The 122,440-nt window shown below is 44.7% G+C and overlaps 2 protein-coding genes across 2 annotated transcripts in view; one reads left to right on the top strand and one right to left on the bottom strand.

Moving 5' to 3' along the window:
- Positions 1-7,417: 7,417 nt before the first annotated feature.
- Positions 7,418-75,839, bottom strand: BLTP3B (bridge-like lipid transfer protein family member 3B). The gene is made up of 21 exons (XM_075274820.1): positions 75,581-75,839; positions 54,274-54,436; positions 52,619-52,657; positions 51,314-51,405; positions 49,493-49,682; positions 46,731-46,871; positions 39,180-39,356; positions 37,874-38,054; positions 36,807-36,890; positions 36,082-36,258; positions 35,087-35,199; positions 31,795-31,936; positions 26,444-26,637; positions 24,073-25,448; positions 21,967-22,133; positions 21,504-21,646; positions 20,794-20,944; positions 15,073-15,329; positions 13,546-13,654; positions 11,979-12,175; positions 7,418-8,125 (listed from the first exon to the last, which is right to left on the bottom strand). Exons 1-21 carry the CDS (start codon positions 75,622-75,624, stop codon positions 8,003-8,005), a joined length of 4,260 nt encoding a protein of 1,419 aa, XP_075130921.1. The 5' UTR covers positions 75,625-75,839; the 3' UTR covers positions 7,418-8,002.
- Positions 75,840-117,257: 41,418 nt separating this feature from the next.
- The window catches only part of CKAP4 (cytoskeleton associated protein 4), an 8,582-nt gene continuing 3,399 nt past the window's right edge, over positions 117,258-122,440 (top strand). Inside the window, exon 1 of the mRNA XM_075274878.1 lies at positions 117,258-117,753. Within this exon, the coding sequence (XP_075130979.1) occupies positions 117,403-117,753 (351 nt within the window). The 5' untranslated portion in view covers positions 117,258-117,402. The remainder of the gene's footprint in view (positions 117,754-122,440) is intronic.

Raw genomic sequence — 122,440 nt, 5'->3', positions numbered from 1 at the left:
GGGGCCATGTAACACCACGTTCATTAGTCACATGGCCTTATAGGGGACATTTTAATTACCGTAAAAAGACATGAGCCGCATATCCCAGTGTTATACATTGATCTTGTGCTTCTCACCAAAATCTACAAAAATGAACACGAGGTTCTTAGTATACATATTGATCAAGGTGTATAAGTCCACTAGCCTCTTCACACAACCTCTGTATAGTGGGTCCCTAATTTCTGGGTGCAGTGCTGCACAGCAACCACCACCTTCACAACACAGCACCCATAAGGGGAGCACCCCAGCTACACCCCAGGTTCTAGGCCACCCCACAGGCACAGCACCACAGGAGTGGCAGACACCATGCTGCACCGTACCATGTGAACATATCTCAAAAAGTTCACCTTACTATATGGTCAGTGGACTGAGAGCTAGGTTAGGTTATGTTCTGTGTCAACCTGCAGACCTCATTATAATCTATGGGGTTTGTGAGTAACAGCTGTTTTAGAGGAGGGGCTGTCTATCATTGGGATCCCCTGGTGGAGCCAAATGATGGAGAGCCCAGCACTAATGTGAACCTAGCCCTATATGGGACCTTATGCTGAGCACCGTCATTTCTTTAAATAGTTCAGTGGTTGCACAATATTCATGAAATAAATTTTTTTTTGAACTCTACAAATTAGGCTCAAGTGCCCAGTGGGTTTGTCTAAATAGTTCTTAGACCTCTGACACGCCCTCTGTGCACTTAAGCCTCATTTGCATATTTCTCAATATGCTGCATTTTTAGACTATCTAAGGCTAGCGTTAGTCTCCCTGTAACTCCTTAACTAATGTTAAGCTGAGTTCACATGGGGGGTTTTTGAACCGGATTTTGACGCAGAATCCGCCTCAGAATCTGACTCCAAAAAACGCCTCCCATTGACTTCAATGGGAGCCATTCACTTCTTTTTTCTATTAGCATTTTTTGACGCTTGTGGAAAAAAGAATGGAGCTGCCCTTTCTTGCTGCGAATTCTGCGGCGGAATCCACCACAGTGTCTGCAGCCCGACACTCCCTCCCGACTAGGCCCATTCATTTGGGCCTAATCCAGAGCGTAATGCTGCGACTGTATGTTGGGGCATCCTCTGCATCGGCATCCAGTTGCAGCTACCTGTTTTTTGGACCGGATTCTGAGGCGACCTCTGGGTCAAAAACCAGTCCAAAAAAACCCTGTGTGAACTTACCCTTAGTGTATAGAGTCGCATTGTGACCACCAATGTGCTGCGAACATTGCTCAACTAGAAGTCGTGGTTGCGGTTTCACTAAGAATAATGAAAGGGCAGTGAAAACTTACATCTCATTAATTAAGATTAAACACAAGACAACTCTGGTAGCCCTGACTACTAAGAAGTTATCAAGGATAGAAAAAAACCATGGCTGATTTTATTCAGAAACAGCGCCACGCCTGTTCATAGGTTTTATCTGGAATTGCAGTTCATCTTTTCAAGTCAATGAACTGCAATACCACACACAACCTGTGAACAGGTGTGGCACTGCTTTTGCAAAGAGCGTATTTACATATTGACATAAAAGCCAATATCTCAGCAATGGAGGCAGTGATTCACAAGGGGAAAACAGTGTATGAATCAGGTGACCCTAACCTATCTATCTGTGGGCTGGGTTGATATGCTGGGGACTGGTGACACAATCCCTTTAAAGTTTGTGTTGCTTTCCATATGATATAACACTGTGGTCTCTGTATTGTATCTTAGTGTCATATCCCTTAGAAACAAATACATAAAACATTCCTATAATAGGAATACAGGACTCATTGTCGCAATGTTATCCTACAAAGGAAAGGGAATATATTTAGAAAAAGGCAGAGGAAGGCGCAGGGAAGTCAATGAACTAAAGTCGTCTGAAGGTGTAAAACACAGATTAAAGATTAGATGGGAAAGAAAAGCTTTGGTTAATTAAAATGACAAGCACAGTTAATGAGGATCGTAATAAGCTTTGAGCAAAAAACAGCGAACGCAATTCGAGAACAGACCTAATGACACTCTAACGGCGCCTATTATTAAGAAACGGGATGGAGAAGTTGTATGGTATAAGCTGGAGGCGGGCAGTTAAGTCGCAGGGAGAATAGTCAGCAGTTTGCAGAGATCTACAGGGAAAGAAGAAAATTATATAGAAGTGACAAAATGGTCAGTGACACAAAATTCATCCTTTACTGAGACAGCAGTGTAGTTGTAGGGGCCGCTGGGATAGCAGTAGTGACGGTGGCCCATATAGTAAATGAGAGTTTGTGTTGAGCCAAAACTGTGTGTAAAACATAATCCATCATTTTTATAGAAATAAGATAAAATAATCCTTTAATAGTCCCACATTGGGGAAATTTCAGTCTTTTACAGCAGCATAATAATACAGATACAGGATAATACACAGTAATATAATACAGACGTAGACACACATATGCTGAGAAGAGAAGATATACTAGGAGTCCATAGCAGCTAAGGAACAGAAGAAGAAAGAAGGAAGACTTCATAGTCATAATCATTAGTTCTCTGTGCGGAGTGATCTTCGCTTGGTCTGATGTAGTTTATACAGCCTGGTCTCGGTTGGAAGGAAGGACCTGCGATAGCTCCTTCTCACACTTAGGGTGAAGCAGACGTTCACTTACAGTGCTGCTAAGTGCCATCAAGGTCCTATACATGGGGTGGGATTTATTTTCCCGCATGGAGCTCACCACTGACAGTATCCTTCTGTCACCCACCACCTGTACTGGGTCCAGAGGGCTCCCCAGGACAGAGCTGGCCCTTCTGATCATCTCTATGAATAAATTGATACAGGATTTGTATTGTATTTTGCCCTACAGATGTTGTTTTTCCTTATATTTCCTCTTGGCTCAATAGATCCCCAGATGTATGGCATGAGATGACCAACTTTAAAAAACAAAACAATATTATGTCAAGTGATGTCTATCCTGTAAGTGTCTATATGTTGCCACCATGTGGTTGTGTTGTGAATTGCAGCCTGTCCAAGATTTTGCTATCAAATGATTTTCATGATAAATTCTTTTTAATGCTGTACCTGGGGGTTGTTACCCCTCATTCCTTCTTTCTCATTTTCATAGGTTGTAACTGTGCTTTAGGGTATGGCAGACTATGGTAAACCCAGCCCAATAGCACAGGTAACTAGTGGTAAAAAAGGGAGAGGAGGAAAGAGGTGGAACGCTGGTTCCAATCACATGACATAGGAGATGGATAGATAGATGGATGGATGGATAGATAGATAGATAGATAGATAGATAGATAGATAGATAGATAGATAGATAGATAAATAGATGATAGATAGATATATAAATAGATATGAGATAGATAACTAGGTGGATAGATAGATAGATATGACATAAATAGATAATAGATATGACATTGATAGCTAGATCTGGCTCCGCCCTCAGTGCACTTGCCAGCTGGTTTGCATATCTATAGAAAGCTGATTCTCGGCATTACTTGGTCAGTTTGCGGTCACACAGATAACTTTCTGCCTCTATTAAAGGCCCCTACACCACACTATTACTGATTTGCAAGACATTTTGGAACTGATAGATTCCCTCTAACAAATAAGAATTGTCCACTGTAGACATCCCCTTTAAATCCAGTGTACCCAGCCTGGCATCTCAATAAGTTTTCCATAATAGCAGCCGGTGACAGTTATCTGAGCAGCCGCCATTCATGTAAATCTAAACTGTGGTTTACTGTGATAAGACTGAAAATTGAGTTTCTTTATCTGTTTACCTAATATATCTCCTTCTCCACATAGATTTTATTTCCCGTGAGATCAGAAAAGACGCCGCTATTTGCCATTTGGAACAATAAAGGAAAATATACGGTGGAGATAAAATGCTGTTTAATGCACCTTGCCCAGAGTGGCACGGTATAATTTACAGTGACCTTCACGCTTTGGCGGAATTTGCTGCTGCACACATTTCGGCAGGGCTGGAAGCCCGGTGTCTTGTTAAAATGTAGATTTAAAAATAAAACCTATAAAACTGGGGGGGAAAAAAAGACCAATAATGGCCGTCTCCCCATTTCACATCCTCATCCGAACACCGCATTAGGGAGGGACAGTCAATAAAAGTGTAAGCATCGATGGAGCTACAGGAAGGACAAAGAAAATAAATTTGTCAAGGAGATTGATCGCCTGCGCTAATACAGTTACAGATGATGGCTACGGAAAAAAAACACTGTTATTACACCCCGTGACGTCTGGCAGAAATGGCCGTTATTTATAGCCTTGTATTCCAATGGGGCAGATTTATCTGTCTTAGTTACCTATAACAACCAATCACAGCACAGCTTTTATTTTGGATTCAGCTCCTGAGAAATGAAAGTTGCGTTGTGATTGCTTGCTATGAGCAACTAAAATAGATTTAAGGCCTTATTCACATGAATGTTAAAAATGCCAGTGTGACGGCCATTTTTGTAACAACTATTCTAGAGCAGGTTTGGGGAAGATTTAGGAAAACTGGTGTATTGAACGCCAGGCTTCATATCCGTTGTTGTGGCAGACGCGTCTCATTTATTGAAGTTCTTGCCTCTATATAACTCTCACGGGCCTCGCGCCTGCACTCTGGATTTCTGACATCAATAATAAATCTAGCACACCGCTCATTCATGAAAGGGAAGTAAGCAGCACATACCAGAAAAATGCGCAAATATTTACGTGCAAAAATCCAGATTATTTTATTCCTTGTACACCAGATATATGGCGTACAATGCATAGCTGTTTTCAGTGAAGACTGGCAAAATGGCCACCTCATTTATGTCAAAACAGGAACCTAAAAGTTTCCTTTTAAGCACCATATGAATGGAGTCTTGGGGTCAGGATGGTCACCATTCCATTGACTTCTATGGCCCTGCTAGGGCGGCGATCACCAGAGGTCCCATAGAAGAGAAAGGAGCAGTGGTGTTGGAGCACTCAGTGAAACGTGCAGTCTATGGAGGGATACAATGTTCTAGGATCTACTTGTATTGGTGCCATGGCTTCTGTTCACATTGGAAGCATGATAACTATGACCGTTCCATTTATTAAAGGGGTTGTGTAGGATTTCAAAAACATGGCTGCTTTCTTCTTTTTAGGAAGTGACATCACATTCGTTGGTCACATGACAATACTGCAGCTCAGTCTCCTTCATTTTAATATGTGGCATTGCCACGTGTTCAACAGACATGATGTCACTGCCCGAGAATAGGAAAGCAGCCATGTTTTTGAAGTCCTGCACAAAACCTGTAAAACAGACCCCAACTAATCTTGACAGATCCCTTTGATTTATACTGGATTGGGTCCGGGAAAAATGGAAACCGGATCATAAACAGGACAAAGGGCATAATGTGAAGTCTCGGACTTTCCCTTTAAAACATCTACAATTTGAGATCCTGGGAAACGGTTAATACTTTGTTCCTCTGGGGCTTTTAGGTTGGTTCTGACCTCAGATCATGTGATCGGAACCATCATCCAACCACCTCCCTCCTCTCCTGTGTTTAGAGGGATTTCTCTGAATTATGGGGGCTCTGCCAGCCCCAATAGCTCAGGTAAACTACCTGTATACAAAGGAGAAGGCAGAACTACTAAGGGGCTGGTTCCAATCACATGACCCAAGGTCGGAACCAACCCAGGACCCCAGAGGAACTAAGTAGTCGCAAACTGCCTGGACAACCCTTTAAAATATTAAGGGGTGAGCTCCGCCTAGAAACCGAATTATCAGGAAATAATGGATGAGTTGAGTTCAAGCTACGTTCACATTTGCATCCAATTCTCGGAGACGGTCGCAATGTCTGCCTCAAAATTTGCAGAGCAAAAAATCCTGCATGGGTGACTATTACCTCCACTGGTTTCAGTTTTAAAACGACAAACATTATAGTCAGTGGGGTCTGCTGGACGCCATAGGTTTCCACTATTTTAGTGGGCCGCTTAGGCGACGCTAGTCACAGACATAACTGGAACCTTATACAGATTTTACAGAGATGGAAATTTTTAAATAGAGTTCGAAAAGGTAAATCCACATTTTACAAAATGTTGGTTCCAGTTTGTGAATCTTATGGCCGAGCTCAGCTTGAAAATACCGCCATGACAGAATTTCCTGCTTTCCTAGACTATACATAGCAGCTCCACCACAAATGATTCTGTGTGAGAATTTTCCGAGTCCAAAAGCCTAGAACAAAACAAATTAAATGGCAAGTAAAGAAAAGCGGAGGATCTATTATCAGAAGCCATAGGCGGTCCGGGGTCAGTCTATTTATAACCCCTTCATTGGTCCCCACTAATTTTGTGTACTACTTATCTGCGGAGGTGCACGCCGCCATGCTGTTCCATACAAAAAGCGGGATTACTACTTTCTTTTTCCTTTTTAGCTGCAGAATATCCTAAAAGTAAGAGCCTGTAATTGGAAATCCCGGCTAGTTATACAAGATTCTCCCAGGGCAAATGTCCAATATCAGGGTGGACAGAATTTTCTGGATTATTGTCCCCAGTGTGCCCATCTCAGATGTCCTTGGAGTGACTACCACAGATGAACAATCTCCCTTAAAGGGGTTGTTCAGGATAAAATGAAACTTCTACACTAAGCTAAAAGAACTTGCCCTTACCTAACGTCTCACTTACTTTGCCGAGACGGTCATTTGACCACCCCAAGCACAATATTGTTTAAGCGGCCATTTTCATGTGGCCGGCGGGCATGCACATTCGGCATTACCTTAGGCCTAGAAGTTTGAAGCCTTGCGCCGGAAGAAGACGTGTGAAGAGGCCATTCCTGAAGAAGATAGAGGCGGCGCTGGAGACTTCTCTCGCAGCATTGGGAACGTCCCTAGTGCTGTTTGAGCGCTGTGGACCGCCCACAATGCTGCGAGAGAACTCATTTGCATACCGACGAAAACTGGGATTTATACCGAACGGCGGCGCGGAGAAGACATCTAAAGGTAGGAGACGAATAGCCTTTCTTAAGGCAATTCTGACATGTTAGTGAGAAAAAAATTGAGTTTTAATTATAGGATCCCTTTAAGGTAATAGACCTTTGGGGGCATTTTAACAAGGAGGAGCTGTACACCTCTGCCCTTTACTAAAGCCACAGCTGTGTTTTTCCCAACTCTGTCTTCCCCTAGATAGAGTGATGGGTTCCAGGTACTGATGCCCTAAGCAAAGAAAGGGGCGTGTCTCAGACTTCCACAGTTGAGGCTGTGTCAGCCATTTTGTGGACAGGCAAAATGCACCCCAGTGGATAAACAGGGGCAGAAATTTTCCACAGGTGGACAACACAGTGTGTCTACTGTATATTGGCTATGTATAGTGACATTTTTAGAAGGTCACTTTAAGTAACCCATTCCCAAAAATAAATCACTACCACAAAGAAATTAATGCAGCTGCATCAAATTTATTCATAGTGCAAATAAAAAAATTAAAAATAATTCTTAAACAATATTAAAACCAATTCTGCCTAGAGATTATTAACATTGCTCCATGTTACGTTTCCCTTAAATAATTAAACAATCTTCCAAAACCTTTATTTTTTTAATACTTTGAAAAAAAACGTCAGAGCTTCAACTTTTAAAGTCTAACAGACACAGTTATATGGCCACCAGGATTAGAAAACTTTATTTTTTCAGAAAGAGCGCCACTCTTTGAGCATAGGTTGTGCCTGGTATTGCAGCTCTTGACTATTTAAGTTAATGTGGCTGAGCTGCAATACTAGACACAGCCTATGGACAAAAGGGGCATCATTCTGATAAAAAGCAGACCCCTATTTCTAATCCTGGAAAGTCCTTTAAGACGATGGAGCAGTACGATTGAGTTGTAAAGATGGTCAAGTAAAACACTGAGTCTTTATACTTCAATTCAGTCTTCTCAAATGCAAGAAAAAATATGGTCCAGGTGAAATCAATTTTATTTTTAGTGAATTTCCGATGGAGATAATCTAGCCGCAGTCAGAAACGCTACTAAACATATCCAATGGGTTACAGTCCGATACAAAATTCAAGAGTCGGCGCTATTTGTCCAGTGTAAACCTCTTGATCTGATGAAGTAAGCTGTCCCTTTCCATATGGGCCTCAGCGAGCGCCATCTTGGTTTTGGCCAATTCTTGCTTTAGACATTCATTTTCGTCAAGAAGCTGCAGAAAGAATGAAGAGAAATTAATAAAAACAAATTTATGCATCATGGCTACTTACAAAAATTGTTGTCCGACTCTACATTCCCACCTGACTAATGTAAAAAGGTCAAAAACAAAAGGAACAAAAACAAACCAAAAATGGAGCCAACATCGGAGGTGAAAAACTAAAAAAAAAAAAAAAAAAAAGTGAACAAAAAACTAAACTCAACCCAAGTGAACCAACAGGCAAATAAAAAGAAAATGGGTCCACTGGGTGTTCATCATGCCGAATGCAATTTCATGAGACAAAATAATGCAGAATGCTGGGCTGTGTTGTCCAGCGCATCAAAAGTCGTCAGAATTATAGTGCCATCCTGGGGCGCCGATAAGAAATGTTGTAAATGGCATCTGTACAGATTTTCTATCTTCTAATCCCCAATGTGAATCACATTGTATCTAACTGGGTTGTATCTACATCACTGGGTTTATTATTTCTGTATTGTATATATTATCCTTGTATTGTGACATCACCGTGTGTATTATCCCTGTACTGTGACATCACTGTGTGTATTATCCCTGTACTATGACATCACTGTGTATATTATCCCTGTACTGTGACATCACTGTGTGTATTATCCCTGTACTGTGACATCACTGTGTGTATTATCCCTGTACTGTGACATCACTGTGTGTATTATCTCTGTACTGTGACATCACTGTGTATATTATTCCTGTACTGTGACATCACTGTGTATATTATCCCTGTACTGTGACATCACTGTGTATATTATCCCTGTACTGTGACATCACTGTGTGTATTATCCCTGTACTGTGACATCACTGTGTGTATTATCCCTGTACTGTGACATCACTGTGTGTATTATCCCTGTACTGTGACATCACTGTGTGTATTATCCCTGTACTGTGACATCACTGTGTGTATTATCTCTGTACTGTGACATCACTGTGTATATTATCCCTGTACTGTGACATCACTGTGTATATTATCTCTGTACTGTGACATCACTGTGTGTATTATCCCTGTACTGTGACATCACTGTGTGTATTATACCTGTACTGTGACATCACTGTGTATATTATCCCTGTACTGTGACATCACTGTGTATATTATCCCTGTGCTGTGACATCACTGTGTATATTATCCCTGTACTGTGACATCACTGTGTATATTATCCCTGTACAGTGACATCACTGTGTATATTATCCCTGTACTGTGACATCACTGTGTGTATTATCTCTGTACTGTGACATCACTGTGTGTATTATCCCTGTACTGTGACATCACTGTGTATTATCTCTCTACTGTGACATCACTGTGTATATTATCCCTGTAATGTGACATCACTGTGTATATTATCCCTGTACTGTGACATCACTGTGTGTATTATCCCTGTACTGTGACATCACTGTGTATATTATCCCTGTACTGTGACATCACTGTGTATATTATCCCTGTACTGTGACATCACTGTGTATATTATCCCTGTACTGTGACATCACTGTGTATATTATCTCTGTACTGTGACATCACTGTGTATATTATCCCTGTACTGTGACATCACTGTGTATTATCCCTGTACTGTGACATCACTGTGTATATTATCCCTATACTGTGACATCACTGTGTGTATTATCCCTGTACTGTGACATCACTGTGTATTATCCCTGTACTGTGACATCACTGTGTATATTATCCCTATACTGTGACATCACTGTGTATATTATCCCTGTACAGTGACATCACTGTGTATATTAAAGAGACTAAAGTAATTATTAGTTTTTCATTTTCTGGACTTGCTGCTGAAAGAATCCCACTTAAAATTTGACCTTGGGACCTGTTGGTTACTTGTTACACCCCTGGTGTAAACCAGGAGAAATTGCAGCAGAAGGCAAGTTGGAAAATTGGGTAACGTTCCATTATACACAAGATAACATTAATTTCGGGATTCTCCTTTAACCCATCTAAGTGAACAAACCGGCACAAAGCCGGACAATACTGATTGAATGTGAAAAGATGGAAAATGTGATAATTAACCAGAAAAGTGACATTTAGCAGTACGGTGCTACGCGTGAGAGATGTTTCTTCTTTAAGATAAGAGCCGCCATCACAAAGCCCAATAAATATTTCAGCACTAACTACTTATTAATCTAGAGCTCGCCAAAGAGCGCGCCAATCTCCTCCGAGACACGAGAGGTGGACCGGGCCCCAAATTCACATCCTCTGATTACACGCCGCACTTCAAAGACATAAGTGATTAAGAGATAATTCATTTGGACAGAGTTCACGGAGCAGAATTTTTTTAATTTTTTTTTAAAGAAAATCTTCATTTCTTGCCTTTAACTTTTGTATGATCTACAATTACTGGAATTCTTGGCGTCGCTTTTATCAGACATTTCCCTAAAGCGCAGTCATTTTATCTTAGCTACGAAAAATGGAGACCAAGATACAACGGATACAAATAGAAACTAAGAAGAAAAGCCAAAGCCTCATATAAAGGGCGGAGGGTGCAGTGTAAATTAACTCAAGTCCTGCATGGGTATCTGGTAGCGCCCAGTTAGTCCGACCTTTAATAGAGAGAAATGGAGGAACCCCCAATCCTGGTCATTCAACCATGTGTAGTACAGGGAAACACAATAAGTAATAGGTAATGAATAGAGTATCTGCAAAAAGCGATATATATGCCCATAAGAACATAGTATATATTATATGGCTACGAAGAACCAAGTATAATCACCAAGAGAAAGGTCTATCAGGCAATGACCAAGACAAATGCATGACCCATTCTTACCACGTCACACTGTTACCAAACAGACCTACCACACCACCAAAGAACACGCCCGATGAGCATTGTGCCAACTCCAATGGGTCCCTGGACAAATCCCATTGGAGTGGGCGAAACATCGGGCGTGTTCTTTGGTGGTGTGGTAGGTCTGTTTGGTAACAGTGTGACGTGGTAAGAATGGGTCATGCATTTGTCTTGGTCATTGCCTGATAGACCTTTCTCTTGGTGATTATACTTGGTTCTTTGCAGCCATATAATATATACTATGTTCTTATATATCGCTTTTTGCAGATACTCTATTCATTACCTATTACTTATTGTGTTCCCTGTACTACACATGCCACCTTGGGGTTTACTGGTACTATTATCTCTTTGATTCCCACAATATTTGTATTGGATGATGTTATTTGTATCTGTATGTTTTTTATATTTAGATACTAATAGACTTGAATAGTTTTATACTATTAGAGTGTGGAAGTTTTTTCTATTTATTCTTATGTGAGTTTCTCCGCACTTGCTCTGCAGTATTGGCCTCTTATGTGTTATCGTTCCATATCCAGTGACAACAATGACATCCCATTTGTGAAGAAGCAGTGAGCCTTGCGATTGGCTGCAGTGATCATCTGGTACAAAGAGCCCAGGTACCTGAAGACGAAGGTCAGTGTTCTTGACCCCTTCAGCAGAACTCTTCTTATATGAAGAATGAAGGAGCAGTCAGAAATTTCCTTTAAGGTCTTAACAGACCAAAAGTAAACAGAAGGGTTATAACCACATAAACAAGCCTGTGATCAAGGCCGCACATTGAGACAGTCCTGCATGTAAGTGTGAATATAGCCTAGGGGCCCAATCTGATCTATACTGGTCACCCCCCCCCCCAAAAAAAAAAAAAAAATAAAATAAAATAAAATACACAATTCCTTCACAAAAACAAACTCATCCCCATAGCACTGAAAATTTTCTATTACAAGAAGCTGGAGAGTCAGTCTCAATGTGATTCCAAGGTCGTCGTCTAAGACTATGAATAACACATCAGAGTCGGACCCTTCCAGCTATGCAGCACGCCGGCGTACCTGCTCCATACTAATCACCGACTTCCGATCGCGGCTCCTTCTTACATCCAGCTGTTCAGGGGGTGCAGGGCTGTCACAAAGTGTCTGTGTGCATTTTGTAGCGCTACTTCTGTGCTGTATACTGTCAGAGTGTACCAAAGGCATCTCCTTTAACTCTTTGTGGTTGGTGCTGGTGTCCGTGCTGGAGTCTGGATTACCTTTAATGAAAGGAATCTAGAATGTTAACTTCTTAATAAAGATAATGAACATCTTAAAGCATCACATATAAATATTACATGGGAAGGGGTAGACAAATTAAATCTCGTACGGAGAAGAAAGAGCTCATTTGCATACTTTTCCCATGGAGCATTGCCAATAAGAATCGACACAGCTGGGTCTCCTTAATGAGAACCGGTACTCCCCTCCTTAATATAGAGGAAGAAAATGAGACCGAGATACCAGTCTGACTTCTTATAAAGTATTGTCTAGCGTAGAAGTATAATGGTTTCATATACGTTACTAGGGAATGTGGAGTTTATAAAGGAGCGTCCGCCATTCAGGACCCTCATCAATTAGTCAGGGAGGACCATGGCTGCAAAAAGCGTGTCTTGGTTAGCAAGACCCAGCACATTACAAGAACGGGCCTCAAAAGTGGTTAGTCAATTTAAAGAGGATCTGAGACCACTTTTGACATGTCAGTTTTATTTGTATTTCCCTCTGTTATGCCTCCTGGAAAAATATAACTAAAATGACATTTGTGTTTTACCATTCCCCTTGTTAACAGAGTGTCCTTTCAAAATCTGAATCTGTCAATGAAGACAAAATCAGCGTTTGGGACCCCCCCCTCCTTAACTGGTAGTGTCAAATGTCAATATATTAATAAATATCCAGGTGGAATAACAGGTGAACTGCACAATAAAGAGATAGAAGAAAAGATGGTCCATAGAAAATCCATGGCGGGATAGATAACAGGTCCTCTTTAAGTAAGAATTAGGCAAATGGTCACTAATTTTCTAATAAAAACAGCGGTGATTTTATTCATAAGCTGTGTCAGGAATTGTGGCTCATTTTAAACCCCCAATCCCAGACACGCCATGAATAAGGGTGGAACCATTTTCATAAATTGATCACTTAAAGGGGTTCTCCCATCTCAGCCTTTCAGCCAGGCTGCCTGCAGTGTCTTCTTCTCACTTCCTGTATTTCTCTTCCTCCCCCTCCCTCCTGCTGAACGGAGCACACTACACTTTTGCAGATCAGATAATGTGCAGATGCTTGGACAGAATGGACTCATTGTTATCTGTGTGTTTACATAGAGAGATAACAGATTGGGCTTTATCAGCAAACTGCAATTAGCTGAAGCTGGCAAGAGCAGTGAGTGAGTGACATCACTTGTCCAATCTCCCAGGTCTGTGGTTATAGCAACGCTGTGTAAACAATGGGAGGAATAAATTCACATGGCAGGAGAATAAAGCAGCATTTCTAAAGCAATATATTTAGGAAAAGCCTTGAATTTACATAAGTTACCAGTATAGATAGGATTCTTGAGATGGGACAACCCCTTTAAGAAAACATGGACCATTCAGCTTACCTTTAATACAGAAAGATCCATCGTCATACCGCTCAACTAAGAGATCCTCAATATTTAGGACAATGGGCTCCGGCTCTGGGTCACTGTTGTTATTCCTGGGACTGTCATCCTAATGGTTAAAAAACAGTGGGGGTCACTTGTACAGCGGCAGCATGTGACTTGGCAATGGCAAGCTTGAGATGGCTAGCGGGACAGATATTACAATATGACCATGTCCAATATAATGTATACTGTAAGCGTCCTATAGTGGTGGCTGCAGATAGCCAAAATGTTACGTTTTAAAAAGGACCTTTTACCACCACTTTGCATCCTCAAACAGATGCTGCTTCACAGATTTCTAGGCAATTGGAATTATTTCTCTCGCCCCCACCATTCCTGAGTAATTGGTGCTTTCAATTTCAGCACTCAATATGCTTACTAGGCTCTCAACTGTATGGTGGGCAGTCTCAGACTACCTGCTCCAGCCCAGGACTGCCCACCTGGCAGTAGAGAATCTATTGGGAACTGAAACTAACAGCACCTGCTGCTCAGGAATGGTGGGAGCTAGAGAAAAAATCCCAATTGTGCTGAAATCAGAGGAGCGGGTCTACTGAAGGATATAAACAGTTGGAAGAGATAAAAGCACCACTTTCAGTCTGTCTATGCATAAGATTTGGAGCTCTGTATTAGTGTAGTATGTTCCAACAATTGATGTTCTATTGATGGTTTGGTACTGCAGCCCCAATGCCCCATAATGCATCACTAGAACTGCACCACACACCAAATATAACACATAAGCAATAATAACTACTAACATACAGTATATGAAGTTCCAAAGGGAGCAAGTCTATGAACGATGCTAGCAAACACTTACAAACCGCTGGGGCATGAAAACGTCTCGAGTCTGGTTTTGTCTTGTTATTCTATACTTTATTTAGCAGATTTATCTCCATTTTACGTTTAATAATACATACACTTACAGGGAAGGGCTGGTGGTAGTCTGGGATTATACCACACTTAATCTATAATTTATAATGTAATAAACATTTATAGTGTAATACAAGAAGCCATTATTAGCCGTGATTCATGTTCAGCCTCTATGAAGAGTTTCTGCGCACACAATACCGGGAGCTTTGGGGATCCCCGGGGTTTCATAGATATTGGGCAATGTAACATAATGGGTTTCTGCATGTGGTGAAGTTGTAAAGTTGTTTCTCATCAAACATCTATCATCCTCATAAGACCAGGAACTAACCAAGATCTTCACTGCTGCCTCAGTATATATATTTATATACACAAACTATGTGATTGGGAGCAAGATTTTTGAGTAAACCCCCCCCACACACAATGATTTGTTCCCTGTATAGGTGTAGAAAGAAGGCTGCTCTGCGGGGAAACATGGTGGCTCAGTGATTAGACTGCAGCCTTGCAGCGCTGGGGTCCTGGGTTCGAATCCCGCCAGGAACATCATCTGCAAGGAGTTTGTATGTTCTCTCTTTATAGGTCTAGTATAGGGGTTCACAGGGTGGAGAACCTGTATGTACTAACCTGTAAGTGTATCTTAGCCTTCTGAACTCTTATCTTCATCGGCATCACTTCTGCAACTGAATCATCATCTATAAAGTGATGGATATTCGCAAGGGTGGAGGTGAGGAACTCCGAGCTAAAATCTGTCACTTGGCACTGGAGGAACCCATTTTCAGCAGCAAGTAGAGAATAGCGTTTCGCGCTAGGACCGGTCTCCAGCCTCAAGCTGATCTCTGGACATGACTTTCTCTGCTCCGATGAGGACTTCTGATCAGAGTCTGTATGAGGACATAACATTATCAACCTTCAATTTGATTTTACTCACCTAAACATAACAGGGAGGTCAGTGCTCCAGAGGAGAGCATATAATTCAGTACAATAAAGCACATACAGGATCATTATCATACAGAGGGGACAATACGTTTTACCAACATGCTTAATTCACCTCATACATATAACGGAACCCTGTTGTGTGTCTCAAAGTCCACACATCCACTTTTGATTTAATAGAATCAACCCCTATTAATTATTTTATATTCATCCTAAAAAAGTATATAAAAAATAAAAAAGCTGAACATTTAGCAGAGATCAAAAATGGCTTCTCGCAGAAAGAGAAAGGCTTGATCATAGAAATGCAGGATTCAGGAAAAGTTTGTAGCCGTATATTATAATATCTGTGACAATGAATAGGATGTGAATTATTCATTCAAATAAATGAATAAAAGTGGCTTTGTGTGATTATGGGATATCGGGTAGAAGAAAGCTATAGAGCGGGATTCATGTTTATTACAATGCCGGACTATTATATCCATGGGGTGAATTATTTCAGAGGTGGAGATGAGAGGATTTCCACCTCCCTGTACATGGTCTATTGTAAGGATCCGTAAACAGCACACCCCAGTAATGACCTATCCACAGGATCAGTTGAAAAGGGACTGACACCCAAAACCCACACCCATCAGGTGATCTAGCCATGTCCCCGGGCCAGAAGCAGCTCTTATTCTAGTTATCAGTACAGAGCTGCCACCACTATACAGCAGATGGGGCTGTTCCTATTACTTGAATAGGAGCAGAGCTGCTTCCGTCTCTGCCATGTACAGCTGCAACTTCCAGTCCCGGAATGCAGTTGGATCAGCTGAACAGAACAGAGTCCGGGTATTGAACCCTCACCAATCGGATACTGGATACTAGAGATGAGCGAGTATATTCGATCAAATACCTCCGCCGCATAGTTCTTGGTGTAAAAAAGCACCAGGGAAGGTGGGAGGGGCAGTAAAAATGTGATGAGCAAAAGCATCACGTGTGTAAAATTCAGTATGCCTGGTGGCTACATTTCGGAGTCAGTGGGATGATAGGATAGTCCCGCTGAAATCAGTAGGTCATGCGGACTTGTCTCTTATGGGTAAGTGGAACTTAAGGCACAGTAGCACAGATAGTCCCTTACTGTCCTGCAGATAGGTAAATATTATACAAATTTCTACCAAAAGGGGTTTTCTAAACATTTTTGGGGCAATCCAACAGGAATGAGGCACCTTATTCCACCTAAGAGCAATTCTTCACAGGAAGAATAAATGAATAATCCAACATGCGAGAATTTATTTTTCCATAGGAATCAGTGAGAAAAAAAACAAACATTCATATGGGCCCTATTTCAACTGAAGACGTATAGATCTCAGTGTGAGAGGACAAGAAAGCAGAAGATTTTAGGATCATTCATTTCACACAATCCTATCTATAAAGGGAAGGCAGAGATTCAATGGCAGGCAGATGGTCCGCCATCCAACGAGACATATGGCTTTTCTACATCTAGATTTATTTTACTGCATTTTTTGGGTATTTCTAAGTGTCAGCCCATAAAAAATTTTTAAGATGCATATTCTGTTCCATAAGAAAGTCCGTAAAATGGATGATTAATATTGTGTGTACTGTATTGCATGGTCTCCAAATGCTGTAATAATACACAAACTTTCCCCTATTTTTTCTCTATATAATATTTATATAGCATCTTGATCTAACACTCCATTGGAACATACAGTACAATGGTAATATTCCTCTAGATTTAGCAATTACTACTGCAGCGTGCTTGGCTCATTGGAATCTAATAGAACAGTGCCACCAAGTGGTCAGTGCTCAAATTACACCATAAGCACAGCCCTAAAAAGCATTTATGGCTCCACAGACCCATTAATTTACTTCAGTGAGCCCTGGCTGCAAAATGGGCAGGAATAATACCTGGCCTGAGTTTTTCACTTGGCTGAGAGGCCCGTGATATACGCAGTGGCGTAACTACCGCCATAGCAGCAGAGGTAGCTGCCACAGGGCCCGGGACATTAGGGGCCCGGTGACAGCAGTTACCACTGCTATCATTATACTCGGGGGTCTTTTCAGACCCCCGAGTATAATGATTGGCGGACCGGGAGAGGTAAGAAACATAAAAAACACTGTTACTTACCTCTCCACGATCCTGCCAGGCCTCCTTCCTAGTTGTCTGACGTCTCTGACGTCACATGGACCTGGCCTGTGTCCCGGGTCATGTGACGTCTGATGTCATTGACTGTATAATTACAGTCTGACTACAACCAAATCCTGCGTAGTCAGACACTAAAGAGTCAACATCCTCTCCTGATGGAAGATATTGGCGGAGATAAAGATCGGGTTGTAGGATCTTGGACAGATTAGCTGCGACCACAGGTGTCTGGCCGCAGCTTGTCCCTCTCTTTCTATTGAGAACAGGGGCACACATGACTGGTCTAGGTGTACATTTGTATGGGAAAGTGGGGGGATATAGCGTGTGGCCAATACATGTCTAATGTGTAAGGGCCAGCATTACACATGACTGCAGGAACAGATTGCAGAAGATTAGTCTGTTACCATGGAGACACATTGGCCTTCACTGAAAATGTATGAGCAAAAAAGTTTTTAAAATTAATTAAAGGGGTTGTCTAGGGACTTGAACTTTCCTTGCTGTATCTTCCGAATTCTTCATTATGGACCGGGGGTTTCCAACCTGGTTCCGACCCTCGGGTCACACGATTGGAACCAGCCCCCGAACCCTGGGTCACTCCTCCTCCTCTCCTGATCTCACAGGTAAATTACCTGTGCTATGGGGGCTTGCTAACTATCGTCAATCATTATTGTTATTATTATAGTAATTAATTACTATAGTAATTAGCTGTGATATCAGGAGAGGAGGAAGGGGGTAGAACAACCTGCGGTTTGGGGCTGCTTTTGATCACACGACCAGGGGTCAGAATTCCCAAGATACTTTAAGTCGGCCCTTTAAGACTATTGGCAAAGGTGCTTCATATTTAATCATGAACCCTATGAGTTCCTACATAGTCTTTGTATGAAAAGAATCATCTACCCAAAAAGGAAATTGCCAATTGTGACCTCTTCATCATTGTGTATATGGAGTGTGTGTATGTGCGTGCAAGTAGTAATGTGTTGGGATAAAATGTGCCGCCATAATGAAGCTCTCGGCTCCTTTTGACAGATGGCTGTAAATATGCTTCTTTCTCCATAATCCCTCTCAATATGTGTGTGAGGCGGCTTCTTCCCAACAGATTAATTTAAGGCAATTGTTTTTATACAGCCATAATTCCTAAAAATCGTGCAATTTCTCTCTGAGATTTTCAACACTTTGTTACTGCCTAGAAAGTATCTACAGGGATTTATCCTCCAGGAACATTTAGTCCCTCGTTCCCCAATTTCTAATGTCAAAATCCCTTGTCTATCGTAGTTCGAAAAGAAAGACAATAGTGGGGTGTGCCCCTCCCACATGGATAGCCATTAAAATCAACCAGGACCTTAAAGGGAGTGTGTCACCAGAGCCCAGCATATCGACCCAACCCCGCAGATAGATTGTAGAGATGAGCGAACACTGTTCGGATCAGCCGATCCAAACAGCACGCTCCCATAGAAATGAATGGAAGCACCTGGTACGTACACTTTGCCGGTGGCCGGCCGGCGTCACAGGTGCTTCCATTCATTTCTATGGGAGCGTGCTGTTCGGATCGGCTGATCCGAACAGTGTTCGCTCATCTCTAATAGATTAGGGTCCCCTGAATCACATTTTCCCTTTGTGGATCGGAGATAGTCCTCTTTTTATCAATATGCAAATGAGCTCTTAGGGTGTTGCCATTGCCCCAAAGAGGTAAGTGACCACGCTCTTGTTCCTCCAATACATATTGACAAAAAAGGCGATTTTGTGGCAAAGAAAGGAGTGATACACAAGGGGAAAAACACTGTTTGATTCAGGTGACACTAACCTATCTGTCTGCAGGGTTGGGGTGATATTTTGGGTAACATACTCCATTTAAAGGGGTTTTCTGATTTTAGATTAATAATGACTCATCAGTATATAAATGTTTCAAGTCTTCACCAATTTCAAGATCCCTGTTTGCTGTCAGTGAATGAGATCACTCATGGTTACATTCAGAGGCAGCAATTCTTGCCTTGCAGCGCTGGACTTCTAGGTGCCAGTTCAACCCAGGACAGAATCTGCAAGGAGTTTGTATGTTCTCCCCATATTTGTGTGGGTTTCCTCCGGGTACTCCAGTTTCCTCCCACACTCCAAAGAAATACTAATAGGGAATGTAGATTGTGACCTCTAAATGGGACAGTGATTGACAATGTCTGTAACATGCTGTGGAATATGATGGCGTTATACAAGTAAAATAAAATAATTATAGCTAGTTTTGCATTCATCTGAGAAATGTACACAGATCAGTCTAGAGCTATACACATCAGAAGCAGCTTTGTAACAGACAGTACCAAACGGTGTGGCTCAGGGCTACTCCTAAGAGAATTGTCTCAGTAGCCTCCTTGTTCTTCAGCCTTGAACCCCGTAGAGCAATCTAGTCTTCACTACTGCAAGAGCCCATTGTGTCAGTGACAGCTGAACAGGCTGGTCACGGAGTTCTGTACACAGGCTGAGATCAGGACTGGCAGCACAGGTTAAGTGGTCAGAACAGGCTAGGGTCAGTACCAAGTGAACAAAAGATATTAGCAGCAGGAAGGGACAAGGTCAACGTCAAACACATAAATCAAGCATGCGGAGAATGCACCTTTACAGGGACACTAACAGGCTAGGAACTGAAGTGCTCAGACAGGTTGTGGTAGGTGAAGCAGACTTCAGCTGCAGACTGACAGAGATAGGGAAGATTTACTGGCATGTAAATTGGCCCTATAAGTAATAGGAAGGGAGTGTGTGCTCATGTCTGGTATTGTGCAAAAACAGGGACGGGGAAGCTGGTGGAGGACAGAAGGTAACTGGTCTGCCATGTCTGCTGGGAGATAAAACAGACCACTGGCATTACAAGCTGCACAAATCTCACTGCTACTTTGTTACATTGTGTCAATTTGGAGTCCACCGCACTAAGCTTCTTTTGGGTATGGAAATAGTAATTAAGCAATTTGGTCCTTTCTGGGACTTTTACCACTCTCACCGCCATTCAGAAAAAGTGTCTTGGTCTTTGTAGGAAGGGCAGAGCGACCCAGTGCCCAATACGTTTACTATCATTTTGTTTCCAAAAACTGGGGTGAATTATTGCGGAAATCAGTTTCAGATACATGGGCGGCCTAAGACATGGCAAATTTATTAAGCGGTCTCTTCATAGAGCAGTGGACTTATGTAGACTGGCCAGTCTTAGTAAATTTTCCAAAAAGTTTTAAATGGGAACCTTCAAACAGTAAACAAAAGCACAAGCTCAAAATGGACTTCTAGGAACACAAATGACTTACTCATGTTCCGGCTGTTGAGGTATTGCCAGACACTAACATTCCCCAGCTGTTTTGGTATCACTTGGTTCACCTGAAGACCAACAGCGACATCTTCTCCCTTGATGTCGATCCCACCATTAACACCAATGATTTTAAATACTACGACAGACATCTGTAAGGAAACAACAGGAAGAGGGGAGGCAAGTTTAACAATGAAGTCTCGTTCTTGAGATGGACAGTGACATCATCAGTCCTCAGAAGACCTCACCTAAGGTGAATATAGCCCATCACTCTGTGCCTCCCCCACCCCCACTATCTTATTTTGTGTCCCATGTGAGGCGATACAATAGACCTGTTACTATGACCTTAATCTTATGCCTCCTAGCAATACAGTCTGCCATGTTCTGGTCTTGTAGCTGAAGAATTCTGCTACTGACACCAGGATTACTTGTCACACCTCTGAATTCTTCGGAGGGCAGGGGTGTCATTTCACATGTGACACTCATCTCAAGACATTGGGTAAAAGCAAAACCGTCTTAGTTGCCTAGCAACCAATCACAGCGCAGATTTCATTTTTCAGGAGCAGAATACAACATTAAAGTTGCACTGTGATTGGTTGCAACTTCCGTTTCTCCACTGCTCAAGTTTTAATAAAGCTGTCCCAATAAAGTAAAGGGATTATTTATCTATTGTGTAAGGCGTGTTAGTATGCCGGATCAGTATATACTTACCACATCTTGTCTAGAGTCGTGTGTACTTTCATCTACCGCGCTCACCGCGTCTGGTGAGGACACGCAGTATTCCTCGTTCCTCAGCTCCACACTGGATGTGTCTACCGTGGACTGATAATTCAGAGAGGAGAAGTCTTCCAGCCCTAGGAGAAAAAAAATGGCTTAAAAAAATGCTGTAACCGCCCCCTAGTGGTAGCCAAGGTCAAGCAGACTGTCATCATTTAAAGGGGCGGTGCCAGTAATGACACTTATCCCATAGTTACCAAATGGAAGGCGGAATGGCCAATTGCAAAGAGAAACGAGGGAGGGGAGTGTTGGACATAATTATCCGCCTCAACCTCTTCATTTTCCACTATCTGGGCCGTAGTTTGAGGACTAAACTATAAAAGTCTCGAACTAGGTTCCAAACATGTATACTACCCAATATCAGCAAGAATCTCTGAAGCATTTATCGCCTTCCTACCTGCTTCTAATGGGTCACTCCCATCGCTCTCCGCCAAATGTTCATCCAGCATGTTGCTGTCGATGGAGATATTATCCAAGGAGAACTGCGAGGAACTTCTCTTCATGTTCTTGTAAGAAACAGAGAAGGTAGGCAGGTTGGACGAGCTGCGTTCCTTAGGGGTTCCACTTAACGAAAATACATGAAAACGAAGGTTCAAATATCAAAATAATAAACGTCAAAAAATGCATAATAAAGGAATAAATAAATAAAAAAGTTACAAAAAAATTAAAAGGAGAAGTCACTTTGTTGGGTAAGATTCTATATATAAATTTACCTAAAAGGAAAAATCCTAAATGTTGTTGTCTGGTGCCATTTTATATGTCCAATGCAACAGACGAAATTTATCCCAGACTTACCTCAAAGTAATGCCAATCTTTGTAGTGTAGGGTCCCACCTAAAATGGTGGCCTTGTAAATGGCAGATGGGCTCACACAGTTTTGTCAGCCTCCTCTTCGTGCATTTATATATACAGTGGACATAGCAATAATATTGCTTGTAGCACGGTTAAAATTTTTTGCGATCTATTCAATGTCAACAGATTGATATTTCTATGATGTAACAATTAGGACAATCTATAGTCACCATGATGGCTGCCTTCTAGTTCTGTCCTATTACAGCGCATATTTCATGATGGCAGAAAGTCTATAACATAGGTCAGTGGCCCGTATGTCTCTTTCTGCTGCAGCTCGGCCTTCTCTGACTAGCTGCACAAGCTCACCAGTTTCCAGCATAAAACTTGATAAGTCATTTTGACATATGGCCATTTTTATACTAAGACTGAGACTTAGGCAGCCTTCACACGGAGTAACGCCGGGCTTCATTCACAGCCATACACGCGAGCGCTGCGGAAGGATCCCGAACACTTCCCATTCACTTCATTGGGAGCGCTCGTAATGCCGGCTTTACGAACGCTCCCATTGAAGTGAATGGGAAGTGTTCGGGAGCCTTCCGCAGCGCTCGTGTGTACAGCTGTGAATGAGGATTTTTACAAGCCCGGCGTTACTCCGTGTGAAGGCAGCCTTAAGCTGCGTTTGCTCCCTGCACATCATCTTTCTGCAAAGTGGACGTATCAGGGTGGGGCTTTGGGGCTTAGTGGGAAGGGGCTCCTGTGGCCTAACATTTTTACTATAAATTTACACCAGAAACTGGAATAAAATATACATCAAACCTATAACCAGTGGCGTAGCTAGGAATGGCGGGGCCCCGTGGCGAACTTTTGACATGGCCCCCCCCCAACTGACACCGAAGACCTCGACCGACCCACTCCTCCGCACTCTATTATGTCCCTTAGTAAGCCCTGCACACAGTATTATGTCCATTAGTGGCCCCCGCACACAGTATTATGTCCCTTAGTGGCCCCTGCACGCAGTATTATACCCCATAGTGGCCCCTGCATACAGTATTATGTCCCTTAGTGGCCCTGCACACAGTATTATGTCCCATAGTGGCCCTTGCACACAGTATTATGACCAGGATCGGCAAGTAAATAGGGCCCGTAACGGTCAATTAAAAAAAAAAAACAAAAACGCAGCGGTAGCAGCTGTCACCAGGCTCCCTAATGGCCCGGGCCCTGTGGCAGCCGCCTCCGCTGCCTCTATGGTAGTTACGCCCCTGCCCATAACAGCTCCTGGCTGGCATAGATCTGTGTCCAGTTAATATGTAGTATCTTCTGCATTCAGAAAAACCCATCTTAAAACAAAACAAAAAAGACCCAAAAAGGGGGCACTGTACCCATTTACATGGGTACCATAACAAAAGTATATTACCGTAGTTGCACAGAAAACCAAGACAAAAAAGAGAAAAAAGAACTCCCAATATGTTCAGTTTGTGGTAACCAAACATGCTGTTTAGTAATATGCTGCTTTGGTGGTGGCTGCATGTAGTCGGATACCATAATTTGGATATACTCAAGAACAAAAAAACAAAAAGATATTATTGAAGACTACAGGTATTAGAAGGACCTCAATACCTCTTGAAGGCATCATCCATAAATATTGGGGGAAGTTTCAAACCATATAGTATTAATAAAGATAATCCCAGAAAGTAAGTGGCTCAGATCCTTACCTGGTATCAGTCTGCTTCTTCTGCGTCTCCGAGGATGGTGTACTGAGGAGAGGATTGTCTATTAAAGACTCATTATCAGAGGTCTGAAAACTACCAAAGGTTTCCTCAATATCTTTGACAGGGTTGGAGATGCTGTCATCACTACTGAAGTGGCCGCCATCAATAAGACCATTAATGTTCATAACCTGGGACAAAGCTCCATCTTCTGCTTTCAGCGACGCCCTATCCGAGGCACCTTCCATACTGGGCTCCCTTTTCAAAATGTCAGTGTCGCTAGGAGACTTTGTCATCGAAGTCTCTGGCAAGGCAATCTTTCTGGGTTCTAGCACTGCTCCAGAGTCACCACTGACAGAGTCCATGAGTAAGTCGATAGGGGGATTACTCACGTCACTATCTTGAGTACCATCTGGTGGAAGAGTCTGTTTAGTGTCTACAATGGGGCTACCGTCCCGGGAAAGAGGACAATGGGGCATATTGTCCTCCGGCAATGGATGGAGTAATAAAGAAACCTCTGCACTTTTTAGCAGCACGCCTATAGACAGTTTGGTTTCCTCGGCTGGTTTGCCAGTCACAGCTTCCACGTCCTTACGAAGATTGTCCATGACTTGCTTTAGTGAGTCCTGGAGCAGCAGTAAGAAAACATACTGATAGTGATTGATTTGTAAGCTGACATGTTTTTGTATGTGCGCAAGCACCTGGATGTCCGCTTGAGGTGACTCATGGACGGGGGTGGATGACAGGCTGCTGTCTAGGGATTGGGACTTCTGTAATGGGGTGCTTCGACCATCCATGTCAGTGCTGTAATATTGTTTTAAAAGTTTCTTGCGTTGAATACGACCAGCAAAGTCTGTAGATTCACTTTTGGAAAGATTTACTAAATGATCACAGTTAGAGGCAATCTGTTTCTGATTCTGAGCGAAACGCGCCGGTTGGCAGACCCAGATTGAAAGTGGAAAAGCATCAACAAAACCTACTGGTCTACCTTTCCCACTCTTTATCCCTTCATAGTCCACCCAAAACTGTGTGAAATGTATAGCCCAGATGTCCTTAGCAGCAGAAGTTTTTAGTGCATTGGTGTCCAGCTTTGGTGTAATGAATCCCTTGTATACATCGTGCATTTTAGTGTCCTGCTCGAAAGCGTGTCTCTGGAATATGGGGTGAAGGAGGTCAAAACTGTCTACTGATCTAGGGAAAGAGGTGAATGATTTAGAGTAGAAGGGGTAATCTTTAAAGTCCTGAAATATGGCTTCCAGGTCTGAACGCCTACAGTTAGGAGACTGCCTGGTGTTGCTTGCTATCATTTCGGACGTCTGGACACTGACAGCTGTTGGCTGGTCATGGTGACAATCCGATTTTGTTTGTGAAGGTATGATGAACTGTGGAGAGAAAAAAAGGAGAGAATTACCCAAAAAGCCAAGGAAGACTTAACGTACCTATCTGATTTACTACAATACACATCATTACTGTGAGGTCCTTTAACCTTTATGTCCCATCATCATAGTATAGTCAGGGGTGTCTTAAAGTAAGATTGGAAATTTCTTTAGTCAAAATTATTTGAACTAAACCAGGAAGAACAGACAGGGCAGAGGGGAGAGGTTCCTGCTGCAGCCAATTACCTTCCAGCAAGACACAGGATAGTGAGAACAAAGAAGGAGAACACAGCTCATCTCCATAGAAAAAAAAGACAAGATTAAGGGAGGAAATGCTGGGGTTAGTTTTGCATGTTTTTATTCAATTTTTAGTGTTCCTTTATGGCATCTATATCTATGAGTGATTAACCCTACAAGTATTAACAAGTGACTGGCTCCAATGTCAGATCCAAATAGGATCTTCATTGCCGGAGCCCATTGTGGTGGATCCTAGCAATTCAGATTACAGTAAATTGGAGATTCTGCAGCCAAAGGAGGTGCCAGTCTGAGAAGCCCTGGCTTTGACAAATATGCATTCTATAAGAACCCCTACCCCAATACTGAAACACTTTTGCATGGGACTAGTTAATCTAAAGCAAGGGTAGGGAACGTACGGCTCTCCAGCTGTTGCAAAACTACAACTCCCAGCATGCATACTTACTCTGTTGTTCTTGGAAGTGAATGGAGCATGATGGGAGCTGTAGTTTCACAGCAGCTGGAGAGCCGAAGGTTCCCTACCCCTGATCTAAAGGTTTCTCTGATCAAACAAAGGTCCCTGTAGCCTAAAAAACAAGGCCAAATTTTGTAAAGTCATCACAAAAGCTTTGAATGCAGGCCCGGCGGAGCGATATAAAATATACATGACTTTTATCTATCATTTATGTCTAGATTAGCTGATTCTCGGGGAATATCAAGCTGAATTATTCACAAGTGTTTGTGCAGGCGGCGCAGTCTTGTTTTACCTTCAGCATGAGGCCATCTACCCTGATATCGATGTGCTCATCTGACTTTGAGCTGTCGTTCAGCATGTACATAGCCATAAACTGGTCGACGCTCTGCCTCAGGTCCAGGATAAACTGGTTCAGCCATAGAATGCTCCGCTCATCCACAGTTAACTGAAGTGCATTCAGTTGTACATATAGGTTAGGACTTGGAACTAAGGGAAATAATGCATTTTTAGTGTTAATTTATGATGATATTATGATCATTATACATTAAATAACATTTCATTTTAGTGAAAATTGAAACACAGGTGTATGATTATTTTGTCTCCTTAATGTACAAGGATGTTATAGTAAAGGGATAATACACACAGTGATGTCACAGTACAGGGATAATATACACAGCGACATCGCAGTACAGGGATAATATACACAGTGATGTCACCGTACAGGGATAATATACACAGTGATGTCACAGTACAGGGTTAATACCCTGTTTCCCCGAAAATAAGACAGCGTCTTATATTAAATTCTCTTCCGAAATATATGACCTGTCTTATTTTCGGGGGATGTCTTATGGAGTGGCTGGAGCGGGGGACAATCGGCAGTCATGCCGGCGCTTCCTTAACGGAGCGCCGGCATGACTGCCGGTTGTAGGTGGTGGTGGTGGGGGGGAGGGGGAGGTATGCAAGTTACCTTCCCCATCTTCATAGCAGCGCTGGTGCTGCTGTTGGTCATGGTGGTGGAAGTGGTTGGCGGGGCTTAGCAAATATTAGCGAGGATTCCGGCGGTTGTGCCAGAGAGCCTCACTTAGTGGGCATTGCAGCCGGCTGAACGCTGTGCTCCGTGTGCACAGGAAAGCTGGCTGCCTCCTCTGCTGTGATACCACTGTTCCGGCTGCTGTGGGATGACCTGAGAGAGTGGACTCCCCGCAGCATACCATGCTTTCCCAGCTCATCTTACAGCAGCAGGAACAGTGGTATCACAGCAGAGGCAGCAGCCGGCATACCTGTGCACACGGAACATCGTGCACAGTGTTCTGCCAGCTGCAGTGTTTTTGGGGATGTCTTATTTTCGGGGGGTGCCTTATATTAGGCAATTTAACACAACCTCCCCTATGCCTTACTTTTGGGGATGTCTTATTTTCGGGGAAACAGGGTATACACAGTGATGTCAGAATACAGGGATAATATACACAGTAATGTCATACTAAAGGGATAATACACACAGTGATGATACAGTAAAGGGATAAAGCACACATAAAAAGTGGGGTAGTTTCCCATGGCAACCAGCTAGATTTCAGTTCTCATTTTTGTAGCTAAAGATGTAAACCATTGTTGGAGTAAAATGTAGCTGGCACAAAAAGTAATTTGTTTAGTTACGCCATCATACTACATGCACCATCACCATTTTGATAAATCATGTGCCAATTTCACTATCTTGTATCCTATTAATATTATAAAGGTGAAAGTTTGTGTGTTTGGATGTTTGTTCCTCAATCACGCAAAACCCGCTCCACCGATTTGGCTGAAACTTTCCACAAACATAGTTACTACACAGGATTGCGCAATAGGCACATACGTTTGTGCCAGGACCCCCACAAAAGACAAACTCACATCACCATCTCTGCAATCTCATACACTTTGAACCATAGCTAACCACAAAATTCCTATTGGCCTCTACAGCCTCGCCCCTAACCCCATACAATCACATATACATATACTTTACCACTTTGCCCCTGACCTTAACGATACTCCAGGAGGCTTACCTCTTTAATGCTCCGGAGCAGACATGTTTGCCGACCCTCCACCCCTTTCAGGATCTGCGACAACCCCCCCCCCCCAGCCACTCCACTGTGTTGCCAGGAGCATGCACATCTTACCCACCTACAGAACGTCTTACTGCACACCATCATTTTGCACCTCCACCGTAGGCCGCAGCGCCCGAAATACTCTCTCCAGGCCACCACACTCCCCGACGGCACTCTCACCTCACTGCTGTTTCGTGTTTACGATCCATCCACCTTCCGTAGGTCTCCACGCCACACTACTAAGCTCCCAAACCATACTTGCATTGGGATAGCGGCTCCACATCCGCCATCACTCCTTCTCTCCTCTATACTCCACTGTACCCTTTCAACACACCACAGACACGTTACGGACCATAATATCTCACCAATCTGCCTTTCTGCCTTCTTCATCAATTTCTCCTCCTCAAAACACCACATATTCACTTGAAGCTCACTTCACCCCTTGCCGACATACGCCGTACTACTACGGCCAATGCTGGCTGTGTTGCTATAGCAAGCGCCTGGCATAGCCGCCGGCTGGTTCGCTACTGCCGCTCATTTAACTCCTTGCCGACATACGCCATTGTACCACGGCGCATGGCAGCGGTTTCGCTATGGCAGCTGCCCGGGAGCTGGACTAGGATTGTTTTGCAATGCATTGCAATGCATTAGCATTGTCATGCATTGCATTAGTAATCAGACCCCCTGGGGTTCAACACCCCTAGGGGGTCTAATAAATACAAAAAAAAAAAAAAAAAAAAAAAAAAACACAATTCAAAAGTATTACAAATTGAAATCATCCCCCTTTCCCTAGAATACATATAAAAGTACTTAAAGGGATTCTACCATTAAAAATCTTTTTTCTGTGGCTAACACGTTGGAATAGCCTTTAGAAAGGCTATTCATCTCCTACCTTTAGATGGGATCTCTGCCGCGCCGTTCCTTAGTAATACCGTTTTTACCAGTATGTAAATTAGTTCTCTGGCAGCGATGGGGGTGGGCCCACCGCTGCCCGAGAACAGGATCCTGCGCTGCCTCTGTCTTCTGCTGGATCCTCCCCTTCTTTCTTCAGCAGCGTCCCTCTGTCGGCTCTTACACTAGTAGAGCCGACTGCGCATGCATGGCCTAGTTCCGAGGCCGCAATTGCGAGCATGCGCAGTCGGCTCTACTAGTGTAAGAGCCGACAGAGGGACGCTGCTGAAGAAAGAAGGGGAGGATCCAGCAGAAGACAGAGGCGGTGCAGGATCCTGTTCTCGCTGCCAGAGAACTAATTTACATACCGGTAAAAAAACGGTATTACTAAGGAACGGCGCGGCGGAGATCCCATCTAAAGGTAGGAGACAAATAGCCTTTCTAAAGGCTATTCCGACGTGTTAGCCACAGAAAAAAGATTTTTAATGGTAGAATCCCTTTAAAGGGTCCATTCACACGGAGTAACGCGAGGCGTTTTTTGTGCTTATTTTTACGGCCGCAAAAAGACGTTTCCATTGAGTTCTATAGTAAAATACGCCTGTATTTTTATGTCTGTAATTTTACGTCCGTAAAATAACGGACGTAAAATTACGGATGTAAAAATACAGGTGTATTTTACTATAGAACTCAATGGAAACGTCTTTTTACGGCCGTAAAAATAAGCACAAAATAAGCACAAAAAACGCCCCGCGTTACTCCGTGTGAATGGACCCAAATACTGCGAAACCCATACATGTTAGGTATCCCTCTGTCCAAAATCGCCGCTCTACAAAGCTATGCAAATATTTTACCTGGACGATTAACGCCATAGCCGCAAACTTACTGAAAAGTCCCAAACCGCCGTTTACACAGTACTAAAACCTTACCTGCGCCTGTATTTACCCACTTCTACAATCACCGCAGACGAAGTCGCGGGTAACAGCTAGAAGAATATAAATTCCCCTCCATTTTAACAGTTTACTGTGGGTCACGCATGGGAAAAATTTATCAAAGTTTTCACGTCAGCCCTCTCTGCCCCAAAAAATGTGCCACTTTGTCCTTTATCCTGCCACGCTCCCTTTTGTAAAAAGTATCCGGAGCACGACAGTGTATATGGCAGGCCAGAGATGCCTGAGCTCATCATATTTAACCATTTATAGGACTATAAGACGCACTTTTTTTCCCCAAAATTGCTGAGGAAAATGAGGGTGCGTCTTATAGTCTGAATGTGGGTTTGCAGCATGGCCGCGCTACTTCCATCGCTGGTTTTCTTCAGCGGCAGTAGCGCGGCAATCCGCAGGCCCCGGCAGCTAAGACACTCCCCGGCATCTGCTGTAATAGACCGGCGGATGCCGGGGAGTGTCTTAGCTGCCACACTCCTGCTGCTGAAGAAAACCAGCGGTGGCAGTATCGCGGCAATCTGCAGGCCCCGGCAGCTAAGACAGTCCCCAGCATCTGCTGTAATAGACCGGCGGATGCCGGGGAGTGTCTTAGCTGCCGGGGCCTGCAGATTGCCGCGATACTGCCACCGCTGGTTTTCTTCAGCAGCAGGAGTGTGGCAGCTAAGACACTCCCCGGCATCCGCCGGTCTATTACAGCAGATGCCGGGGACTGTCTTAGCTGCCGGGGCCTGCAGATTGCCGCGCTACTGCCGCTGAAGAAAACCAGCGGTGGCAGTAGCGCGGCCATGCTGCAAATCCGCTCCTCCGCAGGTCCCAGCAGTTTAAAGTTAGCCCTGGGGCCGGTCCTTTACCTTTAGTGATGCAGGCCGGCTCCTGCACGGCGAGGCCGCAGGAGCCGGCCTGTTCCGATGACAGCCGGGAGCCTAATGAAGGCTTCCAGGCCTGTCATAGCTATATATTACTATCGCGGCTGGTCTATGACCCTCCGCGATAGTAATGTATAGAATCTCCCATAGACGGCAATACACTTGTATTGCCGTCTATGGGACTTGCAATCAAATGATTGCAGGTTCAAGCCCCCTAGGCGGGGGATATTAAAATAGTAAAAAAAAAAAAAAAAAAACACAAAAAAAGTTCACCTCCTTTCCCTAGAATACATATAAAAGTATAACATTACTGTGAAACATATACATTAGGTATCCCTGTGTCTGAAAATGCCCGGTCTACACCTGGCCCCACAAAAAAAACGCCCTATACATCCCCGGACAGCTGCAGGGTCACCTGTCAATGTGGCCTTGCAGCTGTTCCAAAACTACAACTCCCATATATTAAATATTTTACCATTTTTTGCCTGAAAATTTTTTTTCCCTATTTTTCCCCTCTAAAACCTGGGTGCGTCTTATAGTCCGAAAAATACGGTATACGTGACGTCTATGCCGGTCCATGGATGGCAAAGCTTTTAGTTCTCGTGTACAGGACCTTCAGAGATGTGCCAGAATCATTAAGAGGCCTGTTAAAGGGGTTGTCAGGCCCCAAGTGGATTTATCATACTGATGACCTATCCACGACAGCAGGGTAAGTTATTAGGACTGGCATAGGAAAACCAGTCTTAAAAAATCCCTCCATTATTTTGCGGCATTAAACTATTTGCAGGATAAAACTAGTAAAGCCAAACCAGATTTATCTCCAGGGCTCGGGTAAAAATAAATCAAAGAAAAATATTTTCTTACTGGGGAAATTCTTTCCATCTGGGAAATAATATTCAGTAAATTCAATATGAATCGCAGACATTTCCTGGGGAAGATACAAGCTCTTCTTATTGCAGGAAATCATAGTTTTAGGGGAAGATCGACACTGATCTGCTGTGGACACCTGGAAGACAAAAATGTATAACATGTATGTCAGACCATGGTACTGGAAGGACAATAAGAGGACAGAAATAGAAGCAGTCATGGTATATTGGCAATTATCCCATTAGACACAATTGGTTTTTTCTCTTTCATTGTGTACCTATTCCTCCAATCTATATAATGCAGTTATTACCACCTTTATTTCTTTTTTTCTTTAGTGTGAAGGCCAAAAGGGAGATTATTTTTTTAATGGAAGGCACTTGGATCACACCAAGATGACATCCTAGTACCTTTCGTTCTTAACTCATTCCTATGGTGGGTTCCACCCTGTAACTGAGCATTGTAGCCCTGCTCAGAGGGCACACCATTGTCCTGTGCATGTAAACATACATCCATGGGGTCATTGTCTTCAGTTAGGTCATGTGGTATTCTGACCTGCTGAGGAATACATGCCTCTCTGCTCTGCAAAAGTCACAACCTCCTTTCCTGTATACATGGATTGTATGGGTATATGGATACTTGTGTCTCCACAAGTATCATCTGAGTGTCTTCCGTGTTTAACTTACTCCTTTAGGAGGGTTCAATCCCATCCAGATCCCATCACTGAGCAGGATAGAACCTCCTCTAGAATTATCAGAACAGAGCATTGAAGCCCACTTATACAGCACACTTGATTGTGTACATGTAGACATGTCTTCGGTTGGGTATTGTGATCTCATTCTGTCCTGCAGAGAAGTAGATGCCTCTCTGCTCTCCAAAAGTCACAATTTTCCCTCCCAGGAGACACAAACTCTTATCCCGTCTCTGCCTACCAGCTACAGTGAAGAAGATGAAAGTCATGAATTTGTGATCTGTGACTATACGTATGTGTATATGTAATGTTTCACATTTCACTTATTTTTTAAGTTATAAAATCCCTTCTCCACCTGTGTAGGATACTTAAAAATAAAAAAAGTCCTCCTATATGCATGGGCTGTTTTGCATCGGCTCTCCACACAGACAGAAAATCCTATCACACATCAAGATGACGATGATGCGTCTCTGACTGTATACTTATAGGGCAGATTCACTACACCCCTACTCTTTAAACCACATCCATCACATAAATAAGTTGCAAACCTTGCAACGATTTTGTCACATGTGCCATTCTTACACAACCCCACCACTATTCAAAAAGGGGGCATGGCAAGAGTCGGCTGTGGATGACACCATAGGCTGGACTACATTCAGTTTCCAAACTTACAGTAAATTATGTCTGAAATCTAGGCCAGCCATGAACTGCCATAGATTTCAGTTACACGCACACAGTCCAGCAGAGGACGCGCCTGAAGAAACACATCTTATAGTAAATCTGGAAATTTTTCAGCTCAGGGATCATCAAGCCTGGTGTTCAGTATGCCAGTCTTGATGACTCCTTGCCATAGTCTTTTCAGACTATAAAGAGAGAAATATAATTACATTGTTCATAAGGCTAGATGGTACTGTCTCTACACCCCCCACCATGTGATGCTGTGCACACAGAAAAAAACAAAACAAACCCAAGATGGTGTCTGATCAGTGCACAGAACAGTGAAGTTAAAAGAACTGAGTGTACTATACATAAAAAGTCCAGACTGTGAAAGATAACCAGAAGTGGAGCGCAGGGATGGATAAGAGAGTGTCCCCTGTTCTATGCCTTTAAAGGGGTTGTCCCATAATCCAGACTTCTCCCCTTTCCACATGACTGCGTACACAAGGGTATGTTTGCGGCAGTTTACACTTCTACTAAGCCTAAAAATAATTAGTATGGAAAATATTTTTGAGATGCATTTCTAAATAAATATAGAGTAAGTATATGGAAAAATTCTAAATGTTCCAGATAGAAAGGAACATTAGAAAAGTTGCTTATTGCGGCACATCGACTTCCAGGATATTACTGTGTGTCTATTTATGTACGCTACGCTTCCTCTGGAGTCTCTCTTCTTATTCTCCAGCCATCCATAAATCCCATCTGAAAGAAATTACATTCTTGGAGCGGGATGGATGCTGGGAGGCAGATATGATATGGAATGGAAAATTGCATCTATAGATTTTACATTAGACATAAACGCTTATGTCTCCGAGCCAATATATACGCTCCAGAAAAAGAGATTTGTAACTTAAAGGGTCATCTACGATGCTGACAATGTCTCCACATTGCACTAACCTGTAGAAATCCGGAAAAGAAAAAAAATTCTATCTAATGTACCTACCATTAAAATTCTTCACCTGTCTCACATTTCAATTTACTATTGGTCTGTGTAGAGCCTCCATAGTGTGGACCAGGCCCTAGTGACAATGTATCCATATCTGTCTCAGGACTTGGATTTTGGGGTCATATGAGATTATATAACTTTGGAAGAAACATTAATGAGGCCTACACGATTTGGCAGTACTCCGTTTATTAATTTCCAGGAGGAACAAGAGAGGAATGGCAAAAGGTAGAGTCCTAAGAAAAGAGTCTCCAGAATTATATTCTGGGAAATGCAAATATTTACTAAAAAAAAAGATGAATGGGCCTTATCAGCAGTGAATCTGTGGCAAGATGAAGCAGGACACTTCATTTTTTCAGTGTCCTACTGCAAATATTGCCTCCCATTAAAAACAATGGGAGGCAGAATAATGGTGGAATAGGAAGCTGATTTGGGGGTGGAAACATCTCAAAATCAGTCCCAGATTCCGCCGCGTATGTAGGGCCTCACCCTTGAATTTTTACGGGAGTTGAATATGGATTGATGGCGGTACGACACCTGGTGCCCCATAGTGGTGCCCCACTGCTTGAATCACTTGGGAGATAGCAGATTAACATCACGTCCATTCGTCACCTGGCCCGTATGCAGTTCAGTCCCACTCAGCAATAATAGTTATATTTGCTATACATGATATATGTGTTCTAATGCTGTGGGACCCACCACTGGGCCCTCCATTGACCTCTTCAACAGGTCAATGGAGGGCCCACAGTGAGCAGGTGTTATATGAAGCAGCGGTTGACTTCTACCGCTCCATTAACGAGTATGTATAACTAACCAACAAATGACAGTGATGTCCTCAATATAATACAAAAGTAATGTATACAGAGTAATATATACAGAATACAATATGGAAGAAGCAGGATTTGAAAGCTAAGATGCTTACAATACAAGACACTACTTACTTGATAAATGTTAAAATCTGCAAGTCTGACCACAAAAGAGCTGGACATTAGCTTGGATTTCAGCTGCTCTACTGATGCGATGGGAAAAGATCCTTTACTGCTGGATTCAGACCCTGATAAGGGGAGAAAAAAAAAAAGATACCATTGCTGTAAATTTCAAACTATGCACCCCCAGACAGACAGAATAGTTTATTTTCCTAAATATGGGCCCTACCGATTGCAAGAATGGATCTCCTATGACACCTATGCCAACTGGTGACGAGGCCCCTGGCTGCAGCGTCAAAGTGGAGAATGAAGGAAGAAGTCATTGCGAATGTGCGCAAATCTCTCCATTCATTTCTATGGCTGTCATGGAAACAGCCAAGCACCCAGCTCCGTTAACTCCATACAAGTATAATATACTTACACACATACGTATGTGCTACTCCCCACATGAGCTCACATCTATCAAACATTTAGGGAATATTCTGTCAAATAGCCATAAATGTATAAAATGGGATTAGTCCTTTAACCCATTTATGCCTGAGGTTATATATTTTTCAGTTCCAATAATGGAGTGCTAGGCATAAATGGGTTAAAGGGAATCTCTCACCAGTAAAGTATCCATAGTGCATTTTCAAAGACAATATTCTGTGCTATGATAGTTCATTACCTTGAAAAAGTTATTTTTATATGAGGCAAATGAGGCTCAAGTGCACATGGGGGGCGTTATTCTCCAAGGGTTCTGTATTGAGGTTTGAAATACAGGGACTATGCCACACCCCTGTGCACTTGAGCCTCATGTTGACAACCCCTTTAAAATAGCTGGAGCGCAGAGTATCATCTCGTTGGTGGACTGAGCATATCAATGGATTACACTGAGAACCCATTCATTTCAGTGGCAGCCATATAATGTGGACACCCTGTTAGTTTATTATCAGGGACCTTATAACAAAAGGGAATAGCAGGGACCCCTTCAAGTAAACAAAATATAAGATAATATAAGTAAATCTCACCTGGCTGTCCATACTGGGATATGTTGGGCATTGATTTTGTAGGCGAATCACCGTGATCTTTTACCGCTTGCTTCAACATATCCGCATTGCACTTGAACTCCTGAAGTAGCTCCTGCGCCCAAGAACATCTTGTCTTTGTGGCATCTCCATAATACATCCAATGGCTGCAGCCGTCACCTGGGAACATGACAGCTGAATATATAGAGAGCTGAGGACCCTATAGACTGACAGACTCTGACCTCACTTTTGTCATAAGTGACTGGTTGGAAAGCAATGTAAGGGCCCGTTCACATAGCAAAATCTACCCCAAACTCAGCAACAGATTCCAACCCATTTCTGCCTCCCCATGTACTCAATGAGTGCCGCAGCAGAACCTGGAGAAAAAAGTGTCCTGCTCAATTTTGATGAGGATTTTGCGGCTCAAGACTCCCGGATTTCTCCACCTATCTGTCTATGCTCGGATTCATATTCCAACGCAGGGAGCAGAAAATTAGGAGAAATCTGAGGTGGATGATCATCTCAAATTCCTCTTTATTTTCCATAGTATGAACGAGCCCTAAAAAGACATTCTAGCAATATCTGAGAATCCAGTATCTACCATGTCCCACTCATGACACAATATACTTCTCTATCTCTATACATATCTACCTCCATATACATTAAGATCAAGGACATAGGAAACTAAAACATAATCCCCATATAGGACCAAACACCGCTATACATACCTTCCCTGTGATATGGGTAATAATCCACAGTCAGATGACTAAATGACAACTGCATGGCTCCTCCAGTAATCCTCCTGTCTGAAACTGAAAAGAATTGAGACAAAAACAAAGATTTGATAAATGTTCCACAGATTTGCATTTTTTTTAGCTATAGGGAATGAAGCAGCAATCACTACTGGGCTGTGGACCCCAAGGTGGTCCTTCTGCTACAAAAAGTATACCACTATTCTAATAGCGCATAGTAAGTGGGGGCCCCAATACAAATTTGCATTGGGGTCCAGAGTTTCAAATTACGCCCCAATCCTCTGCACTCAGTAATCTATCATACCCATCCTTCACCCTTCCCTTTTCTATTCCTTACCCCAATCCCTTAGCCTTCTATTCCCTATCCTCTATATCACACCCATCCCACACCCCAGTCCCTCAATGCCTTTCATCTTCCATTCCCCATTCCTACATCATTCCTTACCTCTCCATCCCTACCTTCCCATACCTCAGCCTCCCCAACCCCCTAGCCTCCCTCATTCTGCAGCATCCTGGAGTGCTTCTATTTTAGGTGTTTGTCTGGTATGTCCAGTCTTCTATGTTACATGTATTTGTTTGCAGCTTCACCATCAGGGCCCTTCTGAACACCACCACATCGGCTCAGAGAGGAGAGGTAAATACTACTACTACCACCACCATACGGAAGAGCTGCAGGACTCCCCTCGACTGTGTCCGGCCCTGGAATGGGATTGGGGTGAATGTGGAGTGTGCTCGGCCTAGCAGGTGGCACAGCATCCGCCACTACTACTCCCATCCTCTGGTCTCCTCCACTGGGTTGCGGCACGTCCCCCTCAAATCCCTTCGTCCCCATACCTCATTCTCTGATATGCCTACATTACACCTATGTATATAAAGTATCTAGGACTCTGGGTGTTGGTATAGACATAATGGTTAAAAAAATCTATACCGGTATGTACATTTTTGCAATACAAATCTATACTCAATTTGTTTCTTTTCCCTATATTAAGCCCACCCCCATTGAACAGATATGGAAAATAAATACAAGCCTTTGGTCTAGTCACCTTTTTCCTTGGAGTGGATGTCATCACAGATGTGCAGATCGAGGTGGGAGATCACAAGATGATAGGAGGTCTCCTTCACATCAAAATCTCGGAAGAGCTTTAATATAGCTTGGTTCTGCTCAGCGGTGGTTGTGGTTTGCTGGGTCTTTACTTGCTGGGCGGTGGAAGGGGGCGTCCAACTCTGGGCAAGGCAATAAAGCCATTAAAGATAATTTATATTCTACCACTATTAAAGGGGACATTAAAAGGCAAACTAGCCACAGGTCCTTATAGAGTGGGAGTTTAGTGTCCCAAATCGTCCTGTTACAATGCAATTCATGGCCACATTAAAATAAAAAGGCTTTATTATCTGGAGAGGAGTCTGATGAACACCCCGGGCATCACTGCACACATGCACGAGGTCCGCGTGCACACTGAAGCCGGGGTGTACGCATCTGGCTTCACTGAAGAACTGCACCAGTACAGGCGATGGAGGGTATAAATCTTTTTAAGGGGGCATTCACACGCAGTAACGCCAGGCGTGTATTACAGCCGTACACGCCGGCGCTACGGCAGACTGCCGAACACTTCCCATTCACTTCAATGGGAGTGCTCGTAAACGCTGCTGTTACGAGCGCTCCCATTGAAGTGAATGGGAAGTGTTCGGCAGTCTGCCGTAACGCCGGCGTGTACAGCTGTGATACACGCCCAGCGTTACTCCGTGTGAATGCCCCCTAGTTGAATACCGCCACGGATTGCTTTATAAACCGGGTGATTTAGGACATTAGGTAGTTTAGCATCCCAAACTGCTATAACAGGTTACGTGACACGAGCAGACAATGGTGTGACTCCTGAGCCGTGACATTAGCCAGAGGCGTATCCCCTTTTTCTAAGATTCCTTATCCACATGTCAAAAATTTTAGTTGCCCCACAATGTGCCAAAGATGTGGCATGTTTACGGCAATGTCTAATCATCACCAAAATAGTAAATCTGGGCCAATGTAGGTGGTAGCACCAGGAAGTAAAGACGACCTGGGAGACAAAAGTATATATGTCTAGCATCCTATGTGGTCAGAATAAAATATAGCAGTCTGGTTTGGGGTCTGAATAAAGTAAAGTAAAGTGGTCTGATCTGGGAGGCAAAACTTAATATACGTCTGGTCCTCCAAATGAGAAGATAGGGGGATATAAAGGAGCTACCCAAAATAGGAATAAGTGTATTATTATTATTATTATTATTATTATAAATGTCTGTGACAAAACATCGAAAAATGAAAAGTAAATGTATGATGTTAAACAAAAGAAGCCATATATAGATTTTGCTTACCTGTGCAGGCTCCGCAGAGGCGGCCATACTCTTTCTCTGAGCTGTGGACTTCTCTATTGCCTCGCTTAGGGACTTGGCGTACTGGACCATGGCTTTCAGCTGCGAGTCTGTCAGCACCCACAACAAGTCATCCAGTACGAGTACCAGTTTCGATGCCAACACATTACAATCTTTTAGCTGGGACAAAAACAAAGAAGCAAAAACACAGATTGAGGTGTGAATGGAGGAAAGGGGGAAGGGGTCTAAGTAAAAGAATAGTTTTCCATACAGCCAATTGGAGCCTATAGATCTCATACAGGGGGTGATCTGCTCAGGACCTCCTTCACAAGTCAGAGTAGAGAGCCCCCAGGTAAGTGTGGTTACTGCACAACTCCAGCCTACATATTACATGGTTTGTGATTCAATGAAATTTGCATTTACACAGATAATTCACCATGTAACAATTTTCTAAAAATTTTTTGTTCCCAGATGTTAAGTGTGTTTTCCTGATTGTTTGTACCTTAAATGAATAGAAAAAAGTTATTATTCCCTGTAAACTTTGCTTTTGTGGTCAGCATAATGATATTTTGAAATTGATCTATTTTTAAGGATAGCAATATTTCAAGATACTTAAGAAGCTTCTGGAATTGTGAGAACTATCAAGAAGTTTCTAGAACTGTCCAGAATTATCTAGAACTTTCTGGGACTGTACAGAATTGTAGGTAGCTGTATACCGGTAACTACAGTTATATAGGGCCAGGGGCGGATCCAGGGCCGGGCGAGCCGGGCAACCGCCCGGGGCCCCGAGCCATACGAGGCACGACACAGGCCGGACAGGCCTCAGCCAAGCACACGCTGGAGCCGGTCTTCATGAGATCCGGGCCCGAGCCGGCCCTGAAGCGCCCTGCACCCTCCCTCCTCCACCTCCGAGCAGCCCGAGGCCCCGCGGCATCAGACACTGACAGTGACAGACAGTCAGCTCATCAGCGCTGCCTGCAGATGCCCACCGTCCGCCCGCTCCAAGTATCTGATGCGCAGCGATACCTAGAGAGGGGGGAGGTGGTACAGCACTGACTGTTGCCTCCTGTCTGTGTACGCGATAGGCTACACACAGTGACAGGAGGCATGTCATGCAGTGGCGTAACTACCACGGAGGCAGCAGAGGCAGCTGCCACAGGGCCCGGGACATTAGGGGCCCGGTGACAGCTGCTACCGCTGCTATCATTATTCTCGGAGGTCTTTTCGGACCCCCGAGTATAATGATCGGGGCCCCCTGCTGGTGGAATACTTTCCACCAACAGGGGGCCCCGAAGCTGCAGCAACGGCTGAGACACAGGAGCTGCAGGTCTGGCTCCTCTCAGCGCTTCAGGACGCTCCCCCTCTCTCCCCCCCCCTCCCTTTCTCTGCCTGTCCTCTGCCCACCAATGAGAGGGCTGAGGAGAGCCCAGGAGGCGGGGCTTATCCCTGCCGAGCTCCTGCCGTCCTGCACTGAAGAGGAAGAAAGGAAGAAGGAAAATGAAACTGAAAAAAAGAAAACAGGTACATACTGGGGTTACTATACTTATTAATATCAGGCATTTGGGGTGATTACTTTTGTTTTAGTAACTCCATGTGCCTCATATTAATAGCAGTTAACCCCATCATGTCCCTCACATTAACCCCTGTGTGCCTCAGCATAAGAATTACTGATATGTGAGACATATGGGGGTAATAGTGATGAAGATACTTTATTATTACTTCCATGTCTCTCACATATCAGTAACTCTTATGGTGAGGCACACAGGGGTTAATGTGAGGGACATGATGGGGTTAACTGCTATTAATATGAGGCACATGGAGCTACTAAATTGTAATGCACATGACCAGATTTTTTATCCATAATTGTCCTGGTATAGCGGTCAGCGGGTGACGTGACAGTATTTAGTCCTGTAGGGGCCCCTAAGGGACATAATACTGTGTGCAGGGGCCACTATTGGGTATAATACTGTGTGCAGGAGCCACTATGGGGCATAATACGGTGTGCAGGGGCCACTATGGGTATAGTACTGTGTGCAGGGGCCTCTAAGGGACATAATACTGTGTGCAGGGGCCACTATGGGACATAATACTGTCTGCAGGGGCCACTATGGGACATAATACGGTGTGCAGGGGCCACTATGGGACATAATACGGTGTGCAGGAGCCACTATGGGACATAATACTGTGTGCAGGGGCCTCTAAGGGACATAATACTGTGTGCAGGGGCCACTATGGGTATAGTACTGTGTGCAGGGGCCACTATGGGGTATAATACAGTGTGCAGGGGCCACTATGGGACATAATACTGTGTGCAGTGGCCACTATTGGGTATAATATGGTGTGCAGGGGCCTCTAAGGGACATAATACTGTGTGCAGGGGCCACTATGGGACATAATACTGTGTGCACGGGCCACTATGGGACATAATACTGTGTGCAGTGGCCACTATTGGGTATAATACGGTGTGCAGGGGCCACTATGGGACATAATACTGTGTGCAGGGGCCACTATGGGGCATAATACTGTGTGCAGGGACCACTATGGGACATAATAGAGCGCGCAGGAATGCGTAGGAGGGACTTGGTCGAGATCTTCGGTGTCGGGGGGGCCCCATGTCAAAAGTTCGCCACGGGGCCCCGCCATTTCTAGTTACGCCACTGTGTGGATCGCTCACTAAATAACAGGGAATCCGATTCGATTCCCTGATAGTGAGCGGATCGCTGCTGTGCTTTCAGTTCTATGCACAGACATAGAACTGAAAGCTGTCAGTGTAGCCAGGTCGACGCAGGCGCAATGACGTCATCGCTCCAGTCCTGCACTGCAGTCTGAAGGAGGAGGACGCTCGGCTGTGGCCTGTGGCTCTTCACATGGGTAAGTCAGTGTATGACAGTATGATGTGTTTGTTGTACTGAGGACTGGAGTATATAATACAGTGGGGGGTACTGAGGAGTATATAATACAGTAAAGGGGTACTGAGGAGTATATAATAGAGTGAGGGGGTACTGAGGCGTATATAATACAGTGGGGGGGGGTACTGAGGTGCATATAATACAGTAGGGGGGGTACTGAGGTGCATATAATACAGTGGGGTGGGGTGGGGGGTACCGTACTGAGGAGTATATAATACAGTGGGGGGTACTGAGGAGCATATAATACAGTAAAGGGGTACTGAGGAGTATATAATAGAGTGAGGGGGTACTGAGGCGTATATAATACAGTGGGGGGGGGGTACTGAGGTGCATATAATACAGTAGGGGGGGTACTGAGGTGCATATAATACAGTGGGGTGGGGTGGGGGGTACCGTACTGAGGAGTATATAATACAGTGGGGGGTACTGAGGAGCATATAATACAGTAAAGGGGTACTGAGGAGTATATAATACAGTGGGGGGGGGAATACCCCCCAGACCCCCCCGGTAACTAGGGCCCCGCAAAAGTCAATTGCCCAGGGCCCCGCAAAGACTGGATCCGCCACTGTATAGGGCCACTATAGCCCTTCCTGAGAGACAGGATCTAATTGATTGGGATTGCATAGTAAGTGGGCAATGACCATCACAAAGGGGAATTGACCTAGATAGACAGGTGTGAATTCAATATCTATTCAGATTCTGATAATGACAGTATTCGTAAATGCATATATTGTGTGTTACTCTGATAGCGTGTGATCAGTCTTGCTCTGCTGAATCCTCATACACTCTTGTACTTTAATACTGCATGGAATAAAGACCATTTTTATCAAGTTTGGATAGACATTCTTTTTCCTTACAGTACACAGCAACTTAGTCAATTTAGATGGCATCAAGAGGTTGCATACATCCAGAAGATGCATTTTGCTATGTATGTGGCCATTTTATAAAGACAAGAGCGAAAAAGTACTCTGTGGAAGCATCTGCTAAGATGTGTGAGACCTACAAAGGATACTTCAGCATGCCTGTTGGTGACCAAGACAAACCATGGGCTCCTCATTTCACATGTGAGCACTGCAAGAAAACTCTTGACGGTAAGTGGATAAATGCTACTCTCTTAAATAGCAGATTAACTGTGTTATTATTGTAAATATCACTAGTCATTAGTGTGAAATAGGCCTAAATCAAATTCTCAATCCAAATTTTATTTTGTTTGCTTATAGGTTGGTACAGGGGAGAGAAGAGAGCCATGCATTTTGCTATCCCAAAAATTTGGCGTGAACCAACTGATCACTCAACAAATTGCTACTTCTGCATGGTGGACCCTTCCAAACGTCGCACTGGCAAAAATGCACCGCCTGTAACGTATCCTGACATTCCTTCATCTACTGCCCCAATACCACACTGCCCTGAACTTCCTGTACCAACACCTCTAGACAGAGCTACACCACCTTCAAAAGAAAGCAGCAGGTCAGACACCGAGGAAGACGTTGAAGATCACGATTTCTCTTCATATTCAGATATTTTGCAATCATATTAAAATAATTTTTAATGTTGTTCATATATTGTATTTTTAATTTTTTTTAAATATTGCAGTTCACATGCCATCCACTAGGGCACCCAAAGTATAACAATATCACGACTACAATTCAGTTTTTGGCTATCCTGTTGGAAATGATTATATAGGAGAGTACACACATTTTTTTTTTTAGCCATTTGACAAGCCATAGTATTGCATACCTCCCAACCGTCCCGATCTCCACGGGACATTCACGATTTCGGTGTCGTCCCGCGGTCGGCAGGAGGTATCCTACGGATGCCGATGAGCTGAATACATAGGCAAAGAGGACCTTTCATGGTCCAGGGCACAGGCAGTTCTATATACTGCTGGAAAGCTGACAGTGCGCTGAATTCAGTGCATTGTCGGCTTTTCCGATCTGTGCCCCGGGTAAAGAACTTTCGGTCCCGGTACCGTAGCTCTTTACAGTCAGACGGGCGTTCCTGACAGTCAGACAGTCAGTCAGGAACGTCCTTCTCCACAGCAGCGGCTATCACGCTGAACAGTGTGAGCGAGGAGGAATGCCCCCTCCCTCTGCTCACAGTGCTCATCCATAGACCAGCATTATCAGGAGGGGAGGGCCCCTGAATTCAGTGCACGGTCGGCTTTCCAGCAGTAAATAGAACTGCCTGTGCCCCGGACCATGAAAGGTCCTCTTTAAAGCAGGAGCTGTCACAGCTCAGCTCCTGCTTTAACGCTGCACTCCGGCATTTGTAGCCGTGATGTGACGACGTCACATCGCGCCTACAACTATGTGTATGAGGGAGAGAGCGGCGGGGGAGTGAAGGAAGGTGAGTGTAAGTGTTTGTTTGTGTTAAACATTAAGGTGGAACATAATGTAGGGGGCCATGAAACTGAGGGCAGATGAAGGGGGGGGGAGAACGGCATGATATTGGGGCAGATGAAGGGGGGGAGAACGGCATGACACTGGAACAGATGAAGGGGGGGGGGGAACGGCATGACACTGGGGCAAATGAAGGTGGGGGGAGAACGGCATGACAATGGGGCAGATGAAGGGGGGATAACAGCATGACACTGGAGCAAATTAAGGGGGGGGGGGAACGGCACTACACTGGGGCAAATGAAGGGGGGAACAGCATGACACTGGGGCAGAGGAAGGGGGAGAAGAACGGCATGACACTGGGGCAGAGACGGGGACATGAAACTGTGGGCAGATGAAGGGGGGAGAACGGCATGAAACTGGGCAGAGACGGGGGGGGGGGGACATGAAACTAGGGGTAGACGAAGGGTCTATATTAAACTGGGGGAGAGATGGAGGGGGGACATATAATTTATAGGTGACTTTAGGAGGATTATACTGTGTGGGAGCACATGAAAAATGAATGAGAATGGGCGAGTCAACATAAAAGTGGGTGGAGCCAAATTTGTCCCTCTTTCTACCCTTCAAAAGTTGAGAGGTATGGTATTGTGCCTCTTAACCCCTTGTGTCCCTTATATTTCCAAGTTATGCTGTCCTCTCCATGGACTTCAATGGTGAATGTGAATGATGCGTGCATTATAGTCAATTGAGAGCCCGATACTAGTACTCGAATATATGGAAGGCAAGAAGCAAGAGTCCAGACCCTTCATTATCCAGAAGATAGAAATATGAGGACAATACTGTGAAGAACCACTATGTATGGGAACCAATAATGGTCTTCTGACCCCTTTACTTTCCCCAACAGATTCTACATCAAATGGTTTCAAAACTTATTTTATTTTTCTTAATCCTGAGAATCGGTGACCTGCATTGTATACAGCAGCGCTAGTGTGGTCACCCAAACACTTGCAGAGTGTATTCATGTGGGAGGTCCCCTTTAAACTACATATACACATGTATATCCCAACAAAGCTAAAAAGGTGAGAGGTTATGTTTGGTTTCCTAAAGAATGTTACAAAAGTGAAGATGCCCTGTGTCCACCCCAACCCTCTCTCTACATCTTTTAACCCATTCCAGCCACAGCAATTTTTCGGGTTTTCAATTTTAATTTTTGACTTCGCCGCTTTCCAAACACCATAACCTTTTTCCCTTTCTCAGAGCTGTATGAGGGCTTCATTTTTGTGGGACAAATTGTACTATGTAACGGTACCATTTAATATTCCGTACAATGTACTTGAAAGCTGGAAAAAAAAAAAAATTCAGAATGGGATGGAACTGGAGAAAAATTTTATGGGAGGTAAAAAGAGTGAAAAAAATGGCAGTTTGGTTATTTTTATTTTTTTTCTTCTGCCATAGTATGGGAAAAACATATTAATAAGTTTGTAGACCAGGCGTGTACAGACACATACATGTGGTTTTTACGTTTATATGTGTTCTGATAAAAGGCTTTCAATAGGCTCCTAGCGGTCATGGCATAGGATCACTGGCCCTGGGTCTCATTCTGGGGTCTGGTGATCCACCCCAAAATGGCACTGCTGGGAAAATGGTTCTATCATTCAGCTTTGACTGAATCACCTGGGAAGAAAATGGCCACGATCACTGCAAGTACTGGTGCGGAGTCTCCACTGTATAATACAGAGGAGACTCGGCTATGGTGGCCGCTCAGCTCCTGAGTGCCCATCATATTCAAATACTCAACACCTGTTGCACTACTACAGTGGATGTCAGGAAAAGGTTAATAGGTGCTATTTTTTTCTCTCACCCTTTTAGTTTCTATGCCTGATATGCTAATTTTACTCTTTACTGTCAGGTGAGCGGTCCTTAGCTGGACCAGATACTTGAGAGCCTAATTGTAATAAAACTAACCGCACTGATTGCATGGGAATGGCGGGGGCTAGAGAAAAAAAATCCAAATGTGCCAGAATTAGTGGAGCGCCACCTACTGAAGGATATAAAGAGTTGGTACAGATGGTAAAAGGTCCCCTCTAAGGAGGCACAATGAAAAAAAATGACTTCTTTGATGAGGATATTCAACAGCTTTTTGGTTTTCTATCTGGCACGTTGCAAATTACCGACTGATTTTTATCCTGTTAGTAATTATACTGTAGAAAAGAAGAAACTGTTTCGAAGTGAACAGGATGACAGATGGCAGGCGCGAGAGCGATGGAGATTTCATGGCGGGTAGAAAGAGAAGAAATATTCAGACTCACTCTTCTCTTCAGCGTGACTCTAATTTTGGACTGGTTGGTGATGAGACGGACGGGTGCGCTCATTATTTCATGCTCGGAACTCTGAATGGCATCTGCTTCTATCCGGATCATCTGCCAGTTTATCTCTTTAAATGTCAGTACCTTAACAGAAAAGAGGAAGAACATGAAATCCTTCGTAATTGTATCCGTCTTATGGAAAACATAGCATAACGTTATGCATAAAATAAACAAAAAAATTTGTCTTCTTGTATCGCGATTAAAACACAAGCAGAAATATATAAATAATTCTTCCATATGTGTTGATCAGTCAATTACCTCTTAATCACAAACCACAATCCAGACCTGTCCCCTGTGCAAGGCAACTGGCTGCAGCAGGAGCCTCCCCCCACCCCCTTACACACACACACACACACACACTGATCTGTATGCAATAGGTGACCAGCTAAACTAAAACCAACCCCCTTAATAATCCCAGTTCTCCATCCCGTTCTAACTCTAGCCTCCTGTCCTTTAACCCTTTCACTGCCAAGCACGTAGCTCTACGTCCTCCCAAGGTGGCACCTCAGTAGCGGAGGACGTAGCTACTACGTCCTCCCTACTAATGCCGATATCTCTGAACTGCATCAACATATCTTGATGCTTTAAAATGCATTTTAAAGAAGAGAATCTCATCTTTAAACTGATACCAAGAACTTGATGATAGAACTTACAGTTTTGGAGCGATTCACTGTTTAAAACGCTATTTGGCACTGAGATCCAACTGCAGATCTCAATTCCCGAATTATTGTGCAATTTTTGCTTGCAATCTCTGTTTGCCACAACGTTGCATGAAGGTGGTTGTATATATGAACTATTAAATTCTGTATTTATTTTTTGGGGGAGTCTGAGCTCTTGTTGTAGTTGTTTATTATATATATATATATATATATATATATATATATATATATATATATATATATATATATATATATATATACATACACACACACACACATAGTCTAAACCTTAAGCTATTATTTTAAATGTATTTTGTATATGAATGCGACATTGAACATGAGTTTTAGGTGCAAATATGTGTTTTAGCGCATTTTTTCAAAAAATTATTTGTGTTTGTCACAAAGTTGATGAAGGTGGATGTGGCTATTGATGACCCATTAAGACATATGTCATCTTCAGGTTGTCTACTTTCAAAAAATATATAGGGTTTAGGGGTTCAATTACTTTTCATGGCGTGTAATCCCTACATTTTATAGGATGATACTTTTTTAACATTTCCAGCTTCAAAGCAGATTTTTGTTCCTCCCAGTTATGGTGATTTCCTGAAGACAGGAGCATGTGGGTGTAGGCCATAGTGATATGAATTAAGTCTGCACATGTTGAACTCTTATTTTTAGGAGGTATGGTGCAATTTTTGGTTTGGTTTCAGCTTTTAGCAACTAATATACATTTATTTGCATTTTTTCATAAAACATTCACTTTAAATCAAAATTGCATGAAGGTGCCTGTTCGTATACAGTACCAAGAGGCATTGAGAAAATGATGCAGGTGTCTACTTTAAGAAAATATATAGGTATATATAGGTATGGGGGGGTTGGATGCTTTTTTAATGTTGCAATTTAGGTTTGATTTGTCCATCTCAAAACTGTGAAAATTGCTCTGGCTACTGGAGGTGCAAAATTTCCAGAAACCCTGGAAACCCTGGAGTGCTGTCTGTTCCCGGCCACACAGTACGCGGGTACGGGCTGCTGTGGGCTTGAGGCCTGGTCGTGCTGCTGTATGTAATGCCAGCATTAGGCGATATGTGGCTGGCCAGCATGTGAGCAGCGTTGGGACATGCAGGCAGGCAGCCGCCATATTCAGGCAAGTGTCCTCGCGCGCTGGCCATGCCCACATTTCGGCGCTAACCTATGGGGCCACTGTGCTGTCTCCCTATCCCGCTCCCGCCCCGCCATGCACCAATCGGAGCTGCGTGTCACTACCTGCGCTGACCTCAGGGCCGACAGTGGAGCCGGACCCAACTTTTGAGGGTCGCGGTGGCGATTTGGGGCAAGTGGGACACGTTTAAAGTAGCCTATGTATCCTTCGTGGCCAATATGTAGATGTGTGTGAAATTTCAAAGCAATCCATTCAGCCGTTTGGGTGTGATTGAGGAACAAACATCCAAACACACAATTTATAATATTAGTAGGATTTACTGCTCCTTTAAATTACAAATGCCCCTTTAACTGTTTTTATGGAGCCTTACAACGGTGCTGCTGTATACGCCATTCAACTCTATGTAATCTTTCTGTCTGCTGTTTTTACTATACAAAAAGCAACAGTAGAAAATCGAAAATTTGTATGTATTAACATCCCCCCCCCAAAGGGTCAGATATGGTTATATTCTGTTGTTTTGGGGAAAGTATTTAAAGGGGCTGTTCCCTCAGAATGGGCAGCCCATCAAGCGGCCCCTGCTGGTGATGCATAGAATTACATGCTACCCATTCAAATGAATGGACAACCATGTAATACAGCAACAGGTCAGTCCCATTCAAGTAAATGGGGCTGAGCAGCAATAACAAACGCAGCTACACAAATATTCAGGTCCTGGAACATACTTTTAATTCAGCATAAAATAATCCAGAAAATTTAATAAACTGACATTTTTCACAGGAAGTGAATGAAATTCAGTGAATTATCAGAGATAATCCAGACAAGGCAAGATACAATAAGATTCAAACCCAGGTCCCCAGGGCTTATAAACCAGCGACATGACAGTTTACCTCTCCACGCTGGGGATCTTGTATCCGAGTGAACCGCAGGTCGCTGAGCTGCCAGTTTGCGTTCACACTGTATATTCTTAGCTGGGATAATTCAAAGGACGCATTGAAGGCCTTCGCCCGAATACGGATAATGATGGAGTTCACTGATAGGGAGATTCCTTCTACTACTTTTTCAGCAAATCCATATTCACTAAAAAAAAAATTAAGAAAAATTAAGTTATTTGGTAAAACCAATATTTACATGCGGAGCCAACAGAAATCTCACAGGAGCTCAGAGCCCCTAAACAGATGCCTGCAGGTAGCATCTGTATGTCTTCGAGAAGACTCTAGATCAGGGGTCCTCAAACTTTTTAAACAGTGGGCCGGAGGCAGAGCAGGTGGCACAGACATCGGGAGCGGTGCCCTCCAATAGGTACAGTGAAGTGCGCTCCATGGCCTGGCCCGAGCTCCCCAGGAGCTTCATTATAAATGCACGCCTGCCGGCGTTGTCGGCGGGGCCAGACAGAAGTGCTTGGCGGGCCGCATGTGGCCCGCGGGCCGCAGTTTGAGGACCCCTGCTCTAGATAGTCTGATATCCTTAGACATATTTCTCCTTAAACATACTCAATACTTTTCATAGCTGAGTTTGCTACAATTGCAACCAGACTAAACAATCTTCTGTAAGAAGAACACATCTACAGCCCAAATCTCTGCTGTCCTGATAGTTTGCTACAATGTATCAGGACAACAAAGCAGTATAAGGCTCATCAAATATTGCAGTTTTTGCATATTGCTACATAACTGAGGTAGAAAAAGTGACAAAACTGCAACATGTGAATGAGGCACACCTGAGTTACAGAATAAGTAACAGTCCCCAAGAACTTGAACCCTGCTCCTATACCATGTTATATTTTCTCGTGCCGCAGTCTGCACTTCTGTTTGACACTGAACCGGACGCTAAAGTATGCGTATCCGTCACAATAAATATACGCCGTCCCATTTGTTTTACCAAGTTAAACAAAAGGGGTGACACGATCCTGCCAAATATTTGCAGGAAGATTGTCAAACACTCATGGATCAGTAAGAACCAAAGCAGCGCTGCATTACACAGGGTAAATGCCTTGAAATTGTGGCGTGACTGAAATTCCTATACAATGTGCTGCTCCCCCAGCTGTTTAATGGATAATGGTCGTCCAGGTCTAGTCAAATGCCCTATGCTAATTGGGAATACAAGACTCCGATTTTTAGGGTTAAAAAGAGAGCTATCAGATCCTTAAAGGGATATTCTCATTTGGGACATTTATCACATATCCAAAGGATGTTATAAAGGCTTTATAGAACATGGCTCCACCTCCGGGAAGCGATGACTTAACACAGATTGAGTGGAATAGTTCAGCATTCTGGTTGCTGTCCTGCTATTTCAGATGGCATCATTAAGACGCAGATAGTGTTGAATACAATGGTGGAGCACATGCGCCACTATTCAGGATTCAACTGATAATGTCTGCTGCAGAGAGGGTGTGCTGAGTGCTAAGCCGTAGACAATACTGTGACCTAGAAGCGATACAGTTAAAAACTGGACATTCCCTTTAAATGGTTGTATAGAGTTGCATGATCTAGAGTTCCCTAATACTGGTATAAAAGGAGACATGGAAAGAGACGTCACAATGGACACTAGTCCTTCTGTTCTCCCCAATGACAACGTACATGTACCTTTTTAACTAGGGAACGGCCATAGAAACAGTATAGTATATTTAGTATACTTACATATACTAGTGTATTTATACTTAGGTAGAATACAGATGTGCTGATTGTTCTGCGCTGTGATTTGCAATATCTCACCTCTGTCCAGAAGCAGTCACCAGCGGCGAGGGTCCGTTACATGCGCGTGGCTCCTCACATGTGCTCATTTCCATTATTACTTTATCCAGAGACTAAAGACAGAATATAAATTAATCTTAGTGCTTAATATGCATCGGTAACGACATCGTGATCTATGATCATAAACTATAATGAACATGTAATTCAATAACTTTCCCACTTGTGCAGGAAAAACACAAACACACACAAATATTATTAGGTGTGAAGAGGATACCGTTCGGAAATTCCACCTATTGCCTAGACCAGAAAGCAGATACAAAGAACATCTCTCTCTGGAGAAATTAGTAGTTCATTGACTTGAACTCATTGATTTTTCAAAGTGCACTGTGTAATACCCCATATGCCCTGCGGAGGTGCTACAGAAAAATCAAACACTCGCTGCCAGGTTTATCTACAGATTACAGTTGATCAATGGAAGTCCCTGAGGCAGCTACAACCCAGTAACTACAAAGGATACTGTGTAAGGATTCATAGGATTCCTGCAAAAGTGCTGCAGGGAAACTGAACCCTTGCTGCTAAGTTTACCAGCAGATCAATGGATGTCTCTTCAGTGGGAAACCCTATCATCTGCTTATTTTCAGTAAATCTTTTAACCCTTTCTCGGCCTCTGCTGTACTTTTATGGCAGAAGTTGGGTGTTTAAATATTTAGAATTTTAAAAACTAAAAAAAAAAAAAAAAAAAAGTATAAAAGACTGGGACCCCACGTACAGTGAAGATTGTGATTTGAACGTGTCAAAAACCACAAAGTGAATGGGATTCTGTGGACTTTCTCTAAAACGCGCAGTGGGAAAAATTGCAATGCGTTTCTACTGCGGTTTTTCCAGCAGCGCTTTTTGGCTGCAGTATTGTACGACCCTTAGAATACAGATGAGATTTCATTTTGGCTGCACGGTGAGCGCCAGAAAAACAAAGCTCAGAGTAGAGCTGCACAAACGCAGGTTATCTTTAGTTCCACGCCATCCTGCTTCCCAGTACATTGTACATTATATTAGATGGTACATTAAGCCCTCATACAGCTCTGTGACCATAAAAATAAAAAAAAAAATTAAGAGATTTGGAAGATGGGGAATCAAAAATGAAAATGAAAAATCAGAAAAATGCCAAGATGTGAAGAGGTTAAAGCAGGGTTGCCTGAAGTGGGTAATTTCTGTAAGGATACAGTCACCACGAGATAAGCAATGGCTCCTGGCAGAACATCTGTCCTCTGACATTATGACTTTTTTCAGTATTTCATGCTATTCTGATATTAGAAATGGGAAACTAACCAGAGAAATGGGGTGAGTCTTCAGCTTAGTCCATGGTATCTGTAAAACAGAAAAAAAGCATATGTCATATAATGTAATAATATATAAAGAAAGTGCAGATGGGGTAGGGGGGCAATTGGGCTTTTATTGGAAATTATGTTAGAGTTGATGATTCTACCTTGTTTTTGTACATTTATGTGACTACTCTGTGTGATACAAAGGTGTAAGGCCGAATGCAAATGACGGACATGATGATTATAGGTCAGGTTATATCCTGCTCCAGGTCATCAGAACAGAATGGATCAGAAGCCCCCACAGAAGTGAAGGCATCACAGAACGGCACTCGGATGACACCTGGATGTCACTACAAGAGTCATCCAGCGCACTCCACTGCAAAACCACCTCCTCCATTGGATGGTACACTTGGTCGTGTGCGTGGGGCCTTAGGTTACATTACCCCCCAAAAAATGTGACCATAAGACATTGGCACAACACAAAGACGTATATCAACTTTTGGAAAGATCTATATATTAGGGAGAGGGGCAAGAAGAGTAAAAACACAGGTATCAAAACACAAGCCCTGCGGCCTTGTGTTTTCTGGCACGACACTAACTGCTGACATGAACTAAGGACAGCATTCTTGTTGTTATAGGTAGCGGCTAATAATTTACTCATCTGTTCACACTACTGTCCAGGCCAGCCCACGCTGCCACCTCTAGGCGGCGCTGCACATTGCATCGAATGCCAGGATGGTACGTCCTGCTGTTCTTCAGCGTCTGGTACATTGCGCCCTGGAGGTGGCAGCAGCAGCTGGCATGGACAGAAGTGTGGATAGGTGAGTAAATTATCAGCTGCTACCAGCCTAAGCTATACTGTATATACTTTGTATAGGGAAAAAAAGCAGACTATATACTGAGGGGATATGCCGTGTCATATACAGTGTGGTGGCAAAAAAGATGTCATATACTGTGTGGGGGCCATACTATGTGTTGTTCTGTCTTCAGCTGGAAAGTCCCCAGTACTGTATAGCACGGGAATGCTGTGGACCTTTCAGCTAAATACAGAACAAACAGCTATAGGGGGTCACAGTGGTCACCCTTTTGACTGGGCCCCTAAACCAGTGGGGGCCCATAGGCCCCTCAAACTACTGTTGCAAGGTGTAATGAATTTCATTCCTACCTCTCCTTCCTGCAAAGTGCTGATGTGACGCCCGGCTGTGCACCTCTAATGTCCTTCCATTCATGCTGTCCTCCACTATATGGTACTGCTTATAGTACCATAGTGCAGGTGACAGGGTAACCGGGAGGGTGATAGAAGAGGTGCACAGACGGGCGCCGTACAGTGCTTTGCATGAAAAAGAGGCAAGTGTTCAATTCACCAGAATTGTGTAGCCTGCATATAATTTGGGGTAAGGTGGGGAGAACCATTACCTGTGGGGGTCACCAATATCTATGTGGGGCGACAAATAGGACAGTATTATCTATGTGTCTTAATAATATGTTAACATAAAGTGCAAAATTCTTCATACTGCTGGTCGAGAGCTTTCCACTCCTCAAAAATCCAGCTAAACACCATCTAACCAGAAGACCACTTTGTAGATATCAGGACAACACACTCAAATGAAATCCAAAAATCAACAAAATTGATGGAAATGACACAAATGACTCTGGACTCACTCGAATAGCAGCTTTGTTGCAGAAGACTTTGTTGATGGCGAGCCAGGTAGGTAAATCCAACATATTCTGTAGCACATCTTCATCAAGTTCCAGGTTGGTCAACTGACCTTCTCCTTTAAGGGTGCTGAGGTTGATTTTGTCAGGAGACAGATTCTTTGTGAACCTTGAGAAAGGATAAAACAAATTTACTAATATTTTACACACATGACCAGAGGCTTGGAAATATGGCATTCATATAACTAATGGAGTCACTTAAGGGATAGCATACCTGACCCCTAAGGAGGACTTCCATTGTACAACTACAACATGATTTGTCGGGGATCCATTACCGATTTTTATTTGGACATAGGAGTTTCGAGCAATCTCTCTGCAAGTAACACTAACCTACAGCACTTAAGCAAACATGAGTAATGGGTACCCTGACTGGGCCCATGGACATAAAGGGCTGTCTATGTAGGAAGGGGGGTGCTGGGTCCTCATGAGAGAGTGAGCGATACCCTTTGGGCCACTCTGTACAAAGGGCCCATGCAATACCTTGTAGATTTCCGTGAACCCAAAATGTGAAAAGCACAAAACATGACCAGCTCTTCCATTCCTCATCATTCCATTGACTCTACAGTAGAACAAACATATTGCAAAGTCTTGTCCCCATGGCGAAGTGTACTCATGAGTCCTTGCCTTGCCCAAGCCAAAAAAACAAAAAGAATCGGTCAGGATTTTTGCAGGTTTACAAGATGGTTTGTTTTAAGAACGTGTTTACATCTATTTCTATGATTTGTGACCCTTTAAAGAATAAAACTGATGTCAAAACTAAAATTAAAGGGGTTTTCCCAGCATAAACTGAAAAAAACCCCAAAAACTCTGGTGGCTGAGGGTGACATATAATGCAAAGAATAAAAATAAAATAAAGCAAAGTCACTTAACCCAGCACTCTGTCTAACACTGCATCCCCCATATCAGCAGTGATGTCATCGGACTTGTACATGTGACTGGCCAGTGGTCAGCTATGGAAATCAAAGAAGTTTCACCCCTTCTGGACTGGCCAGAGTGGACCGCCAGGGAAGGAGAGTACAGCTTCTTTAATCCTTTCACACATCCCATGGCCACTAGTGGGTTTTCACTTTAACCCAGAAAACCCCTTTAAATCTCGAATGAATGATGTACTTGTACTTCATACTATATAAGCCAATGAGCTGGAAGGGTATGCATTCAGACTGGAAATGGCCAACAGACCGGTTGTCACTCCACTTAGCTCGTCTGCAAAGAAACTGCAGTCCCTTTGGCATAAACTTAGCCTAAATGATCCCTTTAATGTAGTCGTAATTGATGTCATTCCGTAATAAAGTCAGAATGAAGACATGGGAGAAGTAATTTCCAAAAATACAAGCAAATGCTTCTATAATTATCTGGAAGAACTGGTTCATGGTGAAGAGGACTTGCATCTATTCATTAGGATACGCCGAAATGAAATCTGAAAATAGAAAACGTCCTCTGCCTCATTGGTTTACCCAAGGACAGAAAGAATAAGGACGATTATAATTATTATAATAAGACGTTCGCTCCCTCATGGCATCGTGCCCCATACACTGCCAATCTGTACGACAATGCAGAACATAAAAAGCGGGGGTTATAATAATTTGCATGCAATTTGGGTTTCATATTTCGGAAATCAGGTGCATCCAACCCACTCCTTGTCCGAGGAACATTTAAAACCCATCTTGAATACTTAACTTGTAACTAAACTCTCCCCATCATAGCGCAGGTCAAGGGGACTCATTTTTGTAAAATACTTTTTTAGGAAGAACTGCCTGTGTCTTCACTTATTTGCCTCCTTCTGCCAGTGATCCGTAATAATAGAAGACTATGGAGGTGGCAGCTCCTCAAAGCAGAGACATGGCAGAGAGATATGGCAAAGAGACCGTTCTCTTTCACAACACAGCTGGGTTATCAAGAATTACTTTTCAGACTTCTCCGGAAATTGCTCTAATTATTCTCCAGAAATTACTCATTTCAAGAGGAACTTTCATGTCCTGACATCAGTGGTATTATATACTGATATATATACTGACAGTAACAGTATACGCTCCAGTACCAGATATGATTGCCGTTTGATTCAGCACCGATATCTCCCCACTGTCAGAAAGGTCGTCCGTATAGTTCAGTGACATCGCTGAGCTGAGCTTGACAGAACAAATCTATAGACGTAAGTACCACCTCTTAAATGCTATTGGTGTCTTATACTTCTGACTCTTTCCCTCCCTCACCCCTCCATAGACTTCACTGTAAACTTACACTGCTTGTGCACAGAGTACATTCTGCCCTCATATAAGAAGTAAAGATCCTACAGAATCCTTGGCATAAGTCATCAATATCACATCGGTTGGGGTTTGATTCCTGGGACAACCACTGATCAGCTGTTTGAGGAGGATGCAGCGTTTGAGTGAGCACTGTGGCCTCTTCTCTAAATACCAAGCACAGCGCTATACAGTGGTTGTGCTTGGTATTGCAGTTCACCCCACTTACTTGAATGGGACTGCTCTGCACACAGGCGAATGAACATGATACCACCCAAGCGACATTCACCATTCATGCAGTTGATCTGCGGAGGTCTCAGTTATCAGTCCTCATCGAGCCGATATTGATGACCTACCCTAAGGACTGCAGTTGCAGTAGCTGGATCTCCTTCACCTCTGACAAAATGAACTTAGATTCACATAGGGATAAAGGCCAGGGTCAGACTGAGGTTCCTTGGGCCCACCAGATAAAATTATTTTGAGGGCGCGACCTTCAGCTATCCTCTATTGTGCCAGTCCAACACAGTACAAGGTGATCCAAGTTCTAGAGGTCTGAATATTGCAGAATCCATATAATGGGTGCAATGTGTTCACTATATGGCTGTCTGAATGCAGTGTCCATCTCTCTCATTCATCTCTTCTATCTGCGGGCACACAACACTCCGCTCACTGCCAAATAAAATTTGCTGGGTCATTGCAACCTGTCACTTCACCGTCTACAGGTCAAAAATTTATAGGCAGCTAAAAGTGACATTTACAGCTTTACCAGGGAGAAAATAAGGAAGAAACTTGTTATTCATACTTTCCTCCTCAGCTAAAAATAAAATGGCAAGAAGGTCATCTGGTCCGTCAACTGTTTTCAGTCTGCAGGCCATTTTGAGTTAAGCTGATCTTGGACAACAACTACATGAACAATGGGTCAGTTGCCCATAGAAACCAATCACTGCACAAGGGTTAACTAGCTATACTGCATGTGGTTCGAGGAACTGGGGATCCTTAAAGGGACTTTGTGGTACTTATTGGTGACCATTTCGTAGGACCCCAATTGATCAGCTGAAGGGGCTACAGAGTGCTGCAAAATCTTCAATGAATACCAAGCACAGCACCACACATGATGTAGAGGTTGTGCTTGGTATTGCAGCTCAGCTCCATTCACTTGAGCAGCTGATCGGGAGGGTCAAGGTCACAGATCCCCACCAATAGCTGAAGAATAATTAAGTTTACCAGTGTATTTCCTGTACTGGTTATAAACTCCAGTCTCCCGAAGCCCCATTTATTACATTTGTGGACTCCACTGCCTACTCCGCTGACATTCTGACTCTAGGTCACATGACTGACTCCACTCTACTCAATGGACCAGCAGACGGAGTAGAGGGGAGTCAGTGAGTTGAGACAGGAACAAGATGTCTGACCTCAAATGGGACTTAGGAGGACTGGGTTGTTTATTAGTAATAAAGCTTATCCAGTTCAGGAAATGGCTCCCGAATGACCCCTTTAGTTGTCTAAGTCTCTATGAATCCCTTCTAAGGGGCTGCAAAAAGCAGTTTACTTTTAATTTGGTATTTAGTCCCAGCATATTCCAAGCTGTAAGAGATCTGCAATTCTCGCACACTCTCCACCCCAACAACATTTACTCACCTTCCAACCTCCAACTGGCCATCATATCGACCGCCGGGACCTGTCACTACCTTCATCGACTACTTCACCATCTGGCTAATACACTTCCTATCCACAGACACCCCCACCATCATCATGGGTGATTTCAACATCCCTATTAACAAAAACCACCCCTCCGCTTCCAGTCTCCTGTCCCTCAATGCCTCCTTTGGCCTCTCTCAATGGTCCTCCTCTGCCATTCACATAAATGGGCACATGTTGGACCTTGGACAACTTATAGAATCTCATGGTTTTCAATGCCATTGCTGTGCTGATGACACTCATATCTCTCTGGACCAGACATTACCTCTGTGTTGTCTAGGGTTACAAAGTGTCTAGCGGCCATAGCCTCCTTTCTCTCCTCCCTCTTTCTAAAATCTCAACATGGAGAAAACAGAGTAATCATCTTCGCCCCAACTCGTACGGTCCCTCTACCTGCCCCATCTATTAAAGTTAATGGAACGACACTTACCACTGTCCCATGGATCCATTGCCTTGGGATAACCTTGAACTCTGACCTATCCTTCACATCGCACATCCAAACCCTCGACACCTCCTGCCACCTCCAACTGAAGAACATCCATCAAATCTGCTTATTCCTAAACCCCTGAAAATACAAAGATACTAGTCCATGTCTCCATAATCTCCCATTTAGACTACTGTAATACCCTTCTCCATTGCTTCCCAGCGAATACTCTCAACCCCCCCCCAACTGTGCTGCTCACTTAATCCACCTCACCCCCCGATCTTCATCGGCTGCTCCCCTCTGCCAGTCCCTCCACTGGCTACCCGTTGCTCAGCAAATAAGAGTTCAAATTACTAACACTGACATACAAAGCCATCCACAACCTGGCCCCTCCATATATCTCTGAACTAATCTCCCACTACCGGCCCACACGTAACCTCAGATCCTCCAATGACCTCCTACTCCGCTCTGCTCTCATCCGCTCCTCACACAACCGTCTTCAAGATTTCTCTCGTGCATCCCCCATACTCTGGAACTCCTTACCACGACACATAAGACTGACCCCCACAATCACAGGCTTCAAGAAGGCCCTGAAGACTCACCTATTCAGGAAGGCTACAACCTCCAATAACACCATCACCACACCACCATCTGTACAGTCTCCCCCTCTCCTTCTGTCTCTACCCCCTTCCCTCAAAGATTGTAAGCCCCAGCAGGGAGGGCCCTCTACCCCACTGTGCCAGTTGGTCACTCTTCGTATTAGATTTGTTCTGTATATTCTGTGTACCGCATGTAAACCCTCAAATGTAAAGCACCATGGAATCAATATAATAATGTACACCAGCCTTGGAATTACTATAATAATGTACACACCATAGAATTCATATAGTAATGTGCAGCACCATGGAATAAATATAATAATGTACAGCACCTTGGAATTACTATAATAATGTACAGCAGCCTTGGAATTACTATAATAATGTACCCACCATGGAATTAATAAAGTAATGTGCAGCACCATGGAATTAATATAATAATACGCAGCACCATGGAATTAATACAATAATGTACAGCAGCCTTGGAATTACTATAATAATGTACACACCATGGAAGTAATATAATAATGTACAGCACCATGGAATTAATATAATAATGTACAGCACCATAGGATTAATATAATAATACGCAGCACCATGGAATTAATATAATAATACGCAGCACCATGGAATTAATATAATAATACGCAGCACCATGGAATTAATATAATAATACGCAGCACCATGGAATTAATATAATAATACGCAGCACCATGGAATTAATATAATAATACGCAGCACCATGGAATTAATATAATAATGCGCAGCACCATGGAATTAATATAATAATGCGCAGCACCATGGAATTAATATAATAATGCACAGCACCATGGAATTAATATAATAATGCACAGCACCATGGAATTAATATAATAATGCACAGCACCATGGAATTAATATAATAATGCACAGCACCATGGAATTAATATAATAATGCGCAGCACCATGGAATTAATATAATAATGCGCAGCACCATGGAATTAATATAATAATGTGCAGCACCATGGAATTAATATAATAATGTGCAGCACCATGGAATTAATATAATAATGTGCAGCACCATGGAATTAATATAATAATGTGCAGCACCATGGAATTAATATAATAATGTACAGCACCATGGAATTAATATAATAATGTACACACAATGGAATATAATAATACGCAGCACCATAGAATTAATATAATCATGCACAGCACCATGGAATTAATATAATAATGTGCAGCACCAAAGAATTAATATAATAATGTAAAGCACCATGGAATTAATGGTGCTATATAAATAAACAATAATAATAATTATAATAATAATAATAATACAAGCAGATCACTTGTACAAGGGCAAATTGTGAGAAACCATTTCTTAGCTGAGGCCAAATGGTGGATCATTTCTAACTACCTTTCGTGAGGTACAAACTGTTGAAAGTGTGAAAGTCATCATCCCCATCTCCAGAGCTGCGGGGGAGGCCGGAGGACACTGTAGCTGTTACAGAACCAGTTTGTTGCCCCGCCCATCATTTTACATTTGACCTCTAGGCTTTGGATTTTTTTTTCCTCCTTTCCTCATAATATTCAAAGTAGTCAGAAGAAATTCTAAGAAGTAAGTTTGCCTTGATATGACCGTGCCAATGACTGAACCACAAGGGTAAAGTAAAAAGGTCTTCCTCTGCAGAATGAAGTGAAAAAGAAGTTCAGCTGGGAATTATAAAAACTTTTTGCAAGCCAGGCGTTAAAAGAGCTGAGATATGAAGAACATAAACTGAAACCACCGCATCAGCTTCACCCTGGGAGCAACAAGATATTGTCGGATTATACTCTCAAGCACAGCGCTCCGGTCAGATATGTGTACTTTAGATTATGGCTAAACATTCGATACTCATTTCTGCCGGGCATTGGATTATTGAGACTCTCCCAAGCCTTTCCCAGATACTCTGATGGCCAGGGCTGCAACTATGAAAGACAGGAACCCATAGCAAGCTATTGGCCTGACCCCATTCCCAGCCCCTATATGTGGTACATCAAGGACACCTCCCATACACATTATGTGGTCAGCTGGGCCCATCAAATCTCTGGCTTTAGCAGACAATCATCTAATGTGTATGTTGCACTAATATAGCAATAAAGTTGTGTCCATGTCTGTGTGAGTTTTCTTCTGGATTCCTCTCAAATTTGAGGAACATTCTGATAGGTTAGGGTACATTCACATCTGCATTATTTAATCGGATTTTCTGGTCCACCATAGGAACACATTAAACAATAAAGCAACCAAAGGTCCCCTCACAAGGGAAGGATAAAGGTTGAAAAGATGGGTATGGTTCACAAAGGTGGGTCACAAATGTGAATATGTAAATGTCCTCAGAATATTCCATATTCCAGTGTGTGACTGGTGGGAGGCCGACAGCGGAGGCCCGGTTCATATCTGCGTTCGGTATTCCATTCGGGAAGTCCGCTTAGGGACGCCCCGAACAGAAACCTATATGCATTAAAAAGTGTTTAGCTAAGAAACCACACGGAATCCATAGCAGCACTTTTCTCTCCACAGGTTTCATGCGGAAACCACACGGACCCCATTATAGTCTATGGGGTCCATGTGGTATCTTAGCTAACCGCTTTTTAGTGCATACAGGTTTCCGTTTGGGGGGTCCCCAAGCAGACTTCCCGAACGGAATACCGAAGCCAGGTGTGAACCTGGCCTGAGACCCCTGCAGATCACAAGAATGAAAAACATAGCGCCTCTTGGTGAAGAACAATATTCTATAGCATTTTTTATAAAATCAGCTCCCACCAAATGAGTCAAAGGATGGGTCAATGAATCTTATAATCCTGGACAATCCAACAACATTGGAGACGGTAACCTATTAGCCCCAACAAGTGAATCCTTTTGGGCCCATTCAGACAGCCTTGTTCAGCCCAAGAAACATGAGCCCATCTTCCAGATCAAGTGTAGAATATCTGAACTGGACTCACAGAATTTGAGTGATTTATGAGGCTACAGTGGGTCTATTGCCCCCTACCAAAATGATCCCTTAGGCACCAATCTGAAATATTCTAAATATTTCCAACCTGTTCGTCCACTTGGTTCAACTACTTGACATACATCTTCCATGACGGTCCGTGAAATGCTTATGCGGCCAACAGTTATGCTCCCCCACCCCCTCCCGTGGGAAAGAAATAGGGTTCAGGATCCTCGTGGTCGGGCCTAGTGTGATTTTTTTTCTTCTTTACATGAACACTGGTCACATCCCTTTTTCATGACATGATCAGTTTGATCTCAGCTGAGCTTAGAAGATGTAGGTGACTTCTGCCAACTCCGGGGGGACAGGGGGGTGTCAAATCTTTTAATGGAAGTGTCCTGGATATTTTGGGAAAGTTGGTAAGTGATAGGAGTCTACCAATAACATTTTGGCACCTAACTCCAGTCTTTTACAATGTAACTTTAGTAGTAGAAGGGCCCAAAAGCACCTCGTGCCTATAGGCGACAGAGCATAGTAAAAAAAGAAGTTGCCAGTTGTGCCCCCACCTTGGTCTGGCTGTGTGTACAGGTGGAAACAAGATTTACAAGTTTTTACTACTCTGTAACATTAGACGGGAACAAAGGCGACCTTGCAATAAAACTAGAAAATGAACAGTAGTCATGACTACAAGATCTAATTCACCTACGAAGATGCCAGGACCGGCCAAAGTCCGCACGGCAAATATCTCCAATAATGGAGAACTGTACATGTAAAGAGAAAAAAAAAAAAAAGAAGCATCGGACGGTAAGATATATCCGGAAATGTATTCAGGGAGAGATCTGCTACCCATGGTTGCTCGCGATCGTTTCGTTGTCATATCAACCTTGACATGAATATTAAAGAGTTGTCTAAAATTTAGAAAAACATGTCTGATTCTTCTAAAAATAGTGCCACACCTGTCTACAGGTTGTATGTGGTATTGCACTTCAATAGAACTAAGCTGCCATATAGTCATGGTTTAGACCAGGTTTAGTGCTGTTTCTAGACGAAAGCAGCTACGTTTCCTAAGATTAGTTACCCTCTTCAACGGAATATTCTTGGCAAAACTGACGTAGATATTTGGGACCAAAGTCATTGGGTCAGAGTGGGCTGTTAGTGTTTATCTAGACATTCACAGGTTGGTCTAATGAAGTTTAAAGGGGACCTATCACTACCTCTATCAGTTCCAACTCTTTAATAGACTCCATTCCACCGATTCTGGTGCAGTTGGATTTTTTTTCTCTAGCCTCTGCCATTCCTGAGTAACCTGTGTTGCTAATTTCATCATTTTTAAGCCTTATTCTGTCAGGTGGGCGGTGCCAGGATGGAGAAAATAGTCAGAGAACACCCACCTAGAAATGGAGAGCCTAACTGTGCTGAAATTATTGCTCAGGAACGGTAGGGGCTAGAGAAAAAGAATCCAACTGTACTGGACCCAGTGGAGCAGTGCCTACTAAAAAGTACAAAAAAGTTGCTAGAGGTGCTTTAAAGTGATTGCCCAGCATGAGAAAAACATGGCTGACTTTGTCCAAAAATAGCCATGGGTTGTATCTGGTATTGCAACACTGAAGTGAATGAAGCAGAGCTGTAATAATAGATACAACCTATGGACAGGTGTGGCGCTGTTGTGGAAGAAGGCCACCATGTTTTTCCATTCCTTGGTTAGAAATTTTTTGGTGTAGGAGATCGCCCCTGACTGGCAAAAACTAAACATTTCCTTTAAGGAAATAACTATTTCATAGGTGTGACATTTCAATCTTGGGTTTTTCTTTCTTTGATCATAAAATTGTGGTTTTTGCTCTCATTATCTGTAAGAAAAAAAAAAAATCATCTTCCTGTTTTTCGGATTTCACACTTATCATTTAGTAAAATACACAAAGGGACATAACTAGTGATGTGCAGAGTTTACAATCTAAACCAGGGGAAGGCAAACTTCAGCAGCTGCTGGTGAACTACAACTCCCAGTATGTATACTTGCTCTGCTCTTCTTAGAGCTACGCACAGAAGTGTATGGAGCAGGCTTTGAGTTGTAGTTCCACAATAGCTGGAGTGCTGGAGACTGGAGATCCTTGGCCATCACTTCCTAAATCTAATCCTGAAATGGTTGTGAAATCTGATTGGTTACTCTGCATAATAGAATAAAAAAACAAAAAAAAAACAAAAACCATGACTGTTTTCTACACGGACCACTCCTGTCCAAACAATGCAGACCATTTACTTCAATGGAGGTGCAATACCAGACACAACCTGCAGACAGGTGTGGCGCTGTTTCTGGACAACCCCTTTCAGGCCTACCTTGTCTGGGGTATACCAATATTTTTTAGATTAGGCTAAATTCACATCTGCACCTGACTACAATCTGTGGGGTGTCCATAGGTTTTAAAATGAAATTGGCATACGAAAGAGTTGCAGGACCTTTTCATCCGTCAAATTCAGCCGGACACTGCAGTGGAGTCTCCGACAGAGACTCAGACGCAGATGTGAACTTAGCCTAAGGGAACCTATGGCTCATAACATTTTAATCCCAAATTGCAGGACATTTTAAGCTCCAAGTCCTGATGGGATTGCCCTGAATCTGCATAGGAACTCCCTTTTATGCAAATTACACAAGCCCCACCTCTTTTAGGATTAAGGTGAGGGAATATTATCGAAATCGCACATATTATTCTTAAACTTCTGGCTACTGCCCCCTTGGGGAAGTTAGAACACAATTGCGTGCGACACAACACAGTACGACAAGAGGTTGGCAGTGTGTCAGTGAGCATTGCACCACTCCATTTACAGAATATTGGCAGTCCTAAACAATGGTGGCATTGTGGCCATATCTCTGCAGGGCAGTGGTGACTACTTCCCACTCTACTATTAATTCTGTTACAAAAAGATCTATTTTTCTCATCTCGGATCCTATGCAAAGAAGCAAGTATGTCGATGAAATTTTTCAGGGTGACCATGCACTCTTTTAGTGATATGGAGCGAAAACCTTCAGACCCCCAGAGTATCCCTGTCCCACACATTGATGTGCCCCTTATATTAAATTTTTTTCCCCATAACTCACCCACCTTCTCACATCATCGCACTGCCTGTGTTGGGATACATAAGACATCTTGTTTCCGATCCCAGCATCTTATAGGCTGTAGGTCTAAGGAAGCTTGCAGCCAGTGGCGTAACTAGGAATGGCGGGGCCCCGTGGCGAACTTTTGACATGGCCCCCCCCCAATCCCAACTGACGCCGAAGACCTCGACCGACCCCCTCCTCCGCACTCTATTATGTCCCTTAGTAAGCCCTGCACACAGTATTATCCCCCTTAGTGACCCCTGCACACAGTATTATGTCCCTTAGTGGCCCCTGCACACAGTATTATGTCCCTTACTGGCCCCTGCGCACAGTATTATCCCCAATAGTGTCCCCTGCAAACGGTATTATCCCCAATAGTGTCCTCTGCACACAGTATTATCCCCCATAGTGGCCCCTGCACACAGTATTAACCCCAATAGTGTCCCCTGCACACAGTATTAACCCCAATAGTGGCCCCTGCACACAGTATTAACCCCAATAGTGGCCCCTGCACACAGTATTATCCCCAATAGTGACCCCTGCACACAGTATTATTCCCTATAGTGTCCCCTGCACACACTATTATGTCCCTCTGTGGACACCCATAAACAATTATTATACTCTGGGGTCTTTTCAGACCCCAGAGTATAATAATCGGAGACCCAGGGGCACCTCGGCTCCTGTTTATATAAACCGGTGGTAGAACAGACTGCATCCCATCCCCGCCATATCCCTTTTTAAAACAGTCTCTCTACAAAGTGTGATACGTAAGATGAAATTCCTGGGCCTTAAAGCAAAATCTTATCCAGGACCCACCAACTGTAATGGATTGTTTATAGTAACGGTCTTCTCGTATTGGGAAGGGACACCTTAGAGGTCCCCCTAAAGCTCTCGTTCCCGGGTAAAATTGGACCATCTGCACCCCACAAGTTACGCGCCTGTGGATAGAATCAATGCTGACTGAGCATGCTCAGCACGTGGAGGACATAGCCCCAACTGGTGAGACCCAATGGTCAATTTATAAATACATACAGAGGAACGGAATAATTCACAATTCGAAGAAATTGGTGAGGTTATTTTATGACAAATACAAGTATCTACTAAAACAGAAACGATAAGGTTGGTGTCTGTATACACACTCTAAAACATACATGTATTTGTGAATATTACACAGTGACTCCAGACTTGATGTAAAAAAGCACAAAAAAGCACCGCGCGGCACCTAGTGCATTACCTCCATAGATACCATGCACTATATACAGAGAGATGTAGATATAATCACCTCAGGGTGCTGTGATATACTCACAGCACTCAAATAGTATTACACACAAATCTATACGCAACAGGTGGAAGCAGCAGATAACAAACGCACAAGGCGTACATGAATATACAAAAAACGGGACCAGTTCAAAACTCCACAGCCAGTGTAGACGAAATGAAAGAAATCCGCGCTTACCGACCGGTGTCTTGCCAACAAATCTTTAATAAATCCTTTTTCACACAACGCGTTTCGAAACCTATAGTCGGCTTCTTCATGTAAGTGATGAAGTGATGTAAGAGAGGGGTGGGCCTTTCGTTTTAACGCCCACCCGTTCATATGTATTTATATATGGTGGATGCATGTTGTTTCTATATGACTCCTATGTACACCTGATGAAGAAGCCGACTATAGGTTTCGAAACGCGTTGTGTGAAAAAGGATTTATTAAAGATTTGTTGGCAAGACACCGGTCGGTAAGCGCGGATTTCTTTCATTTCGTCTACACTGGCTGTGGAGTTTTGAACTGGTCCCGTTTTTTGCATATCCAGACTTGATGTGACATACTCACAACCATAGTGGTTTTCACTGTCCACAAATACTGATCCGTAATTGTATAAAAACATGTCTGCATGTCATCCGCAAAAAGACTTGTATGATCCCATAAACTTGGCTATAAGACATGCTTTACAATTTGCTGTTTTTGTAAACACCATCGCAAAAATTCTGACCATGTGTATGGGCCCATAGAAATGAATGGGTCCGTATTGGGTATAAAAGCTAGGCCTAATAGAACAAGACAATACATATAATAGCATGGTATAATAACTACCACTAGTCTGTCATTTGTCCTTTCGCTATAAAGTCACAGATTAGATAGAAATTCTGCTATGTGACAAATCTTACCAAACTCCAAAGGTCACATGAACGCTGTAAAATACAGATTTATACACGGGAAGCAAACTGCGCAGATATTACGGTATACTCCTGTGCAGGATATGACACCAAGTAACCTGACCAAAGGTCAATTGTTGGGGAATCCAGAACAGTCTACGGCTTATATTATACCGTAACTCATATTATCATATACACATAATCACACACACAGAAGGACAGTAGGGAAGCAGGGAGCGGACGGCAGCATAACTGCTCCTTGTGACTTGGATACGGGTAGTCACACTATATCGTGCCTGACTGGAATGAATTTTGTGGGACTGACAAGGGCATTATAATGTTAGAGGGCCAAAAGGAGAGGACAATATACGGTGCGTGGGGGGGGGGGGAGATAAGAACAGGGCATTATCTGATGTGGCGACTCTAGCACTGCCACTATGATATAACTGGCGCATGCACAAAAAAAGCTCAATGTTGGAATCAGCTGTACTGCGCATGCGCCAATTAAAATAGCGCCACTGCAGGAGTGAGTGTTCAGGGCCAGGCAAGATTTCAGCTACGCTTCCTGGCCCTGGGGAGTGGAATAAAGTGACAGAAGGTAGTTCTGGGCAGTGAGAGGCAAAGCTTTTGGAGCAATGGTGACACCCCCATTGCTCCAAACAGCTCATTTGTATACTTAGAAATAAATCTATATTTCGGTAACAAAGGCACAAATCAACGTCAGGAAACCGCTAGATTCAGGTGAGCCGGACGTATATAAATTTGGGGCTGGTTTCATATCACTAGGCCTGATGACAGACTCCTTTTAGTATAGGGATGCCCGATCCTACCGTTATATTGGGTGGGACTGCCCCCTTATCTGGCCGGGATGTCTCAGAAGTTTCCAGAATTGCTTCCAAAAATTCACAACTGTCTGGGAATGTAGGAAACATTGTTCTCATAAATGTATTGTAACAAGTCATCCAAATGTGCGTCTGTCACCTGACCAAGATGGACGCACACTAAGAAGGTTCCTAATAAATGACAACAAGAGGAGGCCTTAACAACTGCAACAAATGGCTATAGAAACTGTAGATATAAATTGTATCCCTGTTCCTGTTGACAAAGAATCACATCTCATCTGGAATTGTAATACCACTTTAATTTGGCAGATTTATTAGGAAATGAATACATCATGGTTACTTTTATTTATTCTTTTTGTCGTGTTGTCCTTATGTGATCCTTGATTCATTAAAAAAGGCATCCAAAGTAATCCTCGGTATTGTCCTCTGTATTGACATAACTATGTACTAACATGCAGATGACACTGTACTATTATCACTGTGACAGCTCGCTGCTCATACACCAGTTGTGTCATTAAACACGGAAGAAAGAAGATGGATGACATCACAGAAGCGCCAGAACTTTACTTTTCTCAGCTGCTTAAAAGTTGTTATTTTTTACTTCAACTGGGTTATCTAATAGACAGTATATATGTTCCATACTGGAGATATATACTGTACTGCCTTAGACAGAGCAGTAGTGTGTGTGCTTTACGGCAGTACAATGATCATAGAGATAATCAGAAAGTTGCCATACATTATTATAGCCTGAGAAGACCTCCCTCAAAGAACAAGGAATGATGGAGGAGATATGCCTAACTGCATACTAATAAGAAGATGACTTTGATCCTCTGCCCCAGTCTATACAGCAAAGCCAACAAGTGAGCTATAGAAAGCAGTACTCAATCTAGTTTAATAAAGGTACCAAAAATTGTGAAAGTGCCTAAACCCTGAAGGCCCAGGGGCTCAGCTACAAGCCACCAAGTCTCTGAGGTCCAGGGGCTCAGGCATAGGTGGCCTAGTCCCTGAGGTCCAGGGTCTCTGATACAGGAGGCTTGATCCTAGAGGCCCAAAATCTCAGATACAGCTAGCCGAAGCATGGATACTGGTGAACAGGTCCCAGAGGCTCAAGGCAGAGGCTACCAGGTTCCTGAGGTCCAGAAGCTCAGGCATAGACGACCAGGTCCTACAGCCCAGGGTCTAAGATATAGGCTGCCAGGTCCTGGATCTCAAATCCAGCCAGCCACATCCTTAAGGGATAGCAGCTCAGGCAGACAAGTCCTTGAGATTCGTGCCATCCTTCTCTGGAACAAGACAAAATAGGGGGCAAACATATGCTGGGCCCTTCTTGCCTAGCATGAACCAGTGCCCCCACTCCTCTATGTCCGCCTCTAACAACATCGCTTATTGTTACAGTATTTCAGTTGGAACAGTACAGAACACATAAAACAACACTTTATGCTTTAGACAGGAGAACAAGTAGCACAAAAGACACACACGACCAATGCCGGGCACTGCGGTGTGGAGCACGTACAGTATTTGTGTATATCTCACATTCCTGCTGTGGGAGCACCGAGGCGTTTCAGATGACTCTTACAGGAAATACAAGAGAAAGGTGACTCTATAGCCATGACGTACGGGCCACTTGTCCTATTTATCCCGTTCTACAGAAACAACTGAATAGTGAAGAAATGGGACTGTATCAGGCCGCACGTCAGTGTCCTATTACATTATGGTCAATACAGACATGACATTATAGACACTCAAACACATAAAATATATATATATATATATATACACACACACACACACACACAGCTAGCGACCAGAATTACATCTCCCATAAGAAATCCAGTGTGCAATACATAATAGTCCTATTTCAGATGATCATAAAGATAAGGACAGGGCGGGCAGCGGGTCAAAGGGCATAGTAAGGAACCCTCTAAATGAGATAGCGTTATCAGGAGGGCATCGGTCATGGCGAACATCTAACAGCTGATTCAGAATATCAGCACTTAATGGCCGGTACACATACAATATCTGAATTGCTCTGTATATACAGTATACTGTATTTATAAGCATACCTGTAACATTTAGACAACCAAGGTTGAAAAGTCCCTGGCTTTCCTGTGGGCACTGCATTATAACGAGCTTGTATATACAGTATAATGAACTGTATGCAATGAAAATCACACATGATAAATTCAAGATCACACTCTAGAAAATTAAATCTGTTCTGAAATCCAAACTAACACTAGATTCACACCTGTGCTGGGGTTTCCGTTTTCCAGGTCCGCTTGGGGACCCAAAAAACAGAAACCCAATCAGCTTAAAAAGAGGTTATCTGCAGAAAAATATGGACACCATAGACTATAATGGTGTTTGTCGGGTTTCCGTCCAAAAAATGTGGGTCTCCGCATTTTTCAAGCAGAATGGGGGGCAAAATCCTCGAACAGTCAACCAATACAGGAGTGACTTTAGCCTGTAGCCTGATTTGCTTATTTTACCTATCCTGTACAATGTGTGAAATCCATGTCCTATCCACAGAGAACTGTGCAAAAATAAGACATGTAGATTTATGATAACTCCTGTTATCAATAGTAGTGTTACCTATGGGGGGGTGCACATTAAAAAACACATCTAAGTATGGGTGGTGATATTAAAGGTTTCTATAAAACTAATGGGGCCACACGGTGGCTCAATGGTTAGCATTGCAGCGCTGGCGTCCTGGTGTTCAAATCTCGCCAAGGGCATAAAACCATCTGCAAGGAGTTTGTATGTTCTCCCCGTGCTTGCATGGATTTCCATCCGATAATCCAAAAAAAACACATACTGATAGGCAGGGGTGAACCTACATCTTTCGCCGCCCAATGCGGACGACGACAGAAAGCCGTCCGTGTCCCCCCCCCCCCCCAGGAGGAAGGGGCGGAGCGAAGGGGCAGGGCTTAGCGGCGTTAGCCGGCAGAGAGCAGGCAGGGAGAGGACCTGCTCTCTGCCTGACCGTAAGGGGAGGCCACTGGAGCAGCGCTGCTCCAGCGGCCTCACCAATCCACCACTCAGTGCTAAACCAGTCCAGGACAGCTTGTCCTGGACTGGCTTGCGTAAGCAAAAATACCAATCAACCCCCACCCCCCCCCCCCCCCCCGGGGCCCTGGCATAGCTCCGCCTGAAGCGGTCGCTTCAGGTCGCCTCATGGGAGGTGTGGCGCTGCTGATAGGGATAAATGTACATTGTGAGCTCTAAAAAAAAGGTTTCCATAAAACTAAAGGGGTCCAACCGATGAGCCTTAGACTATGTTCACATCTTTGCCATCGCAGTGTCTGCCCAAAATCAGTACAGGAAAAAGACTTTTTCCTCTGTCAGTTTCAGTATAATAATTACAGACTCCCAATGGACCCCATTATAATCCATAGGGTCAGCCAGGCTCACTGTGTAACCGCTGGTTTAACATCAGCAAGGGACCCTCAAGTTCCTCTGTGATCCATGTGAATGGAGGTATGGTGCCGATACCGTACCACCTCTCTACCAAGACAGCCCCGTACCAGAGAATGGACGGTTGCCATGGATTAAAACTGCGCCAGAATACAAAAAAGAAGTTGTGGGCCATCACTTTCCCAATTTCTGGGAGACAACCTCACCCCCAACGATTCAGCACTGTGGATAGGGGATCATTGTATACAGTGAGATGACCCCTTTACAGGTGTGCTGTGGGACCAATTCCACATTTGGAAAGAGTGAAGTGAGCCAACATAGACACCAAAAACAAACACAACAGCCATTGAAATTCAACCAAATCCTTTATTCCCCTGACATCATGTCAGGTGAGAGTTGGGAGGCCCCAAATAAAATAGGGGGACAAATTCCAATGTATGTAATACAAAAGTAAAAGTAATAGGAAAAAAAAGGTATATAAACATTGAATGTTCACCCCAAATATATAGTAGTATACATTTTATTTGCACAAGAATAATAACAGAGAACAGATAAATAAACAGATATTTCAGTTTTAAATATTCTGCCAATAAAATTTATATTTTATATTACATATATTTGGGGTTGATCATTCCCGTGTATATTAATGCTTTTGTATTACCAAGGCCTACCTCAGCACCCCTCACTTATGTCATGGCATCCCATTGCCTGACATTCCCAAACTCTGACTAAAAACTGAGTTGTCCTAATTTTGGTCACATATGACCATCGCCAAAAATCCTGAGGTATCCTAATGAAAGATAATTGCTTCTAATAGTCTAACGTATTATAATCCAATGGAATTACAGCGCTCTAATGATACCGATGACATCATCGGTTCTCCATAACTTAGTACATCGCTTACTGAAGATCCTGACTTGTCAGACAATAACAGAAGGTATCCCAGTTTACAGGTTACAATATCATTTATGGGAAATGATGGTGACTGGTGTCATTCTTATGTTTTTACTCAAACTGGAATTTACGTTGAACATTAAATAATCAGGCGAGATAACTCTATTATTAATGCACCACTGAATTATTCATGCTTGCAGCGTGCTGGAAAGTAAATCACTTTGTGTGTTTAATGTCAATGAGAAATAAAACACAAGCCACAAACGCGTCCCAGCGTATTAACAGGTGGATTTCACCAGTATAAATGGCGAGTATGTGGTCATATTTATATATAAGGGACAACGAACAAGGGATTTTATACAGCAGCATATAGAGGATTTCCTCCAAAGCCATGGACTACCAAAAGTATGGAGGCACTCGTCTCTGTATCTCTCTACGAACGGCGCCCAACACTTGGTAGCAACACAACTACATGGTAGATCCATGGGTCATGAGATATCAAGGTTCACAACTTCTCCAGTATCTCAGACCTGGAACTTCGACATTTTAGGTCAATCCTGTTATTTAGTACTGTAGTATGTTTGGGTAATGAAAAGGGTAGCACCCAGCCCCATACCAAATGAACTAAACCTTCAGCACAAGGCTGACTGTGACAATGAAAGAGCTCAATATCTAAAGGCCCTGGGCCTGGCCACCTATGCTGAGCCCACCATACCCAGCTACCTATGTAGAGCTCTTAGGGTCTAGATACCCAAGTTGAGCACCCAAGGCCTACCTATTCTGAGGCCCTGGGCTTTCCGCACCTGACCTGCTATCTTAAGTCCCTGGTCCTCCAGGATCTGGACAATGTTTGAGCGCCTGGGTACTGTCTAAGCCGCCAACAATTCTCGGGATGGAACAAAGGACCAACGGAAGTGATGTAAACTGTTGGTCAGGTGTTTGGGATCTGGAACCAACAGGAGCTCCCAAAGTTCAGAGGGAACATCCTTTCCTGATTTTACCATCACTAACACCTTCCACTGAGGCACAGAAATGTGAAGACCGGTGTGGTTGTGGTGTCAAAAATACATATGGTAGTCCTGCATGAGACTGTCCATGTCCTTTGGGTTATTCAAATGACTTTTGGACAAAAACTTTCGACTGCAAGGATTAGGACAATCAATTTAAGGACTTGACATCATTTCTGAGAATGAAATTAAAATTATTTTATTCCAAGTTGACAACTAAGGATGATATTAATTATGAGAGAAGATAAGGATAATATATCAACCCAACCTTTAGAAACGTTGCCTTATAATGCAATTTAAAAGAGAACTCCTCACAAACAAGACATCATAATGCCAGATACTGGTCCTAGACTTGGATCTTGACCGTACTTACAGAGTACAATGTCCATTACTATACCAAGACAAACACCCCAAACATTATCTCTTCCCCAATACTGTCACCCTCATGGAAAGTTTGTCAAGTGCAGATTTATGGGAATCCATAACGCCAATGCATTCACTCAATGGAATCATTCGACAGTCCTGACAAAGAAACCCAAAGATAAATGAATATTTAGATCTACTTCGAGCGGGAATACCCGTCCTAGATACCAGGTTCCCCATGGGGTGTGGACGCCAATTCCAACTGCAAAATATATTACTGTTATATTATATTATTTTTTTTTTTACTTCGCTTTCCGAACATAACTAGATCTGCTACACCTCGGAAAAAAAAGAAGATCATTTGGAAGAAATCCACGCCACCACAAAGCAAGAAGAAGCTTCTCCATGACATCATGTGTAGAACAACAAGCAGACGCCCAAAGGGTCACATGTCCAAGCCCCCTTCATAAAAGTTCCAAAACTGATCGTGACGCTGGCAAAAACCAAGATCAAGCAAGACTAAGATTCCTAGACAGTGAGCAAGAAACCAACTAAAGAGCATCAAGGCATGCCAACACTAGGATCCCGTCATTGGCACGGGGAAGGCAGAACCTGTTGAGAAGTGACTACGAGACTGTGCCAACTCAACCCTTTCAAGGCCGCAGGGACATGACATATAATGTATTGAACTATAAGGGGCAACGTAAAGAATACAATAGTCAGGATGCACAAGAGGAGCGGCAGTGCCAAATGATGATGCCAAACACCTTTGAAAGAGACAAGGTGTCACCAAAATCAATTCCAGATACCCAAATCTTTCATGGGCACAACTTGAAGCTCCTGTATAAGATCTGTACTAGGGCCCCTATCTCCTATGTGTCAGTGGTATATTTTATACGGTAGTGGGAGCTTTGGGGTTCAGGGCTGGTAGCGACCGATACCGATGTACCCCTACAGCTACAACCCTGGGACTCAAGGTTATGATACAAGTCCCCAGCACTTATTAGGGAGCCCCGTACCACTGTTATATTGTACCACATCTCAATGACATTTCAGATCATTTATGTAGCGTGGAACTCCCCTTTAAAAACCCACAAGGGGTTAGCATCAGGATGCCTGTCACTTCCCCGCCTTCATCTAATAACGTGCTTGGCGTACAGTAGTAAATTCCCCAAAAAGGTGGAGGAAGGAAACGATCGATCTGAGGGATTCACCGCAGCAGCCAACACTACTAAGGTGGCGAGAGAGTCCCAGAGCAATCAGTACCAGTCACAGATGTCACCGGCGTCCCCTCAATCCCACAGCATGACATCATGTTTACCCAGACCTTCTATCTGTATACCCCTTGCTCTTCCCCACCTCAAAGTACAGGTCATATTCCCAAATGTTCCCAATCCCGGCTGATTAACCCTTTAAGGAACCTGATTGCACAACAACCCCCGATAAAATTGCCCTCCCTCTCGCCCAGATCAATTATTTATAGCATCCCTATTAATATGCCCTGGGCCGGGTACGCCTGGCCCTACAGTGACACAGGACATAGCAGTGCTGCAGTGTTTGTTACAGTGTATACACTGACCTGGATAAATGTTTCAAGATCTGCTTCTTGATAATCCCAGCCATGGTGATCCTAAGGAGCAGGGGGTCACTGGTGTCCTATAGGGGCTCTTCATCTGTACACTGGGGGCCCCTCCATAGTCACACAGACGGGCCGGGCTGTAGAGGGAGGGGGGACTCAGTGACAAGGGGTCCAGGAGTGGAGAGCACACACAGCACCATCACACAGCGTCCATGTTAGCTGCAGCATTACCTAGAGACAGGCAGCAGGGGGCGGTGCAGAGTGACTCATGCTGGGGAGTGGCAGAGGGCTGCACAATAGGAGGGGGAGGGATAACCCTTTCATGTCCTGGCTGCTGCTGCTGCAGAAGGAGGAGGGGGAGAATGGAGGGGTATTCTACAGAGAGGGGGCACCAGGAAGAGGGCAGAGTTTGATGGCAAGAATGGATTGGTTGCAGAAACTGATCTAGTGCTGGATATACTGTATGGAGTAGATGTGATGCAAGTGAAAGGAGGACTCTGATAGTCTGTATCATGATCACAAGGCTCCTGGAAGCTGAGATATCGGGTGATGTCTGCTGGGGAACCTCCAAAGCTGTCTTTACTGTGTCTTCTTGTTATATGGTGGAGATTAGAACTGTAAAGGGTTAATCAGATGACTTCTGTTCACCCTGGTCTCATGACTTCTGTGTATACTGGAGCCATGTATACTGTGACAGATCTAAGTCCACACTGGGGGACATTTATGAAGCTACTTGCACCTTTTTTGTGATTTAATTTGTTTTTGCCCTGTGCTTTATTTTTGAGGCGTTTGCGCCTTTTTTTGCCAGATATGATGCTGCCCTCGCACTATTGTGGCCAAATGGAGAGAGTGCAGGGGCAGTGTAAAAAGCCTGTCTGATAGTTACGTTAAAAAAAAAAAAAAAAAAAGTGCGTCTAAGCTCACTAATAGAGATGAACGAACAGTAAAATGTTCGAGGTTCGATATTCGTTTCAAGTAGCCCCTCAATATTCGACTACTCGAATCGAATATCGAACCCTATTATAGTCTATGGGGGGAAAATGCTCGTTTCAGGGGTAGGCAGCGTTCGATCAAATTATACTTACCAAGTCCACGAGTGAGGGTCGGGCTGGATCCTCCGAGAAGTCTTCTCTGTGCAGCGTCCCCGCGGCGTCTTCCGGCTCTGAATTCACTCTGCCAGGCATCGGGCCTGGGCAGAGCCGACTGCGCATGTCCGCACTACAAGTGGACATGCGCAGTCGGCTCTGCCCAGGCCCGATGCCTGGCAGAGTGAATGAAGAGCTGGAAGACGCCGCGGGGAAGCTGCATGGAGAAGACTTCTAAAGATAGGAGAAGAACCAGCATTGATTGGCCGACTGTATAGCATTCGGCCAATCAATGCTGGTTCTGCATCGAACTTTTACATTCGAACAGCAAGTGGTACTCGATCAAGTACGAGTATTTCGAATACCGTAGTATTCAATCAAATACCTACTCGATCGAGTACTACTCGCTCATCTCTACTCATTAACACAGTCAGGACATTTAACAAGGTTGAGCGGTGACATCATAGACACCACAGTAAACCGTGTCCGAAAACGGCACACCTGCCAAATATAAGGCTAAAGAAGGGGCAGGTGATATATACGGCCTTATGTGCTCGACAGTGCTGGTTTTCACGGATTTATTATCCGTATGTGTGTCCGCTTAATTGCACATGCGACCAGTAGTCACATGGCAACGAATAATGGGCACACGATGGCTGTTTCTAAAATGACCTTCAAATAGCCATAACTTTCAATGGGTCTAGTCACATGTTAGTATCTATGACCATCTTCACACACAATGATAGCGCATGTCAGTTTTTTGCCGGCAGTAAAAAACATGGAATACAAATGTGTTGTCAAAATGGACATGTGACGGACTTTGAAAAATCGGTTGTGCGAATAAGCACCAGCTCCCGCTGACTTTTCATAGGATCCATCACAGTTAGGCTCTTTTCACACTTGCATCAAGCTTTAGTATTTTTTATTCTGTCATAGGAGCAGAAAACGCAAAAGTGGGAAATAAGAAGAACCCAATGGACCCAATTGACTTATAATGCGGTTGGTCAGGTTCTGCTGCCGTGTCCATCATTTTGATGGGACATATCGGACAGCATGCTGCGCTGTTCTTCAACTATAACAGACTCTCCTGATGGAGGATACTAAGGCCGGGTTCACATGGAGTATTTTGGCACGTAATGTGGCACGTAGACGGCGCGGGAGCTTTTGCGGGGAGCCGGTACCGTATACGTGGCGCTATTTTGTGGCCATGATTTTGCGGCGGCCGCAAAATAGCGCCACGTATATATGGTACTGGCTCCCATTGAAAACAATGGGAGCGTATACAGCCCGCAAAAGCTCCCGCGCCATCTACGTACCACATTACGTGGCCTAAAGCTCTGCTCACACCTTCTGTAGAAGGTGTTGTTGTCCATCATATGAGCATACTTGTGAGGAGGGTTCTGCAAAAAAATAGGTGACCTCTTGACATTGCAGAAGAGGGGGCAAATCTCCCAGTCCCTGTTCTATGAGACCTGGTCACTTTACATGCCGGTCATGTCACAGATAATTACATGTCCACATCACAAGTGGGAGCGTCACATGCAACCAAATAGGGAGTGTCATGCCCCAAAAAAGGGTAGGGTTTTGATAAAGCGACAAGGCCTGTGGGGCCCTCATTATGTACATTGTATTGGGGCCCAGGAGCTTCAAGTTATGGCATATACACAGGATATATCATACATGTCTGACAGATGGAGGTCCCAACATTAGGACCCACACCTGTCTCCAGAATGGGAATCCTATGACCCCCCACTCCACCTGCTGAGATAGCCAATGACCATCACGTGTGGCTATCTGTTATCCATTCTATAGGATTCACAGAAACAGCCAAGTACACTTGTTTGCCCAAACACCCTAGAAGTGAATGGATAGAGCCATGCGACCTCCCCTCATTCTACACCTATGTGCAATAGACAGTGGCAGGTAGAATGGGGTTGGGGGAGTACTAGTCTGGAAATACATGAAATGTCATAACCGTCTAAAATGGGGTAACTTTTTGGATTATGTCCACTATGGTTTTCACAGGTTGAATTCATAGCCCTTCTTTCTTTCTCTTATTGAAGTTGGAAGAGTGTGAGGATAGACAGTCTATCAGTCAAGGAAGGGTGGTAGAGAAGTTCTCCCCTCATGGATGGGGTTCAGGGGTGTAGCTATAGGGGGTGCAGAGGTAATATTTGCTACCAGGCTCTAGAGCTCCTGGGGGCCTAAAGGCCTCTCTACTACACGAGAAGACACCAGTATTATAGATAGAGCACATGGTAAAATGGGGACACATTATATAGTTTGCATTGCAGACCAGAAGCATCATGTTTCACCTCCGTGAGTACCCCTGGATCTTCAGTAGGCATTGACTTATATAGATTGCCCAGTTATGTGGAATCCTATGGTCACATATATCGCACATTATAAAGCCTTGATGTCACAATGTCATCATGTCCAAGTCAATAGGAAAGTTACAAAACTATAATCATTACATTGACCTCTAGGGAGTGCCGCAGACATATGGCCATATCAAATCACCAAACGTCATTGTCAGCTCTTAGCAGGCAGATAGAATTGCATACATCATGTGGATCTATGGCAGTCCATGAACACCCATATACTTAGAGCCATGATGCTTTGCAGCTTTGGAGAGATTAACCCCAGAAGCAATGCTTATGTCATGAAACAAAGTATGCCATAATTTTCTTTTTGACAAGGCACATGGCTGTCCAAAAGGATCCCATGCTTGTCTATGGGTGCCTTAAAGAGGACCTTTCACCACCTCCACCAATGCCAACTCTGCAGGACCCACCCCACTGATTCCAACACAGTTGGAATTTGCTCTCTAGCCCCCGCCATTCCTGAGCAATCAGTGCTATTAGCTTCAATACCCAATATGTTAATTAGGCTTCTACTGTGAGATGGGCAGTAGAGAGCCTTAATAGCATATTGGGTACTAAAACTAACAACACTGATTGCTCAGGAATGGTGGGGTCTAAGAAAAAATTCCAAGTATAACAGAATCAGTGGAGTGACTATAGAAGGATGCAGAAAGTTGTAGTTGGTGTGATATGTCTCTTTTATGGTCAGTTCACATGTGCATCTCCCACGCGGGTTTTGATACAGAGAGAGACTTGGCGAGCCGCGTCTCTCTCTGGTCAAAACCCGCCTGCCACGACCATCGTGGTCGCGGCTTTCCCCTCCTATGTCGGCTCAAATGAATGAACCAACACAGGAGGGTGCTGCCGCTAGGTGGAAGCCGCGGCCCAGCGTGCCGCGGCTTCCGCCTGAAGAAAGGACATATTGCTTCTTTTCTCTGCTAGTAGCAGCTCACCGCTAGCAGAAAAAAGAAGCCCGGCGGTCTGCATAGACCACCATTGTAAAGGGGCGGATTTTAAAGCGAAATCCGCTGTCAAAATCCGCCCCTTTGTTCACGTGTGAACTGACCCTTAAATGGCTCCATATAACAGAGAGATGTAATACCAGTGTGCAAGAGGTCTTAAAGGGGAGTTAAATATTGATGACCTATCCTTAGGATAAGTCTTCAATATAAAACCGGCGGGGGTCCAACAAACAGGTTCTCATGGATCAGCTTTTCAGAATGGCACACCAGTGAGCATCACTTCTGCTTCATAGCTGCTATATAATATACTAAGCCTCTACAAGCATCTGATCGGTGGAGTGTAGGGTGTCAGACCCTTGCCGATCTGATTTTACGACTGATTCTAAGTATAGAACATCAGTATTTTAGTTCTGGAAACCTATTTGATCGGTGTATGGATTCTTAAGCTATTGTGCTTTCTGGCGATAAAATTCACACGGCACGATCTGAGGAACCACATGAATGAAACTCGCATCTAAGGACTAGATCCACAGAGAATTACACTTTAATATTGTATGATCTGCAGCAGGAGGAATTCCTATCTGCAGTGCGAAAAAGCGACAACTGTTATGGCTGGCCATTTTAGGTGCCTATAGTGGTTGTCATCTACTCCCACCTAATAGATCTGCATAGACTGCCAATGCAAACATGGTGATAGCCTCCGTCATACCTCACCCACACAACACAGGCTAAGGTAAATGACACCGTGGACATTGTGAATTGCCAAACATAAGTCACGCACTGTCTGTTCTCCCAAAGAGTGACCCACAAACATCAGGTATATATGGCGTATGCTGTCAATGGTTAGGATGGGAATACCCCTTTAAGAACCTGTCAGGTATTATAATATAATGAAACCCTGCGAAAACACAGAACTTGCCGTTGATGTAGTAGGAGGGAGCGTTAGTCACCGTCTCCATGTAATAGATGTTAGTCCAAAATTCTCTCCACTTAGAAATGACGCATGTGTTCGCTCATGGACTAGTATTTACAATCTGACATGAGTAAGTCAATTTTTTATGACACTGTGACTCATGAGATTGTACATTTTTGTGCTCAGATAGCATGCTGGTTGCAGATACATTGGAAATTTAAAGGGGAAGTATTGGTAGTCATATAATGTGTTGTGTGGGCATTTGCAGGTAGGGTTTTTAATAAAAAATGGACAATGTCTATAACCACACATCGCTGGAGCTGAACAGCATCAAGATGTCGATGCCGTCTAGTGCAACACACGGGTCCTCCTGGAGGCTGAAGGGGAATCGGTGTTTGCCATGGGCAGAAGAAGTTAATAGCAGCTGTTACCTGCTGGAATAATCAAGTAGGTAACAGTAAAGGAGGCAGCAAACTGTAGGGGGGCCAATAAGGAGACAATATACCATGTAAGGGGGTAAGTAAGGCCGTCTTTATACTGTGTGAGGGCCAACAAATGCCAGTAAAGGAGCATTATACTGTGTGGGGGCCAGTAAATCGGCCATTATACCATGTGGGAACCAGTAAAGGAGACGTTAAACTGTGGAGGGGGTGGTAAATGGGTCTTTCTACCACGTGGGATTGGTAAAGGGGGATTTATACTGTGTAGGCTTTAGTAAAGTGGGCTTTATACCACGTGGGGGCCAGGAAAGGACACTATACAGTGTGTTGCCTGGTGGGACCCCAGTTCAAACTTTGCTATGGGGTCCAGTCTTTGCTGGTGGTGGCTGTTGCATTGGTATCTATGAAGAGCACTAGCTAATGATAGTGGTGAAAAGCAGTACTGCAAGTCATAAATTAAATAAATAAAGTGTGCACCCCTAAACTTTTCTCTCTTTTTGTCTACATGGTGACAGTCGACCTCAGATATTTTGATATGAAGATACTTTCTATGACTATGGGGATTTTCCAACGAAAAACAAATTTGGGGTCAGCAGGAAATAATGTAAAATAAAGCGTTCCTTGTCTCCTCTTCTCCCTGCCATTCTAGTGATGGGGCTCCAGTCCTCCCCATCTCTAACACTCTAAAGAAGATTTCAAAGACCCACTTTTACATAATTCTCTGTTGTTGCAAGAATAGTTTTCCCCAAAAAAGAAGGTGACATGGGGTGTTATAGTAACCACAGGCCACCAGAGACATGGAGAATCTAATGGTGGGCCTAGGCTCTGACTTAATATTGAATGTCGCTTGGGGACCCCCCAAATGGAATACTGAATTCATTAAAAAGCGGTTAGCAGAAAAACCACACGGACCCCATAGACTATAATGGGATCTGTGTGTTTTCTGTGCGGTGTCTGCACGAATCATGCAGAGACAAAAGTACTTGTAGCATTTTTCTCTCTGCATGATTTATGTGGACACTGCACGGAAAACACACGGATCCCATTATAGTCTATGGGGTCTGTGTGGTTTCTCTGCTAACCACTTGTTAATGTGTTTGGTATTCCGTTCGGTGCGTCCCCAAGCGGACTTCCTGAACAGAATGCCAAACGTAGACGTGAACCAGCCCTGAAATGCGCTCAACAAGCTCCTCCCCTCACATAACACCTCCCTTCAATCCTGTTCGCTGTCAGAGAGGCGGAGCTTACTTCCTATAGCGCCCTAATTGCATTTTCAGGGACATAATCATTGTAGGGTAATTGAAGCTACTTGTTTAGCCTTAAAGGAGTATACAAGGAATTGATACGAGATCAGTGGAAGTCGCTTTCTGGCACCCCCAACGATCAGCTGCAAGAGCTGCATTGCACCAGTTCTAGCAGAGCTGTGTAGTGGGTTACAAACGTAATGCAAGCTCAGTCCCAGTCACTGGCTCATATGAGACGTACATGAGATTTACTGACTGCTTGTAAATACACCACGTTCATGTAGAGTGGTGTAGATCAAGTAATTAGTTTTAGTAAGTAGTTTTTTGTAATTTTGTGCAATATCTGTAAAATGGTACATTATGCTATTTTCTCACTCTTGGACATCATGTGATTGCAAATTTATATATTATTGCCCTATATAGTCTATAGGCCTGGCCACTTTTAGAAAAACCCCTATATATTCTCTATACATTACTATTGGTGCTTCTGTGTATGTATTTAGTATTACACTTGAATGTAGAGATCACATGCACTGTCAGGCTTCCATGTAACAGCGCTCTTTACAATCCAGTCATTCGTTTTAGCGGTTCTGCGCATGTATAATGACGTCATCGCACAATGCATGAAAAAAGAAGCGCCCTGCTCAATCTTGCCACAGATTGCACCCGCAGTGTCTGCAGCTCGAGACTTCTTCCTGACTAGGCCCATTCATACGGGTCGAATCAGGAGCGGAAGGCTGCGACGGAATGCTGATGCATTGCATTGGCATCCCATCGCGGCTAGCCGCACGAAAAAGCCGGCAGCGTAAAATGAAGAGGAGTGTCCTCTTCATTTTCCGCCGTGTGAACTGACCCTTACTCTTTTATGCGTTTCTTTTTTAATAAATTATTTATAAATGGTTTACACATAAGTAGAGATGAGCGAACAGTGAAATATCCGAGATTCGATATTCGTTTCGAATAGCCCCTCAATATTCGACTATTCGAACGAATATCGAATCCCATTATAGTCTATGGGGAAAAATGCTTCGTTTCAGGGGAAACCACACTTCGACTCAGGAGAGTCACCAAGTCCACTATGACACCCCAGGAAATGATGCCAACACCCTGGAATGCAACTGGGACAGCAGGGGAAGCATGCCTGGGGGCATCTAACATGCCCAAGTACCTGTATTATGCCAATATCTTGTAGGGATCCCTGTCAGCTTGCGATATAGGAATGCATTGACCAGCGTTGATTTGCCGAACGCCATACAGAGTACAGCATTCGGACAATCAACGCTGGTTCTGCCGGAGGAGGCGGAGTCTAAGATCGGTCCACAGCAGTCTCCATTGTGGTCCAATCTCAGATGTAACAGTGTTGAGCGCACAGGTGTAGCAGAGCTGGCCGTGCGCTAAGCTCTGCTACACCCGAGATGTAGCAGAGCTGAGTGCCGGAGGAGGCAGAGTCTAAGATTGGTCCACAGTCCGATCTCAGATGTAGCAGTGTTGAACGCACAGCTCTGCTACACCTGAGATGTAGCAGAGCGGGCCATACGCTGAGCTCTGCTACACCCGAGATGTAGCAGAGCTGAGTGTGCGCTGAGCTCTGCTACATCCGAGATGTAGCAGAGCTGAGTGTGCGCTGAGCTCTGCTACACTAGAGATGCTAGCAGCGGTATTTGTCTGCTACTAATTACTAGTGAGTGGACCCTCCCCGTTTATCTCCATGTGTTATTTTCTGTTTATTATTTGTGGCTAATTAATAAAATTGATTTATGTATTTTATTTTTTGGTTCCTGTTCTTTTGTTTGGAGTTTGCCTCTAGTTGCCCCCAGTTTAATGTCACCCTCCAGCTACCCCTATGGTTTAATGTCTGCTTCTAGCTGCCAAGTTTATTGTCCTCCTCTAGTTGCCCCCAGTTTCATGTCCCACCTCAGCTGGCATTAATTTATTGCCCCCCCACAACTACCCCGACTGCTAATGTCCCCCTCCAGCTGCTCCAGTTTCATGTTTAAACTGGGGCACCAGGAGAGGGACTTAATACTGTGGGGCAGTTGGAGGGGACATTATAATGTGGGGACACATGTTGGGGCACATGAAAATTAATGAGAATGGGCGGAGTCAACATAAAAGTGGGCAGAGCTAAATTTGCTGCAGCGCGCACAGCGTGCCGCACATTTTGTCTCTCTTTCTGTTCTTCAGAAGTTGGGAGGTATGGCTTTGGGCCTGTATGGTAACAGGTTGTTACTGCTAGCATAGGCTTTGGGCCTGTATGGTAATACCCCAGACCACGTGACGTCTGGGACATTATCATACAAGCCCGAAGCCTGCTAGGATTAACATCGGATCCCGGAGAGGTAACACTGTTTATTATGTTCACTCACCTCCCCTGGGGCTCCGATTATTATACTCGGGGTCTGAAAAGACCCCTGAGTATAATAATAGTTCATGGGTGTGCAACTGTGGGGCATAATAGAGCTTGAAGGGTCCACTGTGGCCGCTGTAACCTCTATTATGCCCCACAGCGCCCCCCCCTCCCCCCGCCCGCAACCTCTATTATGCCCCACAGTCTATTGTGCCATTGTGGAGCATTAATATAGGCTGCAGGGGCCGCTGTGGGTGTCCCAAAAAAATGTATACACATTTTAGCAGCTGATAACTCAATTATTATTCTTTCTTTACAGACTGAACCCATTAAACCGAGTGATGGCATACAGACTTGACTTTGAAGAAAGGAAATTTATTCTAAAATGCTACTGGAAGTATGAAAACGCAGTAGAAGTGCAAAGACAATTTAGGAGGGAGTTTAACAAAGAACCACCTACATGAGTTACCATCACTCGAATTAGAGATAAGTTTGAAGCTGATGGAAATGTTCAGGACGTCCATAAGAAGCGTTCCGGAAGACCACGTACCTCGACAAGCCCCATAAAAGAAGAAAGATTACTGGAAACGTTTCAACGAAGTCCAAGAAAGTCTTTGCCGCAAGAATATGTCGAATAGACTGATATTTGATCGAATACCTACTCGATCGAACGGTATTCACTGATCTCTAGTAGAGATGTGTAGGTATATAACTCTATATTGGTGGGAATAACATGTCTTTTATTGTCAGTACAAGGTCAGCTCATGTAATATGTCACATTAATAAAATATTGGTATATATATATATATATATATATATATATATATATATTTTTTTTTTTTTTTTTTTTTTTTACATGGACTGCACCACCCATGTCCATGGAGTTATTGTGGTATTACAGCTCAGCCCCATTTAATTGAATTGATCATCTATCTATCTATCTGTCTGTCAAGGAGGAGGAATAACCTAATGTGCCATCCCAATAATATTCAAAACAGAAGCATCTCTGTGATCCAGGAATTATTTAGGCTCAGTCCTTGTCCAATGTCGTGTATTAAATAGTGACCTTAATCTGTAAGTTATGAACTAAACGCAAATTTCTTTATGAGCACATGTCATAAATGCAAAATGCGCATCGGCAGGGTCGGACTGGGGTGTCTAGGGCCCACCAGTGGAATTGTTTCTAGGGGCCCACCGCAACGGCTAAAGGTAATAACATGTCAGGGGTCATGCTGCTCACGCACTATACCATGGGCACTACTGCACTAGCTACACCTTGTATGGCAAGTGAACAGTGCGGCTACTAGAAATGTTACAATTACCTGTAGATGCTCTGTCCTGGAAAAAGCTGATCTGCAGAGGTCCTGGCTGTTGTATCATCACAGATGTGATATTGATGGTCTATCCTATATTGGCCATCAATATTAGAAACATGGATACAGTGTTGGCCAAAAGTATTGGCACCCTGCAATTCTGTCAGATAATACTCAGTTTCTTCCAGAAAATGATTGCAAGCACAAACTCTTTGGTATTAATATCTTCATTTATTTTGCTTGCAATGAAAAAAACACAAAAGAGAATGAAAAAAAAGTCAAATCATTGATCATTTTACACAAAACTCCAAAAATGGTCCAGACAAAAGTATTGGCACCCTCAGCCTAATACTTGGTAGCACAACCTTTAGACACAATAACTGCGAACAACCGCTTCCAGTAACCATCAATGAGTTTCTTACAATGCTCTGCTGGAATTTTAGACCATTCTTCTTTGGCAAACTGCTCCAGGTCCCTGAGATGTGAAGGGGGCCTTCTCCAAAATGCCATCAAGAGATCTCTCCACAGGTGTTCTATGGGATTCAGGTCTGGACTCATTGCTGCCACTTTACAAGTCTCCAGTGCTTTCTCTCAAACCATTTTCTAGTGCTTTTTGAAGTGTGTTTTGGGTCATTGTCCTGCTGGAAGACCCATGACCTCTGAGGGAGACCCAGCTTTCTCACACTGGGCCCTACATTATGCTGCAAAATTTGTTGGTCGTCTTCAGACTTCATAATGCCATGCACACGGTCAAGCAGTCCAGTGCCAGAGGCAGCAGAGCAACCCCAAAACATCAGGGAACCTCCGCCATGTTTGACTGTAGGGACCGTGTTCTTTTCTTTGAAGGCCTCTTTTTCTTTTCCTGTAAACTCTATGTTGATGCCTTTTCCCAAAAAGCTCTACTTTTGTCTCATCTGACCAGAGAACATTCTTCCAAAACGTTTTTGGCTTTCTCAGGTAAGTTTTTGGCAAACTCCAGCCTGGCTTTTTTATGTCTCTGGGTAAGAAGTGGGGTCTTCCTGGGTCTCCTACCATACAGTCCCTTCTCATTCAGACGCTGACGGATACTACGGGTTGACACTGTTGTACCCTCGGACTGCAGGGCAGCTTGAACTTGTTTGGATGTTAGTCGAGGTTCTTTAGCCACCATCCGCACAATCTTGCGTTGAAATCTCTCGTCAATTTTTCTTTTCCGTCCACATCTAGGGAGGTTAGCCACAGTGCCATGGGCTTTAAACTTCTTTTTTTGTAACTCAAATTTTTATTGAAAATTTTTTACAATAAGAAGAGAAAAAACAATTACAAGTTACAGGGCGAACACCCACCCTGCGAACAGAAAAAGCACACAGTGCAACACAAAATACAATCATAAAAGAATAAAAAAAAAAAAAATTAAAGACAACGAAAACAACATAGAAGAAAGAAAAAGGGAAAAAAAGGAAGAAAGGGGGGGGAGGAGGGGGGAGGGGGTTAGTGGGACAGATGGATGGGGGAGAGGACTAAATGTGGGGGGAGAAAGGGTAGGTAGGGGTGAGTGTGAGCAGTCAGGAAACCAGTGAGAGCGCTCGCCAGGTCATCCAAGACCTTTACAGAAGACTCACAATGATTAAGAAGGAACAGAGCAGGGCCCAAATGGTGAGAAGTTTCAGTAAGCTGGAGGGTTATCCGTTTGACCCCCTCCCAGAAGGACGAAAGGGCAGGACAGGACCAAAAAATGTGTAGCAGCGTGCCTTCCTCGCCACCACAGCGCCAACATAATGGGGAGACCTGAGGAAACATAGCATGGAGTCTCATAGGAACCCTATACCATCGGGACAAGATTTTGTAACTGGCCTCCTGGTGGCGAGAGCTGATGGAAGCAGCATGAGAAAGGCGAAAAATGCGCTTACGCTGCTCCTGAGAGAGGGAAAGGGACAAATCAGATTCCCATTTCAGCAAGAACGGCGGAACAAAATCCTCCGGAGGTTCAACCAGGATCCGGTAAGCAAGCGAGAGGGAGTGGCGGAGGGGGCCAGCACCAACACAAATCTTCTCCAAGGGGGTAGGTTCGACACGGAACTCTGCAGGAGCAGGGAAAGAATGTAAAAAGTGACGAAATTGCATCCCCCGCCAAGCATCCAAAGGGGGCAGCTCAGGAGGGGCCTGGGAGTTCAGGAGTGTAGTCCATCCCCCTGCGTCCTGGAAGTGACAGACACGGAAAATTCCATGACGGCGCCAATTACGAAAAACTCGGTCAAACATTCCAGGTGGAAAGGCAGGATTGCCCAGCACTGGAAAAAGAGCGGAATCCTTAGGGAGGAGAGTGGAGCGAACAAGGCCCCTGGAGCAAATCCGAAGCGTGGGACCAAGGGTAGGGTGAGAAAAGAGAGACGACAATGAGGAGGAGTCCAACCATGGGGCAACCTGCAAAGGGATCGGAGAGAATGCCTGTTCGATGTAGACCCAAGGTTTAGAAATAGCATGCCTACACCAGTCCACGACACGAGTCAGGTGGGTAGCCAAGTAATAGGACTTCAGGTCCGGAAGCGATAAACCACCGCAACTCTTGGGACGAAAGAGAAAAGCCTTGCTCACTCGTGCGGGTCTGCCCGACCAGATGAACTTCAGTTGGACGGAAGTGAGGGATCTAAGAAAAGACAGAGGGATGTGAATGGGAAGCGCCTGCATCAAGTAGAGAAGACGAGGGAGAATGTTCATTTTAAAAATCGCGCATCTCCCGAACCAAGTAAAGGCTCCAGTGGACCACCGAGTACAATCAGCCCTGATAGACGCCAGAAGTGGGGGGAAGTTGCAACGAAAGAGATCTTTTGGGTTCGGAGTAAGATAAACCCCCAAATATTTGAGAAAAGTGGGGGCCCAATGAAAAGGGAAAGATTGACTCAAGGAGGTGGCCGCCGAGGAAGAAAGGGTCACATTAAGGGCTTCCGACTTCGAAAAGTTGATTTTAAAATTCGAAAGGGTCAAGTAAACCTGAAAGGCGTGCATCAGAGCCGGAAGAGAGACATGCGGGGAGGAGAGAAAAAACAGCAAGTCGTCTGCATAAGCCGCCACTTTGTACAAACGGGAAGAATGAGCAGCGCCTGAGATGTTCGGGTTGGCTCGAACTTGGCGGAGGAAGGGTTCAAGAGTCAGGACGAAAATGAGAGGCGAGAGGGGGCATCCTTGCCTAGTGCCATTTCGGATAGGGAAGGACTGGGACAATAAACCGTTCACCCTGACCATCGCTGTAGGGAGAGAGTATAGAGCCATGATCTAACTCATCATGCGATGTCCAAGACCAATATGTAACAGGGTCTCTTCCATGAACCGCCAGTTGACCCTGTCGAAGGCTTTCTCAGCGTCAGTGGAAAGAAGCATGAGAGGAGAGCCCGACTGTTTGGCCCCATACAGGAGGTTGATAGCTTTGGTAGTATTATCTCGAGCCTCACGGCCGGGTAAAAATCCAGCTTGATCCGGGTGAACAATATCTCCTAACAAGGGCGATAAACGGGTCGCAAGGATCTTGGCCAAAATTTTTAGGTCAACATTGATTAGCGAAATGGGGCGGTAGTTAGAGCACAGAAGAGGGTCTTTTCCGGGTTTGGGGATAACCGCTATGTGAGCACGCAGGGAGTCACGACAAAGGGCCGAGCCATCAGTGAGAGAATTAAAAACATTTAACAGTCTGGGGCGGAGTTCAGGGCCAAGTTTCTTATAGTATACCAAGGTAAGGCCATCTGGGCCTGGGGCCTTACCCGTTGCCATACTGGAGATAGCTAAAGAGATTTCCTCTTCAACAATAGGAGATTCCAAGGCCGTCAAGTCTTCTAGGGACAGCGACGGGAGACCAGAGGAGGAGAGATAAGAACGAATGCGATCTCGGAACTCCGTTTCAGGGAGAGGAGAAGGGCCAGAGTCTACAGAATACAGAGAGGCATAGTAGTCCCGAAAGGCAGCCGCAATATCGAGGGGCATGTGTAATCGAGTACCCTGGGCGGAACCGATGCATGAAACATAGGTGGAGGACTGCTGAACCCAAAGGGCCCTAGCTAGGGAACGCCCGCTCTTATTTCCGAACTCGTAAAAATGACGTCTACATTTAGCTAGAGTACCCTTCACCCTATCAGTGATGAGCGTACGCAATTCCTCTCGGGCGCTGGCAAGCTGAGAATAAACATCAGGAGTGATTTGGCGTTTATGAAGAAGTTCCAATGAGCGGATCCGCTGCAGCAGAGATTCAATGCAAGCCCGGCGTTCCTTGTTCAAGCGGGAACCATGTTGCAACAGGATACCCCGGATAAAACATTTGTGAGCCCCCCACACCATTGGAGGAGCAATCCCCGACAGTTCCTCCCTCTCAAAGTATTCCCCCAAACGGGTCTTAATGTCACCCAAGATGGTTGCGTCATCAAGAAGTGAAGCGTTAAGTTTCCACTGACGCTGAAAGGGAATAGGGGAGGACAAGGAAACAGACAAAGTAACCAAAGCATGGTCGGAGAAAGTAATGTTGTCGACTTCCGCAGCCAATAAAGAATGGAGATGTTGGTGACGGATAAAGAGGTAGTCGATACGAGAATATCGGTGATGGACCGGAGAATAATAGGAGTAATCCCTATCTAATGGGTGGAGTAACCTCCAGGAGTCCATAAGTTGGTGGGAATGAAGATCCCTCTTAACCCTCCTGATGAGCAAGTAAGGGTGAGAAGAGACGCCAGTAGAAGAGTCCAATGAAGGGTCTAGGACCAGATTGAGGTCACCCCCCGCCACCAGGAAGCCCTCCACAAAGCCGTCCAACAGCCCCAAGTAAGAACTAAGAGCACGACCCTGTCCCGAGTTAGGTAAATACAAAGAAACAAAAGTAAAAAGCTGAGAGGAAATACGACCCATGACCATAACAAGTCTCCCCTCAGAATCAGTGCGAGTCTCCAAATGTTCCCAAGGCAGGGAGCGAGAAATCAAGATACTAGTCCCTCTGGATTTCGGGTCGGGAGAAGAGCTATGATATGCATGAGGAAACCAAGCATTAGTCAACTTGTATGGCTTGGTAGAACAATGGTGAGTTTCCTGCAAAAACACAACATGAAGGCGCTTACCTTTGAGCAGATTGAAGAGTACGGAGCGCTTCTCTGGACTATGAAGGCCTCTCACATTGAGGGAACCCACGGTGATGGAGGAAAGGCGGTCAAGCGGAGGCATGGAGGGAGACGGGCTTTCCCAGCTCACACCCTAGGAGAGAAAAAAGAAAAAAAAAAAAAAAAAAAGGGGGGGGGGAGAGAAAAATAAGAAGGTAGAGGAAGGAGAGCAGTAAAGGTATGGGGGGGAGAAAGGAAAGGGAAAAAGAACCAAGAGTGGAACAAATCTAACTACTAGAGATGAGCGAACACTAAAATGTTCGAGGTTCGAAATTCGAATCGAACAGCTGCTCACTGTTCGAGTGTTCGAATGGGTTTCGAACCCCATTATAGTCTATGGGGAACATATACTCGTTAAGGGGGAAACCCAAATCCGTGTCTGGAGGGTCACCAAGTCCACTATGACACCACAGGAAATGATGCCAACACCTCTGGAATGACACTGGGACAGCAGGGGAAGCATGTCTGGGGGCATCTAACACACCAAAGACCCTCTATTACCCCAACATCACAGCCTAACAACTACACACTTTACACACTCAATACCACCTCTCTGACAGTAGGAAAACACCTTGAAACATGTGTATTTGGCACTTGCAGTGAGGAGAGCTTGTCACCAGCAGTGAATTTGGCCCTTGTAGTAAGTTCAGGTTGGCACCAACATTTGTTTTGAAAATCAGGGTGGATTGAGCCTCTAACCAGCAGAGTTTGGGCAAATTCATGGTGGAGGGAGCCTCTAAAAACCCCAGTTTGGACCAATTCATGGTGGAGGGAGCCTCTAAAAACCCCAGTTTGGACCAATTCATGGTGGAGGGAGCCTCTAAAAAACCCAGTTTGGACCAATTCATGGTGGAGGGAGCCTCTAAACAGCCCAGTTTGGGCAAATTCATGGTGGAGGGAGCCTCTAACCAGCCCAGTTTGGGCAAATTCATGGTGGAGGGAGCCTCTAAAAACCCCCGTTTGGACCAATTCATGGTGGAGGGAGCCTCTAAACAGCCCAGTTTGGGCAAATTCATGGTGGAGGGAGCCTCTAACCAGCCCAGTTTGGACCAATTCATGGTGGAGGGAGCCTCTAAAAACCCCAGTTTGGACCAATTCATGGTGGAGGGAGCCTCTAAAAACCCCAGTTTGGACCAATTCATGGTGGAGGGAGCCTCTAAAAACCCCAGTTTGGACCAATTCATGCTGGAGGGAGCCTCTAAACAGCCCAGTTTGGGCAAATTCATGGTGGAGGGAGCCTCTAAAAACCCCAGTTTGGACCAATTCATGGTGGAGGGAGCCTCTAAAAACCCCAATTTGGACCAATTCATGGTGGAGGGAGCCTCTAAACAGCCCAGTTTGGGCAAATTCATGGTGGAGGGAGCCTCTAAAAACCCCAGTTTGGACCAATTCATGGTGGAGGGAGCCTCTAAAAACCCCAGTTTGGACCAATTCATGGTGGAGGGAGCCTCTAAAAAACCCAGTTTGGACCAATTCATGGTGGAGGGAGCCTCTAAAAAACCCAGTTTGGACCAATTCATGCTGGAGGGAGCCTCTAAACAGCCCAGTTTGGGCAAATTCATGGTGGAGGGAGCCTCTAAAAACCCCAGTTTGGACCAATTCATGGTGGAGGGAGCCTCTAAACAGCCCAGTTTGGACCAATTCATGGTGGAGGGAGCCTCTAAAAACCCCAATTTGGACCAATTCATGGTGGAGGGAGCCTCTAACCAGCCCAGTTTGGACCAATTCATGGTGGAGGGAGCCTCTAACCAGCCCAGTTTGGGCAAATTCATGGTGGAGGGAGCCTCTAAAAACCCCAATTTGGACCAATTCATGGTGGAGGGAGCCTCTAAACAGCCCAGTTTGGGCAAATTCATGGTGGAGGGAGCCTCTAAAAACCCCAGTTTGGACCAATTCATGGTGGAGGGAGCCTCTAAAAAACCCAGTTTGGACCAATTCATGGTGGAGGGAGCCTCTAACCAGCCCAGTTTGGACCAATTCATGGTGGAGGGAGCCTCTAAAAACCCCAGTTTGGACCAATTCATGGTGGAGGGAGCCTCTAAAAAACCCAGTTTGGACCAATTCATGGTGGAGGGAGCCTCTAACCAGCCCAGTTTGGACCAATTCATGGTGGAGGGAGCCTCTAAACAGCCCAGTTTGGGCAAATTCATGGTGGAGGGAGCCTCTAACCAGCCCAGTTTGGACCAATTCATGGTGGAGGGAGCCTCTAAAAACCCCAGTTTGGACCAATTCATGGTGGAGGGAGCCTCTAAAAACCCCAGTTTGGACCAATTCATGGTGGAGGGAGCCTCTAAAAACCCCAGTTTGGACCAATTCATGCTGGAGGGAGCCTCTAAACAGCCCAGTTTGGGCAAATTCATGGTGGAGGGAGCCTCTAAAAACCCCAGTTTGGACCAATTCATGGTGGAGGGAGCCTCTAAAAACCCCAATTTGGACCAATTCATGGTGGAGGGAGCCTCTAAACAGCCCAGTTTGGGCAAATTCATGGTGGAGGGAGCCTCTAAAAACCCCAGTTTGGACCAATTCATGGTGGAGGGAGCCTCTAAAAACCCCAGTTTGGACCAATTCATGGTGGAGGGAGCCTCTAAAAACCCCAGTTTGGACCAATTCATGGTGGAGGGAGCCTCTAAAAACCCCAGTTTGGACCAATTCATGGTGGAGGGAGCCTCTAAAAACCCCAGTTTGGACCAATTCATGGTGGAGGGAGCCTCTAAAAAACCCAGTTTGGACCAATTCATGGTGGAGGGAGCCTCTAACCAGCCCAGTTTGGACCAATTCATGGTGGAGGGAGCCTCTAAAAACCCCAGTTTGGACCAATTCATGGTGGAGGGAGCCTCTAAACAGCCCAGTTTGGACCAATTCATGGTGGAGGGAGCCTCTAAAAACCCCAATTTGGACCAATTCATGGTGGAGGGAGCCTCTAACCAGCCCAGTTTGGACCAATTCATGGTGGAGGGAGCCTCTAAAAACCCCAATTTGGACCAATTCATGGTGGAGGGAGCCTCTAAACAGCCCAGTTTTGGCAAATTCATGGTGGAGGGAGCCTCTAAAAACCCCAGTTTGGACCAATTCATGGTGGAGGGAGCCTCTAACCAGCCCAGTTTGGGCAAATTCATGGTGGAGGGAGCCTCTAACCAGCAGAGTTGTGGGAAAGCAGGGTGGAGGGAGCCTCTAACCAGCAGAGTTGGTGGAAATCAGGGTGGAGGGAGCCTCTAACCAGCAGAGTTGGGGGAAATCATGTTGGAGGGAGCCTAGTATTAGCAGAATTGTGCAACGCTTATGGTGGATGAGTATGAGGATGCGGAGGAATTGGAGAGGTTGAGTACAGACATGGAGTTTCATGTTGGGGTGCTTTACACAGGTGGGCACAAAAATGAAGGCTCTATCCAGTGGTGGTTCATTTTTATCAAAGTGAGCCGGTCGGCACTCTCAGCTGACAGACGGGTGCGCTTGTCAGTGATGATGCCACCGGCTGCACTGAACACCCTCTCAGATAGGACGCTGGCGGCAGGACAGGACAGCACCTCCAAGGCATATAGGGCAAGTTCAAGCCACAGGTCCAACTTCGACACCCAATACGTGTAGGGCGCAGAGGGGTCGGAGAGGACAGGGCTGTGGTCGGAAAGGTATTCCCGCAACATGCGCCTATACTTCTCACGCCTGGTGACACTAGGACCCTCTGTGGCGGCACTTTGGCGAGGGGGTGCCATCAAGGTGTCCCAGACCTTAGACAGTGTGCCCCTCGTTTGTGTGGACCGGTGAGAACTTGGTCGCCTACTGGAGGAACTGTCCTCCCTGCCGCCAACGTCACATGCTGGAAACATCTCCATCATATTCTGCACCAATTGCCTGTGGCAAGCATTGATGCGATTGGCCCTCCCCTCTACCGGAATAAAAGACGAGATGTTGTTTTTATACCGGGGGTCAAGGATAGCAAAGATCCAGTACTGGTTGTCCTCCATGATTTTGACAATACGCTTGTCGGTTGTAAAGCACCCCAACATGAACTCAGCCATGTCTGCCACAGTGTTAGTTGGCATGACTCCTCTGGCCCCACCGGAAAGTTCAATCTCCATTTCCTCCTCATCCTCCATGTCTACCCATCCGCGCTGCAACAATGGGACGATTCGAAGTTGCCCGGAAGCCTCCTGTATCACCATCACATCATCGGACAACTCTTCTTCCTCCTCCTCCTCCTCCTCCTCCTCCTCCATTAAACGCGATGAAGCGGACAGATGTGTGGACCTACTCTCCAGCTGTGATGGATCGGATGCTATCCCTGACTCCTCTGTGTGATCTGAGTTATCCCTGATGTCAATCAGGGATTCTCTCAGAACACACAAGAGCGGGATTGTAAGGCTCACCATCGCATCCTCAGAGCTCACCCTCCTTGTGGACTCCTCAAACACCCGTAGGATGTCACAAAGGTCTCTCATCCATGGCCACTCATGGATGAGAAACTGAGGCAGCTGACTTTGTGGCACCCTAGGGTTTTGTAGCTGGTATTCCATCAAAGGTCTCTGCTGCTCAACCACTCTATTCAACATCTGAAACGTTGAGTTCCAGCGTGTGGGGACGTCGCACAAAAGCCGGTGTTGTGGCACATGCAGGCGTTGCTGGAGAGATTTTAAGCTAGCAGCGGCTACTGTCGACTTGCGAAAGTGGGCGCACATGCGCCGCACTTTCACCAGTAGCTCTGGAACATTGGGGTAGCTCTTTAGGAAACGTTGCACCACTAGGTTGAAGACGTGGGCCAGGCATGGAACATGTTGGAGTCCGGCAAGCTCCAGAGCTGCTACCAGGTTCCGGCCGTTATCACAAACGACCATGCCTGGGCCCAGGTGCAGCGGCTCAAACCATATTGTCGTCTCATCGAGGAGGGCATCCCTCACCTCGGAGGCAGTGTGCTGTCTGTCCCCCAAGCTGATTAGCTTCAGCACAGCCTGCTGACGTCTACCAACGCCAGTGCTGCAACGTTTCCAACTCGTAGCTGGGGTCAATCTAACAGCGGAGGAGGAGGCGGTGGCGGAGGAGGAGGCGGTGGCGGAGGAGGAGGCGGTAGAGGAGGAGGAGGGGGGTGTTCTTCTCGTGTCCCTGCCAGGAATGTTAGGCGGGGAGACGAGGTACACCGGGCCAGTTTGGGAAGCAGTCCCAGCCTCAACTACATTCACCCAGTGTGCCGTCAGTGAAATGTAGTGTCCCTGTCCGCATGCACTTGTCCACGCGTCGGTGGTCAAGTGGACCTTTGTGCAAAGCGCGGAACTAAGGGCCCGCCTGATGTTGAGTGACACGTGCTGGTGCAAGGCGGGGACGGCACACCGGGAGAAGTAGTGACGGCTAGGGACGGCATAGCGAGGTGCCGCAGTTGCCATCAGGTCCAGGAAGGCGGAAGTTTCAACAAGCCGGAACGCCAACATCTCCTGGGCCAGCAGTTTAGCGATGTTGGCGTTCAAGACTTGCGCGTGTGGGTGGTTAGCAGTGTATTTCTGCCGCCGCTCCAATGTCTGAGAGATGGTGGGTTGTTGTAAAGAAGCGCCTGATGGTGCCTTTGATGGTGCAGGAGAAGGAGATAAGACAGGAACAGGGGAGGATGAGAGAGAAGTCAACAAAGTGGCGGAGGCAGATGAAGTGGTGTCCTGGCTCGTCCTCTGGAGTGCATCGCCAGCACAGTCAGCAGTGGCAGTGGCAGAGGCAGAGGCAGTGGCAGAGGCAGTGGCAGTGGCGTGAACGGCAGGCGGCCTTTGTCCTGCCGTTGCTGCCTGCCACTGATTCCAGTGCTTGGATTCCAAATGACGGCGCATTGAAGTGGTGGACAGGTTGCTCTTCTCAGAGCCCCTAATCAATTTCGAGAGGCAAATTGTGCAGACAACACTATATCTGTCCTCGGCGCATTCCTTGAAAAAACTCCACACCTTCGAGAAACGTGCCCTCGAGGTGGGAGTTTTTCGGGGCTGGGTACGAACTGGAACATCTTGGGAGATTCCGGGTGTGGCCTGGCTTCGCCTAAGCTGCTGACCTCTGCCTCTGCCTCTAGCTACCCTTTTTGGTGCTGCACTTGCCTCAACATCCACACTACTTTCCCCGCTTGACATCCCCCCTGTCCAGGTCGGGTCAGTGTCCTCATCATCCACCACTTCCTCTTCCAACTCCTGTCTCATCTCCTCCTCCCGCACAATGCGCCGGTCAACTGGATGCCCTGACGGCAACTGCGTCACATCATCGTCGATGAGGGTGGGTTGCTGGTCATCCACCACCAAATCGAACGGAGATGGAGGAGACTCTAGTGTTTGAGCATCTGGACACAGATGCTCCTCTGTTAGGTTCGTGGAATCATGACGTGGAGAGGCAGGTTGAGGGACAATGAAAGGAGCGGAGAACAGCTCTGGGGAGCAGGGACAGTTGGGGTTATTGTTCTGTGAAGCTTGGGAATTTTGGGAGGAAGGAGGACAAGACTGTTGGGTAATAGGAGGAGAGGAGGCAGAGTCTGACTGGCTGCTGGACAATGTGCTGTAAGCGTTCTCTGACAGCCATTGCAAGACCTGTTCCTGGTTCTCGGGCCTACTAAGGTTTGTACCCTGCAGTTTAGTTAATGTGGCAAGCAACCCTGGCACTGTGGAGTGGCGCAATGCTTGCTGCCCCACAGGAGTAGGCACGGGACGCCCTGTGGCTTCACTGCTACCTTGCTCCCCAGAACCATTCCCCCGACCTCGCCCACGGCCTCGTCCACGTCCCTTTCCGGGAGCCTTGCGCATTTTGAATTTCCAGTTAGAAATTGGCACTATATACCAGTAGCAAAAATTGTGGGTGCACGTAACCCCAATATATTCTTTGAATTCCCAGTCAGACAATGGCACTATATACCAGTAGCAAGAAATGAGGGTATTTATAACCCCAATATATTCTTTGAATTACCAGTCAGAAACTGGCACTATATGGCAGTAGCAAGAAATGAGGGTATTTATAACCCCAATATATTCTTTGAATTCCCAGTCAGACAATGGCACTGTATACCAGTAGTAAAAATTGTGGGTGCACGTAACCCCAATATATTCTTTGAATTACCAGTCAGAAACTGGCACTATATGGCAGTAGCAAGAAATGAGGGTATTTGTAACCCCAATATATTCTTTGAATTCCCAGTCAGAAACTGGCACTGTATACCAGTAGTAAAAATTGTGGGTGCACGTAACCCCAATATATTCTTTGAATTCCCAGTCAGACAATGGCACTATATACCAGTAGCAAGAAATGAGGGTATTTATAACCCCAATATATTCTTTGAATTCCCAGTCAGAAACTGGCACTATATGGCAGTAGCAAGAAATGAGGGTATTTATAACCCCAATATATTCTTTGAATTCCCAGTCAGACAATGGCACTGTATACCAGTAGTAAAAATTGTGGGTGCACGTAACCCCAATATATTCTTTGAATTACCAGTCAGAAACTGGCACTATATGGCAGTAGCAAGAAATGAGGGTATTTGTAACCCCAATATATTCTTTGAATTACCAGTCAGAAACTGGCACTATATGGCAGTAGCAAGAAATGAGGGTATTTGTAACCCCAATATATTCTTTGAATTCCCAGTCAGAAACTGGCACTGTATACCAGTAGTAAAAATTGTGGGTGCACGTAACCCCAATATATTCTTTGAATTCCCAGTCAGACAATGGCACTATATACCAGTAGCAAGAAATGAGGGTATTTATAACCCCAATATATTCTTTGAATTACCAGTCAGAAACTGGCACTATATGGCAGTAGCAAGAAATGAGGGTATTTGTAACCCCAATATATTCTTTGAATTCCCAGTCAGAAACTGGCACTATATACCAGTAGTAAAAATTGTGGGTGCACGTAACCCCAATATATTCTTTGAATTACCAGTCAGAAACTGGCACTATATGGCAGTAGCAAGAAATGAGGGTATTTGTAACCCCAATATATTCTTTGAATTCCCAGTCAGAAACTGGCACTGTATACCAGTAGTAAAAATTGTGGGTGCACGTAACCCCAATATATTCTTCGAATTCCCAGTCAGACAATGGCACTATATACCAGTAGCAAGAAATGAGGGTATTTATAACCCCAATATATTCTTTGAATTCCCAGTCAGACAATGGCACTGTATACCAGTAGTAAAAATTGTGGGTGCACGTAACCCCAATATATTCTTTGAATTCCCAGTCAGAAACTGGCACTATATGGCAGTAGCAAGAAATGAGGGTATTTATAACCCCAATATATTCTTTGAATTCCCAGTCAGACAATGGCACTGTATACCAGTAGTAAAAATTGTGGGTGCACGTAACCCCAATATATTCTTTGAATTACCAGTCAGAAACTGGCACTATATGGCAGTAGCAAGAAATGAGGGTATTTGTAACCCCAATATATTCTTTGAATTCCCAGTCAGAAACTGGCACTGTATACCAGTAGTAAAAATTGTGGGTGCACGTAACCCCAATATATTCTTTGAATTCCCAGTCAGACAATGGCACTATATACCAGTAGCAAGAAATGAGGGTATTTATAACCCCAATATATTCTTTGAATTCCCAGTCAGAAACTGGCACTATATGGCAGTAGCAAGAAATGAGGGTATTTATAACCCCAATATATTCTTTGAATTCCCAGTCAGACAATGGCACTGTATACCAGTAGTAAAAATTGTGGGTGCACGTAACCCCAATATATTCTTTGAATTACCAGTCAGAAACTGGCACTATATGGCAGTAGCAAGAAATGAGGGTATTTGTAACCCCAATATATTCTTTGAATTCCCAGTCAGAAACTGGCACTGTATACCAGTAGTAAAAATTGTGGGTGCACGTAACCCCAATATATTCTTTGAATTCCCAGTCAGACAATGGCACTATATACCAGTAGCAAGAAATGAGGGTATTTATAACCCCAATATATTCTTTGAATTCCCAGTCAGAAACTGGCACTATATGGCAGTAGCAAGAAATGAGGGTATTTATAACCCCAATATATTCTTTGAATTCCCAGTCAGACAATGGCACTGTATACCAGTAGTAAAAATTGTGGGTGCACGTAACCTCAATATATTCTTTGAATTACCAGTCAGAAACTGGCACTATATGGCAGTAGCAAGAAATGAGGGTATTTGTAACCCCAATATATTCTTTGAATTCCCAGTCAGAAACTGGCACTGTATACCAGTAGTAAAAATTGTGGGTGCACGTAACCCCAATATATTCTTTGAATTCCCAGTCAGACAATGGCACTATATACCAGTAGCAAGAAATGAGGGTATTTATAACCCCAATATATTCTTTGAATTACCAGTCAGAAACTGGCACTATATGGCAGTAGCAAGAAATGAGGGTATTTGTAACCCCAATATATTCTTTGAATTCCCAGTCAGAAACTGGCACTGTATACCAGTAGTAAAAATTGTGGGTGCACGTAACCCCAATATATTCTTTGAATTCCCAGTCAGACAATGGCACTATATACCAGTAGCAAGAAATGAGGGTATTTATAACCCCAATATATTCTTTGAATTCCCAGTCAGACAATGGCACTGTATACCAGTAGTAAAAATTGTGGGTGCACGTAACCCCAATATATTCTTTGAATTCCCAGTCAGAAACTGGCACTATATGGCAGTAGCAAAAATAGTGGGTGTATATAGCCCCAATTCTATTGCTAGGGGACTTGCAGGGTATTTCTGGGGTGAAGGTGGGGGGGCACACCGTTGGAACGGGTATCGGGGGTATATATCGGGTATACGGGAATACACTGACAGTGTATTCCATTCAGGATCCTGGGAAAGCTGGGTTGCGGCGATTGAGCCCGTCAGTGCCACGTTACACTGACAAGCTTCTCCCTGGAATTTAGCTCTTACAAGAGCTGTTGTGGTTGTCTTCTCCTTCCTATCCTAGCCTGTCCCTGCCTACCCAGAATCTAAGCCCTAGCTAGCTGGACGGAAACCTCCGTCCTCGGTGAATTGCAAGCTCAGAATGACGCGAACCTGGGCGGCGCTGTTCTTTTAAATTAGAGGTCACATGTTTTCGGCAGCCAATGGGTTTTGCCTACTTTTCTCAACGTCACCGGTGTCGTAGTTCCTGTCCCACCTACCCTGCGCTGTTATTGGAGCAAAAAAGGCGCCAGGGAAGGTGGGAGGGGAATCGAGTAATGGCGCACTTTACCACGCGGTGTTCGATTCGATTCGAACATGCCGAACAGCCTAATATCCGATCGAACATGAGTTCGATAGAACACTGTTCGCTCATCTCTACTAACTACCCCTAGACAAATGAGCCAGGGGCACAACAACAAACAGGAAGGAGTGAGGGAGTAAGAAAAGATGGGGGGAGAAGTGGGCCCGCAAGCACCACGAGTGTACCTGGTAAGGAAGACCCCATGCCCCCATCCCCAACAAAGTGTAACAGGATAGGAAGCACAGGGCTACAAAGTGACTCTAAGGTCCAACATTGTATAAAAAAACAGCAATATCAACAACAAGGACCATCTATAAAACCCAGCAGGAACAGGATCGAGAGGAACAGAGTAGCCACAGGACCGAATAAACACAGTGAAAATGTCCACAAACACAAAACAAGTCCGAGACCACTCAGCATAAAAGGATATTAGCACCGTCCTGTGAACAGATCAAAAACCCGGCGGCATGAGGAATCATGCTTCAATGGGAAGCTGAGCTGAGAGATCTGGTTGGCGGAGCGGAGACCCAGGCGGATCCGGTATTGGAAGACGTCGTGGAGATGAGTTTCGCCGAGGTCTCTCTCTAGAGGCAGTCGAAGAAGAACGCCTGGAACCGCGGCCGCGCCTGGATACAGCAGGGCGGGAGGAATCCAGAGCAAGCCAGTTCGGGACTGAGACAGGGCGCACATCCAGGGAGGCAAACAAATCGGGCAAGTCCGCCGGGGAACGGACAACAATCGAGGACAAGCCAGCACGAACAATCAGATGGAAGGGATGACCCCACCTATAGGAACCTCCACAGTCCTTAATCAGAGTTAACACTGGCTGAAGGGCACGGCGAATAGCCAAAGTGCGGGATGAGACTGTTATGTCAGTCCGGGTAGCTGCAACGGGGCTAAGGGATAGCAGTAGGGAATCTCGCCCTGCACTACTCCCACTAGCTATCCCGGTCCCTGCCTCACGGGTGTGGGTCGGCTGTACTCAGGCTAAGCCTGACCCCGACAGCTCCTCTCTCACTGATTCCGTAGGCCTAGAGGGAAGTGGGAGAAGGAATGCCCTATAAGACCTCTAGGGACTGGAGACTAAAGGGGGTCACCCCTAACGAACAAGTGAAGCTGCTACTGACAGGGACTGACAAGGGTGTGCACTGACTAACAACACAAGCAGCACACAGGAAAAATGTGGGAAAGGATTCCCCCAAACCAATATGGGAAGGAACCATACACTAGGAAACAAACACAGGGAAACTGAGTAGAAATCAAAGGATAAGGCAATTCACTCACACAGTCAATTATACACAGAGGGAGGATTGGTGAACACAGAAGGGAAAACACACAAACCAACTCGTTCACCCAAACCTCCCAAAAATCAACCACGGAACTTCCTCTATCCCAGAACACCACCTACTCCTCCTGCTAAGGCCTAGCTCTGTAAAAGCGACACTCAGCACAGAACCATGGGAGGCATGGGTTTAAATACAGAGTAGAGACCACTCCTCCCAGGTGCAAATGGGAGGACAGACTAATCAACCAGGAGATAAAGCTGCCTACCATCAGTGCGCGCATGCAAGTCAGAAGGTGTGCACCAATACTCACGACAGGACAACCCCGCAGCGCCAGGACGCCACCCCAGACACTGCGCAGCCAAAAACTCCCCAGGTAAGAAAAATAGAAATTAAGGAACCTAAATACTCCTAACAGAGACGTCAGGATAGAGCTTGACAGAGGCATTCTCAAAAGGCACCGATCCCATATCCCAGGCACACCTCAGGATATGTTCCTTGTCTGTGAAGTAATGTAGTCTGCACAGAACATCTCTGGGATTAGCAGGGTCAAGCGGGCCAGATCGTTGGACTCTATGCACACGGTCCATCATGAAGGTAGCATCCAGCGGGCGTTGAGTCGCCATATTGAAAATGGTATTAATACGGCTGATCAGATCATCCTGAGGGCCTTTTTCTGGCACTCCTCGTAATCGAATATTATTTCTGCGACCCCGGTTCTCCTGGTCATCCAGGAGCAAAGCAATATGCTGGAGGCGGGCCTCAGAGTGGGTTTGATTGCTCTCCACTGCGGACAGGCGTTGTTCCAGAGAGGACAGTGTTTGATCAGTAGCATCAGCCCTAGTAGTAAGTTGAGACACATCAGACTGGATCGCACCGAGGGCCTGTGCCTGGGATTGTTCCATTCGGGAAACTACAGCATCCAAGTCTTGTTTAGTGGGCAGAGCTTGAATAAGGTCCCGAAGTAGCTGAAAGTCCGCAGAGGCAATATGGGCTACCGAGCAGGGCAAGGAGGTTGAATCCAAGGATTGCATGTCATGTCCAGGGAGGGTGGCAGACAGTGAAGGAGGTGGCTGCGATTGGCGTAGCGGAGGAGATGGAGGAGCCATGTCATCAGTGCCAGACCCAGTAGCCGAGGTTCCAGATCGGGACAGGAAGGTAGAAATTGATGGTGAGTGAGTAAGAGAGCGGCCCGGGGTGTGGGAAGAAGCAGTAGGTTTGTTAGGACGTCTTCTGGACATATCACAATGAGAAGCGACCATAGAAGGTAATGAAGGTACACTCGCAGCATCACCAGGCCTTACATGAGGCGGTCACACAGTTCCATAATCAAACCCGGAATCCATGAGGTGCCAAAAGAGCAGTGGGAGACGTGCTAGTTCCGTGGGGATATACTGCAGAGCATATAACACATAGCAAGTGGAGGAAGGTGAGGAGCCCCCCCTGATGGTGGAGTAGGGGCTCAGCACTCCCTTCACACCACTGCAGCTCACAATAACAAAAATTCCCTGCTAAGAATGTCTCTGAAGAGGATAAGAAAGTCCAAAAAAAAAAAAAAAAACACAGCAGGGAGTACTCACAGAGGTAGCAGAATGTCCCAGCAGAAAGCGTCAGGATGGGAGCCAGACCGCAGGGGGGGGTGAGGTGTCTCTACTTCAGGCAATGCAGGGATGCCAGGCAGCAGGTACAAGGGCCCAATACAGTGAAGTCTTCCAGAAGCAGCAGGCTGTATGTCTCCACAGATGTTGCAGGAGGATCAGGAAGACCAGAGGAGGGACACCAGAGGATCTCGCCGAGCCAGGAGTCACTGAGAAGCAGCAGGCAGGATCCACAGGAGGCAACCACCTACAGAGAAACCAGCCGGAAGGTAGGCCGCAAATCCAAGATGGCGGCCGCAGCGTTATGAAGAGGAGGCAGCGCTGCAGACGGGGAGACCGGCAGGCGGAGGATACCAGGAGGCACCAGAGGATCTCCACCGGGATGAAGAGGGACCGAACAGACAAACAGGTAAGCCGCTGCAGTCAGGCCACCGCGCAGAGTTGGAGGAGCCGGGTAGGCCGCGAGGCCAAGATGGCGGCCGGACGCAAGTAGTGTAGTAGGCCGCAGGATCCAAAACCGCCCGGGACCACGCAGGAGCTGACAGATGGCGCCCAAATTTAGCAGACGGAGGCTCGGGGGAAAGCCTCAGGGCAGCCCAGAAGTTTGTGCAGCAGGATGGCGCCGGTAGATGTCGGGCTTTAAACTTCTTGATGACACTGCGCACGGTGGACACAGGAACATTCAGGTCTTTGGAGATGGACTTGTAGCCTTGAGATTGCTCATGCTTCCTCACAATTTTGCTTCTCAAGTCCTCAGACAGTTCTTTTGTCTTCTTTCTTTTCTCCATGCTCAATGTGGTACACACAAGGACACAGGACAGAGGTTGAGTCAACTTTAATCAATTTCAACTGGCTGCAAGTGTGATTTAGTTATTGTCACCACCTGTTAGGTGCCTCAGGTAAGTAACACTGTATATATAAAAACTTGCACCCATGTAAAATCAATAAACCCACAGTTGTAGCTCCTCCCAAACACACCAACCTGGTAGGTGGTGGAAATACAAAGGAAAAAATAAATGAAAAACCGGGATGTGTAGAGATTGCCACTGAGAAGACTGTAAGCCCAGGAGTGGGTTAAATTAACTTTATTGGTTCCATTGACTATGATGTCATTGGACATGATAGTATGTTTATTTATGTTTTCTCAAATAAAACTTTTTCATATTTTTTTTATATATTTGGTGTTTCTGCTCTGGCATTGTTTTTCTTATCACCGTTAACAAGTCATTTCATGGCCTTTAATAAGTCATGACTCTGTTATTTCTAGTTACGCCCCTAAACAACAGTTCTATCATGTTTGGATACAGCTCAGCAAACAGACATTATTATTATTATTATTAGCGTTAATATTAAGTCTTTTAGGCCCGGTTCACATCTGCATTCAGTATTTTGTTTGGGGAGTTCGCTTGGGGATCCCCCTCCCCCGAACAGAAACTATTTGCATAAAAAAGCAGTTAGCTAAGAAACCACACGGACCCCATAGACTATAATGGTGTAATAATTATTATTATAAGCGTCATTATTAAGTCTTTTAGGCCCGGTTCACATCTGCATTTGGTATTTTGTTTGGGGAGTTCACTTGGGGACCCCCCTCCCCCGAACAGAAACTATTTGCATAAAAAAAGCAGTTAGCTAAGAAACCACACGGACCCCATAGACTATAACGTGCGTTTCCGCTCGGTTTCCGCATGAAACGTGTAGAGAGAAAAGTGGTGCTTGCAGTACTTTTCTCTCTACATGATTCATGCAGGCAACAAGCTAACTGCTTTTTAATGTGTACAGGTTTCCATTCAGAGGTCCCCAAGTGGACTCTCCAAATGGAATACCGAAAGCAGATGTGAACCGGGCCTAAGTTTCTCTAATGTAAAATTACAATTGCAAAAGTACTTCCACGCTATAGTCATGATGCACTTTTCAGCTTTATCACTTGCAGTACCAGTTTTTACCACTGTAGGCAGCAAATCCTCTCTGTAGACACCAATATTGCTGACTATGAGATCTACAGCTAGCTATAGATGTCGATAATATATACAATTGGGATAATTGACAACTAAGTAAGAGATGGCAAGACCTTTATTGTGACCAGCAAGGACAAATTTAACATATGCTCCTATTTTTAAGACTTATAAAATACTACTTTTATAACTAATTCGCATACCTCCCAACTTTTGAAGAACTGAAAGAGGGACAAAATGTGCGGCGCACGTAGCGCGTCGCGGCAAATTTAGCCCCACCCACTTTTGTGTTGACTCCGCCCACTTGTTAATTTTTCATGTGCCCGCACACAGTATAATCCTCCAACAATCACCCGTAAATTATGTCCCCGCTCTATCTCTCCCCCAGTTTCATATACACCCTTCACCTGCCCCCAGTTTCATGTCCCTCTTCCATCTCTGCCCCCAGATTCATGTCCCTCCATCTCTGCCCCCAGATTCATGTCCTCTCCATCTCTGCCCCCAGATTCATGTCCCTCCATCTCTGCCCCCAGATTCATGTCCCACATCTCTGCCCCCATATTCATGTCCCTCCATCTCTGCCCCCAGATTCATGTCCCTCCATCTCTGCCCCCAGATTCATGTCCTCTCCATCTCTGCCCCCAGATTCATGTCCCCACATCTCTGCCCCCAGATTCATGTCCCCACATCTCTGCCCCCAGATTCATGCCCCACATCTCTGCCCCCAGATTCCTGTCCCTCCATCTCTGCCCCCAGATTCATGTCCCCCATCTCTGCCCCCAGATTCATGTGCCTCCATCTCTGCCCCCAGATTCATGTCCTCTCCATCTCTGCCCCCAGATTCATGTCCCCACATCTCTGCCCCCAGATTCATGTCCCACATCTCTGCCCCCAGATTCATGTCCCTCCATCTCTGCCCCCAGATTCATGTCCTCTCCATCTCTGCCCCCAGATTCATGTCCCCACATCTCTGCCCCCAGATTCATGTCCCACATCTCTGCCCCCAGATTCATGTCCCTCCATCTCTGCCCCCAGATTCATGTCCCTCCATCTCTGCCCCCAAATTCATGTCCTCTCCATCTCTGCCCCTAGATTCACTTTCCACCTCCACATTAAACTTACCTTTTCCTCCGCTCCCTCGCCGCTCTCTGCCCGCCTCTCTCCCTGACACATGCGGCTGAAGCTGCTCGCGTGCTCGCTTCGCCGCTGCGTCTCTCTCTCGCTGACACATGCGGCTGAAGCGAGGGGCTGACCTGTGTCAGCTCCTCGCTTCGCTGCTGCCGCCGGCTCCTGGCTTGTACATCGCGTCTACAAGCCAGGAGCCGGCGGCAGCAGCGAAGCGAGGAGCTGACACAGGTCAGCTCCTCGCTTCAGCCGCATGTGTCAGCGAGAGAGAGACGCAGCGGCGAAGCGAGCACGCGAGCAGCTTCAGCCGCATGTGTCAGGGAGAGAGGCGGGCAGCGGCGAAGCGAGGAGCTGACCTGTGTCAGCTCCTTGCTTCAGCCGCATATGTGTTCAACTCAGATCTGCGTCCTCTGGACGCAGATCTGAGTTGAAATCGGGACATACCTCCCTCCAACCGGGACCACGGGACATGTCACCCAAATCGTGACTGTCCCGCGGAAATCGGGACGGTTGGGAGGTATGAATTCGGTCAACAAAAATAGCCATAATTGACATTTTTATGGAAGGCATTGTTCCTCTGAACAATATAATAATATGATGAAGCCACAAGACACTTGGCAAGAGTATAGACATGGCCTTGTGATCAGCCCCCTGCAACAGTAGTACATAGTGATATCTACAGTCCTATGAAAAAGTTTGGGCACCCCTATTAATCTTAATCATTTTTAGTTCTAAATATTTTGGTGTTTGCAGCAGCCATTTCAGTTTGATATATCTAATAACTGATGGACACAGTAATATTTCAAGATTGAAATGAGGTTTATTGTACTAACAGAAAATGTGCAATATGCATTAAACCAAAATTTGACCGGTGCAAAAGTATGGGCACCTCAACAGAAAAGTGACATTAATATTTAGTAGATCCTCCTTTTGCAAAGGTAAAAGCCTCTAGTCGCTTCCTGGAGCTTTTAATCAGTTCCTGGATCCTGGATGAAGGTATTTTGGACCATTCCTCTTTACAAAACAATTCAAGTTCAGTTAAGTTTGATGGTCGCCGAGCATGGACAGCCCGCTCTCAAATGATCTGAAAACAAAGATTGTCCAACATAGTTGTTCAGGGGAAGGATACAAAAAGTTGTCTCAGAGATTTAACCTGCCAGTTTCCACTGTGAGGAACATTGGAAGGAAATGGAAGACCACAGGGACAGTTCTTGTTAAGCCCAGAAGTGGCAGGCCAAGAAAAATATCAGAAAGGCAGAGAAGAAGAATGGTGAGAACAGTCAAGGACAATCCACAGACCACCTCCAAAGAGCTGCAGCATCATCTTGCTGCAGATGGTGTCACTGTGCATCGGTCAACAATATAGCGCACTTTGTACAAGGAGAAGCTGTATGGGAGAGTGATGAGAAAGAAGCCGTTTCTGCAAGCACGCCACAAACAGAGTTGCCTGAGGTATGCAAAAGCACATTTGGACAAGCCAGCTTCATTTTGGAAGAAGGTCCTGTGGACTGATGAAACAAAGATTGAGTTGTTTGGTCATACAAAAAGGCGTTATGCATGGTGTCCAAAAAAACCCAGCAATCTAAGAAAAACACTTGCTACCCACTGTAAAATTTGGTGGAGGTTCCACCATGCTTTGGGGCTGTGTGGCCAATACCGGCACTGGGAATCTTGTTAAAGTTGAGAGTCGCATGGATTCCACTCAGTATCAGCAGATTCTTGAGAATAATGTTCAAGAATCAGTGACGAAGTTGAAGTTACGCCGGGGATGGATATTTCAGCAAGACAATGATCCAAAACACCGCTCCAAATCGACTCCGGCATTCATGCAGAGGAACAATTACAATGTTCTGGAATGGCCATCCCAGTCCCCAGACCTGAATATCATTGAACATCTGTGGGATGATTTGAAGCGGGCTGTCCATGCTCGGCGACCATCTAACTTAACTGAACTTGAATTGTTTTGTAAAGAGGAATGGTCCAAAATACCTTCATCCAGGATCCAGGAACTGATTAAAAGCTACAGTAAGCGACTAGAGGCTGTTATCTTTGCAAAAGGAGGATCTACTAAATAATAATGTCACTTTTCTGTTGAGGTGCCCATACTTTTGCACCAGTCAAATTTTGGTTTAATGCATATTGCACATTTTCTGTTAGTACAATAAACCTCATTTCAATCCTGAAATATTACTGTGTCCATCAGCTATTAGATATATCAAACTGAAATGGCTGCTGCAAACACCAAAATATTTAGAACTAAAAATGATTAAGATTATTAGGGGTGCCCAAACTTTTTCATAGGACTGTATATACTAGTGCACGGTGATATATGCAGCTGCAGAGTGATATTATAGAGGATAACAATTACATATTTACATATGGATGATAGCACTTGATATCCTTCGTATGTAATAGTTGACTGAGGGTAGCTGAGCACCAACTTTCACTCAAAATCCAATTGCAGTTCTTAAAGAGGACCTTTCATGGGTTTGGACACAGGCAGTTCTATATACCGCTGGAAAGCCGACAGTGCGCTGAATTTAGCGCATTGTCGGCTTTCACGATCTGTGCCCCAAGTGAAGAGCTAGCAGTCCCGGTACTGTAGCTCTTCACAGTCAGAAGGGCGTTCCTGACAGTCTGTCATGAACGTCCTTCTCCACAGCAGCGCCTATAGCGCTGTACAGTGTGAGCGGGGAGGAACACCCTCTCCCCTCCTGATAATACTTGTCTATGGACGAGTACTGAGAGCAGAGGGAGGGGGTGTTCCTCCCCACTCACACTGTACAGCACGATAGGCGCTGCTGTGGAGAAGGACGTTCAAGACAGACTGTCAGGAACGCCCTTCTGACTGTGAAGAGTTACGGTATCAGGACTGATAGTTCTTCACTCAGGGCACAGATCGTGAAAGCCGACAGTGCGCTGAATTCAGCACACTGTCGGCTTTCCAGCAGTATATAGAACTGCCTGTGCCCAAACCCATGAAAGGTCTTCTTTAAGGCCGGGGCCCCACAAGACATAAATGCCGCGATTTGCCCGCAGCGGAGACGCTGCAGGAAAAATCGCGGCATTTTACAGTGCAAGCAAAGGGGATGGGATTCATGCAAATCCCATGCCCACTTTGCAGAAAAAAATGCAGTGCAGACACGATGCGATTTGCAAAACCGTTGCGGCTTTGCAAATCGCAGCATGTCAATTATATCTACAGAAACGCCGGCGGCTTTCCCATAGATATAATGGGAAGAGAAAGTCCGCAGAGGAAAACTCTGTGAACTTTCTCTTCAAAGCGCTGAGGAAAGAACCGCAACAAAGATCATAATATCACCAATGACATGAAAATTTTGATTTTAAGAGGGAATTTTAAATCCAAGAAGAACAGATGGATTTATGAGTACAAGTGCATGACCCTATTTAACACTCTGGAGAATGGAATGAACCTTTCACATGGGTTCATGGCATCCTACATAAATCAATGACCTGAGACAGCCATAAAGACTCTCTGAACTGATAAGAACCTGGGAACTGGGGATTTGTTTACTAGTACATACCAATAAGCCTCTTCCACCCTCCCTCCTAAAATCCTATCCCTATGTGTCCTGTTGTACATAAATATGCTCCTTCAGAAATAGTTTTTAGTTTTATCTGAAGAAGAAGCCGAGAGCTTCGAAACATTATAATCTGTCATCATTATGAGTTAGCCATTAAAAAAGGTATCATCTACTGAAGACTTGCAAGTTTTTTGTTTTTTATATTTCCTACCCACTGGCTAACACGGTACAAAAACAACATTTTCCTTATGTTTTAGAGCTGTGATGCATGTGTGAATACAGCAAAGCATAGGTCAGCTAGATCTGATTTTGGACCTTGGAAAGGTCACGTGAATACATGTTATGTGAGATGTCGAGCTACATGTGGATTGCGATGGTGTCAAAGTGGCTTGGTCAGGTGAATTTGGCTGGCTATACATGTGAGATCTATACTAGTTGGCTGATGATTAGACAAAAGCATCAATCATGCCAAACATTGGTATTGTTCAGTGTCATACGGTCAAAAATTTCCAGCATGACCGATCTGTTTTTAGCAGACAGTCTGCTGTCATTTGCCCTCAATTGAACATTTGTGGCAGTTGTAACATAAAGGTCCCGAGCCCCAGTGCAAAATTTATAATATATCGTATATAGTACTGGTCTCTCCTTATATTGGAAAGAGGCATTTTATAGACCTCCTAAGGTCTGGGTGCGAATGTACTCTTTGTATGCCAATGATTTGCGACATCTACATGGCCGATTACACATTGTTCGACAGCTCAAACAAAACCTGATTTCTATCCATTCACTATCACTAGTTGTGACTGGCGGCATGATCTGTATGATGCTGTTACTTCAGGTCGTTAGACCAATATCATGCCCAGATTGTAGAGGCACAATTGTGGATGCTCATTGGTGCACTCCAAATCTGAGGGACTACACTCAAACTACACACCAACATATTGATTTCAATGAAGCAATACACACCTGTGTTTTGTGAAGAAAAAACCCCCGTAAATGTCCAATTGTGACCCTATTTTCCTGATCACAGAACACGCAGAACGACATCAGTTTTTTTCTTTATCTTCCATAGTTCCATAGTGAAAGATAAAAAAAAAGATGGCAAATGTTGATGGTGTGAATACAGCCATAGCTTACTGTATGTATTCAGACATATTACTCTGTACTGGCAAGTGAGAGCAATCTGGGATTCATGTCATGCTCTATAGTGCCACCTACTGGCACACATACAAGCACTCCACCTTCTGTCTTACAAACATCAATCATCAGTCCACACCTCTGCCGGTTACTAAGAAGTGCTATCCCATTTTGTAAATGCCTTTACTGCAGAGTAAATCTATTTGCCTTTAAAGCCTCATTCATACAGGGCAGTTCTGGTGCAGTTTTTGACACATATGTATCCTACACTATGGAAACATACAGTATAAAGCAGTGGTCTACATACTGTGGCTTTTCAGCTATTCCAAAAATACAACTGGAGCCAGTGCCAATAGTATCCAATTCTTGCAGCACATTTGCAAGGGCGTGTTCAAATCTGCGCCATTAACTCCATCACAGGACCTGAAGTATGGAAAAACTTTCTGCCTAATGGACAACAATGGATCCTGAGTTTGATGATAATGGGTCCGTGAGGGTATCTAGGATTTCTGAGTCTCGTCCATTCAAACTAGATCAAATTCTGGTTGCAACGATGGCATCACTAGGTAGGATATGTCATCGCTGTAGTTAAAGGTTGGCTGCTGATCTAGAGCGGGTGCAGTGGAGGGCGGCCAAGGTGATCATGGGAATGGGTAAACGGGAGTACCAAGACAGGTCATCAAGCTTAGGCCTGATGCACATAACCAAGGGCTTTACCTAGGTCCATGGTTGAACAGCACATGAATGAAGTCCTTGGGCCACGCGTGCCTCTACAAGCTCTTTCATTTACTCCAGTGAGCCCAGGCCATAAAATAGGCAGGAATAGCACGTCCTGAGTTTTGCCCCGGGCACATGGCCCCATAATAATATACGGTCATATGTAGAAATAAATGGATCAGTGTGTTAGCCATGAAATATATGGCTAGTATACAAAAAACACACGCGATCGTCTACATAAGGTCTTTGGGTTATTCATTTTGGGAGGACAGCTAGGGGGCAATCTAATTATAATGTACTAGCAGTACCCGCGACTTCGTCCGCGGAACCCTGACCCCCTGCGCGACCCACCTGTAGCGCCACACAGGCTTCTTCCTTTGCCTTGTGTCCACAGCGGCTCCCTTTTCCTCATCTCCCCCCTTGCGCTCGCCAACCCCCTTTTCTTCTACCCACTCCCTCATGTGCTCACTTCTTTCTCCTACCCCGTGCCCCTTTTCCCCCCTAGCCCCGTGTCCCCTCCCCCCCCCCCCAACCCCATGCCCCCTTCCCTGTCTTACCTATCCAGTGACCGCTCCCCCCCCCCCCCCAGACCCTGTGTCACCTTTCCCCCCACCAACCTGTGCTCACGGCCTCACCAAACCCCGGGCTCCCCGTGCACCAATGTTACAGGGATGCCTATGAGGGCCCCTTCCCGCGGCAAGCCATGTGCCTCCATTCCATTCCAGGGGCCCCCGGGTTTACCTGCCCAGGACCCCCATTCCCGCGTCCCCCACTGGACCGGCAACCTCCTCACTCCCAACACCCCACCCCTCTCCCTTCTCAAAGTCCCCTAACTCGCCTGTCGTCACAACCCTTCTCCTGCGGCCGAATGGCACTGTAGATAGCCCTGAGCAGATATCGGTGACATCCCCGACGGACATGCAGAGTCCAGAGGCTGCAACCGCCACGGGACAGCAGGCCGAACCGGCGTTCCAGACCGCGGCGCAGGCGACCCCCTGTCCGGCCGCAGCAGAGCACTGCGGTCCTGTGGTAAGCCCACACAGGCGGGGCAGCGTACGCACTTCTCGCTGCCCCAGAGTATGGGCGCTGTTTCAGGACGCTCTGGACCTTTGAGAGCCGCCATGTTCTTGTGGACGCCGGCCGGCCGATTGCTCCGCCCACATAGAGAAGCGGCACCCATCCAGGTGAGCTGTTGATGGGGCTCGGATGACATCATCCCAGATCCTACAGCGTCCCAGGTCCTGCAGCGAATTCAAAAGTGAAAAGCACCGGTCACAGGAGTGAATTGCTCTGGTGTACGGGAATTCCATGTAGCCTATCGTTCAGTCCGGGACCCAAGGTATGTGCGCAATTTCAGCCAAATCTGTTCGCCCGTCTAGGTGTCATTGCGTCCCCTTTCCAACCCCCCCTTCCCTCCCCCTTCCCCCTTTGCACCCACCCCCGCAACCCCGGCCTCCTCCCCTGCCTGGGGTTAGGAGCTAGGCCCGAGAGGGCAATAGGGAGTTTGTGGCTTGCTATGCTAAAAAGTGTGTGGGATTGCAGAGCTGGTGGTATGAGTTGTGGTTTTGTGGGGGTCCTGGCAAAAACGTATGCCTGCGATTGTGACAAAAAGTAGCCTATCGTTCAATCCTGCCTAGGAACTATGTTTGTTGAAAATTTGAGCCAAATCGGTTGAGCGTTTTTTGCGTGATTGAGGAACAAACATCCAAATATCTAAACATCCAAACACACAAACATGCAAACACACATACTTAGTAGGATAATCCTCTTCTGCTCATCCCCCTCCCTCCTGAAATCCTATCCCTATGTGTCCTCTTGTACATAAATATGCAGCCTTCAGAAATTGTTCTTAGTTATATCTGTAGAAGAAGCCAAAGAGCTTCGAAACGTTATATTCTATCATCATTATGAGTTAGCCATTAAAAAGATATCGTCTACTGAACACTCTCAAGTTTTTTGTTTTTTACATTTATAACTAAGCACATACTTGCATAGCCTTTAGAAAGGCTATTCCACACATACCTTATGTATGCTAATCGCCGCAGTGGTTTTTGAATGAACCTGGTTTTATTCATATGCTAATTAGCCTCCAGCGTGAACCCGGAAGTCTTGGTGAGCACTGTCTGCTGTGTGTGTGTGAGAGCAGGGACTCATCAGCACTGTTAGAGGGGCGTTTCTTACCACCCAGCGATGATGCTGAGCAATGAGGAACGCCCTCCCCCAGTACTCATGGCTGGTCAGTAAGGAACGCCCTCTCTCACAGTACAGTGCAATAGACGCTACTGTGAGGAAGGGAGTTCCTGACTGACTGTCAGAAACGCCCTTCTGACACTGAAGAGCTACAGTAACAGCACAGATAGCTCTTCACCCAGGGCACAGAACAGGAAAGCCGATAGTGTGCTGAATTCAGCGCACTGTCTAATTTCTAGCAATGTATTACACCACATGTGCCCCAGGAGGTGAAAGGTCCTATTTAAGTTAACATAAGCAGAAAAAATCTGCTTCAGCTGGGTTTTTTTTTGTGTTTTGTTTTTTTTAAAAAAACTGCCTCAAAAACCTCTTGAGGCTAAGGCCCCACGGAACATCCTGCAGCAAAAAAGCGCTGCGGGAAAAACCACGGTGTCAACGCATCACAATTTTTCCTGCAGCGCTTTAGACAGAAAGTTCGCAGAATTTTCCACTGAGGACTTTCATTTACAATTATACCTATGGGAAAACTGCAGGGGTTTTCGTAGGAATAATTGACATGCTGCAATTTCCGTGCCGGTATTGGAAATCGCAGCATGTCCGCACTGCAGTTTTTACTGTAAAGTGGTCATGGGATTTGCTATCCACTTTGCCCATACTGTAAAACATCACGATTTTTCAGAGGGTAAATCGCAGCATTGCTGTCCCGTGGGGCCCTGGCCTGACAGGCCCAGGCCTGTTTTTTTTCCGCCTCCCATTCATTACTACAGGAATCTGCCTACTGTATGTAACCCCCAAATGTAAAGCACCATGGAATTAATGGTGCTATATAAATAAACAATAATAATAATAATAATAATAATAATTTTTTTTCTGTTATCTGAAAAAATCTGCCGCTGCCTCCCATTTAGAAGCAGATTTCAGGCGTTTTTGGAGGCGCTGTGGAAACATGCTACGTTTTTTTCCACAATGCTTTTCCCAGTATATTTATATGGAAGCCACCAGCGTTTCTTTGTACTTATAATTGACATGCTGCAATTTACAAAAACATACCAGTTTTGTAAATCACACTATTTCTGCTAGGGATTTTTTTCTGATTTTCCCAGAATCCCATTCTCTTTGCAGGTATTGTAAAAAGCTGCGTTCTCTATTTAATTTCCACATCTGACTTTGCTTCCAAAAAACTGGATTAGAAAACCTGACCATGTAAACAAAACTCTAACAAAAAAGTATCCTCCTAAGAGGAAAAGTCCTTTAAAGGGGCTCTATCAGCCAAATTATGCTGATAGAGCCCCACATATGCGAGAATAGCCTTTAAAAAGGCTATTCAGGCACCGTAAATGTTATATTAAACTACCCCCCGGCGCTCGCGAACTGCCATTGATAAAAAATGGCGCGGGTGCATGCGCAGTAGCATGCTGCTACAACTACTACTGCTGCTACTGCGCATGCACCCGCACCATTTTTTATCAATGGCAGTTCGAGAGCGCTGGAGGAAGACGGAACCCGAGGACATCGCTGGAAGAGGAGGTGAGGCTGAAGATGACGTCGGACCCTGAATGCCCGCCCACCGTGCACGATAGATAAGTTTAACATATTCTTTTTTAGGGTTTTATTTTAAAATGAGGGGGGGGGGGGGGGGTAGTTTAATATAACTTTAGCGGTGCCTGCATATGTGGGGCTCATACAGTATAATTTTGCTGATAGAGCTCCTTTAAATCTGACACAGTTTAGACATTCTGGTACTTGTAGTTCCTTGCAATACCACAGGAACAGTGAAGAACGAATTACCACTGTGATCTAAACACACGGTCATGATGGGACTTGTAGTTCCACAGACCCTTTGATGTCTGGATACTTGTCATAGAAGTATTGCAATTTTTGCGAACTTTGTAAGACGTTACGTTACTCCTCCATAGTGTGCTGCCTGCATGTGCATAGCTGGGACACCTCAGCAGTCCATGTCCACACCTCCATGCTGACTGTCTCAGGAAGACTCCAGTTTCATTGTAACCAGACAACTTCCCTAGGGAGAGCTGTATGTATGCGTGGCAGTCTCCCCAGCCTCCAGCAGGAGGGGCCAGGCTGGGTGTGATCACAAGGAGGGGGATGGCAACTTTTTTTTTTTTTTGCACTACCCCTAAAGTTAGAAAGTTCTTTTTAGGAGTTGAGGCCAGCCCCATAGACTTCTGTGCTGCAGATCATTGGTCTAGACCCACAAGGAAGCTGCACTGCTCACTTACTGATTGCACATCAGCAACACTTGCCTCCAGTTCACACTTACACTCACACTGGCTACACACCATGGCTAGTGCAAGGCATAGGAATAAAGGCAACTCTGCAGACAGCAACTCCCAGGCTGCAGCTGCTGGCAATGACGTGGCAAAGAAGACCCCTAAACCTAACAAAGGGTCATCATCATCCTCCTCATCATCATCCTCCTCCTCCTCCTTTTCATCCTCATCAAAGGGGCCTGGGTTCTTCAGCAAGCTATTGACTTTCCTATTATACCTAGTTGTCATTGCAGTGGTTGCCTGCTCTGGATATCTGATGTATAATCTCCTACAAGAAGTCTCATTGATAAGCAGCAAACTGAGCCACTTATCTCACCAGAAGGGAGAGCTGGCAGAGACTGTCAACACCCTCCAGAAACAGGTAATAAAGTGGGCGCAGAAGGGCCCAGTGCCGAATATACCCGGGAGTTTCATTCATTGCTGATCTGGATTTCATGGTTCTTGTGTGCTTTGTATATTCTTAGTATGTGTATATAAAAAATATATGGTCTATTATGTTAGTATTACTATTATTTATATTATTAATTTATATAATGATATAAATACAATGTGTTCACATAGATATTTATGTATAATGTAACTATGTGTGCATGTATGTAATATATAGTTAACTATGTATATGAGAAGCAAAATAATGTGTATGCAATATTATATATAATAGTATATATATTTATCCACCCAGCTTTCCCACATTCCTGCACGATCATTCTGGCCTCGTTATAAAGTAATGCAGACCTGATGTTGCTCTATTACTATTTGCCATTCAGATTGGGAAATTTAGCAGAATTATTGAAAATTGGAACAGTTGCCCATAGAAACTGGTTCAAGGGAATCCGACTGGTTGCCATGGACTACTGTGGCTTGGTGTTAGTATATCTCCCTTGTCCTTGTAGGCCTGTATTCTGATCTGTAGACCATCTTCCTGGTGTTTAGGACAGCCAGGACATATTAGGGGATTGCCTCGAGCCCATTAACAAGCATAGCGGCCCTGATATATGATCTGTACTAGGCCCTCCTGAACTTTTACAGTGCTTCCGTCTTATATGGACCCACGTATGGGCACCAGGACCCAGATGTGACCTCAACCTCTAGACCCCCTAAAGCTATACCATTGCTTGAGCATGTGTGGAGTACAGCCTCTATAAGTGCATGTTCACACAAGTCTGACGTGTACCATCAGTGGCAGAAATCATCTGCGGCTTGCACTCAGATTCCTAATAGGAATGCACATTGTAAAGTGTCACAGGTTTATACAAGGATTAGCCTTATTTAATTCTTGCAGATTTATTTCCGCAAGAGGTTGCAGGAACCCCATTCATAGGTATGGTAGGAGAATTGTCCTAGGACTTGGTGCAGAATCTGCTCCAGAATCATTGTGATGTCCAACACATGCGAACAGACCATAATTTCTTCTGTATCCACGTCTATAGAAGATGGGAAGTTTGTTCGATTCTGTTGTAATCCGTATTGTGGGATCCACCATTTTATCATACTGTATATGTAGGTAGTGTGGGAGTAGTGGACATCCCCAATCTAGCGACCCATTTACCCAATATGTAGTGTAGGTATATTTCTGGGAATTTAGGTTCCTTCTACAAACCGCCAATTTTCTGGAAAAGTAACTTGTACATTAATGGATTCCAGCATATGTAACATCCTTTGCTACAGGTATTAGACCGTGTACACATGTGTACTCTGTACACATCAGCATTATATGGCACTGTTAAGTAAATAAGCTAAGCAAATAAGAATTATAATAGCGTAAAACCCTAACCCTACACCATGATGACATTCCCTGCTGACAGTGGACAGGACTGTAGGAAATGACTCTTTATTTAACCCAATATTTACCACTTCATTTGTGACTTGTTTATTTTGCATATAATCTTTAGGTCCTGGCGGGGTTTTTTTTTTCCAGATGTATTTTTGGGTCCTACGTAAATAAGTGAAGTGGACGGTCGGATGTGTACAGTATTTCTGTACATGCACATATGCCTGGAATGAATGAAGGACTGAACTCCACTTAATGATGTTCACAGCAGATGGTCTTGTCCTTTACTAGAGGACACAATACGGGTGTTGTCTATGGCCATACAAATATTAATATCCCAGTCCTGGTATTATCTCTGTATTACTAGGGTGTAGTCCCTTACCTTATATTTCTTTATAGTCTAGAACACACCCTGCATCATTAATATGTAGCACGAGGAGCCCAGAAAGCTATAACCTGATGTATACGCTTTATGAGCTGCTTGTTTAATAAGAGGACATTGCAGTATGTGGTGTGTAGGGTTAATATTTGGTTTTCTTCTAGAAATACTACCACACCTATGCGTGCAACGCAATAGAACTGAGCTGCAGTACCACCTACAAACTATTGTGTGGGGTGGCGCTGTTCTCCAATCCTGTACTATTTCATTAAAATGGTTCTCCAGGGAGGGTTTCTATGGACTGTGGGATTCAGTATGGTTCCGACCCGTGGCCATGTGATCAGAACCAGCATTCCACATTCTGAGTAGCACCACTGCCACCCTCCTCTCTTGTAGTCACAGGTAATGGGAGCTGGCTGAATAGGTCATTATAATATTACAGCCAGGAAACACAGCAACTTGGGGAGGCCACATGACCCAGGGTTGGAACCGACCTGGATACCTTTGGATACCAACCTAACACTTGGGATAACACTGGACCCCTACCTATCCTTCAAGTCATTCAAACCCTCGACACCTCCTGCCGCCTCCAACTCAAGAACATCCATCGAATCCGCTCCTTCCTCACCCCTGAAACCACTAAGATGCTCGCCCAGGCCCTCATAATCTCCCGCCTAGATTACTGCAACACCCTTCTCCATGGACTCCCAGCAAACACCCTCGTTCACCTTAATCTGCACTGCTCGCTTAATTCACCTCACTCCCCGATCTTAATCGGCTGCTCCCCTCTGCCAGTCCCTCCACTGGCTACCCATAGTCCAGCGAATTGAGTTCAAGCTACTAATGTTAACATACAAAGCTATACACAACCTGTCCCCTCCATATATCTCCGACCTAATCTCCCGCTACCTGCCCACACGTAACCTCAGATCCACCAATGACCTCCTACTCCGCTCTGCTCTCATCTGCTCCTCACACAACCGTCTCCAAGATTTCTCCTGTGCATCCCCCATACTCTGGAACGCCTTACCAAGACACATAAGACTGACCCCCACAATCACAGGATTCAAGAAGGCCCTGAAGGCCTACAACCTCCAATAACACTATCACCGCACCGCCATCTGTACAGTCTCCCCCTCTCCTTCTGTCTTTACCCCCTCCCACCATAGACTGTAAGCCCTCGCGGGCAGGGCCCTCTACCCCACTGTGCCAGTCAGTCATTGTTAGTATCATATCTACCTGTATATTTTGTGTACTGTATGTAACCCCCAAATGTAAAGCACCATGGAATTAATGGTGCTATATAAATAAACAATAATAATAACCTCTAGGAAGTAAATATAGAAACCTTTCCTGGAGAACCCCTTTACGGAACTAGTAATACAGCCGTAACATACATTGTGTATGGAGTCATAATAGGTTACTCATAGAGGCCCATGGGTTCTCCATCAGGTACTGTATATATGGCAATATTCTCCCCTAGGGCACCCGAGGACTGTGTATGACATATAACCTCCTATACAGGGCTCTATTGTGTACTTAAAGGCCAAATGAGACTTAGCTGGCTACTGGGGTAGCTATAGGGGTTACAGAGGTAGCAGTCTACTGGGTCCTGGACGCTGAGGACCTATATCATATAAAATATGCCAATATTCTAAGCAACACAAGATAGATACGGGCCCATTAAAGATTTTGCATTGGGGACCTGGATCATTCTGCGCTGGCTCAGCTGATCACTAAGGTCTACGGTAGCCTTTGCAGACTCTTGTTACGTAGAAGTGATGTCACTGCTAATATAGTACCCAGCATGTGACCAATGACGCCAGTGATTGACCATAGCAGTCATCTGACCCACTTGACTTCCATTCAAGCCAGTATGGAATGAAATGGGGACCTGACCCCACAATGGAAAAGTGGGGGTGTTGAGTATCGCTTATTATTTTTATTTTAGTCCATCCCCCAGGATTTTCCAGTTTACCTGGAAAATCTCTTTGAGGTTGGTGGTCCAAGAACATCCCCATGTAGGTCAGTTGTTCTGGGATCACTTATAGTAGGCACTAACCACTGCATACCTGGATTACCCACAAGACCTTGCAATTCAGAGATGCCGTGGCCCAGTCATCTTGCCATTACGACTTGGCCCTTATAGCTCATATTTTTACGTTTTCTCATTTTCCTTTTCCTACACATGAACTTCAAAAGTTGACTGTCACCTGCTGCCTCTATTCCCGTGACAAGCGCCATTGTCAATAGTTCAAGCCATTTGCTTCGCCTTTCATGGTTATATCTGATAGATATATATGTGAATATAATATAATTATAGACTCAGACAGAGATGGTGCCTGGAACTTTTCATTGGGCATTTGTAAGAGTGAAAGCCAAGCAGATCAGAAAACCTGTGACGTCATTCAGTGTCCGGCCAATCACAATGGCAGGTTGTCATTGCACTCTACGAATGTTGTTTTTCCAGCATCTGACGCTCCAGGCGGTTCAGATCGGATACTGGTTTTCTAAGCCTGCACAGCACATTTGCAAACCTGAAGTGCAGTGATGCGTTAGGCTGTCTAAGCAGAAAGAGAACTTAATTTATATGGATTTTCTAGACTCTTCTTCACACGTTCCTAAGTTTATGGCTTTTTGTGGTAGAAATCAATAAATTATTGATATGTGCATTTTAAAATGACTGTCTAGCTCGATAAGATCTTGTACGATAGATATTTCTATATAGAGCCCATGTTTTGCGATGGATATTTGTATAAGGCCCACTTCTGTTGGCCATTGAGAGGTGAATTTTTTTTCAGATCTCACCTAAAAATGATGGCGCACCTATTAAGAAGACGGACCAGGGCCTAGTACTGAATTGGTTCTTCTTAGGGCTAGTTCAAATGTAAAAACCGC

The sequence above is a fragment of the Leptodactylus fuscus genome, chromosome 5 (assembly GCF_031893055.1).
Source record: "Leptodactylus fuscus isolate aLepFus1 chromosome 5, aLepFus1.hap2, whole genome shotgun sequence".
Lineage (NCBI taxonomy): Eukaryota > Metazoa > Chordata > Amphibia > Anura > Leptodactylidae > Leptodactylus > Leptodactylus fuscus.
The sequence above is the reverse complement of the archived record's forward strand: the minus strand, read 5'-3'. Positions and strand labels throughout refer to the sequence as shown.

Excerpts from the sequence above, each read along its gene's own strand:
- BLTP3B (XM_075274820.1), bottom strand. The coding sequence starts at position 75,624 with ATGGCTGGGATTATCAAGAAGCAGATCTTGAAACATTTATCCAG. Across the intron at positions 22,134-24,072 it reads AAGAAGCAGACTGATACCAG|TGGAACCCCTAAGGAACGCA; the intron begins GTAAGGATCTGA and ends ATTTTCGTTAAG. Across the intron at positions 12,176-13,545 it reads TGGATCTTTCTGTATTAAAG|GTAATCCAGACTCCAGCACG; the intron begins GTAAGCTGAATG and ends CTTTCATTAAAG.